This window comes from Ascaphus truei, chromosome 2 (assembly GCF_040206685.1).
Source record: "Ascaphus truei isolate aAscTru1 chromosome 2, aAscTru1.hap1, whole genome shotgun sequence".
Classification (NCBI taxonomy): Eukaryota; Metazoa; Chordata; class Amphibia; order Anura; family Ascaphidae; genus Ascaphus; species Ascaphus truei.
Genome location: NC_134484.1, coordinates 107471680 through 107615858, shown reverse-complemented (window position 1 = coordinate 107615858; position 144179 = coordinate 107471680). Strand labels below are relative to the sequence as shown.

At 47.1% G+C, this 144179-nt stretch overlaps 1 protein-coding gene across 1 annotated transcript; it reads left to right on the top strand.

The window, feature by feature from the left end:
• Positions 1–28046: 28046 nt before the first annotated feature.
• On the top strand, positions 28047–127777 carry RAB2A (RAB2A, member RAS oncogene family). The gene is made up of 8 exons (XM_075584050.1): positions 28047–28194; positions 57475–57546; positions 72537–72604; positions 79553–79635; positions 80996–81088; positions 84078–84189; positions 116730–116798; positions 126214–127777. The coding sequence occupies exons 1-8, from the start codon at positions 28149–28151 to the stop codon at positions 126307–126309; spliced, it is 639 nt and encodes a 212-aa protein (XP_075440165.1). The 5' UTR covers positions 28047–28148; the 3' UTR covers positions 126310–127777.
• The last annotated feature ends 16402 nt before the right edge of the window (positions 127778–144179 follow it).

Here is a 144179-nt window from a genome sequence, read left to right as displayed (position 1 = left end):
TCTATATATTTAAGGAAATGTTGTGCTGTAAATTTGGTTTGTCACGCATAATTAATATTAATGCTTTCAATACAATTGGTGCATTTGCAAGGCTAATTATAAACGTTTTCTGGCTGCACAACAGGTACAAAAATGTTTTCAATGTTTTCAATTACATTTTGCCTTTGAAATATACAGTCTGCTGTATTACAGTGCAATACAATAAAAAATAAATACAACCCCCTCTCCTCTCCCCTCCCCCAACCGCAATACACACTGTAATGGGCAAAATTCCTATTATCGAGATCTGGATAATAGTGCATTTGCCCACTAAAAATAAAACATTACCCAGCCAGCATAAAGTAAATTAAAGTTGTACTTACTCCTGCCAGGATGAAGGCCATTTCTCGTCTTCCTCTGAGTCCTCCGTGGGCAGCAACATTACAATTTACAAACTAACTACAGGCCACTAACCCCTTAATTACCTTAGTGGTTACTAACCGCTATGGTAATTACCTCCCCTGATACCACCCAGGAGGCCTAACCACCCTCCCTGTGGCAACTACCCCCACCCCCTTTACCCATTGATTGTCACAGTGGTAAACCATGGATTGCCACAATGGCAATGAATGGGCAAGCTAAAAAAAAGTGGCACAAAATAAAATACACAACATTTAAATAAAATGAAGCATTTTACAATAAAGCCATTGATTTTAGACAGCAGGCTTAGCAATAGTGCCCCAAGTTATGCAGTATCTGCAAAGGCAAACAAGATTTTATCTTGCATTAAATGGGCAATGGATGCGAGGGAAGTAAACATAATTATGCCCCTTTATAAAGCATTAGTAAGACAACACCTTGAGCATGGAGTACAATTTGGAGCACCACTCCTTAGAAAAGATATTATGAAACTAGAGAGAGTGCAGAGAAGAGTCATCAAATTAATCAAGGGGATCGACAATCTAACTTATGAGGAGAGGCTAGCTAAATTAGGTTTATTTACATTAGAAAAGAGGCGTCTAAGAGGGGATATGATTATTATATACAAATATATTCAGGGACAGTACAAGGCGGTTTCAAAAGAACTATTCATCCAAAGGGCAGTACAAAGGACTCTGGGTCATCCCTTAAGGTTGAAGGAAATTAGATTTCACCAGCAACAAAGGAAAGGGTTATTTACAGTAAGGGCAGTTAAAATGTGGAATTCATTACCCATGGAGACTGTGATGGCAGATGCAATAGATTTGTTCAAAAAAATGTTGGACATCTGTAACCCTTGTTTCCCCCTGCCCCCAGACTCATCGGTAGTGTCTAGGGTGCGTGAGGGCAGATTACATGCATCGTGGTGGTGCATACCTGTGAGGAACAGGAGGGCCTGAGCTTTCCGCGATGTTATTGGGGAGCCAGGGCCAGGCTTCTGGGGTGGTAGCCTCCATGATCTCTTAGTGGTACAGCGCCTCCATCTTCTATACTCCCCGGAATATGTATACAAGAACCCCCTCGGTCCCAGGGTAATAGCCTCCAACTCACACACAGTCTTTGGTACAAAAAGGATAGTCTCTTTATTGGCAGATCCGCGACTCCCAATGTAATGGCGTCCAGCAGCCACAACCACAACAGCACAGCCTTGTTAAATACTCCGCTCTCCTCCCGTACAGATATGTCCTCCTCTCCTTCCCTCCAAGTCTCGCCTCCGACAGGATGGTCTGGGCGGGGGCTGCACTACCCCGCGGCCCATCTCCGAGGTTATCCTCGTGGTGGGGATTGGATTCTCCCCATCACCCCAAGCAGGGGGGTGAGGGGCATTGGTCCACCAAGTCTATACTGCTATCAGCACTACTCGAAGTGGCTGAGTCTCTCCCCTCCTATCTCTGCTCCGGCACAGCATGCAAAAACAAGACCGCCTGTCTCCTCCAACTCCTCGGACCGATCGGTAGGACGCACTCTCAGGCAGACCCACAGCAGACTCGTCACTTACCTTTTTAGAAAGGAAAAGTATACAGGGATATACCAAATAAGTAAACATGGGAAGGATGTTGATCCAGGGAGTAATCTGATTGCCAATTTTTGATGTCAGGAAGGAATTTATGTTCCCCCTTATGAGATATCATTGGATGATATGTCACTACGTCTTTTTGTTTGCCTTCCTCTGGATCAATATACTGTAAGTATGGATGTAGGATAAAGTATCTGGTGTCTAAATTTAACATAGGTTGAACTTGATGAACGCATGTCTTTTTTCAACCTCATCTACTATATATTTCTGAAAGCACTGTATGTCTGCGTCCCTAGCGGCAATCTCATTGGTCCCTTGGCCTGCCCGCCCCCGCACACCTCTCATTGGCCTGAGGCAGAGTGACGGGCCAAAGGACACACAGGGACACACACACACACACACCTCTCTGTCCTCTTCCCCCCCATCACACTCACCTACCTCTCCACTCACCTCCCTCTCCACTCACCTCCCTCCCGCTCAACTCCATCCACCTCCCGCTCCACTCACCTCCCTCTCCACTCACCTCCCTCCCGCTCAACTCCCTCCCCGGCGCGGGGACAGGCAGTGGGCAGGGCAGCCTGCCGCTGCCTCCACTCACCTCCCGCTCCCTCTACTCACCTCCCGCTCCACTCACCTCCCCGGCGCGGCGACAGGCAGTGGGCAGGGCAGCCTTCCGCTGCCTCCACTCACCTCCCGCTCCACTCACCTCCCCCTCACCTCCCGCTCACCTCCCCTCACCTCCCACTCACCTCCCGCTCACCTCCCTGGCACGGGGACAGGCATTGGCCAGGGCAGCCTACCACTGCCACGCGGCACCTAAGATGGCGGCGGAGGGAAGGACCCCTTCCTCCCTCGCGGACTAACTAATATGGCGGCGGCCAGAAGGAGAGGTGAGTGTGAGTGTGTGTGTGACTGAGTGAGTGTGTGTGTGTGTGTGTCACAGCGTGACAGTGTGTGTGTGGGACACTGTGTGTGTGTCTGTGTGCGTGTGTGTGTGTGTTACACTGTGTCTCAGACACTGTAGAGTGGGGACCGGAGCTACACATGGGGTTCAGGAGCGGAAAAAGATACAGGGGGAGTGGAGAGGAGGGACCCGTCAATTTAAAGCAAACCAACCCCCCTCCTGTCCACTGCCCCCCCCCCTCCTGTCCACTGCCCCCCCCCCTCCTGTCCACTGCCCCCCCCTCCTGTCCACTGCCCCCCCTCCTGTCCACTGTCACCCCCCCCTCCTGTCCACTCTCCCCCCCCTCCTGTCCACTGTCACCCCCCCTCCTGTCCACTGTCACCCCCCCTCCTGTCCACTGTCACCCCCCCTCCTGTCCACTCTCCCCCCTGTCCACTCTCCCCCCCTCCTGTCCACTCTCCCCCCCCCTCCTGTCCACTCTCCCCCCCTCCCATCCCCTCCTGTCCACTGTCCTTTCACCTGTCCCCCCCCTGTCCACTCTCCCCCCCCCCTCCTGTCCACTCTCCCCCCTCCTGTCCACTCTCCCCCCCCTCCCATCCCCTCCTGTCCACTGTCCTTTCCACTGTCCCCCCCCCACCCGCCCACTGTCCCCCCCCCACCCGCCCACTGTCCCCCCCCTCCCCCCGGCCACTGTCCCCCCCCTCCTGTCCACTGTCCCCTCCTCCTGTCCACTGTCCCCCCCCTCCTTTTCCCCCATCCCCCTCCCCTCCTTTTCCCCCGTCCCCCTCCCCTCCTTTTCCCCCCCTCTCCCCCCCCCCCTTTTCCTAGCGCTAAATGTAACTCGGCCGGCTCTCCCGCTCCCCTTTCTCCCCCCCGCTCCCCTTTATCCCCCCCCGCTCCCCTTTCTCCCCCCCCGCTCCCCTTTCTCCCCCCCCCTCCCCTTTCTCTCCCCCCTCCCCTTTCTCCCCCCCTCCCCCCTCCCCTTTCTCCCCCCCCTCCCCCCTCCCCTTTCTCCCCCCGCTCCCCTTTCTCCCCCCCGCTCCCCTTTCTCCCCCCCGCTCCCCTTTCTCCCCCCCCGCTCCCCTTTCTCCCCCCCCCGCTCCCCTATCTCCCCCCCCCGCTCCCCTATCTCCCCCACCGCTCCCCTTTCTCCCCCCCCGCTCCCCTTTCTCCCCCCCCCCCCCGCTCCCAGGGTAATAGCCTCCAACTCACACACAGTCTTTGGTACAAAAAGGATAGTCTCTTTATTGGCAGATCCGCGACTCCCAATGTAATGGCGTCCAGCAGCCACAACCACAACAGCACAGCCTTGTTAAATACTCCGCTCTCCTCCCGTACAGATATGTCCTCCTCTCCTTCCCTCCAAGTCTCGCCTCCGACAGGATGGTCTGGGCGGGGGCTGCACTACCCCGCGGCCCATCTCCGAGGTTATCCTCGTGGTGGGGATTGGATTCTCCCCATCACCCCAAGCAGGGGGGTGAGGGGCATTGGTCCACCAAGTCTATACTGCTATCAGCACTACTCGAAGTGGCTGAGTCTCTCCCCTCCTATCTCTGCTCCGGCACAGCATGCAAAAGCAAGACCGCCTGTCTCCTCCAACTCCTCGGACCGATCGGTAGGACGCACTCTCAGGCAGATCCACAGCAGACTCGTCACTTACCTTTTTAGAAAGGAAAAGTATACAGGGATATACCAAATAAGTAAACATGGGAAGGATGTTGATCCAGGGAGTAATCTGATTGCCAATTTTTGATGTCAGGAAGGAATTTATGTTCCCCCTTATGAGATATCATTGGATGATATGTCACTACGTCTTTTTGTTTGCCTTCCTCTGGATCAATATACTGTAAGTATGGATGTAGGATAAAGTATCTGGTGTCTAAATTTAACATAGGTTGAACTTGATGAACGCATGTCTTTTTTCAACCTCATCTACTATATATTTCTGAAAGCACTGTATGTCTGCGTCCCTAGCGGCAATCTCATTGGTCCCTTGGCCTGCCCGCCCCCGCACACCTCTCATTGGCCTGAGGCAGAGTGACGGGCCAAAGGACACACAGGGACACACACACACACACACACCTCTCTGTCCTCTTCCCCCCCCATCACACTCACCTACCTCTCCACTCACCTCCCTCTCCACTCACCTCCCTCCCGCTCAACTCCATCCACCTCCCGCTCCACTCACCTCCCTCCCGCTCAACTCCCTCCCCGGCGCGGGGACAGGCAGTGGGCAGGGCAGCCTGCCGCTGCCTCCACTCACCTCCCGCTCCACTCACCTCCCCCTCACCTCCCGCTCACCTCCCCTCACCTCCCACTCACCTCCCGCTCACCTCCCTGGCACGGGGACAGGCATTGGCCAGGGCAGCCTACCGCTGCCACGTGGCACCTAAGATGGCGGCGGAGGGAAGGACCCCTTCCTCCCTCGCGGACTAACTAATATGGCGGCGGCCAGAAGGAGAGGTGAGTGTGAGTGTGTGTGAGTGACTGAGTGAGTGTGTGTGTGTGTCACAGCGTGACAGTGTGTGTGTGGGACACTGTGTGTGTGTCTGTGTGCGTGTGTGTGTGTGTTACACTGTGTCTCAGACACTGTAGAGTGGGGACCGGAGCTACACATGGGGTTCAGGAGCGGAAAAAGATACAGGGGGGAGTGGAGAGGAGGGACCCGTCAATTTAAAGCAAACCAACCCCCCTCCTGTCCACTGCCCCCCCTCCTGTCCACTGCCCCCCCCCTCCTGTCCACTGCCCCCCCCCTCCTGTCCACTGCCCCCCCTCCTGTCCACTGTCACCCCCCCTCCTGTCCACTCTCCCCCCCTCCTGTCCACTGTCACCCCCCCCTCCTGTCCACTGTCACCCCCCCCTCCTGTCCACTGTCACCCCCCCTCCTGTCCACTCTCCCCCCCGTCCACTCTCCCCCCCCTCCTGTCCACTCTCCCCCCCCTGATGTCCACTCTCCCCCCCTCCCATCCCCTCCTGTCCACTGTCCTTTCACCTGTCCCCCCCCCCGTCCACTCTCCCCCCCCATCCTGTCCACTCTCCCCCCTCCTGTCCACTCTCCCCCCCTCCCATCCCCTCCTGTCCACTGTCCTTTCCACTGTCCCCCCCCACCCGCCCACTGTCCCCCCCCTCCCCCCGGCCACTGTCCCCCCCCTCCTGTCCACTGTCCCCTCCTCCTGTCCACTGTCCCCCCCTCCTTTTCCCCCGTCCCCCTCCCCTCCTTTTCCCCCCTCTCCCCCCCCCCTTTTCCTAGCGCTAAATGTAACTCGGCCGGCTCTCCCGCTCCCCTTTCTCCCCCCCGCTCCCCTTTCTCCCCCCCGCTCCCCTTTTCTCCCCCCCCTCCCCTTTCTCCCCCCCTCCCCTTTCTCCCCCCTCCCCTTTCTCCCCCCCCCTCCCCTTTCTCCCCCCCTCCCCTTTCTCCCCCTCCTCCCTTTCTCCCCCCCTCCCCTTTCTCCCCCTCCTCCCCTTTCTCCCCCCTCCCCCCCCCGCTCCCCTGTCTCCCCCCCGCTCCCCTCTCTCCCCCCCCTGCTCCCCTCTCTCCCCCCGCTCCCCTCTCTCCCCCCCCCGCTCCCCTCTCTCCCCCCCCGCTCCCCTCCTCCCCTTTCTCCCCCCGCTCCCCTTTCTCCCCACCCCCGCTCCCCTCTCTCCCCCGCTCCCCTTTCTCCCCCCCTCCCCTTTCTCCCCCCCCCTCCCCTTTCTCCCCCCGCTCCCCTTTCTCCCCCCGCTCCCCTTTCTCCCCCCCCGCTCCCCTTTCTCCCCCCCCCCGCTCCCCTTTCTCCCCCCCCGCTCCCCTTTCTCCCCCCCGCTCCCCTTTCTCCTCCCCCGCTCCCCTTTCTCCCCCCCGCTCCCCTTTCTCCCCCCCCCGCTTCCCTCTCTCCCCCCCCCGCTCCCCTCTCTCCCCCCGCTCCCCTCTCTCCCCCCCCCGCTCCCCTCTCTCCCCCCCCGCTCCCCTCTCTCCCCCCCCCGCTCCCCTCTCTCCCCCCCCTCCCCTTTCTCCCCCCGCTCCCCTTTCCCCCCCCCCGCTCCCCTTTCCCCCCCCCCGCTCCCCTCTCTCCCCCTTCCCCTTTCTCCCCCCTGCTCCCCTTTCTCCCCCCCCTGCTCCCCCTTCTCCCCCCCCGCTCCCCCTTCTCCCCCCCCGCTCCCCTTTCTCCCCCCCCCGCTCCCCTTTCTCCCCCCCCGCTCCCCTTTCTCCCCCCCCCGCTCCCCTTTCTCCCCCCCCCCGCTCCCCTTTCTCCCCCCCCGCTCCCCTTTCTCCCCCCCCGCTCCCCTTTCTCCCCCCCCCGCTCCCCTTTCCCCCCCCGCTCTCCTTTCTCCCCCCCCGGCTCCCCTTTCTCCCCCCCCGGCTCCCCTTTCTCCCCCCCCGCTCCCCTTTCTCCCCCCCCGCTCCCCTTTCTCCCCCCCCCCCCGCTCCCCTTTCTCCCCCCCCCCGCTCCCCTTTCCCCCCCCCGCTCTCCTTTCCCCCCCGCTCTCCTTTCCCCCCCCCCCGGCTCACCTTTCTCCCCCCCCGCTCCCCTTTCTCCCCCCCCTGCTCCCCTTTCTCCCCCCCGCTCCCCTTTCTCCCCCCTCCCTTTTCTCCCCCCTCCCCTTCTCCCCCCCCTCCCCTTCTCCCCCCCCCACTCCCCCTTCTCCCCCCCCGCTCCCCTTCTCCCCCCCCGCTCCCCTTTCTCCCCCCCCGCTCCCCTTTCTCCCCCCCCGCTCCCCTTTCTCCCCCCCCCCGCTCCCCTTTCTCCCCCCCCGCTCCCCTTTCTCCCCCCTGCTCCCCTTTCTCCCCCCCCCCCGCTCCCCCTTCTCCCCCCCCGCTCCCCCTTCTCCCCCCCGCTCCCCCTTCTCCCCCCCCGCTCCCCCTTCTCCCCCCCCCGCTCCCCTTTCTCCCCCCCCCCGCTCCCCTTTCCCCCCCGCTCCCCTTTCTCCCCTTTCTCCCCCCGCTCCCCTTTCTCCCCCCCCGCTCCCCTTTCTCCCCCCCGCTCCCCTTTCTCCCCCCCGCTCCCCTTTCTCCCCCCCGCTCCCCTTTCTCCCCCCCCCCCCGGCTCCCCTTTCTCCCCCCTACGCTCCCCCTTTCTCCACCCCCCCCGCTCCCCTTTCTCCCCCCCCCGCTCCCCTTTCTCCCCCCCCCCGCTCCCCTTTCTCCCCCCCCCGCTCCCCTTTCTCCCCCCCCCGCTCCCCTTTCTCCCCCCCCCCCCACTCCCTTTCTCCCCCCGCTCCCCTTTCTCCCCCCCGCTCCCCTTTCTCCCCCCCCTCCTCCGTTCTCCCCCCCCCTCCTCCCTTCTCCCCCCCCCTCCTCCCTTCTCCCCCCTCCTCCCTTCTCCCCTCCTCCCCTTTCCCTCCCCCCTCCTCTCCTTTTCCTCCCCCCTCCTCCCCCCCCTTTCCCCCTCCCCCCCTCCTCCCCTTTTCCTCCCCCCTCCTCCCCTTTTCCTCCCCCCTCCTCCCCCCTCCTACCCTCTCCTCCCCTTTCCCTCCCCCCTCCCCTTTCCTCCCCCCTCCCCCCTCCTCCCCTTTCCCTCCCCCCTCCCCCCTCCTCCCCTTTCCCTCCCCCCTCCTCCCCTTTCCCTCCCCCCTCCTCCCTCTCCTCCCCCCTCCTCCCCTTTCCCTCCACCCCTCCCCCACTTTCCCTCCCCCTCCTCCCCTTTCCCTCCCCCCTCCTCCCCTTTCCCTCCCCCCCCTCCTCTTTCCCTTCCCCCCTCCTCCCCTTTCCCTTCCCCCTTCCCCCCCTCCCCCCCTCCCATTTCCCTCCTCCTCCCCCCTCCCCTTTCCCTCCTCCTCCCCTTTCCCTCCCCCTCCCCTTTCCCTCCCCCTCCTCCCCTTTCCCTCCCCCTCCTCCCCTTTCCCTCCCCCTCCTCCCCTTTCCCTCCCCCTCCTCCCCTCCCCCCTCCTCCCCTTTCATACCAATCTTCGCCTTCCTGCCCGCCTTCCTGCCTCCCCGCCTCTGCTTTCGCGCCCACCAGCCTCTGCCTTTCACCCGCCCTTACTCCGCCCGCCTCTGCCTTTCACCCACCGCCTCACAGCCGCTGCATGCACTCAACAGACTCCCGCCACACTCGACACATACCTGCCGCCACACACACCTGCTGCCTCCCGCCCCTACATCACTGACCCACCGCCTCACACCCTAGCAGGACCCCCACTCACAGAGAGCACTCACAACCCACGCGACACCTGCCGCCTCACACCCTAGCAGGACCCCACTCACAGACAGCACTCACAACCCATGTGCCACCCGCCGCCTCACACCCTAGCAGGACCCCCACTCACAGACAGCACTCACAACTCACGCGCCACCTGCCGCCTCACACCCTAGCAGGACCCCCACTCACAGACAGCACTCACAACCCACGCGCCACCTGTCGCCTCACACCCTAGCAGGACCCCCACTCACAGACAGCACTCACAACCCACGCGCCACCTGCCGCCTCACACCCTAGCAGGACACACGCCTCACATTTTTACATCTGTTATGTCACCAAAATATACATTGTACTGTGGTGTGTTTACAATAAACCATTTTTAAACAACATCGTATTACATTTTATTCCATCTTTCTTTTCAACATTATTATCCAACCTTTACAACAAATACTCACCTATTGTTCCACGATTTATAAATAATACTACCTATACGCATTTACATCCCGGGCAACACCGGGTCTCTCAGCTAGTCTACTATATAACTATGTAACTATGACAATATGGGTATGGATTGCCACAATGACAATGAATGGGCAACCTAAAAAAAAAAACACATTAAAAAAATACATACATTACAATGAAATAAGAACAAACATTTGCGAAAAACTGCATTGCTTGTAACTGTGCTTATCTATAACCAGAAAGGGGCATAGATAAGCACATTGGCATTAAATGGGCAACCTAAAAAAAACACAATTTAATCAAATACAATCCATGTGTTTCTTACCTTTGCCAGATTCACCCCTCCCCGCCTTTTTAACTTGGAAGGTTCTAGCATTTTGCTGAATGGACAGGACTCACTGTTGTTATTTCCCCTCATACAGAGGTAAATGGAAAGGTTCACAGTTTAGTGTTAGAACCTACATTCATTTGGTTATACAGTACCTTGACATGGTATGCAGGCTTATGACGCTTTGGCCAAAGGGTTTAACTAAATAACCAAGTAAATATTATTATTACTGAAGTATTTAAACTTTATACTTATTACGTTATATATGTCTTTTGTTTGTATACTTTGCCGGATTCACCCTCGTCCTACTGCGTCAACAACTCTTGACCCTCGACGCAGTGCTCAACAGCCTAATGCAAAGAAGTCCATGATCCTCTGTTGATTGAAGAGACGTCTCCAGTAAGTTCTTTCCTTCTTTTCTCTTCTTTCTTTTCTTCTGTCTTCTCTTCTTTGTAATCCAAGGGGACACAGAGATGTTGCCCTGATTGCTTCTTGGGCTCAAATGAGACGGGACAGGCCTTATTACATTTGAGTGTAAAATGGTACACCCCCAATCCGATTGGTTGGTGTACCATGTGACAGCTTCTATTTTTTTTCTTACAGGATGTGTTGTCATCTTAAAGGGAGGGAAGCCAGCCAATAAGGAAGCATATACTTCCCTCCTTTTAAGATGACGTCATTTCAGAAAAATAAATGGAAGCCATCACATGGTATACCCACCAATCGGATTGGTAGATATAGCATGTGGTGACTTTCCTTTTTTGGAGTGATATAATGTCATCAAAAAGGGAGGTAAGATAGCCAATCAGGTAGCATGCCTTCCTCCTTTTTTGATGACGTTTGAAAACATGGTAAACTTCCTCTTGTTGCGCTCTCACTGTATCAACAAAAGCAGGGCCACCAACATGGGGGGGGGAGAGCCAAGACAAGTGGGCTCAACTTCTGGGTGGCCCCAGGTTCCGCGCGCACCAGTGGGAGAGAGGCCCAGCATGGGAGAGAAAAAAATTGGACAAGTAGCGAGTCACAGCAAACAAATGCAGGATGTGATTTCTGTTACGCCGCAGTTGCCCGCAGACCAGACCTGTCCCTAGAACTGAGGTGGCAGGTATGAATACACACACCAACAGAGCGAGGGACGTGTCCGGGTTGTGGTATTAGATGGTGCCAGGCCAGATGGGGAGTATTGCGTGAATACTTGCCGGTACCGTTTTTTCCAGAAGAATGGTCGTTGCCGTTGCCGAGATCAGGGGTAGGAGAAGTATAGAAGGATCGAGGTGAGAGCCGTGGTCGAAGGGAGCCAGAAGGTACGTAAACAGGACCAATCCGAAGTCGAGAGCCAAAGGGGGAAGTCTGCCAAGCCGCGGCAAAACCGAGAGAATCAAAGAACAAGCACTGTGAAACACCAATACAAAAACTATGACGAGCGAGGAAGCACAGGACAGAGAGGGTATATAAAGCTGGAACAGCCAACCAGGAGAGGGGGCGTGCCTGGAGGAGCCCAAGGAGCGTCAGCGCATTGGCTGCTTTTCTTAGAGCTGGTTGTGAGAAGTGTCAGTCAAGTGAAGCAGGAAGCAGCATCATTGAAGCTGCAGTGCTGGCAAGCAGGAGAGTGTGGAGTTCCCTTACTCGGTGTACATCTTGGAGATTGTTTTGAAGCTAGAGGGAAAGATACTACACAGGGAGCCCCTGAGGACCCCCACTGCTGCAGGCGTCTGCCCCACTTGGTTACACATGCTTGTTATTCCAGTCCTGCTGTAAGTAGGGTTTTGGGTTTTAACCCCTTGATGACCCGCTGCAGCAGGCTCCGTTTGTTTTATTAAATAGTTATTTTTCTTTCAGCATGATTGTTTTATGTTTGTCTTGTGTTAAGTGTTTCATGTTGTTTGTCCCATTTTAACATTACGTATTACACTATTATTTTTCTTTGTTTCTGTCCCTATGTCACAGACCCCCGGATTGGGAGCATTTGGATTATTATTAGTGTTTGGAGCATTTGGATTATCTTCCCTTCCATCTGTTTGGACTCTATTAGGGACTTTGGATTCTTTTTGGGCGTTGGTCTGTATATGTTCTTAGAGCCCAGGTGACACTCAGCAAGAGCCAGATTGTAACCGTGCGGTGTTTGGGGGCGGAGCCTGAGCAGGGATAAGTTCAGGGGCTGTTGTGTGTGCGCTGTAAGTCCGACGTGCGCATGAGAGGAAGCAACGTGGGGTGCGCGCATGCACACAGAGCGTCGATTCCGCGCCAATGGCTGCGGCATAGAGCGTGGAGGATGTACCTCGTGGAGCATCCCACCATGCCGAGGGGTAAGTGATGCAGCTGAAGGGGGCTTGCGTGGTTATAGTGGAAGGGTCTGAGCAGTGTAAGGAGAGAGCCGTGAGCTCCGCCTGTGGCGCTGTGTGCTCACATGCCTAACAATTTCGTACCGAAAGCTACTTTATCAAACTCTTTGATAAAGAGTTTCAAGGTACATACAGTACCTTTCAGTATGAAATGCGTTAGAGGACTTTTTCACTTGCCCGCTGCATGATTATTGTTCAATAAATATATATTTTCAACAATCTCTTCAGTCACATACTGCATGCGATACAAAGGAAAAGACAAGAATACATACTGCATGTGTTGCTGTGCCTCACTACAATTTTTTCTCTGATTACCTTCGGCTGGAGCACGCACATCAGGAAGGCATCTCACCATGCACCTCAGAATGTTCCAGAGTCGGGAGTTATCAGTACTTTCATTATCAGTATTGAGTTAATATTTATGAGTCACAATATAGCCAGTGCTGCCAATGGGGGTTTGCAGAGAGAAGTGGGAGCTGGTGGACCCGCTTTCTACAGGCTCTCTGACTATCCCCCTTCTCCTCCCCCTCTCACACTGTGGGATATTACTCCTCGACCATGCACACATAAGGGCTTGACTCCAATTACCTGCATTGAATATATCATATCCTTTCCATAGACTTCAGGATTTATGCACAGCAATGAATTATGGACACAAATATAATAATGTTCCCATTGACAGAGTTATGTTGCACCATCTATGGGACATTGTCCTAATACAATGTCCTGCGTGGAAGAGGCCTGAGACCACCAGCAAGAGGTGTGTGTGTGGGGGGGGGGGGGGGGGGAATTGCAGTGTGTGAGAGAGGGGGGTATTGAAATGGGTGTGGAGAGGGGTATTGCATTGTGTGTGGGAGGGGTATTGCATTTTTGGTGCGGGAGGTTGTGATTGCATTTTGGGTGTGGAAAGGGGGCTATTGCATTTTGGGTGTGGAGTATTGTGGCGGGGTATTTATTGTGGGTGGGAATGGTATGGGCATTGGGGGCATGGTGTGTGGGGGAGGAGGGAGGAAACTGTATGTGACTAGGGGAGAGGGGGGGATTGAGGGAGTGGGATTGAGTGAGTGGGGAGTAATTAAGTGATAGCAGAGAGGGAGGGCAGAGGTGGGGGGGAGTGAGAGAAATACATGGGGAGAGGGGGGATAGAGGAGGTGTGAAGAGAAGCTCACAATGCAGTCACATGGGGGGCGGGGGCAGTCAAAACTCTAGTATTGGGCCCCCAGAAATCTGTCGGCAGCCCTGAACATAAATGCGACAAAAGAACCTAACTAAAATATCCTAAACGAAATAGCGCTAGACCTACAAAGTGCACAATAAAAAATAATATAGTTAACAAGTGAAACGTGATTATAACCACTAAAGGACCTGAATGAGGATCACCTGTTGATGGATGCTGCCTAGGGGACCCCAACACAAAATTTCTCAAAGAACCTGTTACAGAGGTAACACCATACACAAATGAAATCCCAGGCGCATGGTATGGACAGACAACAGAATGGATTAACTTTTTAGGTATATAAAGACAAGGGATTGTTAGGCTCCACAATCCCCTAAGGAAGTGACTGGCATCGTCACGAAACATGTTGGGAGGAGCCTGATTTTGTTGCCGTCAAAAAGAGTATGGAGGACGCTTTTGCAGTGATGCTATCAGTACGCGTGCCGGGTCACGTGATCGCGGCTATCACTAGCATCAGCTGGAGCTCCGGTTCGGAGAAGCTGCGGACGGAAATTGTGTTTTATTGTCAGCAGATGCGTCCAGGGATTGAAGGGAGCATATGTCCGGAACACCCCAAAAATAAAAGAACATTAATTTAAGTAACTTAAAATGAAACTGTTCGGAAACCACAATTACAGAACACATACATTATTAAAAACAATTAAAAGAACCGAAGAGGTGTGCCGTGGAAGTACTAGTATTGCAGTATTACATATATATCTGTTACTAGACTAAGTGTACTTAGGTACAGGGTACAAGATTTTGGACTTTGCATACTGCACTATGGTGTGTTTTCCTCTCCTCTTGTATATTATACATTAGGATAACATCGCTGAGGAGGACAGCACCGGAGCAGGACTGTTATATGGAAAATATCCAGACTTCTATCAACTGTGGATATCTATTGGACTACTACTACTTTAGTGGTAATCCATTCTGTTGTCTGTCCATACCATGCGCCGGGGATTTCATTTGTGTATAGTGTTGGCCCTGAACATAAGTTTGCACAGGCAATCCACCCTCTCTACCTCTTTTACCTTCACTAGCTCAGTGATGAGCATAGAGTGAAATTTGACACACTGCACAATTCACAGACCCCAAACAAATAGTTAAATGTTAAATGCATTCAATGAGAACAAAATTAACTAAATATTTGCTTAATGAAACCAATTAGATTGTTACTGAATAAACAAAAAGGACAAGCACCAACAAAAGGGATATATGAAATTCTAAACTACACAGTGCATGGGTGCTGCATGATATAGACTGTTCCCAGTCCAAATGAAAATAGTTCCAGAAAAAAATCAGCACAAACTCAAGAGACTTTGAAGAACTGCAGAAAAAAAGAATATAAAATTAAACACAATCTATCAAAGGTAGAAAAAGAAGCACTGGAAGGGCTAACAAAAATGTCAAATCTAGTAATTAAAGCTGCAGATAATGGAGGTGGGATTGTCCTCGTGGACAAAGTGAAGTATACTATATACAGTATATAGTACAGTATATTACAGAATCCCTAAAAATTCAAGGGGGTACAAAAACATACAACATTCTTAACTACAACCCTACTGTCAATTTTTAAAAAGAACTGAAAGAACTACTATTAGATGGAAAAATAAAGGGTATTATCTCAAATGAGGAATACAACTTTTTTTTACTAATAGATAATCTCTATATAGCATCTTTTTACTTTTTACCAAAAGTGCATAAAAACCCAATAAATCTACAGTAACTGGGTACCCTATAATTACAGGGATAAACACCAGTAGCTCTAATCTCCCACAATATGTAGATTTTTTTCTACAAAAATATGTTCCAAAATTAAAATCTCATATTAAGGATAGTACCCATATTATAAATCTTTTAAAAAATATCAAATGGAAATGTAGTGATATATTGGTAACATGTGACATTTCATCATTGTATACGAATATCAATCACGAAGAAGGATTTGAAGCAGTTAAATAGACCAAGATTATACAGTACTATCCCTCAGGATGAAAAAAGTTTCATTTTGGACATTATCAAATACATTTTGACTCATAATTATTTTATCTTTAAGGATGATTATTATTTATAGTTGTGTCCGATGGGCATCAAGTTTGCGCCGAGTTTCGACAACCTTTTCATGGGTATGTGGGAGGATACCACATGGGTAGGGAGTGTGTTTGGCGCAAACATGGTGCTGTGGAAAAAAATCATAGACAACATAACCTTTTTTGGAGAGTAAGCACTGAGAGTTTAGAATCATTTTTTTTAAGTATGGACAAGAACAATAGAAATCTAAAATTCCCTACAAAATGTAGTCGAGATGAAGTTGAATTTTTAGATTTATGTATATATATTGAAAATGAAACAGTAAAACAAAAACATTCTATAAAAAGGTAGACTGCAATAGTTACATTCTTCTTTAGTAAACATCACTATAGATGGATAGGAAATATTCCTTTTGGAGAATTAAACAATTAAAAAACACATTAGGCGGAATTGTACAGATACAAATGTTTTCATTGAACAATCAAAAACACTTATTAATAAATTTAAGAAAGACACTATGAAAATTAGATTATAGATTCAGCATGAAAACAAGCATTGGAAAACAATAGAGGTCATCTACTGAAATACAAAGATAAAAACAACAACTATAAGGAAAATATGGTCTCATTTATAGCTCAAAAAATTGAATTTTTGGGAAAAAAACATCATATGTTACCAGATCCTCTTTTAAAGGAATTTATCACAGACAAACCAAGAATTACATATACTAGAGTTGAAAACTAAAAAAAAAAAAAAGAATAGCACTCAGCATTCCCAACATAAAAGAATCTCAAAATAATTGGCTAATAAATAAAATAACATCGGGTTTTTTCAAATGAGGAAAATGTAGATACTGTAAATATGGATTAACTACGAAAGAATTCAAATCCAAATGTACAGGTGAAATATTTAATATAAAAAAATGTATTAACTGTAACAGTAAAGGTGTAATATATTTAATATCTTGTCTGTGCGGCCTGCAATATGTGGGCCGCACAAAAAGGTGTTTAAAACAGCGCATTAGCAAACATTGCAGGAATATATTGAAAGGGCTGGACACACATAGGGGCCTATGCAGAGAGCAGCGAATTTTAAAAATGGCGAATTTAGTAAAAAGTAGCTTTTTTGGAGAGTTTTATTCTCCATATGCAGAAAAGTGCGAATTCTGCTATGTTTAACATGGATGCGTGTGGCGAGTTTAAATTGGCGAGATGCGCGCTTCAGAAACGTGTAAAAACAAATTCGCGCCTTTTTTTTCCCATTGCAATGGCCGCGAGCGGCAGCTTCTTGCCAATTTTTTCTGGCGAGGCAAAAAGGAGACAATGGCGCGAACAGCCGCTAGATGCCGTTCGCGGCTCTCTGCATTAGGATATTTTTAAAACTGGCGAGATTGAGGTTCTCGCCAGCCGCGAGGCGAGTTTTACAAATAGAAAAGAAAAATTGGCGCGTTTTTCGGAACTCGCCATTTTCTGCTGTTTTCTGCGCGATTTTCTCCAAAAAATGGCGAATTTCGAAATAGCGCTGCTCTCTGCATAGGCCCCATTGTTTCTGTAGTAATTTCAAAAGGTATAATTCCAGTGATCCAAGGGGTCTTCCCTTTGTGGGAATTGACAAAACAGAGATCAATATAAGAGGAGGTAATATAATACAACAAATATCCTAAAGGGAAACAATGTGGATTTATAAAAACATTAATCCCCACAGGTTTAAATATCAACATTGAACAGGGCTGCTTTTTTGTGTAAACCGGAGTTTTGTCCCAAAAATATCTATTGATTAAATAAGGATCTGTGTTTAATCTCTTGTCTCTAATGAGATATGTTTCTCTATAATTCAATATCAATTTAAATAGAACATCAATGTATTTTGTCTATTTTTTAAAAATATCTTTATTCTAAAACTATTTATACTATATTTCTAAGTTTGTTATTCCGTTTGTTTGTATGTCCGAAGCATCGAAATCTCACAAACGGCACGACGTAGCACAACAAAACTTTTACTGGACATTGTGCTGCGGATTTGTAGGTCAACGCAACTATTTTGAGCTTTCAATATGACTCACCTCCCAAATTATGGACATTCTAAGTTTCCATCGGGTGTCCTGCAAAAATGTTAGAGCAGGAGTGGGGGGGCGTGGCTACTAAGGGAGGGGGCGTGTCCTTGGCTGGATAGGGGCTGTGTGTGTGTGATGTGAGATGTGCCAGCAGGGGGGGTGAGATGTGCCAGGGGGGGGGGGGGGAAATGTGCCAGCTAGCGGGAGATGTGCCAGCTAGCGGGGGGAGATGTACAAGCGGGGGGGGGGAAGATGTGCCGGCAGTGAGGGGAGATGCGGCAGCCGGGGGGGAGAAGGGGTCAGGGAGATGTGCCGGCAGCGAGGGGAGATGCGACAGCAGCACAAAGAGATGTGCCGGCACCGGGGGGGAGATGTACCAGCGGGAGGAAGGGGGTGCGGGGAGATGTGCCGGCAGCGGGGGGAGATGCGGCAGCAGCGCGGAGAAATGTGCCGGCTGCAGGGGGAGATGTACCAGCGAGAGGGAGGGGGGGCAGGGTGATGTGCCGGCAGCGAGGTGAGATACGGCAGCAATGCGGGGAGATGTGCCAGAAGCAGTGGGGGGGGGAAAGGGGGCAGGGAGATGTGCCGGCAGATGTGGCAGCGAGGGGAGATGCGGCAGCAGTGCGGGGAGATGTGCCGGCAGCTTCCCGGGCGAAGCCGGGTACAAAAGCTAGTATATTGATAAATTAAGAAAGAGATAGAAGAATTACTCAATGTAATTATAATTATATTTATCAATAAAATGGAAATCTGTAATTTCATATGTATATACAATATTGTTTACATATTAAGATAGTTATATTTGGATTAATTAGATATATAAATTCATTATCATAAATATTATTACCAATTATAACAGATAGGGTCAACAATTAGATCTGTGTAGGATGAGGATCCTTTTTTTACCAATAGTATAATATGGATAGAACTGTGTGTCAGTGTGTACTGAATGGGTCTATTGTATGAGCAATATTTTTATTTATATATATTTTTTAATGTGGTATTCATTGTATATGTATGAATTTGTATGTATTGCTTCTAGTATTTTCATTGTCTATATTATATGTCAGAATTCTCTTTTTTTGTGATTCAATTAAAGTTAATAAGATAGGATGAATTGAGAGGGCTATACATGATGAGACATTTGGACAATAATCACAAACCCCTGAGGAAGCAGGAACCCCCTGTGAAACACGTAGGGCGATGGAGGACCGGAATCAGTGTCGCCCAGCAAATCCCGGAAGTGACGTCAGATGCCGGCAGGGACGGCGAGGACGGTTACAGCAACACGAGAGAAAGGGATTTTCTTTTTCACTGTTTCCCAAGTCCTGTATCAAAGCTCAAAAGAACTGGCAATTTGTGAGTGTTTAGGGGTTATCCCTGTTTTAAACTAAATAAATATCTTTTCATATTTGCACTATGAGGCTGCTCTGCTTTTTCCTCATATAACACTTCATGGAGAGACGGCCAACATAGAAGAGAAACATCAAAAGATACCTTCAAGTGCCTGTGGTCGGGGCACTTACATATAAGTGCATATCTCACCAGAAATTGGGAAAGCTCTGGTTTTTTTACATACTTCACCATATTTCCTTTTTTCCTTTTGTTAGAGGTTGTGCTGGTTTTTTTCTGGAACAATTAGATTGTTAACTTCTTTACATTTCTTTTATTTTGTGGGACCGGCTACCAGGAATTTCCCATCATTTATTTTTTAGAGGTACAAAAAAAAAATGAAGAGGGGGTAGGGTATAGAAAATAAGAGGGGGATGGGTAGGGAGAATAATAGGCACATTGTTTCATAAAAGTACATACAGTACAGAGCATTTTAACGAAAAGTTGTGTTTTATACTTGTAACGGGTATTCCCTGTGAATACAGACGCTACTACCTGCTGTATATACCTGTGTGGCTCTCAGGAGCCTAAGCCTCCGCTCGGGGAGGCTGGGGTACATACATATAACACAATCTCGTGGTGCAACGCCTCCATCTGCGATGGCTCCCGCCAGAGGAGGAGTGGTTCCGTGCAGGATAAATATATATATATCACTCCACACACCGCATGTAAAATAACCAATGACTTTACTGTATAGCATATACTTATTCATAAATCAACAGGTGTCCCTCTCTAGAGGAGACACTGACTACTGCGTCTCGCAGGACGCTCCCACCTACACCGGGTGATCCCACCCCGTGTCCAGTAACCCCACACAATATGTCCCGCACCCTTAAAGGGAGATGATATGTGTGACTGCGCAGCCACTAGTCCCGTATTAATAATATATATATGTAGGATCGTTGGTGCACTTGTTGATGGTTACCTGCCGAGCACTCCAGTGCCCGGGCCTGCCAAGGAGCTTCACAAAGGATCCGAAGGCTGACGAATACAGGAACTACCGTCCGGGGCGATCCCACCCGGATGGCTGCTGCAGCGGTAGCGGAGGTCTGAGCCCAAACCTCTGGATGGACGCGCAGCGTCCGCTGTGTCCCTAACTGACTCTGTGTAGTAAGGGGACGGGTCCCTAACCTGGGGCCTGTCCCTACAACACTCAAACTACTGCTGACTCAGGGCTCATCTAGGGCCCAGGGGGCTGCTCGCCTAGTGCAGGGAGTCACTGACTCCTGCACCCCACCTCCTTCCCCTAGCTGCTCTTGGCGCCGACTGACGTGCTCCTAAACCTTGCGAAATGTATCTATCCCTGAGCAGGGAGATACTACAGCCCTATTGGCTACCTGGCGTCACCTGACTCTGCCCCTGTGCACCCTGGGGGCTGTATCTCTTGGGAGCTATTCTCCCCTATGGCCGCCTCACGCGCACTTCCTCTGCGCATGCGCCAACCTCTGCAGTGGCCACCAGCTGCCAAGACCCATTGCGCATGCGCAACTACATAGACAATGGCGGCGCCCCTCGCGGGAGCCGCCGGGGACCTTACAAGCACCGGAGTGCTCCCTGCTCGGCCCCCACCCTCCAGGAACGCCGGAGGGGCTGCCGCTTGGCTCCGGCAGCCCCCACCATCAGCGGAGGTAACAGGGGTTGCGGAGCAAATGGGGAAACTGTTTACATCCTCTCCCTGGTAAAATCCCCAACGTCCCCGCTTGGGGCACATAACTTGATAACTATATACAGCAGTTATATAATAAAAAATGCAGTTCAAAATATAACTTGGCACATTCGCATTGACTTTATACGATGTTGCACAATTTGGTGAGCATCACAATCACAGATTGGATTTTGCTCTGAGACCACTGCTGAGCCTCATAATGGGGTGCCCCAATTTGATCATAGGTTACCCGATTTGGAGGATACCTGACTCTTTGGCTCCTTCGGAGCTGTTCTTCAGCAACTCCCTCTGGGGAGTAATATGTACAGTCCTGAGGCTCAGCCTCTTCCCTTGAGGGGAGAAATGTCTCTGAACAGTCTCTGTTGGGTACAAATCTTGGGCTCTGTGGATCCAAAGGCTGGCCTGTTGGTGCCACCTTAGTAGGCGTTGGCCTACGGGGCCCTTTACCCGTAGCTCCTCCGGGAGATGCCCCTTCTGTGGAAAAGTCCCTTTGAGAGGGTCCTTCCATATTGTCTTCAGGAGTTTCAGAGTGGGTTTCATTATTTACAGTCTCTTGACCCATCTCTGATAAGTCGGACTCACCGTTGAGCGGTGTGGCCAGTATTTCAACTTCTTCGTCTCCCATTTGGGGGATGGGGAGAAGGTGATTACGATGCCAAACCTTTACCCGGCCGTCAGTGTCTTTGATGCGATAGACCGGGAGGCCAGGCATCTGTGACTCTACCTCATATACGGCATCTCTCCACCGGTCCGCCAGTTTATGTTTTCCGGGGACTCCCAGATTACGAAGCAACACAGCGTCCCCAGGACGTAGCTCCCGATACTTGACTTTATTGTCATATCGTCTCTTATTGCCAGCATTCAGTTTAGCGGTAGACTTCTCAGCCTGTTGAGAAGCTTGCTGCAAACTGTCCTTTAGCCTTTGCACATACTTGAAATGGGTAGCATTGTGTATCCCATCCGTTGATACTCGAAGACGCACATCTACTGGGAGTCTTGCCTCCCGCCCAAACATGAGGAAGTATGGGGAGAATCCAGTGGACTCATGGTGAGTACAGTTGTACGCGTGTACCAAAGCTTCTACGTGTCGACTCCATTCCGTTTTCTGCGCACCCTTCAGGGTTCCGAGCATGTCCAACAAGGTCCTGTTGAATCGTTCCGGCAAAGCGTCTCCTTCGGGGTGGTACGGAGTCGTCCGGGATTTGGCGATGTTCAGCATTTTGAGTAATTCTCGGATCAGAGTGCTCTCAAAATCTCGCCCTTGGTCGGAGTGAAGTCGGTTTGGAAGACCGTAGTGAACGAAGAACTTCTCCCATAGTATTTTTGCGACTGTGATGGCCTTCTGGTCTTTTGTGGGGAAGGCCTGAGCATACCGGGTGTAATGATCCGTGATGACCAGCACGTTACAGATTCCTCGGGTATCGGGTTCAATACACACCAGGTCCATTGGACCAGAACTCTTGAGATGGGCCATGGGTGCTGCTCTGGTAGGCAAAGTCTTGCATTGGACACACCGGGAACAACGGCGGCAGTGTTGTTCCACCGCTTCCCGCATCTTGGGCCAGAAGAAACGGTTTCGGACTAACCCAAAAGTCTTCTCTACATCGAGGTGCCCATGTTCATCATGTAGCGACTTCAACACCATATATCTCAAGTTTTGGGGTAGAACCAGTTGTCGCCTATCAGGGTGGTTGTGATATTGGACTACCCTATAGAGCAAGCAATTGTCTATCTCGAACTTGTCCACCTCACGCATTAGCAACGTGATCAGGTCTCGGGGAGCACTCTTCAGTAGAGCTGGATTCTTTCTTTGAACAGGTTGCCGAATGCAGCTGATTACTGGATCTCTCATTTGATAGTACAGGGTATTTCTGTTCACTGGGTGTCAGACTGTGGCTGATGTAGGCTACAGGCCGAAGACCCTCGGGGTGCTTCTGATGCAGGACAGCTCCCAGTCCATTGAGACTGGCATCCACATGCAGAACGTATGGTTGTTCTGGATCAGCATACGCAAGCACTGGTGCTTCAGTTAGGCTTTTCTTCAAGTTCAGGAAGGCCCGTTCACACTCGGACGTTCACTTATCGCCAAACTGTTGACGGGCCGACGTGGCCTTCCTCCCGGTATCTTCGGGGTATATCTTCAGCAGATTGTTCAGGGGTTTATCTCGACTAGAGTACCCTTCCACGAAGCGACGGTAATACCCACAGAAACCGAGGAATGATCGCAGTTCCGTGACATTCTCGGGACGCGGCCAGTTCACTACCGCTTCTACTTATGAAGGAAACAAACAATTGTGTAGATTGTTTCATGATTTATAAATGGCGCTGCGCAGCTTCTCTCCCGGTGTGGGGGAGAGAGGGAGGGTGGAGAGGGAGGAGGGGGATAGAGGGAGGGAGGAGGCGGATAGAGAGAGGGAGGGAGGGGAATAGAGGGAGGGGGGGGAGATCGGGAGGGGGGAGTGAGAGACTAGAGGAGGGGAAGAGAGATTGGGGAGGGGGAAAGCGAAAGAGACTGGGGGAGGGGGAAAGAGACTGAGGAGGGAGGAGAGACTGGGGGTTGGGGGAAGAGAGACTTGGGCAGGGGAAGAAAGAAAGAGACTGGGAGGGAGAGAAAGAGACTGGTAGTGAGAGAAAGAGACTGGGGGTGAGAGAAAGAGAGGGGGTGAGAGAAAGAGACTGGGGGTGAGAGAAAGAGACTGGGGGGAGACTGGCGTGAGAGAAAGAGACTGGGGGAGAGAAAGAGACTGGAGGGGGGGGGAAGAGACTGGGGGGGAGAAAGAGACTGGGGGGGAGAAAGAGACTGAGGGGGGAGAAAGAGACTGAGGGGGGAGAAAGAGACTGGGGGGAGAGAAAGAGACTGGGGAGAAGAGAAAGAGACGGGGGAGAGAAAGAGACTGGGGGAGGAGAGAAAGAGACTGGGGGGGGGGAGAGAAAGAGACTGGGGGAGGAGAGAAAGAGACTGGGGGGGGAGAGAAAGAGGCTGGGGGAGAGACAGAGACTGGGGGGGAGAGAAAGAGACTGGGGGGAGAGAGAAAGAGACTGGGGGAAGAGAGACTGAGGGGGGAGAGAAAGAGACTGGGGAGGAGAGAAAGATACGGGGAAAGAGACGGGGGGAGAGAAAGAGACTGGTGGGGAGAAAGAGACTGGGGAGAAGAGAAAGAGACGGGGGAGAGAAAGAGACTGGGGGAGGAGAGAAAGAGACTGGGGGGGAGAGAAAGAGGCTGGGAGAGAGACAGAGACTGGTGGGGAGAAAGAAACTGGAGGGAAGAGAAAGAGACTGGGGGGGTGGAGAGAAAGAGATGGGGGGAGAGAGAGACTGGGGGGGTTGAGAGTCTGGGGGCTAGGGAAGACCGGGGATAGAGAAAGAGACTGTGGGGGAGAGACTGAGGGCAGGTGGAAAGTGAAAGAGACTGGGGGGAGAGACTGGAGACAGAGGGAGAGAGGCTGGGGGGAGAGAGATACTGGAGAGATAATGAGGGAGGTGACGGTAGGGGTAGATTTGGCTGCTTTTAATAGAGGTTAAGCCCGCCCATTTCCCCTACCAGTCAATAATATATCCGTGTTGTATATACAGTAGGGCCCGCTTATACGGCGTGTTCCGTTCCAGGGTGCCACCGGAAAGCAAAAATCGCTGAAAAGCAGATCATAGCATTTGCTCTGTCCACCGCCGATTTTCCGTGTCTCCTACCCCTTCTGCGCATGCGCAGACTTGGCAGACCCCCTTCTGCGCATGCCTAGACTCGGCAGTCCCCCTTCTGTGCATGCCCAGACTCGGCAGTCCCCCTTCTGTGAATGCGCAAACTCGGCTGCTTCCCCTTCTGTGCATGCGCAAACTCAGCCGCTCCCCCTTCTGCGCATACGCGAACTCGGCCGCCCACTTCTGCGCATGAGCAGACATGGCGGCCCCCTTCTCGGTACCACCGTATTGGCGGATTGCCGAGAAGCGAAAAAGCCGATAAGCAGGGCCCTACTGTATCTATGTGTTGTTTAGCCTGATTCCAGCACTTCAGGGGCCAGGGCTTAACTCTGTGTTCAGGGAGGGAATGTTGAAAGTTGGAGGCACCTGCCATTGACCCTTCCTATGTGTATCCATGATGTGCCATGGGGTATAAAATGTGGGGAGAGAGGCCACAATCAGTACGAGTGCCTGTTTTAGTTCCAGTGCCAGTTCCAGGCATGAGGTCTAGTCTGGTCCAGGTCCAGTTCCTGTTAGACATGCATGGGAGCATTACAGGAAAAATCTCCTCATGCAGGTCCCGGCCCCTGGGTCTGTAGGGTGTTCCCCAGTTACCCCAGTTGGGAGTGTGTGTTTCATGTATGTGACAGTGGTGGATACGATTTTCAAATAAATTAATTTTTACTAACTGGCGAGTTGATCACTGGTGTATTTGATGTGGTCTCCGTGACAAGGGGGATGGGGAGATAGACTGAGGCGGGGGGAGAGACTGGGGGAAGGGGGAGAGAGAGAATGGGGAGGGGGAAAGAGACTGGGGGGAGGGGAAGAGAGACTGGGGGGAAGGTGAAAGAGACTGTGGGGGAGGGGGAAAAAGAGACTGGGGAAGAGGGAGAGACTGGGTGAAGTGGGAGAGAGACTGGGGGAGGAGACTGTGGGAGAGGGGAGAGACAAAGAGACTGGGGGGAGAGAGAAAGAGACTGTTGGAGGGGAGAGAGAGACTGGGGAAGACGGGGAGAGAGACAGGGGGAATGGGGCAAGATGCTGGGTGAAGGGGAGAGATACTGTGGAAGGGGGAGAAAGAGACTGAGGGAAGTGGGAGACAGAGAGACTGGGGGGAGGGGGAGAAAGAGACTGTGGGAGAGGGAGAAACTGTGAGAGAAGGGGATGGAGAAAGAGACTGGGGGAGACAGACTGGAGGTGAGAGAGACTGTAGGAGAGAGAAAGAGACTGGGAGAGAGAGAGACTGGTGAGAGGAGAGAGAAAGAGATTGGGGGAAGGGAGAGATAGAGAGGGGGGTTAGGAGAGAGAGAAAGAAACCAGGGGAAAGGGGAGAGACTGGAGAGAGGGGGAGAGAAACTGGGGGGAGGTGGAGAGACTGGGGGGAGGAGAGAGAGACTGGGGGAGGGGGAGAGAGACTGGGGGAGGTGGAGACTGGGGGAGGGGGAGTGAGAAAGAAACTGGGGTGAGAGAAAGAGACTGTAAGGAGGGGGCAAAAGAGACTGGGGGAGGGGGCGAAAGAGACTGGGGGGAGGGGGGGAGAGAGACTGAGGGAGAGAGAGACTGGGGAGAGGGTGAGAGAGACTGGGGAGAGGGAGAAAGAGTCTGGGGGAATGGGGACAGAGACTAGGGGAAGGGGGAGAGAGACTGGTGGAGGGGCAGAGAGATAATTATGAATACAGCATAAATGGGGATGCTATTACACATATCATTATAATATTTATATTTAAGTGATGCAATGTTTTATAAAAAAATTTTTTATTGTGTCCCGGTCTTTACTTTTTAAAATCTGGTCACTCTACACATAACGTCTGTTTTTGCCAGAGAAACATATCTGTCTTTGGCATCTCTTAATCATGAAATGTTTGGCATCATTTGATTTGTCTAATGGGATGCAGGTTGATACCGTGGCATCCAAAACCTATGCCAAACTAGGTGTACTTTACAGGAACAAATCCTCCCTAAGTCTGCTGGTCAGAAAGCGTATCGCACAGCAGATGCTAATGCCAATTATCCACTATGGAGACACAGTATATGGCTCGGCACCCCAAATCCACCTTAGCAAACTTAATAACCTCTACAATTCAATAAGCAGTTTTGTTCTCCAATGCAACTAAAACACACCTCACTGCGAAATGCACAAAGAACCAGATTGGTCATCACTTGACTCTAGGCGCAAAGTTAATCTCTCCTGTCTTGCCTTCAAATACTTTTTGGGCAAGCTACCCGTCTACTTGAACAAACTCCTCACCCATACAGCACTTATCATCTGAGATCTGACTCCAAAAGACTGTTCATGGTCCCAAAGTTCAACAAAGTATCCGGCGGCGGCTCCTCCTCTTACTGTGCACCCCAAAACTGCAACATTCTAACTGAGACTCATCCACCACCAGTTTAAGTTCTTTCAAAACTAAAGCTGTCTCACATTTTTATCTGGTCTGTAACTGTTACATACGCCTATAATATTTATACTATCTTTAACTGTGCATGCAATGTCTTGTATATAATGTATATCCTGTTCACTTATGTAACTATGAATTGTAACCATATATTATTTGTCATCTTAACTCTATGCCCAGGACATACTTGAAAACGAGAGGTAACTCTCAATGTATTATTTCCTGGTAAAACATTTGATAAATAAATAAAATAAATAATCTCAAGGGTTACAAATATCTATTTGTTATTCTTGCAAATTCCTGTCAGGCCCGTGATATCTGCATTTAATATAGCCCTCAAACTAAATGGTGACGTGTTTGTAACCTCTCTTTGTGATGCACAGGGGATATTTCAAGAATATAAGGTTTTCTTTGAGGCTGACAGCCCATGATCTGGGTACCGTCAGCAGATTTCCAAACTACTTATATTTCTTATTTACTGGGCCATCAGTGATAACCCCCATGTTAAGCTCCCTTTCTAGATTAACACAGAAACAGGAAGGGTCTTAACCTGTCACAAAAACAATTATTGTATTTTTAAGACAATCTGCAACCCATATTAACCCCTTGTGCTAGATTAAAATATGTCATATCTTCTGCCATATTCATTACACTAACTCTGGAAGCAGAGTTACCCGGAGCTGAAATTAATGGGGTTCAGCTCCGGAGACCCCAAGCTTCAAGGCTATTTAACAGGGGGGGGGAGTGTAATGCTTAGACCACCTCTTTAGGCCTCGTCCAGCGAGCGTGAGCACCATGACATCAGGCGCTCATTTTGACCGGGGATTCCTGCCAGCTAGTTGCTCGCGTAGGGGGGCGTCACGAGCGGTTCGCCCTCATTGGCTGAACCGCACACGTGACCAGGGCAAGCGCGACAAATACAAAAATATTTGTCTCTGCAAGCATCGCGCCTCAGCACGCTCATGCTCGTGCGCAACATGGACCCAACTATTTACTTTAAGCGAGCGTGCGAGCTCTCAGCTTGGACGTGGCCTTAAGGAGATGGATTCCAAATTGGCACAAGATATCACTAACCTAGAAAAGAACATCATGGTAACAAAACAGAATAAATACCAGAGGGATAGACTACATTACGAACTTAACTAGATCTACAGTACATGTGGCTGAAATCATTATTAATGAAATCATCACAAAATAGTTTTAGGAAAAGAAGAGTACAGTACAGTGATCAAGCAGATCTACTCTCTGGGATCCCTGCACTGCTGCGTCACTGAGGGGCAGGGCACCGAGTGACGTGTCCAGCAAACAGCTGGCGCGGGCCTGCACGGACAAGCTCGCGCAAGGTGCTCAAGAGCGCGCACGCGCCCGCTACACTCAAATTTGTACATATTTGCTAATAAAGCTTGGTAAAGAGGGGAAAAAAAAAAAAACATCGCGTGTATGTGCTTGTCTCAGGCGCCCGCTGATCTTTGTAGGCAGGGTGCGCATGCGCGCTGGGCGACTGTTTGCGAGTACGCGCACGTGACTACGTCACTACGTGCGCGCGGAGGAGCAAGTTACCTGAGGCACAGATCCGGCAGCCATGGCATACGCTTACCTTTTCAAATACATCATCATCGGAGACACCGGTAAGAAGCCGCCCGCGGGGCCTCGCTCCCCGTGCTGTGACACGGTATAGCGCGGCCACGCAGCCGCGGCCTCTCTACCCTCCCTGTGTGTCTCTGCGCGTGTCCGGCTCTCATTTCCGCAGTGCTGGAGCCGGTGACGTGGTGGCTGTGAGCACCGCCCGGGCCGCAGCCAGGACCCGGGTCACCGCGAGGCCACCGTCCAGCTCTGGCACAGGGGCACGTCTTGCATGTGTGACTGCGGGGACTTGGAAAGCCAGGGCTGGGCATCCTTATGGTGATAGAGAGCTGGGCTGTTAATGTCTTCATCATCCGCCCATCGGTATCTAGCTGCTCTGCTGTCCTGCCTCTATCAGAGCTTGCAAAATAAATACCCAACACTGCAAATATATATATATATATATATATATATATATATATATATATATATATATATATATATATATATATATGTCCCCCTTAGTGTACATAAGGGGGCTATTCCACAACAGTACTTCATAAGACTTACCTTAAGCCTCCAGCCTCAGAGCATGTAGGATACGCGCATGTAAATATGTACATTTTGTTTGTGAATGCATTTTAAATAGTGATGTGTCGCACCACAATAACAGTTTTTCACAGACGCATAAAAGTTATGGTGACCGCAAATCTTCAGATTTGAGAAATGTGAACACAAAATACAACCAAGGTAAATAAAGCCAAGTGTGTTCAGAGGTTTTCTATGCAGAGAAAGTAGAAATATGGTAAAAACAAGAGTGGCGATATAGGACTAAAAAGAACAAACCCCAACACATTTCAGTTAAGGTTTAAAATTAAATGCAGTTCCTGCAGGTTCTGGCCACACTGCTAAAGTTTCTCTGAGAAGAACACAAATGCCACCATAAAATGTCCATGAAAAGGGAGACATCAAAATTGACAAACACCCAGCGCAATAGTTAAGTGACATGTACCATAAAGTTTTCAGGGCATCAATATGCCATTACCGCACGCACCTCAGTTGAGTTTTGAAATATATATTGCAACAGGATTAACAGAGAGGTTACAACATTGGGCCCCAATGCATTTTATGAGAGTGCTTACCACCTCCTGAGGGTTTCGGAATATGTTGCCAACCAGTACAGTTGCAGCTGACACTTTTCTTTGTTTCAGACATAGCTTTAGGATGGACGACATATACATATGCCACGCTCAATAGCACTCCATTTTGACACACATACATATATATATTTTGTGGGGGCTCAGGGGTTCCCAAAAAGAGCTTGCTGGGGTTCTGTGTTTTGTTAATAGCTTTAGGATGCCAATTTCCAGGTACACAGTTACTGGCATACTTCACTGTTGAAAGATCTTAGCGAAATGTTACTTACCCAGTGCTCTTTGTAAACCATATTTTAAGGGTTACTTAATAAAACCTTGTCATTTATGCTGCGGTTTTTGCACATTTTATATTTGAGTACAAAGAAATGGGAAAAAAAAGTTGCAGGAGTTGGGGTTTAAGGCCCAGATCCACAAAGGGGTGCTAAGCTTTAGCACACATTTATACCAATTCATATGAATGGGCATAAAGGCATGCTAAAGTTTAGAACCCAGTTGTGTATCTGGTCCAAAGACTGCTGTAGGGCTGCTTGGTATACTGGTGTGTACGTAGCTGCAAGTGTTGTGGGCACATGAGCTGTATAAAGTAGTGCTACAGGTCTACCCGGCATCCATTTTTTGGTTGCCAGTGCGGTTCAGTTGTTACTTTGCATCTTGATGTTTGAATGTTTTCTGATAGACAACATATGACTAAATGTCTTAAGATACTATGCTTTGCTTGTCTCTTAGAGAGTTTTTTTTGGGAGTAATGTGCTTCCTACGTGCCATGGCCCTTCTTACACCCAATCACTGTTACACATTTATACGTAGGTTATCAGAAGATGCTTTATTGCAAGCGTATTTTGTTTGTTGGGAATATTGCTTTAATATTTACTGTATTTCATGTGATGCATTTTTAATAGCTTTGCAAATATTGTACCAAAAACCCTTTGCTGGGTCTGAGATATCCACACCTGCCTCCCATCTTTCTCCCCCGCCACCATGTCAGAAGTCGGTCAGTTCTGGAGCACTGTGCCTCACTACCTCTCCTCACTCCTACCAGCGATCCAATCGAACACCCATACCTGCGCACGGCAGTCTAAGCGGTGCAGTGCTGACTGACCTGTTAATCACCGCCACGACTGGGAACCACTCACGCTAACCTGCTTTGCGGTCTCGCTAGCAAAACAGAATAGGTTGCACTGTTTAACATCTCTGTGTATGTGTATAAACACAAATATATATACTTTTTTATATACAGTATATATATATATATATATATATATATATATATATATATATATATATATATATATATATATACATATATACATACACACAGTGGTTGACCAATCACCAAAAAATCTACTCGCCACACAAAAAAATCTACTCGCCACCTAGTACCAAACGTGTGCTGCTTGGGCCAATATTTACTCGCCCGGGGGTTAAATCCACTCGCCCGGGGCGAGCAAACCTATACATTTGGTCGCCCCGGGCGAGTGGATTTAACCCCCGGGCGAGTAAATATTAGCCCAAGCAGCACACGTTTGGTACTAGGTGGCGAGTAGATTTTTTTGTGTGGCGAGTAGATTTTTTGGTGATTTGTCAATCACTGTGTATATATATATATATACTTAATACAGATGCAGCAGGCTTCATTGCCCTTTTTTGGGTAGTGGCACACTGCATGTTGACGGCACGCTGACTGACTCTCTGTCGGCACGCTGACTGACTCTCTGTCGGCACGCTGACTGACTCTGTCGGCACGCTGACTGACTCTCTGTCGGCACGCTGACTGACTCTGTCGGCACGCTGACTGACTCTCTGTCGGCACGCTGACTGACTCTCTGTCGGCACGCTGACTGACTCTGTCGGCACGCTGACTGACTCTCTGTCGGCACGCTGACTGACTCTGTCGGCACGCTGACTGACTCTCTGTCGGCACGCTGACTGTCTCTGTCGGCACGCTGACTGACTCTCTGTCGGCACGCTGACTGACTCTCTGTCGGCACGCTGACTGACTCGCTCTCTTTCTGTCTGCACGCTGACTGACTCGCTCTCTTTCTGTCGGCACGCTGACTGACTCGCTCTCTTTCTGTCGGCACGCTGACTGACTCGCTCTCTTTCTGTCGGCACGCTGACTGACTCGCTCTCTTTCTGTCGGCACGCTGACTGACTCGCTCTCTTTCTGTCGGCACGCTGACTAACTCGCTCTCTTTCTGTCGGCACGCTGACTGACTCGCTCTCTTTCTGTCGGCACGCTGACTGACTCGCTCTCTTTCTGTCGGCACGCTGACTGACTCGCTCTCTTTCTGTCGGCACGCTGACTGACTCGCTCTCTTTCTGTCGGCACGCTGACTGACTCGCTCTCTTTCTGTCGGCACGCTGACTGACTCGCTCTCTTTCTGTCGGCACGCTGACTGACTCGCTCTCTTTCTGTCGGCACGCTGACTGACTCGCTCTCTTTCTGTCGGCACGCTGACTGACTCGCTCTCTTTCTGTCGGCACGCTGACTGACTCGCTCTCTTTCTGTCGGCACGCTGACTGACTCGCTCTCTTTCTGTCGGCACGCTGACTGACTCGCTCTCTTTCTGTCGGCACGCTGACTGACTCGCTCTCTTTCTGTCGGCACGCTGACTGACTCGCTCTCTTTCTGTCGGCACGCTGACTGACTCGCTCTCTTTCTGTCGGCACGCTGACTGACTCGCTCTCTTTCTGTCGGCACGCTGACTGACACGCTCTCTTTCTGTCGGCACGCTGACTGACTCGCTCTCTTTCTGTCGGCACGCTGACTGACTCGCTCTCTTTCTGTCGGCACGCTGACTGACTCGCTCTCTTTCTGTCGGCACGCTGACTGACTCGCTCTCTTTCTGTCGGCACGCTGACTGACTCGCTCTCTTTCTGTCGGCACGCTGACTGACTCGCTCTCTTTCTGTCGGCACGCTGACTGACTCGCTCTCTTTCTGTCGGCACGCTGACTGACTCGCTCTCTTTCTGTCGGCACGCTGACTGACTCGCTCCCTCTCCCTCTGTCGGCACGCTTTCTGACTCGCTCCCTCTCCCTCTGTCGGCACGCTGACTGACTCGCTCCCTCTCCCTCTGTCGGCACGCTTTCTGACTCGCTCCCTCTCCCTCTGTCGGCACGCTGACTGACTCGCTCTCTCTCCCTCTGTCGGCACGCTGACTGACTCGCTCTCTCTCCCTCTGTCGGCACGCTGACTGACTCGCTCTCTCTCCCTCTGTCGGCACGCTGACTGACTCGCTCTCTCTCCCTCTGTCGGCACGCTGACTGACTCGCTCTCTCTCCCTCTGTCGGCACGCTGACTGACTCGCTCTCTCTCCCTCTGTCGGCACGCTGACTGACTCGCTCTCTCTCCCTCTGTCGGCACGCTGACTGACTCGCTCTCGCTCTCTGTCGGCACGCTGACTGACGCTCTCGCTCTCTGTCGGCACGCTGACTGACGCTCTCCCTCGGCGCGCTGACTGACACTCTCGCTCTCTGTCGCACGCTGGCGCTGAATCGCTCTCTGTCGACACGCTTGCGCTGACTCACTCTCTGTCGGCACGCTGGCGCTGACTCGCTCTCTCTCCCTCTCTCTCCCTTTCTCGGCACGCTGACTGACTCGCTCTCTCTCTCTCTCTGTCGGCACGCTGACTGACTCGCTCTCTCTCTTTCTCTCTGTCGGCACGCTGACTGACTCGCTGTCTCTCTCTCTCTCTGTCGGCACGCTGACTGACTTGCTCTCTCTCTGTCGGCACGCTGACTGACTCGCTCTCTCTCTCTCTCTGTCTGCACGCTGACTTACTCGCTCTCTTTCCCTCTGTCGGCACGCTGACTGATTCGCTCTCTTTCCCTCTGTCGGCACGCTGACTTACTCGCTCTCTTTCCCTCTGTCGGCACGCTGACTGACTCGCTCTCTTTCCCTCTGTCGGCACGCTGACTGACTCGCTCTCTCTCCCTTTGTCGGCACGCTGACTGACTCGCTCTCTTTCTCTCTGTCGGCACGCTGACTGACTCGCTCTCTTTCCCTCTGTCGGCACGCTGACTGACTCGCTCTCTTTCCCTCTGTCGGCACGCTGACTGACTCGCTCTCTTTCCCTCTGTCGGCACGCTGACTGACTCGCTCTCTCTCCCTCTGTCGGCACGCTGACTGACTCGCTCTCTTTCTCTCTGTCGGCACGCTGACTGACTCTTGCTCTCTGTCGGCACGCTGACTGACACTCTCGCTCTCTGTCGCACGCTGGCACTGACTCGCTCTCTGTCGGCACGCTGGCGCTGACTCGCTCTCTGTCGGCACGCTGGCGCTGACTCGCTCTCTGTCGGCACGCTGGCGCTGACTCGCTCTCTGTCGGCACGCTGGCGCTGACTCGCTCTCTGTCGGCACGCTGGCGCTGACTCGCTCTCTGTCGGCACGCTGGCGCTGACTCGCTCTCTCTCCCTTTCTCGGCACGCTGACTGACTCGCTCTCTTTCTGTCGGCACGCTGACTGACTCGCTCTCTTTCTGTCGGCACGCTGACTGACTCGCTCTCTTTCTGTCGGCACGCTGACTGACTCGCTCTCTTTCTGTCGGCACGCTGACTGACTCGCTCTCTTTCTGTCGGCACGCTGACTGACTCGCTCTCTTTCTGTCGGCACGCTGACTGACTCGCTCTCTTTCTGTCGGCACGCTGACTGACTCGCTCTCTGTCGGCACGCTGACTGACTCGCTCTCTTTCTGTCGGCACGCTGACTGACTCGCTCTCTTTCTGTCGGCACGCTGACTGACTCGCTCCCTCTCCCTCTGTCGGCACGCTTTCTGACTCGCTCCCTCTCCCTCTGTCGGCACGCTGACTGACTCGCTCCCTCTCCCTCTGTCGGCACGCTTTCTGACTCGCTCCCTCTCCCTCTGTCGGCACGCTGACTGACTCGCTCTCTCTCCCTCTGTCGGCACGCTGACTGACTCGCTCTCTCTCCCTCTGTCGGCACGCTGACTGACTCGCTCTCTCTCCCTCTGTCGGCACGCTGACTGACTCGCTCTCTCTCCCTCTGTCGGCACGCTGACTGACTCGCTCTCTCTCCCTCTGTCGGCACGCTGACTGACTCGCTCTCTCTCCCTCTGTCGGCACGCTGACTGACTCGCTCTCTCTCCCTCTGTCGGCACGCTGACTGACTCGCTCTCGCTCTCTGTCGGCACGCTGACTGACGCTCTCGCTCTCTGTCGGCACGCTGACTGACGCTCTCCCTCGGCGCGCTGACTGACACTCTCGCTCTCTGTCGCACGCTGGCGCTGAATCGCTCTCTGTCGGCACGCTTGCGCTGACTCGCTCTCTGTCGGCACGCTTGCGCTGACTCGCTCTCTGTCGGCACGCTTGCGCTGACTCACTCTCTGTCGGCACGCTGGCGCTGACTCGCTCTCTCTCCCTCTCTCTCCCTTTCTCGGCACGCTGACTGACTCGCTCTCTCTCTCTCTCTGTCGGCACGCTGACTGACTCGCTCTCTCTCTTTCTCTCTGTCGGCACGCTGACTGACTCGCTGTCTCTCTCTCTCTGTCTGCACGCTGACTTACTCGCTCTCTTTCCCTCTGTCGGCACGCTGACTGATTCGCTCTCTTTCCCTCTGTCGGCACGCTGACTGACTCGCTCTCTTTCCCTCTGTCGGCACGCTGACTGACTCGCTCTCTTTCCCTCTGTCGGCACGCTGACTGACTCGCTCTCTCTCCCTTTGTCGGCACGCTGACTGACTCGCTCTCTTTCTGTCGGCACGCTGACTGACTCGCTCTCTTTCTGTCGGCACGCTGACTGACTCGCTCTCTTTCTGTCGGCACGCTGACTGACTCGCTCTCTTTCTGTCGGCACGCTGACTGACTCGCTCTCTTTCTGTCGGCACGCTGACTGACTCGCTCTCTTTCTGTCGGCACGCTGACTGACTCGCTCTCTTTCTGTCGGCACGCTGACTGACTCGCTCTCTTTCTGTCGGCACGCTGACTGACTCGCTCTCTTTCTGTCGGCACGCTGACTGACTCGCTCTCTTTCTGTCGGCACGCTGACTGACTCGCTCCCTCTCCCTCTGTCGGCACGCTTTCTGACTCGCTCCCTCTCCCTCTGTCGGCACGCTGACTGACTCGCTCCCTCTCCCTCTGTCGGCACGCTTTCTGACTCGCTCCCTCTCCCTCTGTCGGCACGCTGACTGACTCGCTCTCTCTCCCTCTGTCGGCACGCTGACTGACTCGCTCTCTCTCCCTCTGTCGGCACGCTGACTGACTCGCTCTCTCTCCCTCTGTCGGCACGCTGACTGACTCGCTCTCTCTCCCTCTGTCGGCACGCTGACTGACTCGCTCTCTCTCCCTCTGTCGGCACGCTGACTGACTCGCTCTCTCTCCCTCTGTCGGCACGCTGACTGACTCGCTCTCTCTCCCTCTGTCGGCACGCTGACTGACTCGCTCTCGCTCTCTGTCGGCACGCTGACTGACGCTCTCGCTCTCTGTCGGCACGCTGACTGACGCTCTCCCTCGGCGCGCTGACTGACACTCTCGCTCTCTGTCGCACGCTGGCGCTGAATCGCTCTCTGTCGGCACGCTTGCGCTGACTCGCTCTCTGTCGGCACGCTTGCGCTGACTCACTCTCTGTCGGCACGCTGGCGCTGACTCGCTCTCTCTCCCTCTCTCTCTCTCTCTGTCGGCACGCTGACTGACTCGCTCTCTCTCTCTCTCTGTCGGCACGCTGACTGACTCGCTCTCTCTCTTTCTCTCTGTCGGCACGCTGACTGACTCGCTGTCTCTCTCTCTCTCTGTCGGCACGCTGACTGACTTGCTCTCTCTCTGTCGGCACGCTGACTGACTCGCTCTCTCTCTCTCTCTGTCTGCACGCTGACTTACTCGCTCTCTTTCCCTCTGTCGGCACGCTGACTGATTCGCTCTCTTTCCCTCTGTCGGCACGCTGACTTACTCGCTCTCTTTCCCTCTGTCGGCACGCTGACTGACTCGCTCTCTTTCCCTCTGTCGGCACGCTGACTGACTCGCTCTCTCTCCCTTTGTCGGCACGCTGACTGACTCGCTCTCTTTCTCTCTGTCGGCACGCTGACTGACTCGCTCTCTTTCCCTCTGTCGGCACGCTGACTGACTCGCTCTCTTTCCCTCTGTCGGCACGCTGACTGACTCGCTCTCTTTCCCTCTGTCGGCACGCTGACTGACTCGCTCTCTCTCCCTCTGTCGGCACGCTGACTGACTCGCTCTCTTTCTCTCTGTCGGCACGCTGACTGACTCTTGCTCTCTGTCGGCACGCTGACTGACACTATTGCTCTCTGTCGGCACGCTGACTGACTCTTGCTCTCTGTCGGCAAGCTGACTGACACTCTCGCTCTCTGTCGCACGCTGGCACTGACTCGCTCTCTGTCGGCACGCTGGCGCTGACTCGCTCTCTGTCGGCACGCTGGCGCTGACTCGCTCTCTGTCGGCACGCTGGCGCTGACTCGCTCTCTGTCGGCACGCTGGCGCTGACTCGCTCTCTGTCGGCACGCTGGCGCTGACTCGCTCTCTGTCGGCACGCTGGCGCTGACTCGCTCTCTCTCCCTCTCTCTCCCTTTCTCGGCACGCTGACTGACTCGCTCTCTCTCTCTCTCTCTCTCTCTGTCGGCACGCTGACTGACTCGCTCTCTTTCTCTGTCGGCACGCTGACTGACTCTTGCTCTCTGTCGGCATGCTGACTGACACTATTGCTCTCTGTCGGCACGCTGAATGACTCTCTTGCTCTCTATCGGCACGCTGACTCGCTCTCTGTCGGCGCGCTGGCGCTGACTCGCTCTGTCGGCGCGCTGACTCGCTCTGTCGGCGCGCTGACTCGCTCTGTCGGCGCGCTGACTCGCTCTGTCGGCGCGCTGACTCGCTCTCTGTCGGCGCGCTGACTCGCTCTCTGTCGGCGCGCTGACTCGCTCTCTGTCGGCGCGCTGACTCGCTCTCTGTCGGCGCGCTGACTCGCTCTCTGTCGGCGCGCTGACTCGCTCTCTGTCGGCGCGCTGACTCGCTCTCTGTCGGCGCGCTGACTCGCTCTCTGTCGGCGCGCTGACTCGCTCTCTGTCGGCGCGCTGACTCGCTCTCTGTCGGCGCGCTGACTCGCTCTCTGTCGGCGCGCTGACTCGCTCTCTGTCGGCGCGCTGACTCGCTCTCTGTCGGCGCGTTGACTCGCTCTCTGTCGGCGCGCTGACTCGCTCTCTGTCGGCGCGCTGACTCGCTCTCTGTCGGCGCGCTGACTCGCTCTCTGTCGGCGCGCTGACTCGCTCTCTGTCCTGTCGGCGCGCTGACTCGCTCTCTGTCCTGTCGGCGCGCTGACTCGCTCTCTGTCCTGTCGGCGCGCTGACTCGCTCTCTGTCCTGTCGGCGCGCTGACTCGCTCTCTGTCCTGTCGGCGCGCTGACTCGCTCTCTGTCCTGTCGGCGCGCTGACTCGCTCTCTGTCCTGTCGGCGCGCTGACTCGCTCTCTGTCCTGTCGGCGCGCTGACTCGCTCTCCCCTGTCGGCGCGCTGACTCGCTCTCCCCTGTCGGCGAGCTGACTCGCTCTCCTCTGTCGGCGCGATGACGCTGACTCGCTCTCCTCTGTCGGCGCGCTGACTCGCTCTCCCCTGTCGGCGCGCTGACGCTGACTCGCTCTCTGTCGGCGCGCTGACGCTGACTCGCTCTCTGTCGGCGCGCTGACGCTGACTCGCTCTCCTCTGTCGGCGCGCTGACTCGCTCTCCTCTGTCGGCGCGCTGACGCTGACTCGCTCTCCTCTGTCGGCGCGCTGACGCTGACTCGCTCTCCTCTGTCGGCGCGCTGACGCTGACTCGCTCTCCTCTGTCGGCACGCTGACTCGCTCTCCTTTCTGTCTCTCGGCGCGCTCTCTCGGCGCTCTCTCTCTGCGCGCTCTCTCTCGGCGTACGCTCTCTCGGCGTGCGGTCTCTCTCTCTTGGGGCGCTCTCTCTTGGGGCTCTCTCTCTCGGCGCGCTCTCTCTCTCGGGGCGCGCTCTCTCTCTCTCGGGGCGCGCTCTCTCTCTCTCTCTCGGGGCGCGCTCTCTCTCTCTCTCTCGGGGGGCGCTCTCTCTCTCTCTCGGGGGGCGCTCTCTCTCTCGGGGCGCGCTCTCTCTCTCGGGGCGCGCTCTCTCTCTCTCTCGGGGCGCGCTCTCTCTCTCTCGGGGCGCGCTCTCTCTCTCTCTTTCTCTCTCTCTCTCTCTTTCTCTCTGCACGTTCTCTCGGCGCGCTCTCGCTCTCGGCGGGCTCTCTCGTTCTGCGCGCTCTCTCGCTGCGCTCTCTCTCTCTCAGCTCTCTCTCTCGGCGCTCGCTCTCTCTCTCGGCGTGCTCTCTCTCTCGGGGCGCGCTCTCTCTCGGGGCGCGCTCTCTCTCTCTCGGCGCGCTCTCTCTCTCTCTCGGGGCGCGCTCTCTCTCTCTCTCGGGGCGCGCTCTCTCTCTCTCTCGGGGCGCGCTCTCTCTCGGGGCGCGCTCTCTCTCTCGGGGCGCTCTCTCTCTCTCTCTCGGGGCGCGCTCTCTCTCTCTCTCGGGGCGCGCTCTCTCTCTCTCTCGGGGCGCGCTCTCTCTCTCTCTCGGGGCGCGCGCTCTCTCTCTCTCGGGGCGCGCTTTCTCTCTCGGGGCGCGCTCTCTCTCTCTCTCGGGGCGCTCTCTCTCTCTCTCGGGGCGCGCTCTCTCTCTCGGGGCGCGCTCTCTCTCTCGGGGCGCGCTCTCTCTCTCGGGGCGCGCTCTCTCTCTCGGGGCGCGCTCTCTCTCTCGGGGCGCGCTCTCTCTCTCTCTCGGGGCGCGCTCTCTCTCTCGGGGCGGGCTCTCTCTCTCTCGGGGCGGGCTCTCTCTCTCTCGGGGCGGGCTCTCTCTCTCTCGGGGCGGGCTCTCTCTCTCGGGGCGGGCTCTCTCTCTCGGGGCGGGCTCTCTCTCTCGGGGCGGGCTCTCTCTCTCGGGGCGCGCTCTCTCTCTCGGGGCGGGCTCTCTCTCTCGGGGCGCGCTCTCTCTCTCGGGGCGCGCTCTCTCTCTCGGGGCGCGCTCTCTCTCTCGGGGCGCGCTCTCTCTCTCGGGGCGCGCTCTCTCTCTCGGGGCGCGCTCTCTCTCTCGGGGCGCGCTCTCTCTCTCGGGGCGCGCTCTCTCTCTCGGGGCGCGCTCTCTCTCTCGGGGCGCGCTCTCTCTCTCGGGGCGCGCTCTCTCTCTCGGGGCGCGCTCTCTCTCTCGGGGCGCGCTCTCTCTCTCGGGGCGCGCTCTCTCTCTCTCTCTCTCGGGGCGCGCTCTCTCTCTCTCTCTCTCGGGGCGCGCTCTCTCTCTCTCTCTCTCGGGGCGCGCTCTCTCTCTCTCTCTCGGGGCGCGCTCTCTCTCTCTCTCTCTCGGGGCGCGCTCTCTCTCTCTCTCGGGGCGCGCTCTCTCTCTCTCTCTCTCGGGGCGCGCTCTCTCTCTCTCTCTCTCGGGGCGCGCTCTCTCTCTCTCTCTCTCGGGGCGCGCTCTCTCTCTCTCTCTCTCGGGGCGCGCTCTCTCTCTCTCTCTCTCGGGGCGCGCTCTCTCGTTCTGCGCGCTCTCTCGCTGCGCTCTCTCTCAGCTCTCTCTCGGCGCTCTCTCTCGGCGTGCTCTCTTTCGGGGCGCGCTCTCTCTTTCGGGGCGCTCTCTCTCGGCGCTCTCTCTCTCGGTGCTCTCTCTCTCTCTCGGCACGCTCTCTCGGCACGCTCGCTCTCTCTCGGCGTGCGCTCTCTCTCTCTCTCGGCGTGCGCTCTCTCTCTCTCTCGGCGTGCGCTCTCTCTCTCTCTCGGCGTGCGCTCTCTCTCTCTCTCGGCGTGCGCTCTCTCTCTCTCTCGGCGTGCGCTCTCTCTCTCTCTCGGCGTGCTCTCTCTCTCTCTCGGCGTGCGCTCTCTCTCTCTCTCGGCGTGCGCTCTCTCTCTCTCTCGGCGTGCGCTCTCTCTCTCTCTCGGCGTGCGCTCTCTCTCTCTCTCGGCGTGCGCTCTCTCTCTCGGCGTGCGCTCTCTCTCTCGGCGTGCGCTCTCTCTCTCGGCGTGCTCGCTCTCTCTCTCGGCGCTCTCTCGGCGTGCGCTCTCTCTCGTCGTGCGCTCTCTCTCTCGGCGTGCGCTCTCTCTCCCGGCATGCTCTCTCTCGGCGTGCACTCTCTCTCTCGGCATGCGCCTTCTCTCTCTCGGGGGGCTCTCTCGGCCCTCGCTCTCTCTCGGCACGCTCTCTGTCTCGGCACGCTCTCTCTCTCTCTCGGCACGCTCTCTCTCTCTCTCGGCATGCTCTCTCTCTCTCTCTCGGCACGCTCTCTCTCTCGGCACGCTCTCTCTCTCTCTCGGCACGCTCTCTCTCTCTCTCTCGGCACGCTCTCTCTCTCTCGGCACGCTCTCTCTCTCTCTCGGCGCTCACTCTCTCTATCTCGGCGCTCGCTCTCTCTCGGCGCTCGCTCTCTCTAGGCGCTCGCTCTCTCTCGGCGCTCGCTCTCTCTCGGCGCTCGCTCTCTCTCGGCGCTCGCTCTCTCTCGGCACTCGCTCTCTCTCGGCGCTCGCTCTCTCTCGGCGCTCGCTCTCTCTCGGCGCTCGCTCTCTCTCTCGGCGCTCTCTCTCTCGGCGCTCTCTCTCTCGGCGCTCGCTCTCTCTCTCGGCGCTCTCTCTCTTGGCGCTCTCTCTCTCTCTCTCTCGGTGCTCGTTCTCTCTCTCGGTACTCGCTCTCTCTCTCTCGGCGCTTGCTCTCTCTCGGCGCTTGCGCTCTCTCTCGGCGCTCGCTCTCTCTCTCTTGGCGCTCGCTCTCTCTCTCTTGGCGCTCGCTCTCTCTCGGCGCTCGCTCTCTCTCTCTTGGCGCTCGCTCTCGGCGCTCGCTCTCTCTCTCTCTCGGCGCTCTCTCTCTCGGCGCTCGCTCTCTCTCTCTCTCTCTCTCGGCGCGCGCTCTCTCTCTCGGCGCTCGCTCGCTCTCTCTCGGCGCTCGCTCTCTCTCTGCGCTCGCGCTCTCTCGGCGCTCGCTCTCTCTCGGCGCTCGCTCTCTCTCGGCGCTCTCTCTCTCTCGGCGCTCTCTCTCCCTCTCTGCGCTCTCTCTCTCTCTCGGCGCTCTCTCTCTCTCTCTCGGCGCTCTCTCTCTCTCTGCGCTCTCTCTCTCTCTGCGCTCTCTCTCTCTCTCTGCGCTCTCTCTCTCTGCGCTCTCTCTCTCTCTGCGCTCTCTCTCTCTCTGCGCTCTCTCTCTCTCTGCGCTCTCTGTCTCTGCGCTCTCTCTCGGCGCTCGCTCTCTCTCTCTCGGCGCTCTCTCTCTCGGTGCTCTCTCTCTCTCGGCGCTCGCTCTCTCTCTCTCGGCGCTTGCTGTCTCTCTCTCTCGGCGCTTGCTGTCTCTCTCTCTCGGCGCTCGCTCTCTCTCTCGGCGCGCTCTCTCTCCCTCTCGGCGCGCTCTCTCTCTCGGCGCGCTCTCTCTCTCGGCGCGCTCTCTCTCGGCGCGCTCTCTCTCTCGGCGCGCTCTCTCTCTCGGCGCGCTCTCTCTCTCGGCGCGCTCTCTCTCTCGGCGCGCTCTCTCGGCGCACTCTCTCTCTCGGCGCGCTCTCTCTCGGCGCTCGCTCTCTCTCTCGGCGCTCTCTCTCTCTCTCGGCGCTCGCTCTCTCTCTCTCTCGGCGCTCGCTCTCTCTCTCGGCGCTTGCTCTCTCTCTCGGCGCTCGCTCTCTCTCCCTCGGCGCTCGCTCTCTCCCTCGGCGCTCGCTCTCTCCCTCGGCGCTCGCTCTCTCCCTCGGCGCTCGCTCTCTCTCTCGGCGCTCGCTCTCTCTCGGCGCTCGCTCTCTCTCTCTCTCGGCGCTCGCTCTCTCTCTCGGCGCTTGCTCTCTCTCTCGGCGCTCGCTCTCTCTCCCTCGGCGCTCGCTCTCTCCCTCGGCGCTCGCTCTCTCCCTCGGCGCTCGCTCTCTCCCTCGGCGCTCGCTCTCTCCCTCGGCGCTCGCTCTCTCGGCGCTCTCTCTCTCTCTCGGCGCTCTCTCTCTCTCTCGGCGCTCTCTCTCTCTCTCGGCGCTCGCTCTCTCTCTCTCTCGGCGCTCGCTCTCTCTCTCTCTCGGCGCTCGCTCTCTCTCTCGGCGCTCGCTCTCTCTCTCGGCGCTCGCTCTCTCTCTCGGCGCTCGCTCTCTCCCTCGGCGCTCGCTCTCTCCCTCGGCGCTCGCTCTCTCCCTCGGCGCTCGCTCTCTCCCTCGGCGCTCGCTCTCTCCCTCGGCGCTCGCTCTCTCGGCGCTCTCTCGGCGCTCTCTCTCTCTCTCGGCGCTCGCTCTCTCTCTCGGCGCTCTCTCTCTCTCTCTCGGCGCTCGCTCTCTCTCTCGGCGCTCGCTCTCTCTCTCGGCGCTCGCTCTCTCTCTCGGCGCTCGCTCTCTCTCTCGGCGCTCGCTCTCTCTCGGCGCTCGCTCTCTCTCTCGGCGCTCGCTCTCTCTCTCGGCGCTCGCTCTCTCTCTCGGCGCTCGCTCTCTCTCTCGGCGCTCGCTCTCTCTCTCTCGGCGCTCGCTCTCTCTCTCTCGGCGCGCTCTCTCTCTCGGCTCTCTCTCTCTCTCTCTCTCTCTCGGCGCGCTCTTTCTCTCTCGGCGCGCTCTCTCTCTCTCTCGGCGCCCTCTCTCTCTCGGCACGCTCTCTCTCTCTCTCTCTCCCCCTCTCGGCGCTCTCTCTCTCCCTCTCGGCGCCCTCTCTCTCTCTCGGCACGCTCTCTCTCTCTCTCTCTCTGCGCTCTCTCTCCCTCTCGGCGCGCTCTCTCTCTCTCGGCGCTCTCTCTCGGCGCTCTCTCTCTCGGCGCGCTCTCTCTCTCGGCGCGCTCTCTCTCTCGGCGCGCTCTCTCTCGGCGCGCTCTCTCTCGGCGCGCTGTCTCTCTCGGCGCGCTCTCTCTCTCTCGGCGCGCTCTCTCTCTCTCGGCGCGCTCTCTCTCTCTCGGCGCACCCTCTCTCGGCGCGCTCTCTCTCGGCGCGCTCTCTCTCGGCGTGCTCTCTCTCGGCGCGCTCTCTCTCTCTCGGCGCGCTCTCTCTCCCTCGGCGCGCTCTCTCTCTCGGCGCGCTCTCTCTCTCTCGGCGCGCTCTCTCTCTCTCGGCGCGCTCTCTCTCTCTCGGCGCGCTCTCTCTCTCTCGGCGCGCTCTCTCTCTCTCGGCGCGCTCTCTCTCTCTCGGCGCGCTCTCTCTCTCTCGGCGCGCTCTCTCTCCCTCGGCGCGCTCTCTCTCTCGGCGCGCTCTCTCTCTCGGCCCGCGCTCTCTCTCTCGGCCCGCTCTCTCTTTCTCGGCCCGCTCTCTCTTTCTCGGCCCGCTGACTCTGTCTTTCTCGGCCCGCTGACTCTGTCTTTCTCGGCCCGCTGACTCTCTCTTTCTCGGCCCGCTGACTCTCTCTTTCTCGGCCCGCTGACTCTCTCTCTCTCGGCCCGCTGACTCTCTCTCTCTCGGCCCGCTGACTCTCTCTCTCTCGGCCCGCTGACTCTCTCTCTCTCGGCCCGCTGACTCTCTCTCTCTCGGCCCGCTGACTCTCACGGCCCGCTGACTCTCTCTCTCTCTCTGCCCGCTGACTCTCTCTCTCTCGGCCCGCTGACTCTCTCTCTCTCGGCCCGCTGACTCTCTCTCTCTCGGCCCGCGCTCTCTCTCTCGGCGTGCGCTCTCTCTCTCGGCGTGCTCGCTCTCTCTCTCGGCGCTCTCTCGGCGTGCGCTCTCTCTCGGCGTGCGCTCTCTCTCGTCGTGCGCTCTCTCTCTCGGCGTGCGCTCTCTCTCTCGGCATGCTCTCTCTCGGCGTGCACTCTCTCTCTCGGCATGCGCCTTCTCTCTCTCGGGGGGCTCTCTCGGCCCTCGCTCTCTCTCGGCACGCTCTCTCTCTCGGCACGCTCTCTCTCTCTCTCGGCACGCTCTCTCTCTCTCTCGGCATGCTCTCTCTCTCTCTCGGCACGCTCTCTCTCTCTCTCTCGGCACGCTCTCTCTCTCTCGGCACGCTCTCTCTCTCTCTCGGCGCTCACTCTCTCTATCTCGGCGCTCGCTCTCTCTCGGCGCTCGCTCTCTCTAGGCGCTCGCTCTCTCTCGGCGCTCGCTCTCTCTCGGCGCTCGCTCTCTCTCGGCGCTCGCTCTCTCTCGGCGCTCGCTCTCTCTCGGCGCTCTCTCTCTCTCGGCGCTCGCTCTCTCTCTCGGCGCTCGCTCTCTCTCTCGGCGCTCGCTCTCTCTCTCGGCGCTCTCTCTCTCGGCGCTCGCTCTCTCTCTCGGCGTTCTCTCTCTTGGCGCTCTCTCTCTCTCTCTCTCGGTGCTCGTTCTCTCTCTCGGTACTCGCTCTCTCTCTCTCGGCGCTTGCTCTCTCTCGGCGCTTGCGCTCTCTCTCGGCGCTCGCTCTCTCTCTCTTGGCGCTCGCTCTCTCTCTCTTGGCGCTCGCTCTCTCTCGGCGCTCGCTCTCTCTCTCTTGGCGCTCGCTCTCTCTCGGCGCTCGCTCTCTCTCTCTCTCGGCGCTCTCTCTCTCGGCGCTCGCTCTCTCTCTCTCTCTCTCTCGGCGCGCGCTCTCTCTCTCGGCGCTCGCTCGCTCTCTCTCGGCGCTCGCTCTCTCTCGGCGCTCGCTCTCTCTCTGCGCTCGCGCTCTCTCGGCGCTCGCTCTCTCTCGGCGCTCTCTCTCTCTCGGCGCTCTCTCTCTCTCTCTGCGCTCTCTCTCTCTCTCTGCGCTCTCTCTCTCTCTCTGCGCTCTCTCTCTCTCGGCGCTCTCTCTCTCTCTGCGCTCTCTCTCTCTCTCTGCGCTCTCTCTCTCTGCGCTCTCTCTCTCTCTGCGCTCTCTCTCTCTCTGCGCTCTCTCTCTCTCTGCGCTCTCTGTCTCTGCGCTCTCTCTCGGCGCTCGCTCTCTCTCTCTCGGCGCTCTCTCTCTCGGTGCTCTCTCTCTCTCGGCGCTCGCTCTCTCTCTCTCGGCGCTTGCTGTCTCTCTCTCTCGGCGCTCGCTCTCTCTCTCGGCGCGCTCTCCCTCTCGGCGCGCTCTCTCTCTCGGCGCGCTCTCTCTCTCGGCGCGCTCTCTCTCTCGGCGCGCTCTCTCTCTTGGCGCGCTCTCTCTCGGCGCGCTCTCTCTCTCGGCGCGCTCTCTCTCTCGGCGCGCTCTCTCTCTCGGCGCACTCTCTCTCTCGGCGCGCTCTCTCTCGGCGCTCGCTCTCTCTCTCGGCGCTCTCTCTCTCTCGGCGCTCGCTCTCTCTCTCTCTCTCGGCGCTCGCTCTCTCTCTCGGCGCTTGCTCTCTCTCTCGGCGCTCGCTCTCTCTCCCTCGGCGCTCGCTCTCTCCCTCGGCGCTCGCTCTCTCTCTCGGCGCTCGCTCTCTCTCCCTCGGCGCTCGCTCTCTCTCTCTCTCGGCGCTTGCTCTCTCTCTCGGCGCTCGCTCTCTCTCCCTCGGCGCTCGCTCTCTCCCTCGGCGCTCGCTCTCTCCCTCGGCGCTCGCTCTCTCCCTCGGCGCTCGCTCTCTCCCTCGGCGCTCGCTCTCTCGGCGCTCTCTCTCTCGGCGCTCTCTCTCTCTCTCGGCGCTCGCTCTCTCTCTCGGCGCTCTCTCTCTCTCTCTCGGCGCTCGCTCTCTCTCTCGGCGCTCGCTCTCTCTCTCGGCGCTCGCTCTCTCTCTCGGCGCTCGCTCTCTCTCTCTGCGCTCGCTCTCTCTCTCGGCGCTCGCTCTCTCTCTCGGCGCTCGCTCTCTCTCTCGGCGCTCGCTCTCTCTCTCGGCGCTCGCTCTCTCTCTCGGCGCTCGCTCTCTCTCTCGGCGCTCGCTCTCTCTCTCGGCGCTCGCTCTCTCTCTCGGCGCTCGCTCTCTCTCTCGGCGCTCGCTCTCTCTCTCGGCGCTCGCTCTCTCTCTCGGCGCTCGCTCTCTCTCTCGGCGCTCGCTCTCTCTCTCGGCGCTCGCTCTCTCTCTCGGCGCTCGCTCTCTCTCTCGGCGCTCGCTCTCTCTCTCGGCGCTCGCTCTCTCTCTCGGCGCGCTCTTTCTCTCTCGGCGCGCTCTCTCTCTCTCTCGGCGCCCTCTCTCTCTCTCTCGGCGCCCTCTCTCTCTCTCTCGGCGCCCTCTCTCTCTCGGCACGCTCTCTCTCTCTCTCTCTCTCCCCCTCTCGGCGCTCTCTCTCTCCCTCTCGGCGCCCTCTCTCTCTCTCGGCACGCTCTCTCTCTCTCTGCGCTCTCTCTCTCCCTCTCGGCGCGCTCTCTCTCTCTCGGCGCGCTCTCTCGGCGCTCTCTCTCGGCGCGCTCTCTCTCTCTCGGCGCTCCCTCTCTCTCGGCGCGCTCTCTCTCTCGGCGCGCTCTCTCTCGGCGCGCTCTCTCTCAGCGCGCTGTCTCTCTCGGCGCGCTCTCTCTCTCTCGGCGCGCTCTCTCTCTCTCGGCGCGCTCTCTCTCTCTCGGCGCACCCTCTCTCGGCGCGCTCTCTCTCGGCGCGCTCTCTCTCGGCGCGCTCTCTCTCGGCGCGCTCTCTCTCGGCGTGCTCTCTCTCGGCGCGCTCTCTCTCTCTCGGCGCGCTCTCTCTCCCTCGGCGCGCTCTCTCTCTCGGCGCGCTCTCTCTCTCTCGGCGCGCTCTCTCTCTCTCGGCGCGCTCTCTCTCTCTCGGCGCGCTCTCTCTCTCTCGGCGCGCTCTCTCTCTCTCGGCGCGCTCTCTCTCTCTCGGCGCGCTCTCTCTCCCTCGGCCCGCGCTCTCTCTCTCGGCCCGCTCTCTCTTTCTCGGCCCGCTCTCTCTTTCTCGGCCCACTGACTCTGTCTTTCTCGGCCCGCTGACTCTGTCTTTCTCGGCCCGCTGACTCTCTCTTTCTCGGCCCGCTGACTCTCTCTTTCTCGGCCCGCTGACTCTCTCTCTCTCGGCCCGCTGACTCTCTCTCTCTCGGCCCGCTGACTCTCTCTCTCTCGGCCCGCTGACTCTCTCTCTCTCGGCCCGCTGACTCTCTCGGCCCGCTGACTCTCTCTCTCTCTCTGCCCGCTGACTCTCTCTCTCTCGGCCCGCTGACTCTCTCTCTCTCGGCCCGCTGACTCTCTCTCTCGGCCCGCTGACTCTCTCTCTCTCCCCGCTGACTCTCTTTCTCGGCCCGCTGACTCTCTTTCTCTCGGCTCGCTGACTCTCTTTATCTCGGCTCGCTGACTCTCTCTCTCGGCCCGCTGACTCTCTCTCTCGGCCCGCAGATTCTCTCTCTCGGCCCGCTGACTCTCTCTCTCTCGGCCCGCTGACTCTCTCTCTCGGCCCGCTGACTCTCTCTCTCCCCCTCTCTCGGCCCGCTGACTCTCTCTCTCTCGGCCCGCTGACTCTCTCTCTCTCGGCCCGCTGACTCTCTCTCTCGGCCCGCTGACTCTCTCTCTCGGCCCGCTGACTCTCTCTCTCGGCCTGCTGACTCTCTCTCTTGGCCCGCTGACTCTCTCTCTCCCCCTCTCTCGGCCCGCTGACTCTCTCTCTCCCCCTCTCTCGGCCCGCTGACTCTCTCTCTCTCCCCCTCTCTCGGCCCGCTGACTCTCTCCCCCTCTCTCGGCCCGCTGACTCTCTCTCGGCCCGCTGACTCTCTATCTCTCTCTCTCTCTCTCTCCCTCGTGGCTGAAAAGAACTGATGCTGGTAATGTAGGCCACATAATATCACATGACTTGCTTTCACTTCTCCTTTCATCCCATGCACATCTAACCCTGGTTTACAGGATACCTTTTATTTGGATACTTGTGTCAGGAACTCCTAGAATGGTATCAGGGGCTGCTGGGCTAGTTACATGAAGATGGTAAGGAGGGGCATCCAAATCTCATGTATTCCATTATTTATCCTCTCTCACTCACAAGGCCTTCCAGGCCATTACTCACATGCATGTGTATGGTTTGCAGTTTCCTGGTTTATTTATGAAATGTTTTACCAGGAAGTAATACATTGAGAGTTACACCTCGTTTTCAAGTATGTCCTAGGCACAGAGTTATGATGACAAATACATGGTTACATTAAATGAACAGGGTTATACATTATGTATAAAGATATTGCATAAACAGTTTAACATATTTTATCTTTTAGGCGTATTAAACAGTTACAGCTAAAATTAAAATGGGAGACAGTTTTAATTTTGAAAGGCTGGTGGCGCCTTTGAGAGTCTCCGGTAGACTGTTCCATTTGTGGGGTGCACGTTAGGAGACGGAGGAGCGGCTGGAAACTTTGCTGAACCTTGGGACCATATTTTGGAGTCAGATCTCAGATGATAAGTGCTGCATGTGGTAGGGGTGAGGAGCTTGTTCAGGTAGACGGGTAGCTTGCCCAGAAAGTATTTGAAGGCACGACACGAAAGGTGAACTTTGCGCCTAGACTCAAGTGATGACCAATCTTGTTCTTTGAGCATGTCGCAGTGGTGTGTTGTAGATACATTAGACGACAAAGTGGCATATTGAATTGTAGAAAGTGGCTAGTTTGCGAAGGTTAACGTTGGTGTGCTGTACCATATACTATGTCCCCATAGTCTATAATTGGTATTGGCATCTGCTGTGCGATACGCTTTCTGACCAGCAGACTTAGGCCTTGGCCATGTTTAGCGCTCCCGCTCAGCCCCTACAACCGCAATTCGAGCGGCTTTAGTAGGGGCTCACCTGCGCTTCAGCGCGCTTGCGGAAGCGCGGGTCTTAGGGGAATTTTAAATTCCCCCGCTTGCCGGTGCGACAAGCCGGTCACGTGAGCGGTTCGCCCAATGAGGGCGAACCAGCTCCGTGACGTCACTGGCCCGCCCACGGCCAGTGACGCACCCGCCCCCGGCCTGCCCCCTGACGGCCCGCTGACAGCACGTGCAGTAAGCAACCGCAAGCCCAGGGAAAGCACCCGCTTTCCCTGCGCCTCAGCGCACCTCAGCACGCCAGCAGGGAGCATGGCCGAGGCCTTAGGGAGGATTTGTTCCTATAAAGTATACCTAGTTTGGCAGAAATAATGATAAACTAGAAAAAGATATACCCTATAACTCAGCGCAAAAAAAATAATAATAAATAAATATATATATAAAGTGTAAATACAATATGTGAATAATAAGCTTATTGCTAAGTGAAAGCTGCCACAGGGTCTCTGCCAAACAAATTCCTCACAAACTCATTACAAACAATTATACAAAAAATGCAATGACCCGGCGCTTCAGGCTACAACAATACCCCAGTCCAATGATCAGTCCACATAGATATGAAAAGTTGTTTTCAATATTCAAGCTGATGGAGCGATGGTGATCCAATTGCTGGCTGCTGGTTCCGAACTCCTCCTAGTATGTAATGGACAAAAAGGAAAAGACCATTGCGCAGCCACTAGAATCCATGAATAACTCCACAACAGATTAAAGTAATGAACTTACAGACTTGCTGTGTTGTTGTTCCTTTGAGACAATCTGTGCTTTTAACCTCTTCTCTTCCAGATATCACGAATCCCACGTGTTGTATGTCTATCCTCCAGGTTTTCTGTCTGTTCACAGCATTACCACTTGGTCATAGTTCCCATGTGTTCCCAGAAAGGAAATAACATGAAAGATGATGGTGCAGATTGATAAAAATTTATTACAATAAAAATAAAAAACAGCCAAGGGCTTACTCACATAAACCAGGCTGTATAAAAACAGCTGACAACGTGCCGTCCGCAGCTTGATACAATCAGGTAGGCAGGCTTCTGGGAGGATGGCGCTATTGTTGTTTGCAAACCCTGAAGTGGCGTCTAACTCTCAGTAGTTACTCTGCGAGATTCGCCCCCTCTATTTGCTATAGCTTCCTCTATCTCAGCTTGAGGTGGCCAGCACTGCAGAATGTGCTCTGCTCACCTCTCTGGGTAACTGCCGTCAGCCCGCGCTAAGCCTCGTGATGTCACACTCTGGCGTCTCTCCTGATCTCTATGCTCCTGCTTCTGAAGACCGTGTCAGTTCTAGCTCCTCCCTCTCCATACGCGTTTCGTGACGCAATGTGGTCACTTCATCAGTGGATGAGGGGGGAGTTGCTACCTACTGATATATATACCCTGGAAGGTGATGAATACTAATTGCAAATTAATTGCAAATTAATTGATTAAAAGCGAATAAACTGATTAAAATTGCACACATCTACTTACATGATAAGAGCCACTAGGGAATCATTCCTGGGATTAAGTGGCAATGCACCAAGCTCATAGACATAACATTTCTTACCAAAACTCCTTCTTATCTAAGAGATACGTCCCATGTACTACAACTAATTCAAGATGTTGAATGGGATGAGCAATTAATATGGGTAACATGTGACGTGGTGTCTTTATACACCTCCATCAAACACGTGGATGGTTTAAAGGCAGTCCAGCAGACACTTGAGGGAGATATGAATGTTGGAGATAATTTGAAATCATTTATATTAAGTGGGATACAATACATACTAACCCACAATTATTTTAATTATGATGGAGATTATTTCCTCCAGACATGCGGCACCGCAATGGGCACCCGGTTTGCACCTAGCTACGCTAACCTATTTATGGATATGTGGGAGTGTGGCTACATATGGAACAACCACCCATATGGTGCAAACCTGGTGCTCTGGAAGAGATTTATCGACGATGTGCTGTGTGTCTGGAGGGGGACGATAGATGATCTAGAACTGTTTAAAGTATATTTGAATAATAATCCTTTTAATATAAAATTCACATTTACCTGCAGTAGTATAAGTATCAATTTCTTAGACTTAACCCTGTATGTAGAAAACAATCAGATACAAACAAAAACATACCATAAGGAGGTGGATGCTAATACGTATCTTTTGGCTTCCAGCCACCACCATCCAAAATGGATACAAAATATCCCGCAGGGACAAGCCCTAAGAATAAAAAGAAACTGCTCACAGAAGGATGTTTGCACAAACCAATTGAACTCCCTTAGAGAAAAATTTCTTGAGCGAGACTACAGCAGGGAAAGGGTTAATAAAGCTATCTGTGCAGTTAAAGATATAGATAGGTCTAGTCTTATCAACCCTAATAACAGTAATAAGACGTCCACTGTTCAAGGAGAATGTATTCCCTTTATCACCAAATTCAATAGTATGGCCCCAGAAATAAAGAAAATTATAAATAAGCATTGGGGGATCCTCCTTAGAGACCCAATATTGAATACATTCCTGCCAGAACACCCACAAATTGTTTATAAACGTGCTGACAACTTGAAAAGTAAACTATCACCTAGTTGTCCCCTTAGTGGGCCTAAAATAAGTAGCACCATGTGGTTATCTAACCTGAAAGGTTTCTTTACATGCAACAAATGCATAGGTTGTTCTTTCAGTGTTAAAGGCAGTAAATTTCAATCAAATGTAACAGGTAAAAGTTATGATGTAAACACTTTTATAAACTGTAAGAGTATGTACTGCGTATACTTATTAGAGTGCCCATGCGGGTTGCAGTACGTGGGGAGAACAGGGAGGAAACTCCAACGTAGACTGGCAGAGCATGTATACAACATAAAAAGGGGGTTGGAAACTCATAGTGTGTCAAATCACTTTAAAAGCAAACACAACCAAAACCCAGAGGGATTGACATGTAGGGGCATAGAGTGCCCAAAGGCCAATTGGAGAGGAGGTGACAGGCTGACCCATTTATCCAGAAGGGAGACCTTCTGGATTTATACCCTCAAAACCTTGTCACCGCATGGTTTAAATATAGACTTCGATCTGGCCTCCTTTTTGATAGATTGAAGTGACCCCCCACTGCTGTATGTAATGATCAATCATGCAATAATTGTTTTCATTATTATTTTTTATGTGGAATGGTAAGAAATGTTATGTCTATGAGCTTGGTGCATTGCCACTTAATCCCAGGGATGATTCCCTAGTGGCTCTTATCATGTAAGTAGATGTGTGCAATTTTAATCAGTTTATTCGCTTTTAATCAATTAATTTGCAATTAATTTGCAATTAGTATTCATCACCTTCCAGGGTATATATATCAGTAGGTAGCAACTCCCCCCTCATCCACTGATGAAGTGACCACATTGCGTCACGAAACGCGTATGGAGAGGGAGGAGCTAGAACTGACACGGTCTTCAGAAGCAGGAGCATAGAGATCAGGAGAGACGCCAGAGTGTGACATCACGAGGCTTAGCGCGGGCTGACGGCAGTTACCCAGAGAGGTGAGCAGAGCACATTCTGCAGTGCTGGCCACCTCAAGCTGAGATAGAGGAAGCTATAGCAAATAGAGGGGGCGAATCTCGCAGAGTAACTACTGAGAGTTAGACGCCACTTCAGGGTTTGCAAACAACAATAGCGCCATCCTCCCAGAAGCCTGCCTACCTGATTGTATCAAGCTGCGGACGGCACGTTGTCAGCTGTTTTTATACAGCCTGGTTTATGTGAGTAAGCCCTTGGCTGTTTTTTATTTTTATTGTAATAAATTTTTATCAATCTGCACCATCATCTTTCATGTTATTTCCTTTCTGGGAACACATGGGAACTATGACCAAGTGGTAATGCTGTGAACAGACAGAAAACCTGGAGGATAGACATACAACACGTGGGATTCGTGATATCTGGAAGAGAAGAGGTTAAAAGCACAGATTGTCTCAAAGGAACAACAACACAGCAAGTCTGTAAGTTCATTACTTTAATCTGTTGTGGAGTTATTCATGGATTCTAGTGGCTGCGCAATGGTCTTTTCCTTTTTGTCCATTACATACTAGGAGGAGTTCGGAACCAGCAGCCAGCAATTGGATCACCATCGCTCCATCAGCTGGAATATTGAAAAGAACTTTCCATATCTATGTGGACTGATCATTGGACTGGGGTATTGTTGTAGCCTGAAGCGCCGGGTCATTGCATTTTTTGTATACCTAGTTTGGCATAGGTTTTGGATGTAAGAGTATCAAAGTGCAACCCAAATGTTAAATGGGAGTCAAACCATATGCCCAGATACTTAAGACTAGTAATAGGGGCTAGGATAGTATTAGCTGGTTCTGATCTGGAGCACAGTCATTGGTAGCTTTAGAAATTTAGCCTTGTTCCCAAATTCCATTGTTAGTGTTGTCAGTGTTTAAAAACAGTTTGTTTTGGGAAATCCAAGTCTTACAAAATCAGATTGAACTACGTGTTCAAGATCAGAGAGGCCAAGGCTGTGTGCATATAGGATTGTCATTCGCATTCATATGTACTGAAGCTCCCTTACAAGCTGCTGAAGAGTAGGGTCCCCAGAATAGAGCCTTGCGGGACACCACAGGTGATATTTTAGGGGTTGGAGTTAGTGCCCGAGATAGACACGTTGCGATCTACCTGATAGGTAGGAATAAAACCAGTTTAAAGCATGCTTCCCTATTCCAGAGCACTGAAGTTTGTTTAGCAAGATAGCATGATCAACAGTATCAAAAGCCTTTGCAGAATCCAGGAATATTGCACCAGTAAGTTATCCGAGTTCCATTCCACACTGGAGCTCATTGCAAACTTTTAGGAGGGTGCTTACTGTGGAGGGTGAAAGCCAAATTGAAATTAGCTAGGGAAATTTTGTCTTGGTATTGTAATCGCTTAATTGGGAGTGAGCACATTTTCCTATAACTTTTGGATAGTATTGTGAGAAGAGAGATTGGCCTGTAGTTTGAGACAGTGTTTTTGTCCCCACTTTTGAAGATTGGGACAACTTTGGCAGTTTTCCAGATCTTAGGGCTATGGCCTGCAGACAGAATAGAGTTTATTAGGGAGGCAAGCGGGTTGGCAATGGCTGGGGCACCAAGTCGTAGGAACTTAGATTGCAGTAGGTCAGGTCCACATTGGCTGCTTAGTTTTAATTTGAGGAGCGCTTGTGTAATCTCCTCTTCAGATACTGGGACAAATTGAAAATTGTGGGAAGGGTGGGACTGTAGGGGTACCCCAGGTTGAGCTTTATGTTTATAGTTTGGGTTGCGTTTTGCTAATAAGTTGGTAGCACATCCAACAAAGTATTCATTGTATGCATTTGCAATGTCAGTGGGATTTGTCAGAGTAATTTCATCCGTAGTAATATTCTATGGTGGTTGTTGACAAGAAGGCTGGAATGTATTGTTGATGACCTTCCGGTTCATTTGCTGGACTTGATGTATTCTGGTTCATCATGAAGAGTGCATGATTTGTGAACAGGGGGGGGGGGATAGTCAATAGCCCACTTTCCTTTGTGCTTTCTACATTTTCTCTTATATTGAAAAATGAGAAGGGTGGTGGTGGTAAAAAATAAAAAAAAAAGCAAGAGTGATAATTATTTTATCACAATCCGTAAGTTATTGCTTGTATTTTAAATGTGTTTCTGTCAATTATTTCTGTTTCTTTGAAGTACTATGATTGTAGTACCTGTATATGTAATTAAGTTATGTTTGGAGATGCACTGAAAAACATCAATGTGGATGTCACAGAGACCAGTACTTTTACACCGAAACAACCGGGATCACTAGCACTAGACAGGACAAAGTTATTGAATAAAATATTCTGGCACACCAGCAAACAAAACAAAGATGTACAAAACAAGATACAATACTAACCGAAGGTCTGGGGAGTAGACTCTAGCCTCACTAGGTGCAGAGGCCTGCTTCAAGAAGGCTTGCCTTGTCCACTTCTCGTCCAGGATCTTAGAGTGCTGATCACGCAGCAGCGCCTCTGAGATATCTCCAGCTGGTCACTGTAAAGATCCAAACTCCTTTACAGAATGTCTCTCAGTCTCTCTGATAGTCCTCTGAGGGTGTCTCCACACTCCTTCCCTGAGTGTCTCCCAGTCTCTGTTAGCCTTTCTTGCTCTCAGATGCTCTCTGAAGGTAGAACTCAATTCTCTGACCAGCAGCACCCCTTATATAGCCCTCTGTGGCTATCCTTTACATGGGAGGAGGCTGCTGGACAATCAGAGCATGGATTAGGTTGGTGCCACAATAGCCAGAAGGCATACTAAGTACCCACCCTGATTAAATCAGAGTCCCTTCCATACAAATGTACACATAATCCAATTAACACTTTACAGGGCTGACTCCCAAATCGCATCACAGAACAATGTTGATTCACTAAACTGTGGGATTGCATTATATAAATACAGACTTTGAAATACATTCTTACAGACATGGAAATACATTTACACATTCCCTGTTCTTCCCCAGATATTAAATATATTTGTCCACAATAAGCCTTACAAAGGTGGCCAAGTTACATAGATTTAGGGGTAGCTAGCTGGGCTTCATCCCAGTTTTGTGATGCCAGCAACCCCTACCGTCACAGTGGATGTTTTCATTTTTGTTTCTGCAAAAAACCTTTAGCAATGTGTTGCGGTCATGTCTGGCAGCATTCCTAATACCGCAGTCCGGTTTATCGCAGTAGTGATATATAGTGTGATTTAATATTTGATGCAATATAAGGTCAGAATATGTTTTGATACATCTAAATAAATGTGTTATCAAAATAATTTTTTTTTAGATTTACTAGTTTAAAAGGGTCTTTGTTTCCAAATCCTTTCCATGTCTGCACATCATGTGTTCTCACACTGCTCCCATCACCCTCATATCCCCCTCATTCATCCACTCCTCATCCCATCACTCTCACCATTAGATATTTCCATTTAAAAACACATTTTCTTAAGAATTTTCAATCTGCTTTAATTAACATTTAATATTTTATAAATGAAACGGAGGGGAGTATCTAAGGGTGAGTGTGATGGGATGTTGGGGTATTGGAAGCAGTGTAGGTCAGAAAGGGTGAAGTGCAGACGTGGAAGGGAGGTTTAAACCTCAGGGGTATGGTGGAAAGGGTTAAGGGTCACTGAGGGCAGTGGAAAGGTGTTAAGGAGTCCCTTGAGGGTTGAAGGGTGTTGAGGGTTCCCGGAGTGGAAAGGGTTATGGGTACCTGAGGGAGGGGGAAAGGGCTTCCAGGGGGAGCGTGATTGAAGTTATGGGATCCCAGAGGGAGGGGGTTAAGGGGTCACTGAGTGGGGGGATAGGGGAAAAAGTTAAGGGCACCCTGGGAGGAGTTAAGTGCTCCCTGTAGGCGATGGAGGAAGGGGTTAACAAGGAAATAAGTGTAGAGTAGTTCTTAACTTTCACAGCAGCTCTCTCATGCTCTCTTCCCATACTACCCGAAGCTCCTCTCCCTCCAAGTCAGCATTCAGAAGCGGGAAGGAGGGAGACTTGTGGGGGGAGAGAGAGGCAGAAAGGGACAGCGGAGGCTGCTCTCATACTACATGTCAGACCACATGAGCCGGCAGAGAACAACAAAAACCGTGTAAGAGCTCCAGGTGGTTTAGCAAATAATGCTTTCAGAGCATAATTAAAGTAATAAAAGGAGCCAACATCGGATAATAAGGAATGAAGGGTTAAGTAGTAACAGTATGATTAAGGATAACTGGGGGTAACAAGAGGGGAATATAACAGGGACAGAATGGTGTGATATACAATCACTGAGTCCCCATAAACCCGGTGTGGAGTAGCTTCTACTCACGATAAGACACCGTCTTGATCCCCCTCCTTCCAGCTGCTTCCCTGACGCTGCCAGAAGCATCTCCCGTTTGGCCTCCGGTGGTGTAGCAGATCCTCTCAGACAGCAGCAGAACAGGGTAAGGATCACAAGAACAACAGCTCCAAGAAAAAAAGGTAAGGCGCTCACCAGCAAAAAAGGGGTAAAAATCAACTTTAAGGAGCGAGAAAGCGCCACTGGGCGTGAAACGTGTGGGAGAGTAGCTAGCACTGTTTGTTTTTTTGTTTTTTATGTAGTCTAATAAAGTTGATTTTTACCCCTTTTTGCTGGTGAGCGCCTTACCTTTTTTCTTGGAGCTGTTGTTCTTGTGATCCTTACCCTGTTCTGCACATGAGCCGGCATCCCGAAATACTGCGATAACAGGTAATCAATCGCCTTATCGGCACACCGGGGGATTATCACGATATTTCGGTGTACCGCCCAACTTTAAGTCCGACCAATAAGAATGTGAAGTAAAAATGTACCCTGATATGGTATAAATTAATTATTTACGGCATTTCTTTTTGCACGTTGATTAATTGAAATTCCATTTTCAATATTTTTTCAAGCCACTTCAACCAGTGGATGGGATAGTTTTACATTCGGGAGGGAAATGAAATTTGTGATTAGTCAGCACTGCTGAAGACGAGAAGGACCACACAATATATAATTGCACTCCACAATATAAAGCGCGCGCTATAGTTTTGTATTGTAGGCTTAAAATGTGTTCAGTTTAGAAATGTAGTGTTTTTCTTTTTTTAGTACCTTTTTGCCAAAGAAATGACCAAGTTCTGATTATAGTTTCCATAGCAACTTTTTTAATTTGTTCAAATGTTTTGTATCCGTTTCTATTTCAACCACTCAAAATGTTCTATATATATATATATATTTTTTTTAACGACTATTTTGTTTGCTTTTTCCCTCTAGGTGTTGGGAAATCGTGCTTACTTTTGCAGTTTACGGACAAGAGGTTTCAGCCTGTGCATGACCTGACGATTGGTAAGTTCATTGTGTAGTTTATTTAAATGTAAGGGAAAGAAGACAAACAAAAACACACAATATAAGTGCAGATGTATAAAAATCTGAGATAAGGCACGTAGTGTATTGTTGGCTCGTATGTCCAGCCTACTCACAAGATGTTGATGAATAAAAAGCACTTGCAAGAAGGGCTGCTACTCGTGTTGGATGTGTAGTCAGGGACCCCCCTCAAAGGCACAGTCAACGATGAGATGAGGTATGGGAGAGATGGGAAAGACTTCATAGTGCGATCAGGCTGATAGACAAAATCTTTATGTAAAAATGTATAAAATGTGCACTTACAATGTGCAAGTATAAAACAAGCATATATCACTTAATAAGTGAAATGAAGGGTCACCGCACTGCTCACCCAGGAGTGTCTGCGCAGCCCTGCATTAGGTCACTATCCCAGTAGCACTGCAATTGACACACGTGTATACACTAGAGTGGCTTTGGGTTTTGAGCTTGCCAAGACTGTGTATGACAACATTTAAACTAATATACTATGGATATTACATTTCTGCTTCCTGTTCTGTTTTTCCCATTTTTCATCAAAAATAGTTTCACCCTTCACATATCCTTGAATGGTTTTTGTTATCTGGATCTGTAAAAATATTTGTCCAGCCTTTCACATTCATTATTTTAGTGTTGAGATTGTAGATGACGTGACTGCCAGACACTTCTGCCTCCTGATATTTACTACCTTTGTCCATTTGCACATAAAGAGAGAGAGTGTGTGCCTAGCACGCGCGTTCTAAGTGAAACTTCTTTGCGTTTTGTCACTGAAATTGAATTTAGATTTTTATGATTTTGATTGAAAGTTTTTTTAAAGTTTAATTTTTTTATTGCTGTGAAATTAGCCTGCGGGGTACACATGCCTTACTTCCGTTACGCATTTTTATCTTAATGAAGGAGTTTTTCTCCTATGGGAATTTAGGTAGGTGCCAGTAAATAAATTTTACTTAAAAAAAAAAAAAAAAGTGTGTTTTTGTGCCTACACACACACACACACACACACACACACACACACACACACACACACACACACACACACACACACACACACACACACACACACACACACACACACACACACACACACACACACACACACACACACACACCATACTGAAAGCGCACATACAGACAGCGAGCGTGTGTGTGTGTGCTCTGCTCTGATTTCCCAGTACCTCCCTGGGTCCTCACTCTTCCTGTCTCCCTTGCCTGTTCCTGCCACTTCTGTGCATGTGCGGGCGGCGCTGGCTGCTTCTGTGCATGTGCGGGCGGCGCTGGCTGCTTCTGTGCATGTGCGGGCGGCGCTGGCTGCTTCTGTGCATGTGCGGGCGGCGCTGGCTGCTTCTGTGCATGTGCGGGCGGCGCTGGCTGCTTCTGTGCATGTGCGGGCGGCGCTGGCTGCTTCTGTGCATGTGCGGGCGGCGCTGGCTGCTTCTGTGCATGTGCGGGCGGCGCTGGCTGCTTCTGTGCATGTGCGGGCGGCGCTGGCTGCTTCTGTGCATGTGCGGGCGGCGCTGGCTGCTTCTGTGCATGTGCGGGCGGCGCTGGCTGCTTCTGTGCTTGTGCCGGCGGCGCCGGCTGCTTCTGTGCTTGTGCCGGCGGCGCCGGCTGCTTCTGTGCTTGTGCCAGCGGCGCCGGCTGCTTCTGTGCATGTGCGGGCGGCGCTGCCCAATGACGTCACTTCCGTTACACATTTTCGTTCCCAATTAAGGAGATTTTGTCCAATAAGAATTTACTAGGTGCCAGCAAAGAAGTTGCTTTTTCCTGCCAACACCCCCATATTTACCTGAAATCCGTCAACCCTTCCGCAGTGGAGCTTTTTGTGTTGTGTTTATGCCTTTAATGTTGCAGTCACTGCTAGCACCAAAGTGAACTAATGACAGTGGCGTGTTCAATGGGTTAAATCATTCTTTTATTGCCTTTTGAAAAGAATATAAACCTAAAACATGTTACTCAACAGTCAAATAACTTTTTTTAATTCAGTTTACTGATATTGAGGCCACAATCCCACCTATTTGGCCCACTTTGTTCTTAAAACAATAACTAGGGGTTCCCAAAGCTAAACATGTATTTGCTGCTTAGGTGAACCACCAATTCCCAAGATGCTTATTGGTAATGTTACTGTATCCAATCCTGCTACATATGTTTTAGCCCTCTTGGCCTTGTTAAGGTCACAGCTAAAACGGTGACCCCCCCCCCCCCCCCCCAATGAGAAAAAAAATACTTTGACATAAACAGAGTCTGGTTGGATACTGTTGGGAGAGATGAAGCATCGAAGAAATCAAAGTTGTATGTTCCGGCCTAAAGCATTGAAATCTTTTTTCTTTACAGTACTGATTTTGGAAAATTGATTGTTAGGGAATAATTGAGATGGGCACCTGTCTCAATGGGCTATAGCAGGCCTGCACAACGCCAGTCCTCGAGGTCCGCAAACAGGCCAGGTTTTCAGGATTTCCCTACTTCAGCACAGCTGGTTCAATTAGTGGCACACACACACACACACACACACACACACACACACATACATACATACATACATACATACACACACACACACACACACACACACACACACACACACACACACACACGGGGAGGGATAGAGTTAAATCACACATTCCAGTATGCACCGTTTTAAAGTAAAAACCTTTTTTTTGGCTTCATTCATTAACATCGCCAGAAGAAGAGATCAGTGTATCTCGAAAGCTCTCACAAATAAAAGCATTTTGCTAGCCACATACATATATATATTTATATATATTTATATATATATATATATATATATATTTATATATATATATATATATATATATATATATATATATATATATATATAGGCAATACGATACCGCACGTGGACGAATATCAGGGGCAGCACTCCAAATGAATATCAAAAATCCTGTATTATTCAACAAAACATCATATCCAATGTTACGGTTCTCAAACCTTTGTCAAGGTGATGATTAACAACGAACTAAGAACACATATAAATACCCCCAGAAACCCCAAAATCTACCGGTGCAGCATATAAATTGATTAAAACAAAAATCACATCCATAATGTTAAACCCCTGTGTCCTGTCAGTGTATCAGCCTTCTCTGCAGCTCCTGTTTACAGGCATACCCCGCATTAACGTACGCAATGGGACCGGAGCATGTATGTAAAGCGAAAATGTACTTAAAGTGAAGCACTACCTTTTCCCACTTATCGATGCATGTACTGTACTGCAATCCTCATATACGTGCATAACTGATGTAAATAACGTATTTGTAACGGGCTCTATAGTCTCCCCGCTTGCGCACAGCTTAGGTACAGGTAGGGAGCCGGTAATGCTGTTCAGGACGTGCTGACAGGCGCATGCGTGAGCTGCCGTTTGCCTACTGGGCGATATGTACTTACTCGCGAGTGTACTTAAAGTGAGTGTACTTAAAGCGGGGTATGCCTGTACTTCCTGATATATAAAACGCATGTGCTGCACATACACCAGTAAATGGTTAATTAGCAGTGCTGCTAGTCTAAGAAACAAGTCAAATAACACTACACATCTAAAGACTACATATCTAAAATGACAATGGTCTCTAGCTATAAGGAGCAAGCAGGACACACCAACTAATGAAATAAATAACTATATCAAATTAATGAATAACATTATAGGAGTCTAAATAGATGACCATATGCAGCACTTAAAATGATCAAAGTGAGAAAACATACTAAATGTGAACATATATAATGATGTTTACTGACCAAAAGATTAATAATAAATAACTGAAATAACACAAATCATTACTGCAACTTATACTAACCATCAAAATAAATCATACGTTTGTCTATAATTTGTCATATTGGAAATAGGTATCTTGTTATCAACCTAAAACACATAGAACTAAGAGTGCATCGAACAATAACAGCTGTAGCATGACCACACACCGCAATGGCAGTCATCAGCTGTCACTCAATACACATAAATAAAGTCAGTATATAACAATTAATTTCCAAAAATACCGACTTGACGTATAAAAAGTATTTCAGGTCTATCTGGTAGAACTTAATGGACATGCTGAATCATTAATAAATATAGAACATGTTATGTCATGAACTGATAATCAGAAAACCTGTAGTGTGGAATCAAAAACATGAATGGTAGATGGCATAAAGAGTGCGTCCGCCAGTACTAGAAACATATCCATCAGATCATCAAGGATAATCAGTAAGAAACTTATTGGTGGTAAGCAAACGAATTGTATGCACAGACATAGTCCGGATAGCAGATGAGAAGATGTCCTATAGACTCCAATCCTGGGGACAAAAAGTCACCTATTATAGATGAGAACTTTCTGGACAAATTTGTTATAAAAAGCAACTCAATTGAAATTCCTCGTTTAACCCACGAGGACTTAATGTGTCCAAATTATAGATTGTTCTTGCTTCAAGTTGCAATGGGGATCTCTTGCGATCTCCTCCTCTGGATGGTGCAATTGGCATACACCTCAAGGTCGCGAGGCTGTGTTTCATCTCCTTAAAGTGTCGAGCCACTGGTTGCTGTGTTAAATCTTCATTGTTATCCGCATCTGCTAAAGCCTTCCTGATTGCTGAACGATGAAGACTCAGCCGTTCCTTCAGCATACGTATCGTCTTGCCAATGTAATATAGGCCACATGGACACCTAATAAAATATATCACATATTTTGAGTCACCGTTCAAAAATTCTTTGATCTTAATCCGATGTCCTTGATGAGGATGTGGAAAAGTTTTTCCCAACACCATGTATTGGCAATTAACACAGCCACGACATTTAAACACACCAATAGGTTTATTTAACTAGGACAGGTTTTTAGCATATTTTGAACTTGGATCCGCACGGACAAGAAGATCTCCCAAGTTACGACCTCTTCCATTTGCTGCTCTGACATTTGGGCAGTAAATATATTTACTGGCCAAATGGAATAGGCGAGGATTACATGGGATAATGGCTCACTTACATATGCTAGGTGAGTGAGGTGTAATATATTGAACTTGTAATGTAAAGTTACCTGTTTAGCCTGTTCAAACCATATTCAGTTTACGGTTGGCCAGTTGGAGGTATGCAGCTTCCCCAACATGAAATGCTGCTTTAACACTGTAATCTACACTGCCACTCCCATTACATTTCTATCAGGCACCTAGATGAGCACTAATAATTTGTCCTAGATATATTTAGTTACTTACAGAAATTGAATACAGAATACTAGGAAATGTAATGCAATATGGGGATCAGTACATCAGGCCTTAAACCAGACTTTGGGAGTTACAGTAAAGTAAATGTAGTACAGGCATACCCCGGTTTAAGGACACTCACTTTAAGTACACTTGCGAGTAAGTACATCTAGCTCAATAGGCAAACGGCAGTTCACGCATGCGCCTGTCTGCACGTCCTGAACAGCAATACTGTCTCCCTACCTGTACCGAAGCTGTGCGCAAGCAGGGAGAGTATAGAGCCTGTTACACATCAGTTATGCATGTATATGACGATTGCAGTACAGTATATGCATCGATATGTGGGAAAAAGGTAGTGCTTCACTTTAAGTACATTTTCGCTTTAGATACATGCTCCGGTCACATTGCGTATGTTAATGCGGGGTATGCCTGTAGTCTGTTAGATTCTTAATGCAGCCATGTCAGCTCGGTTTAGCTCTCGGAACCACCCAGTGGCCAACCTGTAAAAATAAGAATGTGTTAAAAAAAAAAAAAAGAAAAAAAAAAGCTCCTGTTCCCGAGATCCTTGCCGGTGAAGCTAGCAGCGTTTCAGTCCCATATCGGCCATTTAAAACCCAGTGTGAAACCAGGAGGTAACACCGGTCGGTACCTTTACTGGTAAGTATCTCGGGAATAAGGAGAGACACCAGAGCTGAAAAAAACATGTTTCGGCTCATGGGACCCCCTGCTTTACATCCTATTTAAAAGGAAAGTGGGGTTTTGTGGAGGGGGCTGCTGCTTTAACCTATTAAAGTAGTACTGGAGGAGGCGCACTCATGCTGTGTAAGGTCTCCTGCTCCTCACAGTCTGGGAAAGGCATACATTTATACTTTCCTAAGTCTTATGGTTATGGGGAATAGAATAAGAAGTTGCACTTTATATCTTACCAGCCATATTCCCCACACACTATAACTAGACTTAGACTTTAACAATCCTCACAACCTTATCTATGGTTGGAGCACCCCCAGAACCCCTATACTGGGTTCTGGGTGACCTGGGCATTAACTGGGCATCCCCCCTTAACCTAGTGACCCCTTTACTGTTCCAGGGATACCTCACATCCCTATGCCCCATTTACCTTTCTGGTCTGTGCTGAAACAGGGAATCCTAGCGGTGAGTCGCGCAAGCGTTATCGAGGGGAGATTTTGCCGGAGCAATGTGCCTATATGTATCTGGGATTACGACTTGATTCCCGGGAACATTTTTGGGGTATCCAGCAACTCTGGACCCCGACTCTAGCTAGGCACATTCTGACAACACTTTCTTCGTAAAACTCCCTTGAAACTCATAGCCCAGCTATCTCTGCTTGCTGGCACTCCTGGAAAGGTAAAACACATGCATTCTTTATTGTCGCATAATTATTCACAATGCGTAAACAATCACTGGACTCAAGAGCTGACACTCCCGAACCCCAATACAAGGATCAGAGGTAACCAAAACGGCTTAACCTTTATTATTGCGCCTGGTTATCCCCTCACCATCACAGGTACACAATTAGTTGCTTTGTTTGCTGCAAAATTAATACCAGATGGCATATATCTAGATAGAAAATGGGAAAACAAATGGGTTGGTGGGATGATTAAACTTTTTTTTTTAATGGTTAACACAAGCTTTGGAGGGTTTTTACAGTTTTTATGCAATGTTTTCAAGCCCTCCCAATGTCAATCAGACTAAAGTGAACTAATGGCACGCTTAATAGGCTAAATGTACGTGCCTCCTTCTTTTAATCCTTATTATGAAATAATGGTTTAAACTTCTTTATCATCTCCATGATAACCAAATGCTTTGGAGGTTGATTATAACCTTAATCTATTTTGTGATGAGAATGTTTTTTGACTCTAGATTTAATGATGACATAGATTTTTTTTTCTATGTTCCCTTTCTTTCTCTCTCACCCCCCCCCCCCCCCTGTCCTCTCTGAAGAAATTGTCGCCCAACCCAATAAAGGGGAAGCACAGCGCCCAGAGCACAAATTTATGAGGCATATGTATGGTGGGGGGGGGGGTTCAATGGAGGCAAATAATTTGCAGAAAAAAATTATTTGTCCGTTTTTTTTTTTGTGTAGACCTGGGTACAGTGAATCAATATACCACGTGAGAACATTTGCATGTCTCAGACTAATCTGCAACCGTGTCTTTCCTCATTATCTCTTACACCAGCGGTACGCAAACTGGGGGGCGCGCCCCCATTGTTTGCGGGGGGTGCAGGGTTTTGCAGAGGCCCCAGGCGCTTCCCACAGGTACTTAACCGGGGAAGCGGCGAAGGCCTCTGTAAACTGCACTTACCGTGGCTCTGGCAGCTTCTGGAGACGCGTCGCCATGGCAACTCGGCGTCAAATGACGCAGTGAGGTTGTGACGTCATGTTGCCAAGGCAACGGGACGTCATGACGCCAGAGCCGATGTGTGGGGGGAGGGGGCGGAGAGAGGGGAACAGCCGACAGGGGGGCGCAGGGAAAAAAGATTGCGCTCCCTTGTCTTACACAATAACACATAGATAAGTGCACATTGTATGTACTGTACCCACAAGTGTTTTTTTTTATTTGCTCTACGGTGGAGGTATTTTGTCACTTTTGTACCCATTATAACTTATTATATGTGGTTGAAACCGCTTTCAGCTTCCAATTGCATAGTTGGTATAACAATCCTCACACTGAGACCCAAAAGCTCGAAAAAGCTGTCTGAGTAGAGTTAATGGCTATGCACTTCTTTAACCCAGGCTGTTTAATGCAGCAAGCGTAAGCTCATAGGGTCCATGTTAAAATGGATGAGAAGTAAGGAGTGGCTCACTGCGAGTGCTCATTTGCATGCTATTACCCAGAATCCCTAACTACAGTTTGAAGCATTGTTTGCTAAGAGATAATGGGGAAAGGCAGGGTTGCAGAGCTGTCTGAGACATACATACAGTATGTGAAAGTGATATTTTATTTGCTGTTTTATTGTGCAAAATCACAATTAAATGCTGGAGCAAATGTCTATATGTTTTATGATGCTGTGTATCCAGCAGGATTTTCTTCTTCCCAGAGTGAACGTCCCTTCCTTATAGCAGCGGTGCTCAAACTGGGGGTGGGGGGGGCGCAGGCGCAAGATTTTTTTGGGGGGGGATGAGGGGGGTGGCACTTACAGAGGCCCTGCCCTCTTCCCCAAAGCATTTAAATTAAATGCCGGGGGACCGCGTTAGGCCTCTGTAAGGTCTCTTACCTTGTCTCCGACATCGCGTCGCCATGGCAACGCGGAGTCAAATGATGCTGCGGGGTCATGTATCGTCATTGATGCTGGATACAAGGTTAGGGGGGGGAGCAGGCAGGGGGGCGCAGGGGAAAAAGTTTATGCGCCCCTGCCTTGTAGCAAAGTCACTGTGAAGGGAGATGGAGCACTTGATGCACCTTAGTCCTGCTTTTCAGGGCTTCCGCTTAAAAGAAAGAGATCATGATGGCAAAAGTTTACCGTATGTTTTTTTTTTTAAATGGTTGTTTACAAAGTGTTTTTTGTATGTCAACTTCAACACCATCACCTCCTATCTATCCATAATGTTATTGGTACAAAATAAATCTGACTGAATACAGTTGTTACATAGACCTGTTGGCTTCAAGATGATGTAGAAACAGTTGTGGTCACATAGATTTTTGTGTAGAACGACCATGTGAAAATGTTACAAGGAGATGCTGCTTTCTAATAGAGAGATAGATGGCAGTGTAGCTTTATGTACTACAATGGGAAATAAACACAAACATCTCCTTTGCTTCTGGCTGTTACATTTGGAATGATGAATGCCTTTTGGCTTTATGGCATGTTTTAGCTTTGTGCTTATATTTGTATGAATGTAAAATAATTTAATTAAACTCCACAGGAAGTATATTGTGGGAAATACGGTATCTTGCAAGTTGAGGAAGATTTGAGGTTTGAAATCTCCCGTAAAATAGATTTTACTATTCTGTTTGATGCACATTTGTTGAAAAGCTACATTTTCGTTCTGCATTTGTTCTATATGGTAAAATGCTCTATGTAATCAACAATTAACCTTTACAGTACCCTAACGACACTCCAGAGGCATTTATGATCCAGGAATGTCATGGGCACTTTGCTCAATTTCTAGGGTCAGTTTGGGCCGACTGCTCTAGGGGAGTGACCAGCCCGATCCAAACGGTAGTGGTGGCCCCTTCACTTGTGTTTCCGGCATCCAGGGTCCTGGTGATGTTATGCGATCTCCCCGGTGCCGTTCTGGTGAAGATAAGATTTTTCTTTGAGTACAATGAATTCATGTTACTCAGATACTTATCTTTATTTGTTTGACTCATATTAGCAATCAACTCACAGATCCGGTGCTCAGATGGTTTTCTTTCTTCCATGGCGGTCTTTGCATGTTGCGCACACACAATAAGTCAATAGGAAGCTGCAAATGGCGTTGGGCATCCCAAGCTAGGTCCAACAACTCAAAATGGAGCCAGCCCTATCTTAAGAGAGCCCTTTGTAAAATAAAATGGGCTTCTCGTTGTGGGAGGGGTTCACGGCTTAATATTTTTAATTTATTTTATTTATTTATTTTTTGTAACAAGATATTTAATGTTTTCGTTTTTCATCAATCTGGCTACCATATTGACTTGCATGTAATTTGGGCCATGCAACACTATTGACTACTATTGGCATATTCTAATTACTTTACAAAGAAGAATATAGAATAACAATTCACCCGTAGATCTTAAAGGAGCTATCCAAGCTCTTTTTTGTTTGTTTTTTGTTACCCAGTATGGAACCCCATTAGTTTCAGCTTTGTGGACCCCCTGCTTCCGGAGATACGTATTTCCGAAGTAGGTGCCAGTAGCCACTCTGGCTAAGGTAGCTGGGCTTTAAAGTTTAAAGCTCCCACGTCATTGGGGTTAACAGGAAACCGAACCTGATGACATCACTGAGTCCTATTGGCCTGATGGAGTCGCGGGAGCTTTGAAACGCCGCCATAATATGAACCCTGGTAGCAGAACAACTACTGGCACTACAGAGGTAAGTATCTACAGAAGCAGGGGGTCGCCGGAGCTGAAATGAATGGGGCTCAGCTCCAGAGACCCCCTGCTTCAATTCTAATTGAAAAAAAAATAAATGGGGAGGAAAAAAACAGCATGGATTGTCTCTTTAATGAGGCATGACAAACAGCACTTTAAAAAAGCCTTGATTTACTTTTTATTGAAAACTAATTACCTAAGCTGGCGATCGATTCATTGTCCCGTTATCGATCAGCAAAATCCTGCTTCCCAGGGTTCACTAAATGGCTGCCTTTCAGTTTCAATCAATCTTTCAGTCCGTGTAAGCTGCCATGTATTCTTATAAGCAAACATTATCTATTGGTAGTTTGCAGCTCAAACTCCTGTGTGTGATCATTTGTTATCAATATTTCCAGCAAAGTGTTGCAAATATTTGGCACTGCTTGGGAGATGGATTAAACCTGCTATAAAAATTAAAAGATGCTCAGTATATTCAAACTCATAAAAAACGGCATTGAGTTGAATTAAAAACAAACAAAAAAAAAACCCATTAAACTACAGAATGGATTTATTAAAAAAAATTTAAAAATCACACAAGGTAAGTTTATAGCTTGGATTTCTCCGTTAAGGCTCACAAACCACCCCATCACCTATCACCATAATTGCATAAAGATTGTAAACCCCATCCAAAGCATTTGTTTGGCATGGAAGAAAAAGTTAAAAATAAATGTAAAAAAACTGTTGCTTTTTTTGTTAATTACATTGTTATTGAATGTAGTATTTTTTTCTATGGTGTAGAAATATTGTAGAGAATTGAGCCTCGCAAGCACACTCCATGTGTTTTGTTGGGGGGAATTTCTGTAGTAATTAGTGTTGTTGTGTTTTTGGATGTATTTAGAAAGTTGAAAGATTTTGGAAACAAATGTAAAAAAAAGTTCTCTCCTGTGTTATGTAACTGAGTTCTTACAGTTGAGGAATACTCAATACGTGCTGCAAAGTGGGACTGCTCCTTTTTCTGATTCGTATTCTAGAACAGTCTTTGGTTAGAGATTCTGCAAGGTGAGTCATTGAGCTGATAAAGGGGTCTGATACACCATATTCCAGCAGCGTAGGACACACTTTCAGGCTGGCACGCATCTACTGGAGCCTGATAACACAGGGCCAAGTCTCCTTGGTAACGATTGGTGTTAGCTGTACTCTCCTGGAGATAAGCAGGGTCTGTAGCCTCTTCTGGCAAAGTGAGCGTAACATTAGAACTTCCCTTGTAACCACAGAAGCATGGTGCCATTAGGTCACAGTCTGAGACGGAAAGAACAGGAGATAAGGCTGCAGCTAATGGTGGAGGGAGTTACAATGATCATTTACAAATCGCAGTACTAAGCAGCTTACAAATGCAAAATGGAGATGGCCATCGGATGCAGTGGAGGCCCCTCCACTTCTATTGGGCAGCCTAATCTGTCCCTAGGAAATGAGTAAGTGTCTCTAACGTACCTGTTACATCATAAGGGAACCGTAAAGGTTGAAAGAAAAGCAGACTACTATTTCTACATTGGTTTTTAACTTTTAGCCTATCGATGGTAACAAACAAAAAAATGCTTTGGCGAATTTTTACAATCTTTATTCCAATGTCTTGGTGAGAAGAGAAAAAAGTAACAATCTGACAAGTATCCATATTATTGAAACTTTTTTTAAATCGTTTTGCAAATGCTTGAATACATTGTCAACAAAGAGTTGGGCGTTTTTTTTTCTGTCTTTTTTTTCTGTCTTTTGTTTGGCATAGGCCGCGCTTATAGTGATGTTGCGTCAAAACAAATGTATTGACGCCATCGCGTGCGCTTTTAGTAGGAGCGACGGCGTGATCGCTGTCGCTTCAATTTGATTTTTCCAGTGACCGCAGTGTGGCGTCAGCATCGCCGGAACTAGAAGCGCAGCCTTAGTGCATGATACAGCTCAACCCTGTTATTGTGCGATCCGCTACAATGCGGATCTGCTTGTAACGCGGTCTGAGCGTGGCTCCCAATTTAAAAACATCTCCATGTTTTTTTTGTTTTTTATATATATATATATACATACATACATACATACATACAGCTCAACCCTCTTATAATGCTGTGTTTTGGGGTCCAAAGAATCACATCTCGTTATAAGCGGACCGCTTTAGAAATAATGTACAATTGTATGCATTGTACAATAAAGTATTTAAGATACCAATAATCGTGTTGTAAAGTATTCATAAATACGAAAATTGGGAGCCACGCTTGCATCGCGTTATAAGCGGATTCGCGTTGTAACGGGCTTGAGCTGTGTGTGTGTGTGTGTGTGTGTGTGTGTGTGTGTGTGTGTGTGTGTGTGTGTGTATATATATAATGCTTTATTGCTAACAGACACACGCGGAGACATACATACATAAACACACAACACACACACACACACCTCCCCCCTACACCATGTAGGAATTGAACACATGATGTTTCATATGCTGGTGCACCACGTTATAATGGGGTTCAGCTGTACTGCTGCGGCCAAGTTTATTCGAGCATTTGCCCGTTCTTGGCCGCAGCAGTATCCTGGCGCGCGCCGGAGGGTGACGGGCGCGCGCCGAAGCAGCGGAAGAGCGCCCTCCGATCGGGGCGCTCTCCCTACCGCTGCCGGGTCCGCCGGGTCCCCCGGAACCCCCTGCCGCCGTCCCGCGATCGCGGGACACCAGGGCTCCCTCGGGGAGCCCTGGACGCGCGTGCAGGGGGCGCAGGCTCCCGATGACGCGTGACCGCGCGTCGGTGACGCGCGGCACGCCGAGGGGCGGCCACTAGCAAGCCGGGAAATCTCCCGGCTTGCGGAACCGGCCACACTTTAATAAAGTGTGTCGGTAGTGTAATTACCGTCTGTACTTTTTGCCCTATTCTATTTGGATATGAATAAGACAGAAGGCTTGAATGCATATTAGTTCCCTCTTGTCCCAAGCAAGCCTTCAACTCAAACTGAACTCATTCAGGACCATTCTCAAAATGACACATGTGTATCTATATGTATCCTCCCTTTTCCCTCGCCCAGAAGCCGATATGAGTTTAAGGCTTAGACTTGAGCCCGTGCGGAGGATCAGGGTAAGCGGTGCTTTCCCTGGCCTTAGAGCGCGCGCCGTCCGTGGGCGTGTCTGGGGGCGGGCCAGTGACGTCATGGAGCTGATTCGCCCTCATTGGGCGAACCGCTCACGTGACCGGCCCTGCGCTGCGGCAAGCGAAAAAACTAAATATTTGTTAAGACACAGGCTTCCGCAGGCGTGCGGAAGTGTGCGCGAACCCCTGCTAAAGCCGCTCTCATTGCGGCTGCAGGGGCTCAGTGCCGAGCAGCAGCGAGTCTCAGCACGGGTCAGCACCTAAGCGCTGACCATGCCCGAGGCCTTACTCTATGGTAAGCAACATGATCTACTTCAAGGGAAGTAGGTGCGGCTCTAGAGCCCTTGAAAGTCCTCAAAAGGGCTACATTGTCATAGATCATAGGCTTCGTCCATAGTGCAGGATACGGCTTGCTCCGAAACAAACACTACGACGCCAATGTATATGCGCATAGTGCACATGCGCTACAGAGAGAGTGGCGCTTCGCAATACAAACAAGTTTGTATTTCCAGCGCGACACCGGGTCATGGAGGAGCGTGGAAGCTAGTGCGTTCTACTATGGACGCAGCCATAAGGGGAGAAAGAGAGATCGGCTAGATAGCAGCACTGGACAAAAGTATATTTCTAAAGTATTTGTTCCTCAATATATTACAGGATAGTGTTAGACTGGATATTCAGTGTTATATGGAGCAATAAATACGGTGTGTGCACGCACAGGCAGAAAGGATGCTGCAGCTGTGGTTGGGAGCATTTTCCCACCCCCTCCATCAGCTGCTGATGAATATGGTCCTGCTCCTCCTCTTGCTGCATACTGGGAACTAGTAATCAGCAGGGTAGAGAAGCAGGCAGTAGGTTACAAAGCACTATCATTAAGCAGCTGAGGGAGCAAGGAGATGCCAAGATCAGCGACCCCAGCATCCACACTCCCTCAGCAATGGGGAGAGGGGGAGTGGCCACTACGGCAGCCACCAGTTGGGGCTACAGCCCCTGAGGGCCACAGGCGGCTCCTGGGAAAGCCCCTGTTGCCCACCAATGGTTTAACTCGTAATGTTGGTATCTTGCACCCTGAGCATGCCCTGCTCTTTTTTTCCCCCTCTAGCTTCGGAGGTTGGCATGGTAACATTTAGACTGCACAGGGCTATGGGGAGAGCTCCATTTTAAGTTTCCGGGCACTTCATATTTCAAATGCTCATATAGTGATCCGTGCAGACTTTAACTTTGACAGTGCTGGGTGTCCAGCGTCACCAGAGTGCCAACAGACCTTAAGCACTTGCAGGTCATGTGATCGCTACTGGACCAAACCCTGGATGGAGGAAATTGAACTGGAGGGGACTTCTCTTCCGTTTTGCTTAGGCTGCCCTATGAAAATGGACAAGTGTTATAAGACAACAACTAGAGATGAATATACATTTTATGCACATATTTTATCAAATAAAACCATCATGAGCTTGAAATATTTTTTTATTGGATGTTAGTGAGTTTTTGCACGGCTTGGTGTGTGTGTGTGTGTGTGTGTGTGTGTGTGTGTGTGTGTGTGTGTGTGTGTGTGTGTGTCATACCAATACATTGTCCCTTAACGTTGACTCCATTTTCGCTTATGTCTGTAGTACTCTAACGTGTCCCAATATTTCTTTTCTAGGTGTAGAATTTGGAGCTCGGATGATCACAATTGATGGAAAGCAGATTAAACTTCAGATTTGGGACACCGTAAGTAACAGAAATATACAGCAAATTGGAAATATATTTGCCACGGTCATCGATTAACCTTTTAGACCCAAGCTCTCGTTACACTAGTTGATGCACATGATTTATTTGTGTTTTTTTATATCAATAAGACCGCACCGCTGAGCGGTGCAGGAGGGAAATGATCTAAGTGTGGGAGTGGGGAGAGCCACAACGGTGGCTTCATATTTTAAGATTCCTTGGACATTGTTGTAACAGCAAAATGCTATCTGTACATTTGCTTGTGCAACATAGTGTCTGGGATTCAAATTGAAACTGAAGCTCTTGGAAAAGATTGGAACGAGACTGATTAACATGATGCATATGGAGGCAGGGTGGAAATGTACACTCGCCATTGGCAAATCCATTATTCTGCCTGGCTGGTGTTGACACCTGTAAACTGACTGTGGGCTAAGGGAACGAAGCTGACTGCTCCTGCTGGAACCTAATCTGGTACCTGCTTTCACTGTGCTGCACGCCACTTGCATTCCTTATTCATCAGCGGCCTGCAAATGTGTTTCCCTTCCGGATGCTCTGATATTAGTGCTTTAAAAGTGCACATAGACAGGAAATAGGAGGGTGTGCTGAGGCATGAAGGAGGTGGCTGCTACATTCATGGGGCCTGCTGACAGCCAGAATGGCGTTTACACATCTCACAAAGGGGGGGAGGGGACGGATATATGGATAAAAATGGGGGAGGGGGAAGAGTAGAAATGGAGTGAGAGTGGTAGGGGTGGTGAAGGGAGTTTGAGGAAGATGTGAATAGCTTGAGAAAGATTGGGAGAACCCAATACTTGCAGCGAGTGTGGCCCAGAGCAGGACAACTTTAGTCTTGCATTGCAAACGTAGACCCACCCCGGTGCAGCATATATACCACAGTTACACAGTACTTTCCTAGCCGTTTAGAGTGTTCACAATGGTAGAAAAGCTATATGGCAGAATGCTTTCGCTTCATTACATATTCAATAAAAAAAAAATATCTGCCTGGCACTACACCTCTAAATCACTTTTAAAAGCTTTGTGTTGGCCTCTTGATCCTTCCCTTCCCCTCTGTTCCCATTCCTGGCCAGAAGTCTTTGATGTCCCTTCACTCTGCCTCTGTTTGTATAGGAAGCCCCTGCTGTATTTCAAGATGTAATTATTCCACACTGCAGAGAAAAGGAAGCAGCAGCTTTACTGCCTCCTCCCATCCCCCGTCACCTGCTCCTCCTTTGTAGTCCTGCTTCCTGACAGTCTAATGAAGAGCGTTTCTCTCTATGTAGTGTTGATAGCGTGAGCTGTAAACTAAAGTACCCGCCAATAAACTCATACAGGGAGCACGCAATCATTAACTCGGGCTAGCATATTCATATATGGATACAGCAGCATTTCCCACTCATTTATAGCAGAATTCCAATAACATGAAAGCACTCGCTCGTATACTGTAACACCTGTTTGAAATAGCTGTGGAAGACGCCATGTTTGGAGAGCAATAGGTCTTTCTGCAGCACACTGCAATGTAGATTTGAAATAGTAATAAAACCTAGAAGTATTACGCAAGTATTATACCTTTTAACATACATTGGCAGACTGGGTAAGAGGTTTAGCTCCAAAAATTAATAAAATAGTTGTTTTTGTGCCTTTTTTCTAGTTAATCTCCTCTTGTGCCCTACCATTTTTCTTTTTTCATCCCCATTCACTCTTCTATCGCCCTGTCCCACTACCCCCCAATGTTCTCTTCTCTCCTGTCTGAAAACTTTGCCTCATACTCAGTGGCTTATTATGTATCCGCCTGGAGCAGATGGGGGAACTTCAGCTTAAATCACCCAATGGACTGCTTCGGCAGATTAAACGCAAACCCAATAAGCTCTCCCCACATTGCCACCCTTTTTTGTGCCGGTGTATGCCCTCCTGTTTGTCCTGCTCTACATCTTCATCAACATCTGAGGTCCTGTGTCATTGTGCCCACCTCTCGTGTCTTCTCATTTTGCCCCTTCTCATGTGGGATGTTGTGCTGTGGCCAAGAGTGAGCCGGCACTCAGCAGGGCCCCATAAGATGCAGACTTGAGACTTTCTTGCTCTGGTTGTTCTGAGACAGGCATAGCCACAGTCTTGCATCTGCAGCTCCCAGGTCTTGCTGTACTTCAGTTTTTCCCATTGCTGGAAAAAAATGTTGTATGACCTTGTGGCACGGATAAGATTGTGCCCTCAAGCACTCCTTGAAGTAGCATAAGGGCCACCGAACAAGATAGTTGCAATTAAGTGAAAACTCACAAAATGATACCCCAAAACCATGAAACATACAAATGTAACCACCGCACATAAAAGTAACATGCAGGATAGCAAGAAAGAAGAGGCTTGTGAAAATGTTCCAATATTCCATGGTTTTGGACAATATTTATTTACATCTTTCTTATAACGAGACTGAATCTTTTTGGTGGAGGCAAGTGAAACTTTGATGGGAAAGCACGTTTCAAAGCTCATGACTGGTAGCAGAGTACTGATCTTGGACATATCATTTTGCATCACTTGGGTATCAGAATGTAGACTAGTTTCTTTAGGTCAGTGCAATGTTTGGATATTGTAATATTTCAACTGATTGAGTTGTCCTGTGGCTTCAGCTCGATGCTACTGATCGAGCTTGCAAAGCATAGCCGGCCCATTGACCCCAGAAGGAGCCAAGATAAACCCTGTCCAACTAGTTCACCATTGATTTAGAATGTGATCTTTTACATCCTTTTGCCTTTTTGATGAACATATTAACCGCTATATTAATGAATTAATTTAGTTAACGTACGTGGTGGCTAACAGTACAATATGGGATGACGTTGAATTAAAAAAAAAAAAAAAAATCTGGCTTCTGCCTAAACAGATTAAAAAGAGGGGAAAAAATTGAGAACATGAAGTCTAAAGACTGCTGAAAGCCTGGCTGCTGCTTCCGATATAACGGATAAAATCTGCATCCTTGGCCTTCCAACAACCTTTACACCAGCAGATGGTGGGCGTAAAGATGTCATTCATCATTTATTTACAATGGGCTTTATTTATTCTAGTGTCAACAGCTGCCCCAGGGAGCGGGTTATTGAATTCAAATGCGCAGCTCTGGGTTATTTGCTTCCTTTCAGATTTTGTCTTCAGAGCTCAGTTGCTAGGAGTCCTTTCTGAGCCCTAATAATGATTCATGTATTGTGAAGCCATTCAGTAAATTGGGATGTCAGGGATTGCCAAAGAAGCTTTTTAGAGGTCTTCTTGTTCCTGGAAGGAAAAATAGAAAAAAGTAACACTCCAATATGTGGCTACCCGGTTTCAGCACTTCTTTGGTTGTATTGCGCTCGCTGTAAAAGCAAATGTAGAATTTGGTTGGACTATTACACACCTTCAGTCCACGTTGAGCTTTAGTATAAATTGTAGATGTGCGAATATCTTCAAATGGAGTCTGCTACATTTTTTATTTATTTTTTACGTGTTTTATGACCTTTTCACAGAAGTTCACATTGTTCCCCAGAATGCTGTGCAACCGGGCGCCCTTTTGCCAGGCCGGTGACCTTGCACATTAACTTTTAATGCTTGGCAAATTTGTTGCGCGCAGGTTGACGATTTTTACAGCAACATTTTGCCAAAAGGGCAAATCTTCAGTGAATAATTGTGCACGTTACATAAAATGCAATGTCTTGGAACCCCCACTAACACTAAAAGCGAGACTGCCTTAAATGTCAGCTTCTGCCCACATGCACCCACGCACCCGCACCCACAGATATGCATACACGCACACGTATAGATGTACACACAGGTAGACGTACACAGATACGCACACATGTACACGTATACACAGGTGCGCACATGTACAGACGCGCGCACACACACGTGCAGACGCGCGCACGCACACGTGCAGACGCGCGCACGCACACGTGCAGACGCGCGCACGCACACGTGCAGACGCGCGCACGCACACGTGCAGACGCGCTCACGCACACGTGCAAACGCGCAGACGCGCGCACGCACACGTGCAAACGCGCAGACGCGCGCACGCACACGTGCAGACGCGCGCACGCACACGTGCAGACGCACACACGTGCAGACGCAAACATGCACACACGTGCAGATGCACGCACACACACTTGCAGACGCACACACGCACCACACGTGCAGACGCGCACACGCATGCAGACACGCGCACGTGCAAACGCACACACGCATGCAGACACGCGCACGTGCAGACGCACACGCACACGTGCACACACATACGCACACACGCGCAGTCGCGCACACACGCGCAGTCACGCACACGCGCAGACCACACGTACACACGTGCAGTTGCACGCAGACGCACACACGTGCAGACGCACACAAGTGCAGACGCACACACGTGCAGACGCACACACGTGCAGACGCACACACGTGCAGACGCACACACGTGCAGACGCACACACGTGCAGACGCACACACGTGCAGACGCGCACGCACACATGCAGACGCACACACGCACACACGTAGCAGACGCACGCACACACGTGCAGACGCACACATGTGCAGACGCGCACGCACACATGCAGACGCACACACGCACACACGTAGCTGACGCACGCACACACGTAGCTGACGCACGCACACACGTAGCAGACGCACGCACACACGTGCAGACGCAAACATGCACACACGTGCAGATGCACGCACACACACTTGCAGACGCACACGCACCACACGTGCAGACGCGCACACGCATGCAGACACGCGCACGTGCAGACGCACACACACACGTGCACACACATACGCGCAGACGCGCAGTCGCGCACACACGCGCAGTCACGCACCCGCGCAGACCACACGCACACACGTGCAGTTGCACGCACACGCGCACACGTGCAGACGCACACACGTGCAGACGCGCACGCACACATGCAGACGCACGCACACACACGTGCAGGCACACGCACACACGTGCAGACTCACACACGTGCAGACGCAAACACGCACACGTGCAGATGCACCCACGCACGCATGCAGACGCACACACGCACGTGCAGACGCACACACGCACGTGCAGACGCACACACGCACGTGCAGACGCACACACCCACGTGCAGACGCACACACCCACGTGCAGACGCACACACCCACGTGCAGACGCACACACCCACGTGCAGACGCACACACCCACGTGCAGACGCACACACCCACGTGCAGACGCACACACCCACGTGCAGACGCACACACCCACGTGCAGACGCACACACGCACGTGCAGACGCGCACACGCGCAGACCACACGTGCAGACGCGCGCACACACATGCAGATGCACACGCACACATGCACACGCACACATGCACACATGCACACACGTAGCAGACGCACACACGCACACACGTAGCAGACGCACAGATGTGCAGACGCACACGCATGCAGACGCGCGCACACGTGTAGACGCATACATGTGCACACGTACACACGCACACACACGGGCAGACGCACACACACGGGCAGGCGCACGGGCAGGCGCACGTGCAGGCGCACGTGCAGACGCACACACGTGCAGACGTGCACACGCACACGCACACGTGCAGACGCACACCTGCAGACGCACACGTGCAGACGCACACATGCAGACGCACACGCGCACACGTGCAGGTGTACACACGTACACACACACACGTGCAGGCGCACACACGTACACACGCACACACACACGTGTAGGCGCACACACACGGGCAGACGCACACGCGCACGTGCAGACGGACACGTGCAGACGCACACACGCGCAGACGCACACACACGTGCAGACGCACGCACAAACATGCAGGTGCACACACGCACACACGCACCACACGTGCAGACGCGCGCACACGTGCTGACGCACACACACCACACATGCAGACGCGCGCACAGACGCGTGCACAGACGTGCAGACGTACGCGCACACACAGGTACGCGCACGCAGGTGTGTGCATACACACACTCGCACACATATACACACGTGTGGGGGCGCGCGCGCACACAAACATGCGCATACACACAGATATGCACATGCGTGCAGACATGCGCGCACAGATGCATACTTTTTATTTGTCATTGCAAGTGTTTACAATTTGCATTGAATTCTCCACATCTTCTGTCTTAGATTCTTATCTTGGTTTTTACATCTGTGTTAAACTCATGCAGTCTTTTGTAAATCTGTACACTTGACCTGAGGAAGAGAGGAAACTTTCAAAAGCTTGTGCTATATCTGTTCGTCCAATTTAAAAAAAAAAATGATCACCTAATACTGAAGTACTCCTTTTACTCTGCAGTGAGCACACAAATCCCCAACTGTTTTACACATTTCTAATAAGAGGAGCTGTAGTTTGTGTTCAGTGAAATAGTTCTGTGTGACATCACTGCAGAAGAAGCTATTGGAAAGATATCCGGTATCTTCTCTAGTTCCCTGTTCTGCAAGGTTACTGTGGCATTACTGCAAGGACTTCATTGGAATTGAAGTCAGACAGCTCATTAACTGCTTGTGATGCAATATAACTGCAGTGCCTGCTCTAGGAGTATGGCCAGTCAGCTCACTAACTTCTGTAGAGACCACTTTGAGCCACTTGGGGAGCATAGCCAGATTATGACTAGCTCTTGTAGTGACATTATGACAACAGGGCTGGAGCAGCCTTGCAAACGAGATCAAAAGAGCTAAAAACGCAAGGAGACAAAACCGGTTAAGGTAATGTCAAAATGAAATGTTTAATCCTTTACAGTGTTTCTATCCTGCCAGTTACAAGTCCAGGAGCCAGCTATTTGAGGTTGCGCACTACGAGATAATGCATTAACTGAATATTTCTCACTGCAGAATAAAACTTGAATGAAAATGGGAGAAAGCATTTCTAAATCATTGGGATTTGACAAGGACTTGCCTCTTGGCTTGTTACGTTTGACTGCCATCACCTTAAATATGTTAAAGATGATAAATCCTTTTTCTTGCAGGCTGGCCAAGAGTCCTTTCGTTCAATCACACGCTCATACTACAGAGGTGCAGCAGGGGCCTTATTAGTATATGATATTACAAGGTGAGAGCTCTCTGGCTTTATTACTATTCCGTCTGAGCGCGTTTTAACTGTTGTGACTAGATGTACCCGACTGCAATAAATGCCAGCACATTCTGAGACAGGTGGGGCAGATTAGTGACCTGTAACAGGCCAGTGCTAGGGATTTCCTGTGAGAAAAGTTGAGCTTTGAAACCAGCTTGTATCAGGATGGTTGCATACAAAGGTAACCCACGTAATAGAAAGTGCTTTTAGAGAGGGTATTGAAAGGCAGAGAGACTGGGCTATTTTATGCATCTTTTTTTCCTCTGGGTTTTGTTTTTATTTTTAATTTACTTACCATTTTATGCCTTTTTAATTAGTAGTAATATGAACCATTAGGGGTAGAATGCTTTCAGCGGTTTTGGGTTTTAGGACGTGTGCTTTAAAATATTTCATATCTGCAAATATCATGAAGCATCTCACACTAGCACTATATGCAGTATTTGGTTGGGGGCCTTCTCTCAAAAAATGGCTTCTTTTTTTTATTTAAGTAAAATGTATTTTGAAAGCTGTTGCTGTGAAGTTCGCAGTGTGCTCAGCTGCAGCGTCCGAGTGCCAAGGAACCACAAGCTTGTGTGTGTATCAAAGCAGTACCATTCTGTAATGCACTGAGGAGCTGCTAAGTGCAACCACAGCTAATTTGGGGAAATAAGTTTGTGATAAACTCACAATTATAGTGTTTCTGATGGGAAATATATGTGGCTCAAAGGATACCAGAAAATGGAGGCTATCACTATAAGATTATTATTTTTAAACAATCCAGTTACATTATCTGTTAAATGAGCAGTTGCTGCTGGAACAAATGTTCCTCGTCTCTTGACTCCAGGGCTTCAGGTGGAGAGAGGTCATGTATTCTTTATGATGGTGACATCTTTGGGACATTGCCAAAGTGGCCGGCATTGGAAGAAACCTTTTTTTTTTTTTTCCATTCCTGGTTTCTCGTTGAAATGGAAAGATGGGTTAATGTTCGAAGAAACGAAGAAGGATTGTTTGTTTAATGACGTCACTAGCATTTAGTACATTTTGTTAAAAACATGTTTTGAGTGTGTTAAGTGGGGTTGCGCTTTTAAAATGTAGATATAAGGACAAAGTGTACCCCAAACTTCAGTTCTCAAAATGTAGACGCATTGACAGGACAACATTCAAAAACAATGTGAAAATTCTTATCTGATTTTTAAAACCTTTTCTAACGATCAAATTTAAATATAATAAATATAATAAACATACTAATGCAGTTAGTTGCGTGGTCCTAAGTGAATAAGCACCTCAGAATAAGAGGCTAGCAACACACTATATTGAAGTGGTGAGTGAGAAATGATTTGCTGCTTGTTTTCCTGCTCAGGAGGGACACTTTCAATCATTTGACAACCTGGTTAGAAGACGCTCGCCAACATTCAAACTCTAATATGGTCATCATGCTGATTGGTAATAAAAGGTAAAACAAGGCTTCATTCTTTTCAAGCTTAGCTTGGGTTTAACATGCATAATATTATACTATGCTTGGCAATGTATTATCCTAAGTATTTGGTAAGGGTTTTTGGATAATAATGGCCTTTTTGATATGCTTGTTGGTTCATCGAACTTGTTCCGAGGCTGTACCTCATTGGTAGAAGCAACCAGGGAAAAATATTTCCTTTTCTAAAATTATTTCGTTTCACGATTTATTTTAGGGATAATGATCTTTCAGGTAATTCATTAACTAGTTCAAAAATGCCCTAAGTAAGAGATTACATGAAAGATAAATGGTAAACCTATAACTATTTTTATCACACAAGTACATCACAAAAAGCTAATCAGAAACTGGAGAAATGCTCCGAACCAGCTGACATTTTTGCACAGTACTGTTGCATAATTTTGTGATGGGAAGAAAATACAGCTCAACCCCGCTATAACGCGATCCGTTACAACGTGAATCCGCTTATAACGCGCTGCAAGCGTGGCTCCCAATTTTCGTATTTATGAATACTTTACAACACGAGTATTGGTATCTTAAATACTTTATTGTACAATGCATACAATTGTACATTATTTCTAACGCGGTCCGCTTATAACGCAATGTGATTCTTTGGACCCCAAACACAGCGTTATAAGCGGGTTGAGCTGTATTACAATCGCCTCAATTGTCAGGCACAGCTGCACATTTATTTATTTTTTTGCAGATTGTTTGAAGTGAAGTTTTTGTTCTATATACTAGGTTGACAAAATAAAGTAGGGCATGTAATATTAGAGCAGGGCTCTGCTTACCTACCGTACTAGTATTTGTTAATATTTCTCATTTATTGTTGTACTGCGCTGTTATATGTTGGTATGTTATAAATAAGGGATAACATAGAAAGTTTCATTCTGTATAGGTATAAAACAGGTGTAGCTTGCATGCAAATTCAGGAACCTGAATAACATTTAGTTGTGTTGGACCAAAAATGACATTCCAGTGGCATGAACACCATGACTGAAAAACCTCAATGGCTGGGGACGTGTGGAGCTGAGGCGGTGGCTGCTGAAGAACCTTTTCGAAAGCAGAGTCGTCAATCACTGGTGTTGCATCCTATAATGCCTTGAATAGCGATATGCCGGGCAATGGTAGGGTGTGACTTCGGGGAAGCAGATAGGCGATAGCTCTGTTTCCGAATGGGTTATTCAGCAGCCACATTCGTGCCTGCGTCGGCCCCTGCAGATAGGCGGATGATGAGTAACTTATTTGATAGAAACTCCACTGAAGTCTGATTCTAAAACACCTTAGGCCGAGTTGATAGTGGGAGACTGCAGGGCATGTGTGTGACCACGTGACGTCACCGCGCTCGATTCCTGTCCTGTATGCAGGCGACATGGGGCGTGGCCCGTGACATCACGCAAGCGCTTTGCCATTATTGGCTGCACCGCTTCACGTGATGCTGATGTCACGCGGCCATCACATGGAGAGACAATTCATTTGTGTCTCCTGGATTCTGCCGCCCCCGCCTGGTCGTGGTCGCAGCAACTATAAGAACCAAAACGGAACCCAGGTATTTATTTTGGTGGCGCTGCATCGCCAAAACCACTATAATCTCGGCCTTAAGTTAGTTGATTCTGAGAGGTTGGACTGCCTTGTAAAACGCTTCAAATAAGTGAAGACCTTGCAACATGTACCGTACACTTATGCATATAAAGCAAGAAAATTGGTTATGTTGCTGTTCTTGCTATTCAGTTCACAAGAAAACATAACCTTTACGCCATTGTGTAAATCACTGCTGCTAAGGGTAGCTGGGTGTTGATGAATAGTCTAAATTGTTGTTTCACATCTTCAGCAGCTATAATTACATTGTTATCCCAGCTTGTGATGCTGTCAAGTATAAAACAATAGAGAAACAGGAAATAATACCTTGTGAAAGACTCCTAGCATTCTATTCGTGTGGCTTTTTGTCTCCAGTATATATTGTTTCATGAAATGTAGTCTTGACTCCCTTCATGTTTGTGGCTACTAATTAGTGAAGACCTGCATCTAATAAGCAAGAAAAAGCCATGCCCTTGAGTAGACAAACAATCCCCATCCTCTCTCCTCATTACCCCTGAAGCTTCCATGTCTGCTGAGTGTGCTTGGTTGAATCTCATTAGTGGCATTAAGGAGAGAGATTGGATGACCATAGACAGGTAGATGAGCACTGCTTTGCTATCTTCAATTTCATAAACTTGGGGGTCTATATACAACCCATTCTATTTAGCCATTACCGATTAATTTATTATGCTATCCATTTTACAGCACTTAACTGGTTAAGGGTTCTGAAACCTCTCCTGGGACCACCAGCCGCATCAGGTTTTAGGAATTCCAGATGCACTTGCACACAGGTGAACATACCTAGTTCGCATATGGATAGAATGATGGCTGGTTGGCTCAGAAATCTGACCTGATTCAGGGCACTGATAAGAGGGTTGGGAGCCACAGCTATAGGCTACTCACTGGTCTTTTAAAAGAAAGGTGCTATTTCTTTTAATAAACTTCAATATTTTTCCTAAACCGAAAACTACTGAGAGGTTGCACAATGACGTATATGATCAGGATGCAAAAAAAAAAAAAAAATGAACCTTTGGGTAGTTTCAATGACACCAGAACTTTAAAGTAGTTCATTCATAGAGAGCTGTTTTTCTGTTTTGATATTGCAAATGTTTAATACGGGTGTGGTCAACTCCAGTCAGGAGCCACCAGCAGATTAGGTTTTCAGGATATCCCAGGTAGCTCAATCAGTGGCTATCAACGACAACCACCTGTGCTGAAGCAGGGATATCCTGAAAACCTGACCTTGCCCTTGAGGAGTGGAGTTGGCCCCACCTGATTTACTATAACAATGTTTCTCTGCTTGGAGGCATCTGGAAAAAAAAACCTGTTCTGTTCCCAAATTATGATTAGCCAAAATGTGCCCCTCTTACCGTGTCGATTGTGTTGCTTGCAGTGATTTGGAATTGAGAAGAGAAGTGAAGAAGGAGGAAGGCGAAGCATTCGCTCGTGAACATGGGCTTATCTTTATGGAAACATCTGCAAAGACGTCATCCAACGTGGAAGAGGTAATCCATTTGGATTCTAAACGCCTTTTATGTTGCTTTATTAGAGTTACACGATACACCTCTGCTGCGGTCATTGGTAACATGAGGCTGACATAGCAGTGTAAGTGTTTCAATGTAAACATGACACTTTTATGAGTGGCAGTGTGTTTCACTCGCATTGATATGCGCTCAGTCCCAGTCTGGGCCATGAACCACTTGCACATTTGGAGACGTAAGCAGAATAAAACAATACAAATTGAGACTGGGCACACTATTTAGCATTTTGGCAAAAGAATACATAGAAGGCAAATATCTATGTCCATTGATCCAAGGCCATCTTTAAAAGTACAGCACCTCTTAGGTAGAGGTGCGCACATCTGCCGAGATTAATTTAGCTGCCGTTCCAACTAAATGGGCCATGTTCAAAAATTTGACAAGTGGCGAAATATCAGGCGTTCAATTTACAAGTTGGATATAATTTCTAAAGTGCAAGTAATCTAAAATGCAATGCCCAGTGACATGACCTCCAGGGGTAATCGAATTTTCCACGAACGTTTGCGCGTGTAATCCTTTGAGTGCCCTATGACGTACCCTATGCATCATAAAGGTCGGCATCGTAGGGTCACTATGTTGTACAAGTACACCATGCACGAAATGCTCGTTTTCTAGGGGGAGAGTCCAACGGAGTGGGGAACGTGATCGAAATGAAAGTGGAACCCCGGTCACTTCCATTTACACCCTGGGGAGCCTGCCCGCGAGCATGTGATCACTTCACCAAGCGTTCACGTGGGTGAGGGCCAGAAGAGTGGTTACCTTTGTGCCACCAGTCTCCTGATACTTAATGGGTTAAGGCAGGGGGGCGCAAACTTTTTTCCCTGCGCCCCCCTGACGGCTGTCCCCTCGCTCCCGCGCCCCCCCCAACCCCAACTTACCCGCGCTCCGGCGTAATGACGTCACGTTGCCATAGCAACGTGACGTCACATGACCTCGCAGCGTCATTTTGACGTCGCGTTGACATGGCGACGCCGGGAGGAAGCCGCCGGAGCCACGGGTAAGTATGGTTTACAGAGGCCCTGCAGCTCCCCCGGCACTTAATTTAAGTGCCTTCGGGAAGCGCGCGGGGCCTCTGTAAACCCCGCGCCCCCCGTCGGCAATCTCGCGCCCCCCCTGGGGGTCGCGCCCCACAGATTGCGCACCGCTGGGTTAAGGGAAGACAAATGTGACACACTGGCAAGTGTTTATATTGCAGCAATGAATCAGTACATGGGAGAAGGAGCGGCTCAGTGAGTAAAGACGCTGACTCTGGCACTGAGTTTGATGCAGGGATATCCTGAAAACCTAACCTGTTGGTGGCCCTTGATGACTGGAGTTGCCCACCACTTGGTTACAGCTCTATGGTACAAAAGGTAGAATCACAAGGGCTTGCTCGACTGCATTGTGGATAAAGAGGGCAAGCAATGTTGTAAATCTCAATCCCGTTTGGCACTAAAGGAGTTCACAATACTTTCTTGCTCCTTTTTGTCTCTCTACACATGCTCACATATACACTGTCTGCCAACTTGTTGTTTGACCTTGGTCAGCTTATTACTGCTTTTGCCAACCTTGACCCATGATCAATAGTGACTGGATATACACCTGGATAGCCCTTGGCTATAGTAGTACCCATCTTTTGTTTTTCCATGATAGATACACACAAGGTTTACTTAAGTTTAGGGGGGGGGGAGCATATTGAAAACTGCTTAGTGCTATTGACCAATAAGTTTGTCAGATTTGTTTTTTTTTTTTTTTACATTTACTTTAAGAGAGTCAATTTAAAATAAACCAGTGTGGGGTGAAAATGCGCTGCCTGTTTTTAAATGCCCTTGCGTGCAGTTTTGGCACGTTCCACATGACCCATTTGGCACGTGCTGCATCCAATAAATTATATACGTAATCAATATGCTTCAGCAAATTCCCACAGAGGGTACTGATGTTGTATTTAATCTTTCCCCTACTTGTCACACTGCAGCACAGCTTAATGTAATTCTGCGTGCTGATCTGATATATTGCTAAGATGTACCCAGTCGTGAGTAATGAGTATCATTCCCACATAAGCTGGCACAATTACAGTCACTTTACCTTTTATGACACCAAAGCTAGTTGGGAATTCTGTCATGTATTGAATAAAAATCTTCCCAATCTTCATTTGTTTTTTTTTCATGTGTATTGTTTTCATCCAGTTTTTAAAGAAGCATTATGTGCCCATCTCCTTTTTCTGCAGTTTATTTTTTACTTTGAGATCTTATTGCTCTTTCCAAAGCCGGTTTATTTTTTTATAAACCTGATGCTTTGCTCAGAGATAGAAGCGTTTGAAATATTATATTTCCCGGAAGTTAAAATTAACCTCTGCCCAGAGCCCAACCAGGATAAGCTCGGAAGCTGAAGGTTAAGGAAATCTTGTTTTGTAACACCAGAAAAACATATGATATAAATATTATACAGTATATATAATTATATCATATGTTTTTCTGGTGTTACAAAACAAGATTTCCTTAAGCTTCAGCTTCCGAGCTTATCCTGGTTGGGCTCTGGGCAGAGGTTCATTTTAACTTCCGGGACACTGAATATCTCAAACGCTTCTATCTCTGAGCAAAGCATAAGGTTTTTAAAAAAATAAACTGGCTTTGGAAAGGGCAATAAGATTTCAAAGTAAAAAATACTATATAAAAATGGTAAAAACACTATATAAATACTATATAAATTATATTAAATAATACAGTATATATAGCAGTACAGGCTCGGAGGACAATATTTTAAATGTAACAATGGCTTCTGGGGGGGGGGGGGGCGGGGAGAGAATGTTTCCTTTGGCTGAGATTATAGTAGGCGCGCGCCTGTCGTCCGAGCGATGGGTGTACTGTGATGGAGCGATTGGGGAGGCGTGGCGGATGCGTCTCGAAGCTGGTTGGACCTCATTGGCTGAACTGCTCACATGACGCGGCCACCGCGTGAAAAAAAAAAAAAAAAGGATTTATAGCTTGAAAAATCTGCCGTGCACTATGGCCGCCCTCATTGACTTCCACTGATTTGTTTCTGAGGCGCGTGCCGTCGCAGATAATATAATCGCTGCCTTAAAGGTGATTGGGGGGGGGGGGAATTGTGCACCCATGCTCTAAATCATTCTGTTTTCTTAGTCAAATTTGAACTTTTATATATATATTTCCCCCAGAAATAAAATGCAGTGCCAGGTGGGTGGTCAAATGAAAAAATGCTTAGAAGCCAGACAGAATTTGTATGGTGTATCTTTTTGTTAAGCAGGGGTTGCCTCTCGCTTATGTCCTTTAAAGCAGCAGTCCAAGATGCTGGTTTTTATTTAATTTTTTTCCCTTTTAATATGTCCCATCAATACAATCCACACAATGATATGTAATTTGCTAAGTTGCCGATCGATCCGTTCCGTGATCAATCGGCGAAGATTCAGCTCGACGGTTCACTAAATAGCTGTCAGTGCAGCAGAAGAGGACCAAAGATGCAAGGTTCTGTGGGAAAGATCATGTGACCAGGCAGTCTCTAGATACACTTGATGTGCCAGAGGCTATTTCAGAAGAGGAAGGGGATGTGACTTTGTAAGTGGTTGCTATAGAAGCAAACAATGCTTGTTACATTATAATAAATTAAAAATGTAATTTAGAGTGCATTTTTTTTTAATGCTAAGTATTTTTTCATTTTACAGAACTGATTTATTTTAAAAAAAGACACATGCAAGATATTGCTTGGTCTGCAGCTTTAATATCACAGCACAGGTGCAGTTAGAGGAGTTCTTGGCAGCATCTAGGTGTAGTAACCTAACCCAAATATCAATATAATAAAAAAGGATGTTTATAGTATGATAATGATCACTTATGAGCACATTAACATATCTCAGAAACCCCCCTGATACCGGTCTTATCCTATAATTATACAGCATACCGTATTTCCACTGCCGCCAGGGATTCTGGGTAGTGGCATGCAAATGAGCACTGCTAGTGCGCCACTTTTTTTGCTGCTTCTTTACTTTAACATGGATCCCTTGAAGCGTATGCCTGCCGTTACACACTGCTTTTATTTAAACCGAGGCCTGGGTGAAAGAAGTGCATGGCCAGAAAACAAGGCATTTAATGAAAAACACTATTTTCAGATTGACTCGCAGATGGGGCTCAATTTCATGTTGGATTAGTGCCTGTTAATAATGTGAGCATGTTTTTTAATTTCCTCTTCAAAGAAAGCAGTATATCTGTACTCTAAATTTGGAGTATATTTAGCCTTTTGCTAAATGCAGTTCTTAAGGGAGGTTTTCGTGTTGCTTATCTTTAACTATAATTGCACTGTGACATTAATAATTTCCACTAATATTACAAACGGGTGATGGTATGAAATAATAGTTGGGAAATGTCAGTTCCTAGATAATGAGGCCTTGCTCCTGGAATTGGTTGCTGGCTGAATCATGCTGTGGTATGACATAAAAAAATAAAATTACAAGTGTTACGTTCAAAGTAATAGTGTAATTTGCTTAAGTATATCCGCAACTACTAACAGATACTAGGAACGAGTCCTCAAACATCAAACCGCCCTGCAGTTATTAAATGAAACTAGAAATCTCTTTACATGAATGACATTGCATAATGGCATCTGTTTAAATACTTATTCATCAAAAAAAATGTTGTCCTTGTATATTAAACTGTTTGAGTTGACCAAAATTATACTAGAAAAATATTTTTGATTGTGATTTAAAACCTATTAAAATAGTGATCCCATCCTCTATGCTCACACACAACCGTCCGCTTTTTTCTTTTCTTATTTTGAGGATGGAAAGCACTAGGTCCAGGGAGCTGAACCTGTTTGGCTCCAAGGTCTTCATGGTTCCTGAGATACTTACAGTGCTTGCCTGGTATTGAAACCTTCTGCAGCACGCAGCCAGTATGAAGCCAACATGGATGATGTTGCTTCCTATTAGCCTATGTCACATGAGGGATTTTTTAGTCAGCCATTTTGTTTTTCCTACAGGGTACTGAACGTTCGCTGGTATGTATCTCGAGCAAAGGGGCCCACGGAGATGAAAATATCATGGTTCTGCTCTGGGGGACCCCATAGCTTCATTCCTAAAGATTAAAACGGCATATTCCCACTTGGTTTAATTGAGCATTGCATCTAGCGGAAGATCTTCCCAGAGGAAGATGGAGGAGACCTTTCCTGTTGTGCATTATGTGAAATGTCATAAATATTACAAATCTACAGAGAACATCCATCTTTGCCTGTTTTGCCATGTTTGCCTTAGGCTGGGTCAGGATCTAGCTGCAGCCCAGTAGTATGGTTGGAGTCATTATTTAGAATTGGTGCAATGGCACAGTTATAGCACAGTTTTCCCATACTGGATTCTGGATATAAATGTAAGGTGACATTTCTGCTGTTCTGCTACTGGGCAGTTTGTTACAACCTGAATTGTGTCCATTAAACAGTATTTATAGGTAGGCATCTCTGTGGCTCACCAATTTAGGAACATATATTTTTATGTGCTAGGCAAAACATGAATTTAGATATCTTAAAATTAAAAAATAATTAACAAGAGCTATCCTTAATTGCAAGTGGCATCCAATTAATTAGGTACTCAGAAACTTTACGCTTCCTTACCTTTTAATTTTTTTCTTTTTATACAACGGAGGCTTGGGAAGGAATGCAGACAGTGAGCCAGCTTAGCAGGATCCCCCATCAACATGACAGCTCAAGATTAATTAGCAGTTCAGCAATAATGGAGATACATCTTCTCACCAAGATTTGCCTTTGGATAGCCGATTCATCACAAGAGTACAAGACGTAGGGGGTCCTTTAAAGATTGCAACCCTAAGCGGTTCTATGCAGAAATAGTATGGAACTGTGTGGTCACCAAACACATTTCTGTATCATTTTGTAGCCAAGATACTATTTATGTTCTGGCGTAAAGGCTGTTGATATTCTCGGGATGGCTGATGAAAATGAAAGGTGGCCATCCAGGTTCATTTTCTTAACGCTTATATACCCATTTTGGAGTATCCTTGGCATTGGTTCTGCTATTGCAGAGGGTGTAAGTGCTTTTACTTTATTGCAACTATATTATAGTCCTGGCCTAAAAATAAAAAATAAAACAGCTTGATCAAAAATGCTAATTTGAAGTACTGTAGTTACCCTTGGTGCCCACGTTGTGCTGAGGTTTTTTGTCTCTTTTAGTTTGCAAGTATTTCAATTTAAAATAAACTATAGGTAGCGAGCTCTGAAACCCTTTCTAACCTACAGGGCCTGCAATGCCTATTTGGCAAGTAAGGGGTTTAACTAGAACGTACATATGAACAAACCAAACTATGGAACCATCAAAGGAAAGCAGGGCGATCAATAGTGTGTTTTTTGCACATTAAAAGCTGTGCTTTTAAATATCCCCCTCTCGTGGTACAATATAATGTTCCTCATCATGTTTGATTAACAGATACAGTACAAAGATTTTGAATGAGAGGGAACCAGTAGGACAAATGACCTAGAAAAGAGCTTCAGCTAAGCACATATCAGCATGGGGAGAAGTAGAGCACAGAAGCAGGCAAGTTGATATACCGAGGGCAGTGTTCAGTTCTGGTAATCCAAGTACTGCTCAGTTATGTTCTCTCTTCCTGTGGGTTTAACCATTTAGGTCCCCTGATGCACATGCATCGCCTGCATACTTTCCCAATTTAGTTTTACTGAAGCCAGGGGTGGGCAACTCCAGTCCTCAAGGGCCACCAACAGGTCCGGTTTTAAGGATATTCCGGCTCAGTTGTCTGAACCGCTGATTGAGCCACCTGTGCTGAAAGAGGGATATATCCGTACAACCTGACCTGTTGGTGGCACTTGAGGACTGGAGTTGCCCACCCCTGGCCTAAGCATACGGACAATATTTGTCCTCACAAAAAAAAAAAATATCTGAGCATTTGCTGAAAAGGTTGTCTTGAGATACTGATAAAGTGAGTTGGTTTTTTTTTTTTTCCCCTTCTAATATATGACTGTATTTGTCACCGTTTCTTTTGAAACACAAATGGCATGTGCGTATACAAAAGTAACAACACAATCTGGCACATGGTTTACATTGTCGACGAACAATAATTTTCAATGCATGTTTTCCTGTCACAGTTTATTAAAGCAAGGAGTCAGGGAAGAGCTGCTGTTCAGTAACAGTTTTATTCCGTAACTGTTGGTCTCCAACTGAAATGAAATATTGTAGACTCGATAGCCAAAATACAACATGCAGAAAGATGTAGTTCATGCATTTTATAGGTTGTGTGATAAGATTTCCACAGGAAGATTACTCAATAATAATTGATATTGAGCCATTGCTCGTTTTTTTCACAAGGTGGCAGCATGTTACACTTCAGCTGAACTTTCAGGGTCTTAAACCCTCACTAACCGTCATGTTCTTTCTCTACCGAGAACCTATTGAGATAAATGTGTTTCTAGTAGAATTATGCTTTTATATTAATCTATAAAATAACATGAACAAGAAAGATGAGCCATTTTTGTATCTGATCGTGCTTGGAAGTAAGCACCCTGATTTTGCATGATCAGACAATCTGGTGCTGATAGTGTGTGTATGTATATCTGATTTAGGAAATGAAAGTCGTTATTACAGTATATGGTTGTATTCCCATTTTAGAGTTGCAGAAGCAAATACCGCTCTGGCTCCCAAGACCAAAAGTGGACTCATTGCAGTGCCATGCGTCATAGGTTAAATATAGCTGACTGACACCATTGGAAATAAAGACAAGCATAAGCATGCTGAAATATTTTTTTTCACGTGTTTCCAAAGTGAGCAAATGATTTGCAGTGTTTTTATGGACTTGATCTAATCTCTTGTGTAAACTGTTGTATGTTTCCACTAAACTAATTTATTGTGCCATCAGAGAAAAGGGATCAACCACGTGCCAGGTATTTTATTTATTTCTAAAAAAAAAAAATTGCCAGGGAGTAATACATTCAGAGTTACCTCTCGTTTTCAAGTATGTCCTGGGCACAGAGTTATGACGACAAATACATGGATACATTAAGTGTGCAAGGTTACACATTACACAGTATACAAGAGATTCCATGCAGTTACAGACCAGATTCAAATGTGAGACAGCTTTACTTTTGAAAGAACTGGTGGCAACTGTGAGGGTCTCCCATAGATTGTTCCAGTTTTGGGGTGCACGGTAAGAGGAGGAGCCGCCGCCGGATACTTTGTTGAACCTTGGGACCATGAACAGTCTGTTGGAGTCAGATCTCAGATGATAAGTGCTGTATGGGTGAGGAGCCTGTGCAGATAGACGGGTAGCTTGCCCAGAAAGTATTTGAAGGCAAGACAGGAAAGAAGAATTAGGGACATGAAGAAGGTAGAAACATAAATGTTTGTTTTTGATTTTTACACAGCGAGCAAGTAGGTAAAAACACAGTTTATCTGAAGAAGATACCTTTGATGTTTTGAGAGCTCTGTACACTATAATTTGATCTGTAAAGAACTCTAATCTTGCTTTCCTAAATTTCTCCAGGACCAATACAGCTACTAGAACTTTGAGGGGGGAAAAATTAACCCGTAAAACAGCAGCACATGTTTTTGTTTTTTTTTTTAAATAGGCTTTTGAAGCAGGGGGTCTCTGCAGGTAAATGGTGTTAATTTCAGCTCCTGAGAACCCCTGTTCCTAGAGATACTTACCTCCGCAGTGGATCCAGTAGAAGCTCCGCAAGTTTAAATAAGCTGGTCACGCGGGCCAATAGGAAGCCACAATAGATGGTGTCACAGCTTCCTATTGGCCCACGTGACGCGGGATATTTAAGCCACCATTTCGATAGCCCGTCCGGAGCTCTTACCTGCACCCCCTACGATGATAAGTATCTTGGGAAATGGAGTCCAAGGAACTGAAATTAACTCTGTTGACCTCTGCTTCAATCCTATAACTTTAACAAAAATATTTATAGGAAAGCAGAATTGCTGCTTTTAAGTAGTTCAGTGGAAACGTGTGTGTGTGTGTGTGTGTGTGTGTGTGTGTGTGTGTGTGTGTGTGTGTGTGTGTGTGTGTGTGTGTGTGTGTGTGTGTGTGTGTGTGTGTGTGTGTGTGTGTACAGCTGTATATATACCCCTTATCTGTGGGACTGCCCTTCAATGTCGCAGAAGAGACCTTTAACCATGTTCTACATTTTCTTCAGTTTTATTTACATTTTAAAGCCATGATGGCCTGCAATCTATTATAAAGCCAATGTATTGCAGAGTCGATTAGCCCTGAAGGAGTTAAGGTCACTTGACACCATTGCTAACTGTTCTTTTGTTGGGTGCCTGCCATCCTACTTTGTGTCTTTTCTATTGTGCCACTTCTTCAATCCTTTGGCAAGATCAAATGCTTAAGGATTCACTGCCAGCATGTGTCTGGAGACAGAAAAGACAGGTACCCTTGATACGGTTAGGGAGAGTGCCACCGATATGTATCCACATGCGACACTGGGTTTTCTGCAGGCTGCTCAGGAGATTTCTTGAGATAACAAAGTAAGTTTAGAAACTCTTAAAGTAGTGGAAATAAATGTAAACATCTGCATGTGCATTTATTTACTTCCTAATAGAAATAAAGAAAATACGCATTTAATTAGCTGAGCCTTAATCTTATTGCATGCGGTAGGTTGCTGCTGCTGCTGCTGCTGCTGCTGCTGCTGCTGCTGCTGCCATTTTGGAAGTGTATAAAGGCCTAAATATAAATAATAGGGACTATTATATGGTTACATGTTAAAAAATATCCAGTACAATAAGCTCTGCCTTTTAAGGATAACTCAAAACATGTAATATCTTTGAAAATGTACCCTCATAGCCTTACAGCAGAATAACAAGCATCATAAATCACTGGGTGGGAGGGATCAAGAAACACCATCCACCTGAGGCAAGAATACTTCCAGTGTTGTTTATTAGGGCTGCTTTACCAAGGAGCTCTGATAAATTAGGGAACATTATAACCAGCCCCATTCATTTTATACTGATAGTTACTGAAATCAAGGCCAGAGCATGGATTACTGATAGCGTAGTAGTGTTGAGGTTCGGCTGCTTGTTGCTTAGGGTTATCTCTGCATAAAATTATCCGTAATTAAGCAGAAAAGTGACTTGCCCCGTTAGTGAGGTACATTCTATTCTGAGAGGTGCGCGCACAGTCTGGGTGGAATATTAGAGAGGTAAATGCAGATGGGGTTGCGGTTCACATGTTTTGGATGTTGGAACAGTTGTGTAACGCTTGCCCCATATGGGAGGAAATAATTAGAAATGGTGTGAAGTAAACGTTCTGTACATCATTTTCAAACTATACTTTTTTGTGATTGTCTTTCGATCAAACTAAACAAGTGTACACACACCCGTATTCAAATTCCACTGCTGTTCAGGACCTAGTATGTTTGTTTGTAAATGTTACCGCTTGCATCATACACCACAATCCAATTGGTTAATGCTGGTATCAATGTCATTGCATGAGAGGTTCGGACACCAATGTCACCTCTGACTGCTAGTCCACATTAAACATTTAAAGGTGTAATCCAGCAAAGCAGATATGTTGTAACCACTTACCAATGTAATTAGCTTCCTTTAGAAAGATTTTATCACCCCTAACATAAAACTTTGACATATTTGCTTGTTTAAAAATAAGTGTGTTTCTTTTTCCCCCTGCTATAACCTTAAAAGATCTTAAAAAGTAGGGGTCCCTTGAGCTGAACCACATAAAATTTCAGCTCCGTGAAACCCAAGCTTTCTGAGATACTTACTGGAGAAAATGCTGTCAGCGGCATCCTGCTCTAGGGGAAACAAAATGGAGATTTAAATCTCCTGTCATGCAGGCCAATATGAAGCAATAACATCATCAGTCGCTGCTTCCTATTTGCCCATATGATGCAGGTGATTTAACCCTCTGGGAAGTGCCGGTGGCACCTTCTCCAGTGGGTATCTCGGGAAGCAGGTGGTCCCCGGAGCTGAAATTAACATGATTCCGCTCTGCATATCCCCCGCTTCTTCTAAATGGGAGGAGACATGTAAGTGGGGTGCTGAGGGAGACTGCTTTGACTGGCAATTACTGTTCTCCCCCCTACTCGACCTCTGCATCCTTTGATACTATGGATCACCCTCTTCTCCTTCACACTCTCCATACACTTGGTATCCGTAACAGAGCTCTATCCTGAGTTTCCTCTTACCACTCCCATCGTACATTGTGTCTCGTTTGCCGACACCACTTCCTCCTCTGCCGATCTCCCTGTGGGCGTACCCCAGGGGTTTGTCCTGGAACCTTCTCTTCACACACTCTCTAGGTTATTTTATCACATCTCTTGGGTACAAATATCACCTCTAATCTGGTGACACACATGTACCTTTCAACCCCTGACCTCACATCTGCTGTACATACCAAATTATCTGAATGTCTCGCCACCATATCATTGTGGATGTCCCTCATGTGACTCAAGTTTAACATTTAAAAAAACGGAGCTCCTCATACTTCCTCCCAAGCCTGACCCTACTGCTGTTACTGAACATTTCCGCAGTGTGGTTAGTGAGTATAGATACGCTCTTGCCGATCAGTCCGAGCTCTACCATTTTTATCGTAGATCTTTATATCGCAAATATGAGTGGGCAATTGTCATCCAAGTTTTAATAAATTTGTATTTTTATACATTTATGCACTATGGAGTGTGCGCGCTCTTCCTTTTTGTTGCATACATACATACATACATACATACATACATACATACATACATTTAAATGATGACAGATGAAGAATCGAGTAACACAAAAAAAAATAAACATTGTGTGATCAACACTTTACCTGTATATACTACGGTTAATAAACTCTTTTCCAACAAGAGATTAACATTGCTAAATTATATTCAAGCATTTGGTTGTTACGGGGGAAATTAAAAAGAAATACTAATTTGCTTTAAAATGTCAACGTACATTGAACATGCCACTACCACTTTGATCATGAGATAGACAGCCCCTTATAGTCCAAGCATGATATTTATTGAGAAAAGCCCCAAACCCACATGTACACAAACACTATACGTATGGCACATAGATACTGACAGCCTATTTATCTACTGAAAATAACTAAATCATGGCTCCATCACAAGACTATATATGAAAAAGTATTTCTAAAACGTACTTAATTTCATCACCTAAACTCTAGAATAGCTCCTGGCAGCAAAATCCTGGTTCATTTGCAGCTTGTTAGCCCATGTTCTGAGACGATAGGGCCATGAATCGCGTCGGTGAACAGTGCAAGGCTTTGCTGCATGAAATTGTAAAACTCTTATCTTTCGTCACAGATTTTTTTTTTTTAAATGCCTATCGGGGGGCTTAATACTTTCAGTATTTATTGGGTTCATAACAGCACTGTACACCAGGTACAGTAATGAACTTACCATACAAGTATCATCCGTAGAAGATTACATATAGAAATGTACTTTTTGGCGGCATCAGAAATCTGCTTGGTTTTTATTGCTAACTAGCTGAGAGACCCAGCGTTGCCTGGGATGTAATTTTGGGGGGGCGGACGACAGGGTTGGGCTTCCCCAGGGTGACTGGGTGACTGACTGAATGGGTGGGTGACTGAATGGGTGGGTGACTGACTGAATGGGTGGGTGACTGACTGAATGGATGGGTGACTGACTGAATGGGTGGGTGACTGAGTGAGTGGGTGACTGGGTGGGTGAATGGGTGTGTGTGTTGACTGAGTGAGGGGTGGGTGACTAAGTGAGTGGGTGGGTGACGGTGGGTGACTTACCTTGACCCCGTGGCATCTGGCTGGGGCAGGAGTTGAGTTCGGGAAGCTGGCGGGGGGGGGGCAAGAGTGGCAGGAGGCCCGCGCCGGCGCTTACCCTCCGTCTGGGAGCCGGTGCACGTGAGGAGGCCCGCGCCGCGCTTCCCCCTCCGTCCGGGAGCCGGCACAAGTGAGGGGGGAGTGCAGGAGGCCCGGCCCGCGCCGCGCTTCCCCTCCGTTCCTCGTTGTGAGCGAGGGGGGAGGAGCCTGGAGTTTGCTGCTGTGCAGGAGGGCCGCGCTTCCCCTCTCCGGGAGCCGGCGCACGTGAGGGGGAGTGCAGGAGGCCCGGGCCGCGCCGCGCTTCCCCTCCGTTCCTCGTTGTGAGCGAGGGGGGAGGAGCCTGGAGTTTGCTGCTGAGCAGGAGGGCCGCGCTTCCCCTCTCCGGGAGCCGGCGCACGTGAAGGGGAGTGCAGGAGGCCCGGGCCGCGCTTTTCCTCGTTGTGAGCGAGGGGGGGAGGAGCCTGGAGTTTGCTGCTGAGCAGGAGGGCCGTGCTTCCCCTCTCCGGGAGCGGCGCACGGTGAGGGTGATGGTGCGACTGGGGATGTTGCGGAGCGTGGGGATTTGGGTGAGGGGGGAGAGAGTGAGGGGCACCGGGAGAGGAGGGGGGGGAGGTGGAAGGTGAGCTGCGGTCCAACTGACGGGGGAGAGTGAGGCCAAGCAACAGAGTGAGTGTGTGTGTGTCGTCACTCTGCCTCAGGCCAATGAGAGGTGTGGGGGCGGGCGACCCAAGGGACCAATGAGATTTCCCCTAGGGACACAGGAAGATGCAACAGGCATACAGTGCTTTCACAAATATATAATAAGATATGTATGTGTGTGGCTTTCAATGCTGAAAATATCTGTAAGCTGGGTGGGGCAGGAAAAAAATAGGATGGGCAGGAAAAAAGGACATGGGAGAATGCTAAAACAGAAGTCATTTTGGCGAAATAGAGGCAGGACAAAGGAAGGGGACACATCAGGTACAAAAGGGCCATTTCCAAAGAAAAAGGAATCCATGTACAATACAATACCTTTGGGAAAGCCAGTGATAAATGTGGCTGTCATCCACCTTGAGTTTGCAGCGACTATTCAAGCTTCACACTAATCATGCAGCCTCTTGATTCCAGGCCATTCTGAAGGGGTGATGTTCATTCCAGCATCAAATACCCTATATTTGGTACTTGAGGCATGGTAGCTGGTACAACAGGCTTAACTCTTCACTGCCAGCAAAGTCTACAGAACATATTGCTTAGGGCTCTCTAAAAGCAAAGTGGTTAAGAGGCTGCAGCCTGGTTTTCTGTCTAACTATCCAACACCTTATCCTACCAGACATGTCCATCTTGGTACCAATAACGCCATTTACAAAACATTTAAATTAATATAACACTGTATGTTATTTGTGCTACTTGAGCATACTGATCTTGATGAATCGTTCATATGCTCACACTTACCTGCAAAACATTCCTAGCCCTGCTAACCCTAAAATGGTTGCTTGACCTCAATAGTTTGTTTTGAGAGACGTAGGAAAGCAAACTACTCTTATGTCAGGATTTTAGTAGGTTTTTTCATCGTAGCAATTCTATAATGCAGTTTAATCACTATTTTATAAGACTGGTATTTACTGTTCGAGAATGCTGCAACTATTTGTATCCTCCCCAAATGTAGAAGAAATGTGACCAGCTTTAAATGCTACAGCATGAAGCAGTGCAAATTGTATGTATTCTAACAAAAGCAGGATATTTAGTGATTTCATTATTGCATAATGCATTAACAAGTCGCAATACAGGTTACATGTTTTTTTATTACGTTTTGTTTTAATAGATGCAGCAGTAGCTTAGCTTTAAGGAAATTTAATTTCGTAAGCTGAAGCGCGATCCAATATCCTGTGATCGATCTGCAGAGATCCTGCTTTTCAGGGTTCGTAATATGGCTGCCTATTTCAAAAGAGGAAGAAGTGCTGTGCTTTTGTAAATGGTTGCTAATGCAACCAAGGAAGCGTAATACATTCACTCATTAAAAAGGGCATGAAGAATGGTGGGGAAATAGAAAAATGCACTAAGTTTTGTCTGATACTACACAACTGGTGTAGTTAAAAAATCAACACATTATTTTGAATCTAAGCTTAATACATTCAAAAGCACTAAAAAAGACATGCGTATGGATTTTCGTTACTGAAAAATGCAGCAAGTATTATCTAATACTATACAACCGATTTTATGAAAAATAAAAAATTTAAATAACACAGGGTTAATTGTGGTAAAGACCCCTGAAGAAGGTTCCCCTGGGGACCGAAAACGTCAGGCATATGTGTGCATTTTGGACCCAATAAGCTACTCTTCTGTGATAATTTCTTGTACTGTGCCGGTATATTGGATCTCTAGGGATCCTCACAGACCATGCACCACACTTGCCTCGGTTTTTTTTTCCTGTGTGTGCTGCCAATCTCTGTCTCCGTCGTCTCTCTCTCTCTCTCTCTCTCTCTCTCTCTCTCTCTCTCTCTCTCTCTCTCTCTCTCTCTCTCTCTCTCTCTCTCTCTCTCTCTCTCTCTCTCTCTCTCTCTCTCTCTCTCTCTCTCTCTCTCTCTCTCTCTCTCTCTCTCTCTCTCTACGCAAGCATATGCCTTCAAACTATTGCAGTTGGATTATGTAGGGGGGGCGCAGGCTGCGTGCGGGGAAACCTGGGGGCGGGCAGAGCTGTGCCAGAAGCTCCGTGCAGAGGCTGCTTCCAGTTCTCTGCTGTGTCTTGCAGAGGGGGCGGGGCCTTGTAGAGGGGGCGGGGCCTTCCCTGCACACAGACAATCCCTTCTCCTCCACATGGGGGGACCGGAGCAGGTTTAGTTACTCCCTCCACCGTGTTGTGTGTGTGTGTGTGTGTGTATATGTATGTGTGTGTAGAAATGTGTGTGTATATGTATGTGTGTGTATATGTATATGTGTGTGTATGTGTTTTGTATGTATATGTATGTGTGTGTGTGTATATATGTGTGTGTGTGTGTATATATGTGTGTGTGTGTATATATAAAGTATGTGAATGTGTGTGTGTGTGTGTATATCTATATATATATATGTGTGTGTGTGTTTGTGTGTATATATATATGGATTGTTGTGTGTGTGTGTGTGTGTGTGTTTGTGTGTATATATGTGTGGATGTGTGTGTGTGTGTGTGTGTGTGCGCGCTGTGCCTGTTGGTTGTCTGTGGGTGTGGGTGTTGGGATTGAGTGTTGTGTGTGTTGGTGGTGATTATGTGAGTGTTGGTTGTGACTGTGTGTGTAGTGATTGAGTGTGTGCTGTGTTGGTTGTGATTTGAGTGTGTGTTGTGTGTGTGTGTGTTGTGATTGAGTGTGTGTGTTGGTTGTGGGTGTTGTGATTGAATGCAGCGTTGCACAAACTGAGGGGGGGACGCCCCAGGCGCAAGATTATTTAGGCGGGGCGCGTGCAGAAAAAAAACCTGGTTGTGCAGGCGAAAAAGATGTGCGCGCGCGGGCGGCCAAATAGAATAGTGCAGGTGGGGCCACGTGATTCGGAGGTACGCGGAGGAGCACGCCCCAGCGCTGTGATGTCAAACGCCCCTCCCTCCGGTGTCTACCTACAATAGCGCTGTGGTCCTGCTCTCCTCCGCTGGCAACCTGCCTAGCTGCGATCCTCTTCATGTGAGAGGGTAGGCTGCCACTATATCAATCATACTATGAATGTACAGAAATAATAAAAAAAAGTGTAAACACTTCCCCGCTCGTGCTTGCAAAATTATGCAGGACCCCCTGTGCTCGTGCTTGGAGAGTTGGTGATGTCACCGCTCTCAGCGGCAGTGTGGACGCAGCCTAATTTTGCAAGAGCGAGCTGTTGAAGTATGTAAGTATTTAGGCTGCGCTTATAGTGCCGGCGACGCGACGTCGCCCGAAAACAAATGCATTGTCGCCGCCGCCTCGTGCGCTTATAGTAAGCGTGCCGTGGCAACGTGATTTTTTGAAGCCGGCAATATTTGATTTTTAAGGGGCTGTCGCCTCATGTGACAGCCCCTGAACCAATCAATGGCCTGGTCGCCCACGCCGCCGCCACAAAGCGAAATACAACTTTCGCTAGCGGCGACGGGTGACGTCGCGGGCACTATACGCGCGGCCTTAGACATATTTGTATTTACATTGTATACCGTTTAATAAAGGGTTTTTTTTCATGGGATTTTGATTACATCAGGCAGGGGGGGCCCGAGAAATTTCATGGATAAAAAGGGGGGCTCGGCATAAAAAGTTTGCTCACCCCTGATGTAGATAGTACAATCCTTAACATGGTGATGGATTCCACTAAAACATGTGCATGTTGTAAGGAAACGAGGTAAAAACACAAACCCTGCTTGCTCACTGTGCATGTGTTAGTACAATCTAACCCCTTGTTTAGGATTGTACTGTTTCTGTTATTACCTTGATTCCTTGTTTCCTTACATTACAACATTCTGGTTCACAGCAGAAAAAATATGTCTTTCAAAACTGGTGCTAATGTAATTTCAAAGGCCATTACAGTAACTTGGGGAGCCCTGTGGTTAACTCGGTAACAGCTGTTCCCTGGACTAATAAACACCTTCTCTATTGGCTTCTGAGTTTATTGAGCACAGAGCAGTTATTAACTCATAAACTACACACATTCAATTCCCAATACAATTACGGGCAGAATTGTCCCATATGAAATGTGAAGCGTGCTGAAATGAGGGTTAACATCTATTAACCCCCTGACTTTGTGGAGCTTGATTTTTTTTGTGTGTGTGTACTGTGGTAATTTTATATCCATTACACAAGCCTTTACTAGATTACTAAACTGCTTCTGTGCTGACTCAGGCTCCTCTGGCACTACGTGGGTTAAACTGTGCATTTCCTGTCTCTCCAGTGTATTAAGTTCAGTTGGTTGCAATAAATATTGCCAAACCTCTGCTTGGTCTTTTTTGTTAGGTCCGACGCTAAAAACCTGTTTATCTAACTGGGGGGTGTGAAGCATTTCTATATTTTCCTGTCCCCTTCTGTGGCACGGTTTATTTCTGTGGCCCTAAAAGAGCTATGCATTGTAGAACAATGTGATACGCAGTGAACCTTGCCCTGAAGAGCTCACAATAACATGTTTAGGCCCTCAGGGGAAGGGAGATTAAATGACTTGCCCATGGTCACAAGCAAATGGCATTGAAGCAAAATAGCTGATCTCTGTAGCCAACATCTGTTGTGCTTCATGCGGAAGGAATAATTAGTTTAATTTAAAAGTTCTTTTAATTGTTTGTGTTTACTATGTATGGAAAACATCTGATACGCGTGATTGCACCTTTTTAACCCTTTGGGTGTGCAAAGACGAATGTTTTTTTTTAAATCGGATGCTTTGTTCTGTAGATATGAGCTGGAGGGAGGTAAAAAAAATGTCTCTTCAGAGCCCAATGGTAACAACCCCTGACGGCAGAGATTAAGAAAATGTGACGCACAAAAGAAAAGGCATTCTTAGGTCTCGGACATAGTGCACGCGACGGAGCTCAAGGAGACGCGCGCCTGTCTGAGTGATCCATGAACTTGATTTTTCGCACAACGGGGAGGTGTGTCCGTTACGTCACCAGGCTGATTTACTAACTAAATACATACAACAATCGCTAACCTAAATAAATAAACCAATAAGGTGACCAGTGCCTAGTGCACAAACTGTTACTCAAATGTGAAAACTAATATATGGATATACCAGAAAAATTCCTTATGGTGGATAATTCTAATAGGAATGGCTGCCAAGGGGACCCTTATATACAAGATCTCTCCCAGGAACTTGTTACAAAACAGTAAATGAAGAAGGAAATGCAATCCCCGGCGCAAAAAATAGTATAAGTACCGGTTCCCAATGTCCGTATGTAAGTCCAAAGAGAAAGCAAATCCCAAAAAGTTCAGCCCTTTGATGTAATCCAGACAGAACTTCCTTGTTGCTGGTTCTCCTCCTATTGTAAAATACGAAGGAAACACACCATTGCGCAGTGGACAAGAACAATGGGCACTTTCACTACAGAGACACAAATTGCATACTTACAAGATGATATCTTGATACATGTAGTGGATAAAAGCTGTACTTTGGCCAACGGCTTCCTCCCGAAATCCACGAACCCCACGTGGTACATCTGCCAAGTCCAACCAGCTCCATCAGGTAAGTCTCACGCACCATGCACCGGAACAATTCCACAGAGATAATAACAGAGAGAAAAGAATAGTGTGGTACTGCAAAAACACTTTCATTAAAATGTGACACACAAGACGAAGCACGCTTACAATGTGTCACGTCTTCCCAAATGGTATAAAATTGCCGTCCGCAGCATTAAGTGAAAACTCGTCTTTTTTTGTCAGCTCAATCATGTCACATAGCGCGCAGCATGGCCGAACGGGTCACTTACATGCATTTGTCCATGCTCCGTCACCCGTCACCCGCACTATATCCGAGGCCTTAGGGGATAAGATACCAACATTGAGTCAAACTATAGGCTCCTGAGGGCGTTTGCTGCTTTAAGAACAGATGGGCTAAATCATCTTAAACCTTTCAATTCAGAAGACATTGCAATATGCGCCTTGCTCCTCTGGCACTATTTTTCATCTTTCGCTCCTCTGCTACAATCTCCTTTTCTCCTTGCCATTGTTTTTCAGGTCACTTTGTCCTCTACCATCTCATTTCCTACCCTACGTAGCAAAAATGTGTGCACAGTCCCTACTGTTTGTGTATGTGTCCGTATCTCAGGGTTGGTGATCATCTAACGTTCTCACCCAGCTACTTTCTCTTGTCTATCTGTCCCTTCCAACCTCATCCACTTATTTTTCTCTTGCCTTATGTCTTTCTCCAAAGCTTTGGTAAATCTGCCAGGTATGTCCCTGTGATGCAGTTCTCACTAAATACACTGCAGCCCATCTAGGCTTGGACAGGATGGAGAGCCCAGCTTTCTGCCACTCAGACTGAGATATGCTTTGTGACAACTGCAATAATAAGAGTATTTCTGGTTTACTATGCTTGAATATGAGACCTTAGTGAGTCCCAGTTGACTGATGAGCTAATGGACATTGTTAGAATTGTTCAAAGAATGTCTCTTGAGTATATTTCAGAATCTCCCCTAATCTAGTTGCAGCTAAGGAGTTAATAAAGCACTTCAACTTTTTTCCCCACCGTTTATTAATGGCCATCTTGGTGTTGTATTTACCTGTGCCAAAATGTGCAGCCCATGCATTATATAACAAATTGAGGTTTTACTAGCCTAGAGGAAAAGTAGGCAGGAACTTGAAACCAGACACAGAGCGCATGGAAATATATATTATTTTTGTAATTTAACTTGATGTGTGTTGAAAGATTGAATATATAGCATGGAACAGTAGGGAAATGCTAAGGTATGTTAGAGTAAGTGGTGCATATGATTTTAAACATCTGGAGCTTTGGACCTACTGCTGCAAAAGGATTCATCTGTTACTTGTTCTCCTAACAAAGCTGGTTTGTTTAAACTGGCGACAACATAATGCGGTATGAAAACAGATTTAATGTAATTTTTGATGTCAGTCATTCTAAATTGGAATTGTCTGATGTTTATTTGTGGGTAATTGTGGCTAAACGGCACACTGCTATAAAGTTACAGTAATCCTTTCTTGGCACTGTCACACTTCCAGTATAAGATTTGTAGGTCCATAAATCAGCATATAATTTCTCTTGACCTAAAATAAACTAAGCTCTTGGATTTAATTTAACTGATTTCCCTATAATGAAACAAGGGAGGGAGGAAGTACAGAGAGCCATAATGTTTTCCTCCATGTGCCAGTTGTTAAGTGCCTGTTTACATGAAGTTATCATAACACATTTTCGGGATATTATGACTCTGTTTAATGTTTTAGTTAATGTGAACAACTGAACACCCCATAAGGAATCCCAGCTGGTTGGATTTGTGCAGCTTTTGACCGCCGTTTTCAATTAGCATGGTTTGTTAGGCCATTGCGATAATTGGTATGTTAATCGCAAGTGCAAATTATATATTTATTTTTTTTAACACATTTTTATTTATTTAAAAATTAAAAACTTCAATTCTGGGGATTGTGAATCAATTCGCGGCTGGCAAAGAGCCAGTTTCTCCTCGACTCCATGGAACGCTTGGAAAAATGCACTTGCTCCTAAGTGCTTGGCGAATCTGTGATGATTAATTCCTCTCATTATTTTGCTGCAAATTCTCCTGACCCCTCCATGATGATTCGATCACCCACTTAGAGCCCATGCATATTCATATCGCCCTGCGCCCGCCGCACCCGCCCGCTCTCCCCTTCTATAGCTGTGGCCTGAGCTTAGTGCAGTAATTGAGCTGCAGTAGATTGATTGCTCTGGGGAGCTGTAAGGCCTTTAAAGGTGAAAACATATCAGTCCTGTTAATTAGGAAACAAAGCTCTGGTGGCAAGTTCAGCAGTCAAACGCTTCCACTGTCGAAATGAGGGAAGCTATGATGAGTTCCTCCTCCATGAACCTTGTTTACTTTTTTAGATGTGATTTAGATCCCTCTATACACACATCCTTTCCGTTTGAAATTGCGAGCATGAATTAATGTTGTGTGGAGGCTGTGATTTTCAGGTGGAAATTAAATTGTAAAAAAATGCTATGTTATCTGGCACGCCAAGTTTGTAGATTGTATGCTCCTAAGGGCATGATTGGTAGGCCTCTGCAGCACATACAGGGGAACATATGGAGGGAAAGGAGTGTCATCTGGAAAAACAAACACCTTTTTATACGTTGTTGTTGTTTTTTAAGATTATAAGCTGTTTTTATGATTCTGAAGCAAAATAGGAGAGTGGCTGTTTCTGCGTCGGTTTCCTGCATTTGATTGTTTTGTTTTCTGGGGAGGGATTGTTGACACTCTTACACTGGGCATCACTTCAGAGGCCAGGGCCCGGCCCACAAGGCAGCTAATCCTCCCAAGAATCTGAAAAGCATCTGTCTTGGTGTATAGATTGATTGGCCTGACCATGTATTGTCTGTCAGCATTTGTATATTACCTGTCAGCGTTCATTTACATTTCCCCTGGCTGACCTGAATTAGAAATTAGAGGAGGTAAACTTGCTTGTATTGAATGAATCCTACGCTTTATTTACATTCAGCCTGGTTCACCCGAGCGTTGACATTTTATTTTATCCCCTGCCGCACTCCATAAAATATGGAGTGAAAAAAGTCCGAATTCTAAAAGCAGGCAACCTACTTGGTTAACTTTTGTTACCCATTTGTCTCTAAAATAGGAATGGATCGAGGACTTCCATTCATTTCAGTGTGGCCCATTCTAACCTGGTTATACCAGAACATGTTATCTACATGGCATGGTTCACAGTAGAAGCTGCAATGTATCAAACTGACAAGCCTCGAATCATGTGAACAAAGAGAAAAATAAAGGATCAAAGGACAAATCCATAATCTAAACTGAATATATATCAATAAACATAAATAATATTAAATCATACTGGAGAATCATAAGCAGATCTCTGAGTCAGAGGGAAAAATATGACAAGGATGAATAAGCAATATATAATAAATATAAGCACTACTTACACGGCCATGTGTAAGCACAGGTAAATAGAACGGTTTCTTTTGTGCAGTCTTGCTTCCCAATCAGCAGGGCTGTGTGTAGGGTCTATCAGTGGAGCTTGTTATTCAGATAGCGTGGTGTCAAATGCACCTCACTCCCACATGATTCCCCCACGTTGAGATAAAGGATATGGAGCGTATTTCAGATATATATTCAAGCATTTATTAGTATATAGACACGTGTACACTCACATATAGAGAAAGTCTGTGTCAGCATCGGTAGAGACCGTGTACACTCTCGCAGTTGTACTTCTCTGCTACCGCGTCCGGTAACACAGTGCTGCGCAAAGCTGGAGCGTGAGTGACTTCGGATAGCTACGGATGCCTCCACTGGACAAAAACAGGCAGTTTTGAGCAACGCGTTTCGCCGTCAACACAGCTTCGTCAGGCACAGTTACTCAAAACTGCCTGTTTTTGTCCAGTTGGAGGCATCCGTAGCTATCCGAAGTCATTCACGTTCCAGCTTTGCGCAGCACTGTTACCGGACGCGGTAGCAGAGAAGTACAACTCCGAGAGTGTACACGGTCTCTACCGACGCTGACACGGACTTTCTCTATATGTGAGTGTACATGTGTCTATATACTAATAAATGCTTGAATATATATCTGAAATACGCTCCATATCCTTTATCTCAACGTGGGGGAATCACGTGGGAGTGAGGTGCATCTGACACCACGCTATCTGAATAACAAGCTCCACTGATAGACCCTACACACAGCCCTGCTGATTGGGAAGGAAGACTGCACCATAGAAAACTTTCTATTTACCTGTGCTTACACATGGCCGTGTAAGTAGTGCTTATATTTATTATATATATTGCTCATTCACCCTTGTCATATATTTCCCTCTGACTCAGAGATCTGCTTATGATTCTCCAGTATGATTTAATATTATTTGTTTATTGATATATATTCAGTTTAGATTGTGTATTTGTCCTTTGCTCCCCTATTTTTCTCTCTGTTCACATATTATCCAGGATCATGGTGTAGAGGGAGAGGGGGGTTGGCCCGGTATTAAAGGGGTTGCACCCCATATGGCCATCCACTGACCTCACCAGGGAGGCAAGGTGTTAACTGGACTGCGGTCCAGGAATGTGGCTTACACCTTGTCATGTCAGGAAAATGTATGTTCCCCTGTTCCCATGTTTCATTATAATCCTGTATTTTAATGTTTTAAAGTGCATTTCTGTATCTCCAGTTCTGGAGGTCACTGAGAGTTGATATTTGGCCAATATGTGGAGGCACTGTAGGCATTCAAAACTGGCAAATTTCGACCCACTGAGCCCACCAGAATGGAACTTATTAATATGTGTAGATATTAAAGTGTATATGTATGGTATTTTGGATCTGCTCTGACAATGCAGACTCCATCTGCTATGCTAATAGGTCATGAAGTGCAGCCGGCTGATTGAGCCTAAGCACTGTGATCAAAAGTTAACTGCCTGATTGTTTACACTAAGTACTAATCAACCGACCAAGTACTAATCAGCAGACTCTGCAACTCTAATTGTTACCTGAGGGTGGAGAATCATCAAACTGGAGTGGTTTGTAAGTGTTGTGTCTACACCTACAAACAATGCAGATACTTCATTTGGTAGACTGGTCGTTGCCCCTGATTTAATTATGGGGCTACCCATAGAGTCCCAGTACACATGGGCTAATTAGCTGGGGGGTATGGGTTAATCTGTGTCTCCACGTTAGGGTTTGGATACAGATAATTGTTCACCAATAGTCTGTATTCAATGTTAAGAATAGGGTTACACAGGTATATAAACTGTGTCAACCCTACAGTTTTCAGTTCTTCTGATACCATCTTGAATGTCACCGGATTGCTGGAGAATTGCTGGCTGATACTTCTCCATCCCCCAACCCTAAGTAAGTGTTACCTTCTTGTCTGTTAATTGTACTATATTGCTGTGTTCACCTTCTTTAAGGAATAAATTATATTTTATTATATCTAAGCCTCGTTCAGTTCAACCCAGATATTTGGTGTCCCTTATATCTTGTCATAAGCTACCGTGACAAGCTCTATAATTAACTGGTGGCAGCGGCGGGATTGAACTGAACCTGTATTACAGTGTACTGTAATTACCCTGTAATATAGTGGGGACTCAGGGAATTGCGAGTTCCTGGGACTAAAGATATTGAACACACAGTAGTGCAACAGTTAACACTAGTTGTAACACCACCTCACTGCTGCGACCATGAACCATGAGCAAGGCTGAAGGCTCATCCAACATGAGGACACGAGCTCAGCTGAAGGACAAGTGCCGTGAATATGGACTGCCCTATGAGAACCAGGAGGTCGCAGACATGGTTGACACAATCGGTGACTATGAAGCCCGGCTTGCAGAGCCTCAGGATATGGCTCAGCTTGCCCTTATACAGCCACCCGGAGATCAGGGAAGGAACCCAGTGCCGGGGCGGCGGAATCTCGGGGAGGGAACGAGTGCACCTCCCGGGAGCAGTGCAACAGGAGGGGTACTGGTTGCTGCGGCTACCAGTCCGTTCACCCCTGAAATGTTGGCACTGATTACTGCATGGGGTGACAGAGGGACACCGGAGGAGCGGCTGCAGTTTATCACTATGGCAGTGAACAGATCCGCTTATTGGCCCCCTGTCCAACCCAACCAAGATTAACTCAAACTGGATCAGCACAGTCTCACCAAGTTCGTGGAAGGTACTGATCAGATCAACAGTTTTCTAAAGAACTTTGAAACACAGTGTCGGCGGTACAAAGTGCTTCCCCAGCATAGGGTTGCACGTTTGGACCCCTTACTGTCCGGCTTGGCTAAGCAGACGATGATGGCGCTTCCAGATGAGTATGCTGATGACTATGACCACCTGAAAGAACTGTTATTGTTTCAGTACGGTTTTACCCCTGAAGCCTACCGGGGTAAATTCCGGCAGGAATAGAGGCATCCCCAGGAGTCCTATGTTACCTACGTGACCCGCATGGCTTTGTACGGGATACGCTGGGTGGAGGGCTATGAGGCACGGACTTACCAACGCCGCTGGACCTCATCTTTCAGGAGCAGCTCATGCAGCAGTGCCCGCCGGCGGTGAGGGTTTAGGTGTACGACAAGAAGCCCAAGACTTACCAGGAGGCGGCGAGGCTTGCAGACGACTATGTGGCCAGCCGAGCCCTGATGACCGCCAAGGCGGCGGCGGCGGCACCGGCCAGAAAGTCTGCCAATACCCCCCAATGGACTCAGAGGCCCCCTGCGGGCAGCAGTCCACCGAAGGCGGGGGAGCTCCGGCACGAGCGCCGGTGCTACAACTGCAACCGCCCTGGTCACATCAGACCAGATTGCCCGGAACCCCTGCGTTCCGGCGGACGCCATCAGGGGCAACGCACCCCAGCTGCGAAGCCGGTAGCCCGCGTGCGGGTGGCTTCCACCACAGACTCCGGACCGGTCATGGAACCAACGCCCAGCGAAACGTCCCATGCCACACCTGTCCCGGGTTCATCGGTGCCTACAGCCAGGAGCGGAGGACATCTCAGCACGGACCTGCAGCAGACGGACGGCCGGAGCAGACATCTCACCCCGGTCACAGTCGGTGACCGGCAAGCAGTCGGCTTGCTGGATTCAGGCGCTGCAGTGACCCTGGTCCGACCTGATATGGTCCGACCAGAGGAATTACTCCCAGGCCCTGGGATACAGATCACTGTGGCCGACGGAGAGCCACATTTCCTGCAAGTGGCCAGAATCTTTTTGGATTGGGGGGAGGGCCAGGGTATGCGGGAGGTGTGGGTTTTACCCGGTTTGGATGCCGATGTTCTTCTTGGCAACGATCTGGGACCAATGACCTGCACCTACTACCGAGTGCCCAAACCCGCTGCAGTGGCGGCGGTTACCCGCAGCCAGACAGCGACAATCGCGGCGGCGCCAGTCCCCCAGCCTTTGGGACCAACGTTAGCGGAGGGCGCAGAGGAGCCCGGGGAGGTAAGCCAGGATCAGTTGCAACCACAGACTGACTTACTGTTCCCCCTCACCCTTCCCCATTCTCCGGACAATGACATGACTGGGGAGAGGCCAGAATTAGGAGCCCAGTTTAGGGAGGCAGTGAAGACAGACCCTACTCTGGCCGGCATGAGACTTCGGGCGTCCGAATCTCAGGCAGGGGAAGGCACTGAGCACTGCCTATGGTATAAGGGACTCCTGTATAGAGAAGAAGGGAACCCAGGGATAGAGGAGGGATTGACCGGTAAGCGACAGCTAGTAGTGACCCAGGGGTACCGACAGCAACTGTTACGGGTAGCTCACTCTATTCTGTTAGCGGGACATCAGGGGGTCAACAGAACGCGAGCCCGGTTATTACAGCGTTACTACTGGCTGGGGGCATCTCGAGATGTGGGCACTTTCTGCCACTCTTGTGATGCCTGCCAGCGAGTGGGTAAGGCGGGCGACCGTGTGAAGGCACCCCTGAAACCCCTGCCGATAATAGTGAACCCTTCCAGAAAGTAGTGATGGACCTTGTAGGACCCCTTATGATTCCTAGCAGGTCAGGGAAGCGCTACATCCTCACGGTGGTGGATTTTGCCATCCGGTACCCTGAGGCGGTAGCGCTTGGCACCATAGATGCCAAGACAGTGGCAGCAGCTTTGCTGAACATTTTTTCTAGGGTAGGTTTCTCTAGTGAGATCCTAACCGATCAGGGGTCGCAGTTCATGAGTGAACTGTTACATTGTCTCTGGGATGCATGCGGTGTACAGCACCGGCGCACTACCCCTTACCATCCCCAGACAAACGGATTATGTGAGAGGTTTAACGGTACCCTGAAGCAGATACTTCGGACCTTTATGGAGGCGGAGGGGAAAGACTGGGAGATTCATTTACAGCACTTGCTGTTTGCCTACCGAGAGGTACCGCAGGAATCTACAGGCTTCTCCCTGGGACTCCCACTTAGGACATGTAGCTGCGGTGCTGGATAGGATCAGGGAGGCTGGGCTTACCTTGAAACCCACTAAGTGTATTGTAGGGATGGCAGAGGTCCTGTACTTAGGGCACAGGGTGGGTGGAGGGCACCTCAAACCAGAGCCAGCCACGGTAGAAGCCATAGTTCAGTGGCCTGTTCCAGAAACCAAGAAACAGGTCATGGCATTTTTGGGCACCGCAGGGTACTATAGGAAGTTTGTCCCACAGTGCAGCGCCGTGGCCAAACCCCTGACTGATTTGACTAAGAAGCAACTGCCTGTGCTTATCACCTGGACTCCTGCCTGTGAAACTGCTTTCCAGGCACTGAAAACTGCGCTTGCTGTGGCCCACATACTGGCTGCCCCGGACTATACCAAACATTTCCTCATACAGACTGATGCCTCGGACTATGGCATTGGGGCTGTGTTGAGCCAAGTGGGGGACGACGGTAGAGAGCACCCTGTGGTGTACCTCAGCCGAAAACTACTCCCCATAGAGGTGGCCTATGCTACCATTGAGAAAGAGTGCTTGGCCATTGTGTGGGCACTCAAAAAACTCCAGCCCTACGTGTATGGAAGGGCTTTCACGGTCCTCACAGACCACAACCCCCTGAGTTGGCTGCAGAGGGCATCAGGGGAGAATGCCAAGTTGCTAAGGTGGAGCTTGGCCTTACAAGAATTCAAGTTTTCTATTCAGCACAAAAAGGGTAGTGAAAACAGCAATGCTGATGGACTTTCACATCAGGACTATCCCTCTGAGACTGAGTTCGTTAAGGGTGCCAGCAGTGCCCCACTCCCCGTTAGGGCCAGTGGGCCACAGGTCACCCATTAAGAAGGGGAGGTGTAGAGGGAGAGGGGGGGTTGGCCCGGTATTAAAGGGGTTGCACCCCATATGGCCACCCACTGACCTCACCAGGGAGGCAAGGGGTTAACTGGACTGCGGTCCAGGAATGGGGCTTACACCTTGTCATGTCAGGAAGATGTATGTTCCCCTGTTCCCATGTTTCATTATAATCCTGTATTTTAATGTTTTAAAGTGCATTTCTGTATCTCCAGTTCTGGAGGTCACAGAGAGTTTATATTTGGTGAATATGTGGAGGCACTGTAGGCATTCAAAACTGGCAAATTTCGACCCACTGAGCCCACCAGAATGGAACTTATTAATATGTGTAGATATTAAAGTGTATATGTATGGTATTTTGGATCTGCTCTGACAATGCAGACTCCATCTGCTATGCTAATAGGTCATGAAGGGCAGCCGGCTGATTGAGCCTAAGCACTGTGATCAAAAGTTAACTGCCTGATTGTTTACACTAAGTACTAATCAACCGACCAAGTACCCAAACAGCAGACTCTGCAACTCTAATTGTTACCTGAGGGTGGAGAATCATCAAACTTGAATGGTTTGTAAGTGTTGTGTCTACACCTACAAACAATGCAGATACTTCATTTGGTAGACTGGTCGTTGCCCCTGATTTAATTATGGGGCTACCCATAGAGTCCCAGTACACATGGGCTAATTAGCTGGGGGGCATGGGTTAATCTATGTCTCCACGTTAGGGATTGGATACAAATAATTGTTCACCAATAGTCTGTATTCAATGTTAAGAATAGGGTTACACAGGTATATAAACTGTGTCAACCCTACAGTTTTGAGTTCTTCTTCTGATACCATCTTGAATGTCACCGGATTGTTGGAGAATTGCTAGCTGATACTTCTCCATCCCCCAACCCTAAGTAAGTGTTACCTTCTTGTCTGTTAATTGTACTATGTTGCTGTGTTCACCTTATTTAAGGAATAAATTATATTTTATTATATCTAAGCCTCGTTCAGTTCAACCCAGATATTTGGTGTTCATTATATCTTGTCATAAGCTACCGTGACACATGGATAGATCCTAGTGGGGTTTGAGCACTAGGATTGCACGTTCTGGTATCTACCCATTATACATGGGGTCACAAGCATCATCTATTAAGGTAGTATTGTCAATTATTGTTTGACCGTGTCCACTCTTCTCCCCCCCCCCCCTCCTTTTTGGTGTCCCTGGTTAGTTAGCGCCCGAGATTTTTCTGCATAAGCCTCGAATCATGGCTTTGTTAGTTATATTTGTGCGCACACAAGCTTTAGAGGGCCCTTTGCTTCATCTACTGTATACGGTAGGGTGAAAATCGAAGAGTTTCAATGATCTCAGTGTTGAATTTGGAAACCTTCCCCATTCTTTCTTCAATTAGGTCTGTGCCCTTGTGAAAGTAGAACATACAGTATAGTGCAAAAGAGATTCTTCCCCTCAGTCTGCATGCCTAAAGTTGTTCGTTGGTTCTACTCCAACAAAATGGAATCATCCTTCAAACATGGGTACATTTACATTTGCTAGGAGTATTCATTTTAGGCCATACTTTTCCTGCTGTAAAACTAAAACAGGCAATTGAATGGGATCTTTAATTAAATAAGTATGGATGTTTACATTTCAATGGTACGTACACTATTGTTCCATATTTGTATTTTGGACAAATATTGATGCCGTGCATATTTCCGAGTAACTGTGACTGTCGCACTGCATCGCCTAAATGTGGAAAAAAACAGTAAAAATTCAAAAATAAAGTACCATGCATTCGGAAAACCAGTACATGACAGTGCGAGCTTCCCCTTTATTGAAAATCTCTTGTAGCTAAGTGGGACTGCAGCTTTTATAGGACAGTGCAATTCTAAGAACATAAACCATTGCAAGTGTCATCTTCCCCCAGTGCACTCTGTTGATGCGTAACGTCTCTTGTGTCTGCTGCCCAATGTTAGTAAGGTCACCATTAATATTTAATGGCTATGCCTCGGCAGCAGGGAGCTCGTAAAAGTGTGCCTGCTATCTGTTACTGCAGTGACTTCATAACTGCTCTGTAATTTCACCATTGGTTAATATAGTGGCCTACACTGGCAAGTCCGGAAGGATTTCTGGAATCAAATCTGCAAAAGCACAGTTGACCCTTTCCCTGCCAGAGGCCTGCAGTTCACTGCTACGCAATCTTGATACATCTGTCTCAGGAAAGTTGTGCAAAATAAAATGTTCAGCTACCTCAAAAACTGCCTGTTCTGTTGAAGACCATGAAAATAAAGTTTTACAGTTTTTAATCACTGCCTTTTGTATTTCACGTTGGGAGCTGCCATTACCGAGGTTAAAGGTAGTGGTTTGGGCATTTTTGTTTTAGATGTTAAATATTTTTAGTGAATTAAAAAGGTTAAAATCGAATTAAATACATCATGTAAATTAAGACAATTAAATACATCATGTATTTGACTAGAAAAACAAAAAGCAGGCCTTTCTAGAGGTCAAGGTGCTGAAGATTTGGGGGGAAAGTCCTTTCGACTTTCCTTTTAATGCACTGCCTTTTCTACAACCTTGTATGTTATTTACAACAATACACAACTTATTTTGTGTTATATAATTTAACTAGGGGGGCATCTTTCTCAGCAAGCTAAATAAGCAAAATATGTGATTATATATAATATATTATAATATATCAGTATATATATATATATATATATATATATATTGTACTATATATATATATATATATATTTATATATTTATATATATATATATAAAGTACTATATATATATATATATATATTATAATAAATCAGTTCTGTAGTATTGGATAATAGTGACTGTGTGTTTTTGGTTTTTTTCCGACTCTTAATGCCATTTTTAATGAGTTTTAAAGCATCCTTTGATTTCTATAGCAGGTTTAGCACACCTCCCAAGCAGTGCAAGATCTCTGGAACACTTTCCTGTTTGGGATAATTTGTTGCAAATGTTCCCAGCAGTTTGAGCTGTAAACAGTAACAATAAATAATGTTACCGTGGTCATATATGGATACATTGTAGCTGCTGAGTTACACTAACTGATGCAGACATTGTTAGGGACACAATTTGACAGATTTATAACAGGAGCACCAACAATTGCCAACTTAGGTAAGAATGTAGAATTATACATTGCCACATGCTTTACATGTAAAAATAATAACAATTTAAAAAAAAAAGACAAACGTTGGAAAAGTAGTATTCTGCTTTCATGATTTATAAAAAGTGGTGTCTCTAGCTTACTTGTCATTTCTTTAATGTGATATATATATATATATATATATATATATATATATATATATATATATATATATATGTAGAGGTATCAGTACCGTGTTAGCCGAGCTTCAATAATCAAAAAATAAATAGATGGTACCGTTCTGTGGCTAACGAAATGCTTTTATTTGTGCGAGCTTTTGAGATACACTGATCTCTTCTTCCGGCGATGTTACAATGAATGAAGCAAAAGGTATACTTAAAAACAGTGTCTCTTGGAATGTTATCTGTGCTGTTCCTTCCCCCGGTGTGGATGTGTTTTTATGGCTAGAGGTGTCAAAAGGTTACTGAAAGCAAGTGAAGAAAGAGTGTGTATGTGTATCAGTGTGAATAAAAATGAATGGAGAGCCCACAGTATATACAGTGCTTTACACAAGGTGTGTGTGGAGTGGGAGTGGATATAAACGGTGTGGGTGGGTGTGGAAATGTGAGAGTTTGTAGCACAACTAAAAGTGTGTGTGGATACTTAGTGGTCCCTATTGGTGTATAGGGATGGAAAAACAAGGAGTATTAGTATGAGAGCTAAAGGCCATGTCTGTACATACTGTGCTATATGTATGCACACACAGCTGTCTCTCAAACATACTAATACTCCTTGTTTTTCCATCCCTATACACCAATAGGGACCACTAAGTATCCACACACACTTTTAGTTGTGCTACAAACTCTCACATTTCCACACCCACCCACACCATTTATATCCACTCCCACTCCACACACACCTTGTGTAAAGCACTGTATATACTGTGGGCTCTCCATTCATTTTTATTCACACTGATACACATACACACTCTTTCTTCACTTGCTTTCAGTAACCTTTTGACACCTCTAGCCATAAAACACATCCACACCAGGGGAAGGAACAGCACAGATAACATTCCAAGAGACACTGTTTTTAAGTATACCTTTTGCTTCATTCATTGTAACATCGCCGGAAGAAGAGATCAGTGTATCTCGAAAGCTCGCACAAATAAAAGCATTTCGTTAGCCACAGAACGGTATCATCTATTTATTTTTTGATTATTTATATATATATATATATATATATATATATATATATATATATATATTTATATATATATATTGTAAATGCTGCATTTTTATTCTGTTTTGCTTTGTATTTCAGGCATTTATTAATACGGCAAAAGAAATCTATGAGAAAATCCAGGAGGGCGTTTTCGATATTAATAATGAGGTAATCTTGTTTTTACATTTTCATACAGTGTATGTAACATTATAGTTTTACTTACAAAGTAGTTGTAATCCAGAAGTAATGTCTCAGATGTGGTTTTTTTTCACTCTGTGTCCCTAAAAGCCTTACCTAGTGGTGGACAACTTGACATAAGTAAACAGTTATTACTAAAACACTAATAACTAATTAAACAAAGCATAGACTGATGGCTGTACCGAATAATTCACATGCATCCATGGTAAAATGTAAAAATAAACATGCAGAATACAGGTTTAATCTCGTCATTGTGTTGGCTGTTGGTACTTTGTGTAAAAGAAAGTACAGCTACACTTGAAGTCCATCTCCTTGGATGCCACTGCTTAGGCTGCGTCCATAGAAGGGCAAGCAGCGCTGAGGCGTGCGGACGCTCCGCGCTGAGCCCCTGCATCCTCAATGAGGATGCCTTGAGGGGGGGCTCACGCGAGCGTCCGCAGGCGTGCGGAGGCTTTGGAGTTTTCAGCCGAGCGCCAAGCTGTTTTGCAGCGCGCTGTCGGCTGAAAACATCCAATCAGCCTTAAGCAGCGTCAACGTCACGGCGCCGTGACATTGACGTCAGTGCGTCGCAGGCGATTGGCCCAGCGACGTCACTGCCCCGCCTCCAACCACCTCCCCCCGGCTCCCTTCGCGCACGCTGGCTCGGCTCAGCGTTAGTGCGCATCCGCTCTCCTCACCCCTCTATGGCCCGGGCCTTAGTATGTTTAGTTCCTGTCTGTGTGCAAAAATCAAGCATTCAGTTTGCTCTAACTGCTCCTCTGACCTGATGTCACTTTCTGATGTTCGAAGGTATAAGGTAACAAATGGCAAAGAGCACGTCCCAGTAAATGTATGTCTGTAAACTGTAATATTAGTGGTATTGGTTCATAAAAGATGGCCGTTACATGCTTTGGATCCCAACAAGAGGCGCAGCTTGTCATTTTTATTTGTCAGTATTTTCCCATCCCTCCTTGTGCTAAATTAGGGCGGTGTCAATAGGTTGTTAGTACACAGCTTAACCAAAAATAGTTTTGTTATTAAAGCGGCAATCCAAGCTGGCCGTTTTTGTTTTTCTAATTTTTCCCCCATAGAATTGAAGCAGGGAGGTCTCCGGAGCAGAACCCCATTAATTTCAGCTCCGGACCCCCTTGCTTCTGGAGATACCTCCGTAGTAAGTGCTGTTAGCTGCTCCAGCTAGCTAGCTGGGCTTCACGTAATGGTGGATTTTCAAAGCTTCCAAATCCTGCTGGCCAATAGGAAGCCGTGACGTCATCCGGTGCGGCTTCCTATTGGCCCACGTGATGCAGAGCTTTAACCTTCCCTTCAGAGGTAAGTATCTCTGGAAGCAGAGGGTCCCCTGAGCTGAAATGAATGGGGTTCAGCTCCAGAGACCCCTGCTTCAATCCTATGTATTTAAAAAAAAAAAAAAAAAACTGCAGATTTAATTGCTACTTCAACATTTTTAAAAGGAGGCAAAGCTGACGTTGTTCTTGTTTTTTCCCCAAACATTTGTTCCTCCCTTTTAGTCCCACACATTCTCATCTATTTAGTAAAAATATTGTACTATGTAGGGAAAACTGAAGCTAAAGGGAAAATGTGTTTGTGCAGAAAAGGGAGAAAATCACTTGGTAGCAAAGGGGGGTTGTTCATGTATTTCTTAGTCTCTAGCGTCTGAAGTTACCATGGGAAACTGTTACGACTGCACTGGGCTCTGGGGAGGGCCTCGTTTTAACATCCCACACACTTCATATTTCAAACGCTTTTATCGCCTGAACAGAGCATTAGTATTAAAGATAAAAAAAAACTACTTTGGAAAGTGCAAGAAAGGGGCTCTTAACACTTTGGGTTCCCCAAGATGTAGTCACTACAACATGGGGTCTGGCACTCCTGGGGCCCCATAACTTCTTGGTTACGTCAGGTCACAGGAAATGGGTGTTTTTCAGCTTGGCTCGCATCCTACATTACGGTGGATCTGAAGTGAAGGGAAACATTTGAGGACTACTCCTTCAGTTTCTGGGTTAAGGGCTGCTGCAGTCACATAACTTTGCTGTGGCGCTCTGATGCTGCAGCCCTCCGGCACTTAAAGGGTTAAAGTAAGGCGGAAGGAGTGGCTCACTGAGAAATGGCACAGACTCTGAAAACAATGACACTGACTTTGAAGCAGACCTTGGGCAAGTCACCATCTCCCTGTGTGCCCAGCACCAAAAAATAGATTATATGCTCTGGGCCAGGGGCTCATGCCGGGGGAAAAAAAAAAAAAAAAATATCCTTGTAAAGCCCTGCGGATGTAAGAACTACCTGCCGGCCTGCGACGCGCAATTTCATGTTGGTGGTATAAAAGTAAACCGTTAAGGTGAGAACTAAAGACAAAAAAGTATGCAGCATGAAAGTTATATATTATAATAAATACGTTAAACGCTTCTAAACATCTATACACTAAATAAATGCTATGGGCGTGAATACTGACAGCATTCAGACTTCTCAATGAAAACAGAAATCCCCAATAATACTCGTTTTGAAGACAACAGAGGACATTTCTTAAAATGTGATCAACACGAGATTTTTGCATGGCCTCAAAGATAACTTGTTAGAATATGAATTACCCTGCCAATACATGAGCTGACCACAAGGAGGAGCAGTGGGAGAGATGTTCTATTTCCATGTGGTTTCTGCGGGTCAGGGGTTGCAGACGTTGGCAGAGCATTGTGGGAAAGCTCCAGCAGCCCTGCAGCTGCTTACGCTACATGTGGCCTGCGAGTAAATGGAGGACTTAAATTTCAAGCACTAGTTGTTCCTAAAGCACAGATACTGCCAGGGTCGCCACCTGGCTCAGTTCTAACTGCCACAGAATTTGTTTCTTTTGTTTTCTTTTTCTTTAAGATGGAGTTGACTGCTGGTTTTGGATCCTTAACAGTTTGCAGTCTTTCCAAATACATTTTCCCCCCAGAGTTTGCTGTTCTAGTTAGATCTTTGAAGTTTCTTTATGAATCCATACCTATTCTTTTGGCATTTGTTATCCAGTTGGTCTTGAATCAGCCCTTATGCTAATATTGTAGTGTCTATGGAACTATTGTTCTAACTCATTCAGTGCTAGACGCATGTTACGTAGACCTCCATTAAATATGTAGTCTCACTTATTTGCTTGGCTTTACAATTTGTTTTCCATTCTCGTGCCGATCACATTTCACTAAAATGCTGCCATAATTTTATGATTAATTTTTTTATGTCTTGGTGTAAAGTACTGTTTTATATGCTCCAAAATATATCCGCTCATGTGAAGTTTTTAAATCTATACTTTTGAACCTAAAACAAACAATTAAAATGTATCCCAACACTTGAAACCAATTTAAATTATAGAAGGTGGTACATCGTCAAATTCAGTCACTATCGCATTTCTCACGTATGAAGAAAAGGGGGGCTGTGCTCTAAATAGTTAACAAGGAAGACTACCCAGCTACACAACAGAGCAATTACAAAGGATTTTGACAGCACACATTTGATCTCAGGTGATACCCTTTCATCTGCCATTTTTTTCTATGTACTCGTCATCCCCTTCTGCCTACACGGCCCTAACATCACATCTCTCCTTTCACTAGATCACTCCCAACCACAAGCTCTCACCTGCTCTGGCCCTTTTGTACCATTCTCTTTATCATAGATGAGAGCAGAGGATGTTACAGGATATCCACTGTATTTTCAGATATTTCATATACTATCTGTTCTCTAATTTGCAAATATCTCTTTCCTGACACATTTTTTGTTTCAGCGCCCCTCTTTCCCTCTGAACCTCCACTCCCCATCTTTGTACGTCAGGCACACTCCTATTGCTGTCTGCACCTGATTAATTCACTATGACTTTAGGCACACCTCATCTCCTCTCCTTTACTACTCTAATCCCCCACGCTTCACTGTGCCCCACTTGTCCCCTTTCTCTCTGTATCCTCCTCAACCACACCCCCCATGTCTTTGTACTCCTCTAAACTCTCCCTCCCTGCCTCTCTGCTATTATCTCATCCTCTTTGTCTTCCTGAGTGAGAGTGGATATGACACACGGGGGAGGGGAGATCATACATTATTCTAAGCCATCAATGCGAATATAAAAAGCTGCAGGAAAGTTGGGCAGGACGTGGTTCATTTGTTGTAGAAGTTCCTTGTTCCTGTGTAGCTTATAACAGCATCTGACTGCTTTACTGTGCCTTTATGGAGCTCTGATTGCAATCTGCTGTGAGAGCCAGCCGTCTGCGCTACTTAGCTGGCTCCATGCCAAGTCTGGCTCTTCCGAGTCCTCAAGAAGTTGCTACCAGCCGAGAGGGGGGAAAAACCAAAGAGCCATAGGGCATGCTTTTTATTAAATAGAAGTCAAAGAAAGCACAGAAACCGCATCAGCTGCTGTCAATATAGAGCCATTGCCAGAAACCCCAAGGCTACTACAGTTGCCGAACAACTGCCAAGCACTATAAATCTAAGATTTACTGTGACGCAAAGTTTCCTTAAGAGCTTAATTTCTGAAAGCTACTGTATTACTTCCCTCCTCCCCCCTAAAGTGCTGTATTTTTAGGTGAAATCCACTTGAGGGAGTGAGCGTTAAGATATAAGTGTGATCTTGATGAATGAAAGGAGCTGCGCCGTGTGTGGGTTCTTGGCGGGCTGCCATGTCTTTGGGGATCATAGAAATTATTGATGACACAGAACACTTGTATGCCTGTACTCTCCACAGCTGATTCAACATGGAAAATACATGCAGTCTGGAGAGCAAAAGTTTTTAGAGTTAGTTTTTTTCTTCTTCTTGGTTTCTATTGGTTCAGGTTCGAGAATAATAGTTTGACTTCGCTGCTATCAAGTGACAGACCTATCCAGACGTAAAGAGGGTAATTTGTAAGGCTCTGTTCTGTCTAGTGGAGTTGGGTTTAACCCCTTCATGCTTGCTTTACCCCACCACCAAATGGCAATGTAATGAATCGCATGCCTCTATGGTTGAGAAAAGGTTAACACAGCAGTCTTTCGCAAGCTTTTTTTAGGTGAAGTGCAGAAAACCAAACTTCATCTTAAATATCCAACATTTAGCTTCATCTGTCCTTTAAGGATCATACAGTAAGCATTTATTTACATAGGCTCACTTCCTGTTGCTTTGAGTGAAGATCTTAGGACTTTATTGTGATCGCAAAGGAAGTTGGAAGCCACTGTAGAAATCACAACTTCAGAGAAAAGGTTGTGCCACTGGCATGTGTTTATTATTACTTTTTTGTCTCATTGAGTAAGGGGACAGTCATGTATGGCACACCTGTGAGCACGTGACCTGTATATGGGACGAGGGTTAATACACACGGCTATCTAGCTGATCAGTTTTATCAAAATAATGATGAACAAAAAAATCAAACTTACATATCACCTAATATTGATCAGATCTGTTCCAAAGGGTCTTGATTGGAAATTGAGATTTCACGTGTTGCAGCATTGACACTCCCTTCGTTTAAATGGAACTCATTCAAAAGTAGGGCTTTATAGTCTAACTTGCCTTCATTGAGAACAACATAAACCCACCTTCCTGTGTTTTTAACCCACCCCTTTCATCAATCTGTACTGACAGCTTTACGACTTAAAAGGAAATAAACTCCCGTTGCCTTCCTAAACGTTGCCTCACTATATAAATGTGGGGTTCCCCGCACTCATCATGAAAAGAATCAAGTAAAAATTATTAGCAAAAAATATATTACTCTGGATAACAAACACATACAATGTGCCGTACTATATACATAAACTGTGAGAGCAGTAAAGTAGAAAAATACAACAAAAAAAACAGAAGCAATACGTTAAAAAATGGTGTAACCCTCAGAGGAGTAAGTGGACAGTGCCTATAATATGTATACGTTATATCAGTAACCTCTCAGTAAATATCTGAAGGTCTTAGTCTGTGCAAAAATGCTAAAAATAGCACCTAACAATAACACTGTTCATGATCTGGAGATCTAATGCAAAAATCTATATTCCATATAATCAATATGAGGGAAGAAAACAACACTAAAAACGCAAAAAATAGGAGGTAAAAAAAGAACATAGGCAAAACCTGACAAACAAATCACAAAAGATAGTCAATCTATAAACAAAACTTCAGAACTTTATTTCTACAATTCATGGACAAACGCCATCTTCACTGTTGCACTCAACATACACGTCTTGATATAAAAAATGGCCCTATAACTTCTATTTTTGCATGAGAAACAGATATCCGAGATTATACATAGAAAACACTGGGGGGGGGGGGGGGGTTATAATTTGATTTGTGTAATAGCAACAGTTACAAATATCTATTTATTATTCTCGTGAGTTGCTGTGAGGCCGAGGATTTTTCCCATTTAATAAATTTACACATTTTGGAATACCAACCTCTGATATTTGCAGATCCCCTTCAGGAATCTTTCTTTCTTTTTTTTCTTTCTTTTGTTTCAATCTTTTTTTATTGCAATTTGAGACATACACATTTTTTTTCTTTACAAAGGGAAAGTCACATTGAAGACGATACAACTTGTACAAGGATTATTGATCCAACATCAATGTTCATATCTGAGATATATAATCAATATTCAAATTAAGTATTTCAAGATTTATTGGTTGTTTACATATTTTTTCCCTTCATGGCTAATTACTGATCTAGTATTCCGTAGTCTCAAAGTGAGGAATCTCTTTCAAGGTACATTTGAAAGGGTCCTGTTTATTCTAGTGTCAGGGAAGCCATATTTCAAGCCCCCATCTTGTAAAACCAGATGTCCTTATATCTAGATACCTTCAGTCCCATAAAACCTATAACATTAGGCCCGGTGTGGTTTGACATGCCATGAAAACAATTATTGTATTTTTAAGAAAATTTGTAACCAACGTTAACCCCTTGTGTGCCAGGTTGATTAAAATAATTGAATATCAGTGAATATCTCATGCTCTTATCATGACAGGGACAGGGACCTATGATGTGTTTATTACTGGGATGTAAGGAAATAGGAATGTATTTTTAGTGGTAGAGGCACAATTAAGTTATCAATGTAAGTGTAAGATTGTCACTTCTGACATTAAAACGTTTGTTCTGTGAAAAAGGAATTATCAGATAATTATTGTAACACAAATATCTCTTTGTTCTTAAAGTAACCATGATGCCATCATTAGCCAAAGAAAAACAGTGGACATTACCGATATACCTGTTGATTATAGGATCAACAGTCTAGTCACCCAAAAAAAAAAAGTGATTTGGGATTGGTAAAATAATTTGTTTACGATTAATAATTTTAAAATGGCTATACTTGCCTGATTTTTTTACAATCATTTTGAATGTCAGTTACCTCAATCTAAACTATTAAATACGCCTCTACCAGTAGTTTACTTTGGGCCTAGGGACAGCCTCGGTCAGCCTGAAAATATATGGCAGTAAAATGACTCTATGCAAGCTCTTAATTTTATGACTGAGCCACCTGCGCTGAAGCAGGCATATTCTGAGAACCTGACCTGTTAGTGGTCCTTGAGGACTAGAGTTGGCCACCCCTGATGTAGAGGTAAAGTGAATGGGAATGACCTAATTCAGACATTAAATGTGGGTGAGTGATGCAGATTTTCCTTTCTTTTTAGTAAAAATTGATGGGTATTTTGGATACTTCTTCAACATTCATTTGTTGGACTACAACAGTGTTCTTCAAGTATTCCAAAGGGCTGGATTAGAAAGAATGTACAAGTAGAAGGGCCAGAAGTGTGCTTTATATACATCTAAAAAGACTTGGATTGCCATACTTCAACATTGGGTATGCATTTATAAGATTTGCACCATGTATTTTTTTATCACTTTTCGCTTTAGAATAGGGTTCAGTGATAAAAATGACACGTGGCTGCTTGAGCAACTGCAGACACATCAGTGGGGGCAGACAGTCCAACGACCACTCAAAGGTCCTTTGTGGACAGGATTTGTCCCGTAAGCGACATGTTGAAGAGCCCCGGAATAGAATTTGGGATGTTTCACTACAAAGGCTCCTCCCCTGCCCTTTTATGATGTCCCTATATGGTGAGCAAGGATTTCAGCCCATTCCCCTGCTTGTGCTTCTGACAGTGGCATGGGCTAACATTGAAGGAATATTTGGTTGATGTGCATCTTGTTTTCAGGGTGAAAGAGCAATGCTTCTTGACTATTTTTGTTTAAGAAAAATAATAGCATTAAAATGTTTGCAAAATGTTATGTTTCTGAGCTGAATTATCTAAATAAGCATTTTCACTTGCATGACCAATAATGTTTTGAATAAGTTACAAAGTATTGGATTCCATGTAGAAGATTCCCTCCCAATATGACCTGTTTTGAGAGTGAGCTCCATGTGATTCCCTTTAAAGTAGATTATGAACCATATTTAATTTTAAAAGCCACCACCCCACAGCTTGCAGTAGTGTAAACCCGGCAACTACTGCTCTTTGTTCTCACTTTCCACCAGGCAGCACAGAATGGTTTTCCATTCAGACGCCAAAGGGCCTCATCAGAAAAATATTGTATACGGTTCTACTAATGTCACCAACTAAGAGGAGCTTAGTAGCATTATTTAATTTAGGTTTTTTTTTTCATTTTGTAGGAATAAAATACACCGTTTAAAAATTGAGGAACAGGGGGGAAACCGGGGATAAACATCCTACTGTTGAGTATTGTTTAGAAATCTTAAAGAATAAACATGCAGGAGGAATGGCTCCTTTATACAACTGTTATCCTCAAAGCAAAAAAAAAGTATTTTAAAAAATAATTTCCCTTTTCAACGGTGATTATTAAACCATTAAAAAGTAGCCCATGTTAATATGTTTCCTCCACCCTCTGGCCATTTGAACCCTATTATGACATCACCAGAATTGTGTACACAACTGCGCTGCCATATGATTAAGCAGGAGAGGTAGGGGGAGGAACACGTGTCGTTACGCATAAAGGGCAGAGTTTAGAAAGCAGTAAATGGTTCAACAAACTAACCTCAACCTAGTCCCACTTAAATGAATAATTCCTCTGTATAATTGGCTTCCTTAAAATGCCATCATCATTAAAGTGGAAATGTAACATCTTTCTGTCTTGTGAAAATTGAAGTTTTTCTTTTCCGTAGGGACACCAATTTTTTATGGGCCCCTATTCTTGGCTGCTTGCTTAATGATGCCATTAATAATGTCATTAATGATGTCCGCAAAACAGATTAAATAAAGGTTTTAAAACCCCTCCAAAGTAACAGACTAGTTGGGGAAAGGTGTAGCCTGCATTTCAAATGACATATGCAATAGGAATTTTGAATGACAAACTAGGATCCACCGGGTTTCAGATTTAGTTCAGATGTTATGTTGAGGAAAAACAAAAATTGGATTGGTTATGGCATTGTTTTGTTAATACTTCATACCCTATTCCTCTCTGTTTTAGGCAAACGGTATTAAAATTGGACCTCAGCACTCCTCTCCAGGAGCACCACATGGATCACATCTTGGGGGACAGCAGGCTGGTGGAGGGTGCTGTTGAACCCTGTTTTTACTTCCGAGCAGCCTGCATAGTGGCCCATTTACTTGTTCTTTACCCTTCGTCTTCTCTCTCCCTCCCACTCCAGCAGAACCGAGATGAAGCTACTGTATAAATAGCTTTGTGTCCCAAACGAAGACTTTATCTTTGAAATTATGGTATACCTTTAAATTGTTTAATGTTCACTTTAAAAAGACCGATTTTGGAGATTGTATTCATAGCCACTTACTTTTTTGATTTCCAAGTTGATTGTGATTATTTTTGTTAAATGTTGTCTTGTGCCCTTGACTACAAACTGAATTGTATTAAACACTAAACAGTTATTGGAGTATTTTAATTGGTTTCTGTAGGTGGGTTTCCCAGCTTCTGTTGTGACCTGTTTAATATTGTAAACTTGTCCTACGGAGTTCGTCAATTTTTTCCAGTTTATTAAAAAAAAAAAAAAAAAATGCAAGCTGAAGGATTCTTTTTAATTCTGTATTTATCATTTACTTTCTGTATATATAGTTAATAACATGCTTGGGTATATTTGCCAAGCTAGAACTCTTTGAAGAATTTCCATTAACTCTGTGCTGTTTAGAGCTTACAACTAGAGAAGGATTGCTTTAGGATTAGCTTGTATGCTGAATTTTAAACATATTTGACACTATTGGCATGTTCATCTTCTTGTCATTCTCCTATCCAACAAATGCTTAATATATATTATTAGACGCAGCCTATGTGTTTACCTATTTTAATGCCAAATATCTGCTATTTGCTCATTCTTTTTTCAGCACCTCTTCAGAAATGGATTAGCTGTTTGCCTTAACCCTTAGGCTGCCGTTATGACATTCCCTGTATGCCATGCAGGTTTGCATGCCTGGAGCCCCCCTTACGACGTAGTGTGTCATGCTGCTGTTGCTCGTTTTGTAGGGAGAGATTGCGCGGGTGTGATCGGAATAGAAGTGGAGCCCCACCTCCTTCGTTCACATCATTGGTGGCAAGTTGTGACCATGTGATGGCTACCCCAAGCCATCGTGTGTTCACAATTCCCCACCCCAAGTGCCATCAGTCAGCAAAAGGTGATCAACACGGTCAAAAAATATTCTGCTGAATTTTACATAAAGAATGATTTTCTGTCCGTGTAACATAGCACATTTCGAGAAGTCTAATCTTTTCTTCAGAATCGCTATTGTTTTGTTTGAACCCGAGTGATTTGTAGGTACTGTATATTTCAAACAGGACAGTTTTTCGATGTACAGTGACTGTGTAAAGTTTTTTTGTTTCCTTTTTAGTAACATGTAATCTTTATTCTATGGTAAGCATCTTGTCTGTTGTGCAGGGGGGGGTGATAAATAAACCATACAGATTAAAAATCCTGCTTCAAGCCAACATTTAAACTGTTTGTTTTTTTTTCTTGTACTTTCTATTATTATTTTTTGGCTTCATATTAAATGGTTTCAACAGTGCAAAATAAACGCAAGTGTTTCAAGTTGTGTATTTTCTTTGTCATTAAGTTGAATAAACTGAAGTCACAAAACACCAGTGTTCTGCAGTTGTGCATCCCAAACAAATTATCAGTGTGTAGCTCAGAAGTCTAAAGTTACGAATCGGTGAAATAAAACCACCCTTAAAACCGCTGTGCTTGCACTTGCATTACTCAGATTCCCTGTGTTTAATTATCTGGTCGCTGTGCTGCAATTGTTCTATGGTTAAGGAGCAAAAGCATGTAACCCTCAACATTTGTAATAACCATTTATTTTAACCTGTTTCTTGGATCTGTTTAAAGAGGCAACCCAATCAGCTTAAAAAAAAAAATATATATATATATATATTTTTTTTTTAAATTAATATATGCTGCTTTTGATTACCTTTATTGAAAACAAATTATCTAAGCTGCCGATCGATTAGTTTTCCCATGATGGATCGTCAAAATCCTGCTTCACAGGGTTCACTAAATGACTACCTTTCCGTTTCAAATCAATCCTTCAGTCAGTGTAACTCTGTAATATAAGAATAGATTGTAGCTGCTAAGGTAACATTATCTATTATTACAGTTTGCAACTCAAACTGCTGGGAATATTGGCAACAAATTATCACAAACAGGAAAGTGTTGCACAGATCTTGCACTGCTGGGAAAGTGTGCTAAACCCTGCTATGGAAATTAATGGATTATTCGTATAGTAAAACTCATTAAAAATGACGTTGAATAAAAAAAAAATAGTAAGTATCTAACACATGTACACTATTGCTTGGATTGCCCCTTTAACTTGTTCAATTGAATTCCTTGATCTGGCATTTGGTTCAAATTTGAATTAAAGCAACGTTGTCAATTTGAACACTCAACACAATCTCACAAGGGTTTGACTGATTTAGAGACCCGTTTCCTGCTCAAAACCATCTAATTATGGAAGCATGCATTATAGAAATTGAAGTTCTACTTTATTTTTCTTCTTAGTAACTGCATTTTTACGTTAAGTGGTGTCGGCAACACCAGCTTCTGCACCACCGCTCCATAATAAGGAAACGTTTAAAAGGCTGCTGTTAGAGAAAATAGTGACTGCAGTTACATAATGGATGGATATCCCCACTGATTGTTTAAAATACTATTGTTTTTAAAGGCTACATTAATGAGTGGGCCATACTACTATGAACTAGTAGCAGAGGTAATTTCAGCAGGTGCATGCTTGGAGATTTGCCTTTTAATCCTTCAGCGCTTTGGGACAGCAACACATTTCAGAGTATTCAAGGCATTGCTAGAATGGCAAACCCTTCTGTGGTTACAAAAAAGACAAGTGGGAGTATTTAATATATTTATAAATATCTCCAAGACCTCTCAAAAATGACATTTAAATTGGTTCCCTTCTGCCTTTTTCTGTTTCACCGCAGGTTAACACCCCCGGTTGGTCCTCTTAAAGGAAGGATGGCTTCAGTATCATGGAGTAGAAAAAACCCCCACTAATTCACTGAATTACTGCCATTTGTATATTCAAGAGTTGAACAGTAAATCTGCCATGTGCAAAGGCTCACTATACTGTTTAAAAAAAAATGCAGCCTTATATAATTAGGGTCTGATAGGTAAGTGACAATCCTCCACTGGATAACGTACAGTAAATATAAAACACCAGGGACATAGCATGTTTTCCACATGCCTATTTAATTCACCCCATTGTCACTTGTACAGTGGTTAAGATGCAAACACATTCTGAAAAGTGACATGCAAAGGAGTAGTCGGTGTATTCCCTAGAGCTTTTTCCTGCTGGATTCAAAAACGTATACAGTTAAGCCTTGTTCCATCCGGCTCGTTCGAAGTGGGATGTGTGCTGGCAATACAGAGTACAGGCGATTGTGGTGGACTACTGACTACGGGTCCTGCGAGAAGCCGCAACCCGGAAGTGACGTCTGTGTTTTGCCGAGCCGGCAGCAGCAGCGCGCGGGACTGATTTGTGAGCCTCAGCACTCTCACCCCCTGCGCCTAACATCTGACTGGACTGGAAACCCGTGTACTGGCCTGTACTGGACTTACTATATTTTATATGTAAGTTTATACTTTTTATTACTTTATTTGTATAATACATGTACCTTAACCCTTGGTGCGCTTCTGTGTTTATTTCTGCCTTGTTCAAGGAAGACACAGAATCCGTGGGCTCGTGTAAAGACCGTTGTCATTATTTTGGAATCCTCCATTTGGGCTTGGTCACAGAATCTGCATTGTGAAGCTGATAATGGTTAAAAACCAGACACAATTAGGTTATGATGGGTAACAGGGAATGGCATAGACTGGAAAATAACATTTGAAGAATTGGAGATGTCGTTCCCAAACGCAGAAAAGTATTTGCATTAGATCTACTACTTCTATCATAAGAATAACTCAAAAAACATTATTTTGAATAAACGCATTAAAACAGTCATGATACAATGCAACTGCATATTTTAGGCTGCAGAGATTTGATCACACAAATTGGGCATAATACAAGTTAAGGCAAATGTCATTCTCCCTAAAGCGTATGAACCTCCGTACTTTTTAAATAGTCTTTAGTTTGTTTGGTAATTTTGTGGGACTAGGACTATGGCGTAATGAACCTTGTAGAGGAAGTGGAGACCCACCCATAGATTCCTTCTTTTGTTGAGTTCCAAAAAAAATTATCTTTATTTCCTGCATTATTCTGCTAACGTATGTTGGGCACGGTCTGAAACAATCAAATTTAAAAACAAAATAAAGACTTGTATGCAACAATTCTCTTTTGTGACGGGAAAATGAGCATTCATGATGTTAGCCTGTGTATATAAGAATACTGTGTTTATTTTTCTAGGAAATGTCACATACCTGTATACATCAAATTACTGTACCTTTATATAGAATGTGTAGGGCATAACATATTTGAGTGATGCCTCATAAAGTATGCAGTATTGGTCTACGCTCCTATTTGATATAAGAATATGGCTACTTATGATTACATTAATAATGGTATGTCATGTATGAACTACCAAGTGTAACTTGCAAACAAGCTGGAAATACCATTCTATCAGTTTTCCATAAGACGCTTGTGTAGCCTGTTTGCCATAATTTAGCAAAAGCATTTTAGATGTTTTTTTTGGGGTTTTTTTCCCACTGCTGACCAAGCTGTTTATCTCGCCTATGACATTTTATAGCAATAGAAGCGAATTCAAAGGGCCCTAGTTGTGGTGTGTATGTTAGCAGGCAGTCTTAAGGTTCCCCTGACGAAGTGTCCCACGTGACACGAAACGTGTAGGCGAGCCATTTGCATGCTGGGCACTAACATGATGACGCTACATGCCTAACATTGCTTACACGAGTGCAGGGACTACTACAAGTGGATGCCAGTCTGGAACTAACCCCAAATGCGATCCGGAGAGGGGGATTCTGTCTGGACTACGGAGCTTCTGTTTGAGTTTCTAGTGTACCAGCCTGGTGTACTTGGATCAATATGATCCTTATTTTATTGTAAGTTTTGTACTTTTTTAATGCTACTATAAATGGTCATATATTTTTTGAACGCTTAGTGATTCTTTCCCTTTTTTTCTGTGCCCCTATCCTTTTGTCTTTGTGTGTGAGTCTTCTCTAGCCCCGCTGATCACGGAAGATGGGGAGCAGCATTGAAGAGGGATTTTAAAGAAAACTTCTGACGGCCAGCGCACATTTAATACTGTACTCTAGCGTCTTAAGTACCTCCTAGTTGTACAGTGTGTGGGAAGTTGAACCTCAAGTCCATTAACTGAAGACTAATTATGTCGAGAGTTAGGTAGATAAGAAAGGTAGAGGAGGGTGAAAGAAAATAGTGAACACCGAAATCTGGATGATGGAGCTAAAGAGTAAATAGGACTGTAAGAACCACATATCTGACTGATGGTTGTGACGGTGAAAGGGTAACCAAACTCACTAATAAAGGTCAGGTCCACTTGGTGGCCCCTGATCCATGTTTTGGGGTCCTAGAGTGTCAGCTCTTGGACCTGACTGTCGTGTATGTACTACTGTGCCTGTATGTAAAATATGCGACAAAGAATTTTTGTGTTTTTGCCTTTCCAGAAGTGCTAGCAAGCAGAGATTGCTAGGCTATGAGGTTCAGTGTGGGTTTTGTGGAGAAAGTCTTTGCAGATTGCGGCTATGTAGCGGGGTTCCAGAGTTACTGAATACCCCAAAAATGTAGCCGGGAATCAGGTAAGATTCTCGGATACATTGAAGCACAATGCTTCGGTCAAAATCTATCCCTGAAAACGTTCTTGCAGCTCACCGCCAGGAGTCCCTGCTTCAGCACAGACCAGAAAAGTAAAAGGGGCATAGGGGATCACGTTTTCCCCAGAACGGTACAGTGGTCCCTAGTCTATAGGGGGTGCCCAGTTCATGCCCAAGACACCCTGAACCTGGTATAGGGGTTCAGGGGGTGCTCCAGCTATAGGATAAAGCTGTGAGGTTTATTTGGAATAAAAATGTAAAGTCAGGTTTTTGCAGTGTGGCAGGGATATGGCTAGTGAGAATAGCAAGTAGGAATTCTTATTCTATGCCTGACACCAACGAAGGATTTAGACATTTTTAGTAAGACACAGTATCAAGTATATTTTATTAACCAGATATGTTTAAAATGTATAATGTTTGGTGCACTGTAAATGAGCTGGGGATTTCAAAGTCCATGGTTCTGAGAGACCAGCTCGCTACCAAGTTGGTGCCACTAAGTCTGCTCGGATCCCGGACTTGAAAGTCACAAAGATGTCACGGTGTTAGGGCAGGCAGAGTACCGGAGTTCTCCTTGAGTACCCACGTCCTGACATGAATGAGGGCTATCAGGCGACCATTTGCCTGTCCCCAGATTCTGAGGAGCCTGGCTCGGCAGGGGGTTCAGTATGCTAAGAGGCAGAGGTGCCAGGTTGGCGCATGCCCATTTGAAAACCTTGCAAAACGCTGATAGGCTGGTGGCAAAATTCTCACGCTCTGATTGGCTGAGGTATTCTGTGAATGGGACAGAAATCCTATAAGAAACCTAGCAGCCAATAAGCTCTGGAGTTTCTAAGCGCCAAGACAGCAGCGGCAGATTTGAACTGACCAAAAGATGCTCTGTGAGAAATAGATGCGAGCCGGCTTCCAGGATTTTCAGCTGAAATATTTTCTAAGTCCTGACTTTTTGCGGCCAAGTCCTACAAATCGAAGGTAGCGGTCACGGCTAGAACTACATGCCAATTTGAGTTCCGGGCGGTTTGGGACTTACTCGCGGTCAACCTTTTTCAACGCTCCAGAGTTTATCAACCGGTGGCGTGTTGAACTTCATGCCGAGTTGAGTTCCAGGACATCCCGTTTAACCGCAAACTTTTTTTAAGGACTATAAAGGGCTAGGAAAGTCTAGTTTTTTCCCCCAGACCCCCAGTAAGTGTGTTTTCCTCTGCATAGTTGTAATACATTGTGTGTATGTTTGTTTCAAAGGAATAAATCGCAATTTGTTTTACTTCTTGGTTTTGCTCAATGAACCCGGTATAAAGGTGTAAATTACCAGGTCTCCCGTGACAATGGTAAAATTGCACATCTGCAAAAACTATATACACAGAACTATTGTGATAACCTTGTCAACTTCTTGTCTATTTAGCTCGCTCAAGTAACATCACTATATGGTGTGAAAACGTGCACATATTATATATGCATGCATGATGTCTTGGTCTGTAGTGACGCAATTGTATCAGCATCCTTTCCTTTACATTTTTCATTAGAAAAAATTATTTCAGAAGTATGTAAATAGCAGGCACAATTTATCTGGATACAACCAAAATCATTCAATTTAAAAATACAAAAAACAAATGTAACGAGTTGTAAGATGACACTATTGTTAAGGATGAAGACTATTCTGTTAGAACACCGTAAATTCATGTTACTGGATTCAAAATAATATGTTTCAATATTAATTTTTCAACCACTGAACTACTGCACTGTAGTTACTACACTTATCCACTTCCCCTCTTCTCTTTCTCGGTCCTAAACCGAGCCCTGGAGGTTTTTACGAAAAGATTTATTACACCGTAAGACAGCTAAAAATGAGATGACTTATTAGCAAAAGGGTCAACCCTTATGAAAGGGACGATGAAAAATCTTTGTATAAGTGAATTTTGTGTACGTTTATTTTTTGCTTACCCATCATAAAACAAAATTAATTATTTGTTTGTAAGACTTCAGTGCAATTTTATGGGGGGTTGCATTGTGTACGAAGATCACGTTCTAGTTCTGACACCACGTCCATTTCAGTGAGGCCCTTGTGGCTGTGGATATAAGCTTACCTAAACAAAAGATATTGCTTCTTCGCCTTTGAAATAATTCTAGAAATCGATTGCATGGTGACAGTGTGTGACTGCAATGAAGCACACAGTAAATGATCTTGTATTTCTAAAAAAAAGCTCTGACAAACCAGTTCATAACTGCGTGTTTGTGAAAATATGAGAACACATTGGGGGTTAGTCATTGTGGTGTGATAGTCCAGATCCAGGCACTATAGTACAGAAACTTGTTGTCCGCCCTAGACACGCTAAAGTATTAAGCCACTTAAACAACATAACTTAGGTTAACGTCACATTAAGTTAAAACTGAACTTGGAGTTATTCCCATCCAGACACTGAAATAGGGCTTTTGCAGTTTCTGGATGGATTTAACCACACAGCTAGGCCGTGTTTAGGTAGAATAGTGTTATTTCTTGGCATTATTTCCCCCTCCTTTGTCTCTGCATTTCAGCAAAAGCTCTAGTTCGGGGTCTGCATAGGATTAATGCCACGACTAACATAACAACGCTTTATTGGAAGCTAACACAATGGTATTCTACAATAACGTGACATAAAGCCTATGCCAATGAGATGTAGCTCAGACGTGTTTTTTGCATAGCATTAGCTTTGTGGATACCACGGTTCAGTCGGGGAACATAACGTCCAATTCTGTTTTAGGGAACATCACATTATGTTCCCTGATTTAATGGAGCTTCGTGCATCTACACCATTTTCTTCAATGGGAGTTTATGTATCATCGTGCCCCATCTTTCAACAGTTTAATAATCAACTGTGTGTATGTATGCGCATGCATGCGTGTTCATGAAATAATCAAATAAGTTACAATACAGGCATACCCCGGTTTAAGGACACTCACTTTAAGTACACGCGAGTAAGGACATATCGCCCAATAGGCAAATAGCAGCTTGCGCATGCGCCTGTCAGCACGTCCTGAACAGCAATACCGGCTCCCTACCTGTACCGAAGCTGTGCGCAAGCGGGGAGACTATAGAGCCTGTTACAAATGCGTTATTTATATCAGTTATGCACGTATATGACTATTGCAGTACAGTACATGCATCGATAAGTGGAAAAAAGGTAGTGCTTCACTTTAAGTACATTTTCGCTTTACATACATGCTCCGGTCCCATTGTGTACGTTAATGTGGGGTATGCCTGTAATGTAGAAATTATAAGAATAGTTCAGAAGCACAAAGTTTTATATGAATAATTTAACATTTCCCATTTATAGAAATATTTATAAATGTATCGCCCCGTTAATCCAGACTCCGGGAAAGGCCCAGTTCATTGTCGGAAAGGGCCATATTGTGTCAAGTTATACACTTATGCCACATTTATCCCATTCACATTTTATTTAGGTTGCTGGTTGATGGACTTTCACAATATGAAGTTCAGAGGATATACCTGTATATACAGTAGCTGCTGATGCTGCAGAGAGAACTGTGATACAGGTGTTGGTGAGCCAATTATGAAAGTCCACCTACTACATGTACTTCTCAGCATGGGACATTACTGTTTTTTGTGCCATGCAGCATTGGCATGTTCCTGTATTTTGCTATGGCCAGTCTTTAGTTCTTTGTAAGTCTAGTGAGACTGATAACTGCCCAATACAGACCCTTTCAATATTTGAATGAGTCCAAGGTGAATGTGCACTTGCTTTCTGGCAGACATGGTGCTGAGCCTGAGCCCAGAAATCTTATGCTGAAAAAAAGAGGCAGGGGAGAGAAGACATCACAAAAATAAAAGCTGGCTTACTTAAAAATATATATATTTATAGCTAGGGGGTACAATAAGAAGGACATATTTGACAGCATGCACAAGGCTCTACAATTAGTCAGACAACCCTTATTGAATCCTCACATTAAACAGAAATTGATTTTAAAAAATCAGTGTCCCAACATTGGCCGATATTGGGAACTGATTCTAAATGGCTACATAATGAAAACCAATATTTGGATACAGACACAACAATAATCTTAAAGATCTACTGATGAAAGGCGATCCGGTGGATACATATCTTCACTTCTTCACTCAATGTCATCTGAGCCCCTGAAGAAAGGGTGTTTTAGATGTAAAGAGTGCACAACAGGCAGAAATGGTCGTATAGAAGGAAGAGAATTCAAACATCCACACTCTGGGAAGTCTATTTCCATCAGACATCATGTTTCATGCTTAACCACTTCTTTAATTGATCTAATTTTCTGCCAATATGGACTTGTGCATGTCGGAAAACCCGACAGATCTTTTAAAGAGCTTATGAATAAACATCGTTCAAACATCAGTTTGGCATTAACCAGAAGGGGGTTGGAGGAACCGGTGGCCAAACATTTTATCAATATGGGTCATCAACTTGCTCTTGCGACATATGATCATAGATCTCATGGAGATTCCACCTAGAGAGGGGCGATGTTAAAAGACTATTACTACAACATGAGGTGAAATGGATTTTTGATTTGGACACTATATCCAGGTGGGTTGAATAAGGAACTCTGTCTTTCACGTTTTCTCTGAAATTCTATTGATAATTGTTTTATGAATATCTAAGTTAACCTCTGTGTTTGTCTAGAGTTAAACATATGTTGATTTATTATACTATTGCCAAATTACCTTTAGAATATTGTGAGAGCTAGTACAGTTGCTGGCACCCTCTGGTATAACTCATCAGCTTACCTGCTTCAACTCTATCGCTGGATTAAATTGTGCATTTCTCTAGTGCTGATGCCAATTTCAATCACGATTTGGGTTTTCTGTGATGCCCTCCACTCAATAGTACTGTGGTAAGCACTGTCCATGACACACTGATTGTGAACATGTGACTTCAGGTGCCTACTGTTTTATGCCCTAGTAACACTTTTCCATGGTACAGTCCGTGATACTTGGATGAAGTTCTTCATGTGATTTAAAAGTACTTCAATAGCAATCATGTAGTACTTTCTACGCCACTTGTATCAACCTTTGAATAAGTCTCCAATGCAATTAGACAACTTGGAAGCCTTGCTGTGTTTGCTCATTCCTACTGTTATGAATATGTTCACTATGGAACCGAACATGCTATCTGATAGATCACTATATGCAGGGCTCAACAAATGCACTTGCCCACTCGCCTGGGGCGAGTGCATTTTAGCTGCAGGCGAGCCCTCACTGACCCGAGCAACACGTGGCTCTGTCATGCTGGCAATTAATGGGCTCTGCCCAAATCAATCATGGCCACTGAGTGCTTTGTCTATCATCTCTAGCGTGACCAAGCCTCTCTTTTTAATGCGCATGCGCAGTAAGGACTCCATTGCAATACATTACCACAAATCCCTGACTCCTGGCTTCACTTCCCGGAACTACATCTCCCGTGATCTCTGGCCCCGCATACCTGGCGGGTTATAGGAAGCAGCGCGCTGGTTTGAAAGCAGCTCTCGTAAAAGATGGAGGAGCAAGAGTAGAAGCAGCGGCGGTCATGTACCTAGTGCTGTGAGGAGGGGGGTGGCAGGAGATGCTACCTTTGGTAGCTTCCTTATTATGTGACCTCATAGTTTGGAGACATTGTTTCGATTTGTCTGATTACATTGAGTACGACCTCACAACGACTTTGTTTGAATGCAATTATGACGTCACAGGAAGGTCGGCTATCCTCTGGTGTATTGATAATAGCTTTAGATTTAATATTTTTATGTCAGAATCAATGTGATGTCGCTCAGCTTATCTGCACATCTGTTTGCAATCTGGGTATGGTCACATGACTGCAGAAACGTCATTGTGCTTGTTATAGTGATGTAATGGTGTGTGGTCATCATTTTGTAGATGGTTCATCATGTTGAGGTCACCTAATTAGAGTTGTCATGGTAATGACATATTGTGGTCATTTAGTGTATAGTGATTTTAGGATGATGTATTAAGCCCCTTCATCAAAGGTTTAAACTCCAGATATTTCTGTGAAATACGTTTTGTGGAATCCCTTAAATATAATTGGTGAATTAAGTCCAAATCAATAGGACTCTAAATAGCCCATAAAGTAATTAAAACATTATTTAGTAAAATCCTCATGCTGGAAAATTAACACTGAGAAAAAGACACCAATAACCTGTTGGTGCCCCTTGAGGACTGGAGTTGCCCACCCCTGCTCTAAGGGGTCCATGCATCAACATACAGAAAATGTGTTTTGACGCACTGCTCCATTTTTTTTCTTAGCAGAGCTGTGGCGTGTATAAGAACAGTTTCTTACATCTGATGCAGAATTGTAGACTTGTGCCACTTCAGATGTGGCAGATTGTTTTGGGAAAATAAAATGGGGAAAGAATGGTGCAGTGAGACGCAGAATTTTTCTTATTAGGAATTTATTTAAAAAAATGTAATGGGGACGGGGACAAAGGGGGAGAAGCTTTTTTGGTTGGGCGAGTAGCTTTTGAGTAATTTGTCAAGCCCTGACTATACTGTATGTGACAATATATTAGCTGAGAGTTCCCCGCTACAGCAATGTAGTGTAGAAATATGGTGTTATGAGAACGGTGCCTTGGGTAATGGTAATAATGGAAAAAACAAAAGAGAGCTAGAAACCCAATAAGGCACTCAATTCCCAAAGCTGAATGTTTAGTGATATGAATTAAAAATTAATTTTATTGTTCATCAATATAGGCTATCACGTGCACGCGCATTGTCAGCATTAGCGTGGCAGCATTCAGAATCGCACAGCGATCAGCTGCTATACTCTGCGAGTGCAAACACTCACTCGAGTAGGAGAACTAGGTGTTCATTCGTCCTCACAGTAAGTGGACACATTACTGAGTATATCTGTATCCCTGCTGTCACGCGGTTTTGTCCATTCATGAATATGGACTCAGGCATACTAACAGCCATGCCGTGATGTATAGAGGGCTTATCAACTCCAATAGTGATCAGAGTTCATTTAGGGATACACCCACCGGCAGTACTGGAGTGCAGAACACCAGCGGTTAACCCATTCATGAATATGGGCTTAGGCATTCACATAGCCAAACCGCATTTCTAGTGTTTCTGCAACCAGTGTAGTTTGAGTTACATATTCCACGACAGGCATTTTCCTATCATCATCTCAAGCTACTGTGCAGAAGTTACATCTAACGGGCACAGACAACCGGTTTGCATATGCATGCAGGAACTCATATATATATATATATATATATATATATATATATATATATATATATATATATATATATCACTTCATTGGTTGCTAAGTAGTACTCCTTGTAGGAAATTATCTGAATTGATCCTACTCTGTCACAGGGTATTCATTAATCCTAGTGGTTCAACCATTGCATATGGGCTGTTACATTATTTACTCAGTGATTGTACACCCCATACTGTTGAAACAACAGCTACATATCTTAGGTTAACTGTATACCAGTACCTTTATTCGAAACATTGATTTAATTCCACTCAATTGTTTCGTTAATTTTCAATCCAGAGTATACTCAGCACTCGACATTGGATTGTTATGTGTGTGTCCATTAGTGGATTTTGACCCCCATTCTTTTAAATTGATGAACAATAAAATTATTTTTTAATTCATATCACTAAACATTCAGCTTTGGGAATTGGGGGCCTTATTAGGTTTCTAGCTCTCTTTTGTTTTTTCTATACTGTATGTGATCCAAGATCTAATTAAAGAGGAAAGTACCAATTGTCTCTAAGGCCTGGGACATAGTACAGTAGGCCATGCTGAGCCGCGCTGAGCAGATGCACTTACCTCCTGCATCTGTCATCAGCGCAGCTTTAGCAACCGCTTCCGCACGCTTCCGCATGCGTGCGGAGGCTCAGGTATTTTGAAGAGACAGGCAAATTTAAAATTTGCCACTCAGGGGAGCGGAGGAGCGGTCACGTGACCGCTCACATCCAATGGGAGCGAGGGACTAGCCCCGCCTCCCGCCACGCCTCTGTTCCGCCTCCGCAACGCCTTCGCCCCGCCCTGCCCCCAAAGCACGCTCACTGTTTCGCCTGCCAGGACACAAAAAAGCTCCAGTTTGAGCAGGTGGGGCAGAGCAGGAGCGCGGATCAGCGTGGCCCAAGGCACCATGCCCGAGGCCTAAGTCACCATCAAATACCTTGTGACTTAAGGTATCAGAGTCTATGATATTTCCTCTACTGCCAATATTCTAAAACACACGTTGACATTGTGTCTTTGGATATGTGATATGGCTATTGGATCTAAGGAATACTATATGGTCTATTTAAGTCAATTGGAACAGTTATGATGACAAACCTATGCATTGGTAGACATGGGCACGGAATTATAGTACAGTATTCTCCTGCCTTTCCTGACATCATGATGATAATAATGGAAAACTGTTATAGAGTAATCTAAATTTAATTCATTGTAATGTTATTTTATGTGGGGGCATAAAGTTCTCTCAGGTCCTAGAAGAGTTGACACTGACATTAAACAATGTTGCAACAATGTTTTCTACTCTTATTGATTGATAACAGATTTTGAATGTGGTTATGCCTGATTCTGCTACATTCTTTCTATGATATAGATTCTTATATAGCTTATGAAGTGAAACTTCTTTGCCGGCACATACTAAATTCTCATAGGACAAAACTACTTAATGGAGACGAAAATGCGTAACGGAAGTAAAACGCGTGCTCGAGCACGCTCGCCCCCGCTGGCTAATCTCACAGCATTAAAAATCGTTGCCGGAGACAAAAAAGCGATCAGGTGTGTTCACTAGCATGCGCACTATCCCCTTACCTGATGCATGCGCAGTATCGGCCAGGTGTTTTACCACTTTGATAGGTATATAAGGGATGTTTATGTGAAAAACTAACATTTAACAATGGTCCAAGATGGGGACTGAAACGTTGATTTCACATTAATAAATTGTCAATTGTGTATAAGACCTCTGGAGTGCAGCTCTGTTCCTTCCTTGGAAGAAGATTTATATTGTTACTTAAAAAGAACTAGTGGTGTTTTTGTATCGGAAAATATGCTAAACTCTTAGCAAAAAAAAAAAAGTATTATATCTAAGCTACAATAAATAACTCAGCTTTATATAAAGAAATGTGAACATGTACTCCAAGTTTTTAGTCTGGACAAATTCCTATTAATGTTCTAATCACTACTGTACAGTATATTGCAGTTCTTGTTGATCCATAATAAAGGTGGCAGAACTCAAAAAGGTGACAGAAATCCGTTCCCGAGACTCCCCATAAACCCCACAAAAGTCCTGACAAATTCAGAATTATCGAAAAGAAGCTTCCTAATCAGTCTCCTGGTTCCCAAAATATTTGAGGGATTTTTTTTTGTGTGTCGAAAGTTGAGATGACATATCCCACTAACATTGCAAATCTCTATTGGCTGCAAGCAAACTGAGCAAGCCTGACGACTGGTCCATATAGTGTCCACCCAGTGGATAAAACGAGTTGTATCTCAGAAACCGGGTTTCCCGCAGGTCAGGGGACTGCGAATCAGGTCTCCCTGGTTAATGTATTCTAAACAGACTTCTAAATAATGCAAAGCTAAGTACATCATAATTAAATGCCACATTCTTCAATTGCATGTCCGTTCCACTTCAATGTTATGTTGCTGCTCTGTAAACATCATTTAGTCTTTTGCCCTATTAATATTAAAACTGAACTTATCATACAGTATGTATCTTAAGGCCAACAGGCACACTAATGGCTAGTATTAAGTAAAAATTACCACTGTCTCATTTAGCTAACTGATTTAGCAGGATACGTACTGCCAGTTGAATTCTTGGTAGATTTCCTATACTCCAGATCATCTATCAAGAAAAAATAAAAATCTTTCAATAAAGGAGCTAATTTGGCAGATGGGATTGTATTTTATGCTACTATGTTGACAAGTAATAACATAACTACATTTTATCTGGATATTAAAGTTGCCATGGAGCTTTCTTATGGCTCAAACAAATATGCACAAAACTAGCCCATGCCTTGTGAGTTGTGCACTCAAAAGTAAGAGCTCGGAAGCTGTCCTCCTTAGGCTGGGGCCATGGTGCATTCGCCCGTGCGGAGGTGTGTGGAGGCTGGTCAGTGAGCGGCCGCTTACAGGGCTGTCAACGTATGGGCACGCTGGGCAGTTGCCCGGGGGCCCCACAGCATAGGGGGGGCCACACGCGCCCGGCCCATGCGTGCCCACCAATGCTCTTTCCCCGCCCGGCACCCCGGCTCGCTCTTAGGGTTGCCAGGTGACCGGTATTTGGTTCCCCTGTCCGTATATAGGATAGAGCAGGGCTGCTGCTGGGCAGCTTCTGATTGGTTGCTGCTGTGTAATTCAGCCAATCGGGAGATGACAGGAGCCTGGGGGGTGGGGCCAAAGAGCAGAGGAAAAGCATGCAGCAGAGAGGTGAGGCGGTGTGTGTGTCTCAATGTGTGTGTATCTGTGTGTGTGTGTATCTGTGTGTGTGTATCTGTGTGTGAGTGTATGTGTGTGTCTCAGTGTGTCTGTCTTTCTGTGTGTGTGTGTGTGTGTGTGTGTGTGTATATGTCTGTGTGTGTGTGTGTGTGTGTGTGTGTGTGTGTGTGTGTGTGTGTGTGTGTGTGTGTGTGTGTGTGATGACAGACAGTACATACAGTACTGGCAACCTTGTTTAATTGCTCACTCACCCTTACTTTTCTTTTACTATAATAATAGTTTTCCCATTTTCAAGATCTATTAAAAATATCCACCATTGTAAATTCTCAGACCGGCTTCATAACTCAGCTCTCATCACAACAGCATTGCAATCTCTGCAGCACCCTTCTTACTTACAGATCATCCCCAAGAAGGCAGAGCAGGTTACTTATTCAATGGCATGATTCAATATGCAATTTAAAGCTGGATTTTGAAGTCTAAATTTGAAAGCTACTGTTCTGATAATGACAGGGAGGGGGGGGGGGTGAGAGGATGAAGGGATGGGGGGTAACAGAGGATGAAGGGAGGGGGTGAGAGAGGATCAAGGGAGGGGCGATGGGGGGATGAGAGAGGATGAATGGAGTGGGTGAGAGGGCAAAGGGAGGGTGAGGACAAAGGGGGGTGAAAGGTTGAGAGGACAAGGGGGGAGAGAGAGAGGATGAGGAGGGGGTGCAACAATCTTGGAATTTGTGGGAGGAGCAGTAAAATCAGTATTGCTCGCCATGTACAGTATGACTGCAGTTATTTATAAAAGATCTGACCATTACGTAATTTGTTCTAAATTTCACTCCAAGCATGCACCAATTTGCACCAATTTGCACTATTTCATATTCTATTTCCTAAAACAATCCTCGGAAGGGTGCTCCCTCCCAAGACTCTTCCCCAGATTTTTTACGAAATAGAATTTAAATTGGTGCAAATTGGTGAATACTTGGAGTGAAATTTAGAACAAATGACAGAACAGTCAGGTCATTTATAAATAACATTCTTCCCCACCAACGATTCCCGAGTGCGTCGCACCTTTCACCATTGTGTCCAGTATTTTTGGACAAGCCACCTGGCAACCCTACTCGCTCTCAACCCGCCCGGCACCACGGCTCCGCTCACTCTCCCCCCTCCCGGCTCCCTGGCTCCACTCGCTCTCCCCCCGCCCGGCACCCCGGCTCCACTCGCTCTCCCCCCGCCTGGCACCACGGCTCCGCTCACTCTCCCCCCGCTCGCTCTCCCCTCGCCCGGCTCCGCTCGCTCTCCCCCCGCCCGGCTCTCCGCCCGCTGGCACACCGGCTCCGCTCGCTCTCCGCCCGCTGGCACCCCGGCTCGCTTCACAACCACTTGCAGCCTAGCAGTGCAGCACTTCCGGTGCCTGCTGCTGCTAGTGAGCGCGTGGGAGGCTGGGAGCGACAGTGTAGGCAGGGCCCCGTGCACTGCTTTGCCCAGGGGGCCCTAATGTTGTTAAGATGGCCCTGGTTGGTTACCTGGCCATTGTGGACGGGCCATGGGGGGCGTGAACCACTCTCATGACCGGCCTGTCGTGCCAAGAAATCAATTTGAACTCCCGCTTCCACGCGCATGCGCCCGCACGCCGCATGGACGCGAACACTGCCTTAAGGCAGTCAGTTTGCTCAGCGGTCTGCTGTATCATGGCCCCAGCATTACTCCTTATCTCTGCAGTAAATATCAATACAGTATGTGCTCATCTCTGGTATGCTTGTGAAAATAAAGAACCAAGCAAAGGTTGA

Coding starts and splice junctions, on each gene's coding strand:
- RAB2A (XM_075584050.1), top strand. CDS start 28,149: ATGGCATACGCTTACCTTTTCAAATACATCATCATCGGAGACACCG. Junction 81,089..84,077: donor ATGCTGATTGGTAATAAAAG/GTAAAACAAGGC, acceptor TGTTGCTTGCAG/TGATTTGGAATTGAGAAGAG. Junction 116,799..126,213: donor TTTTCGATATTAATAATGAG/GTAATCTTGTTT, acceptor TCTCTGTTTTAG/GCAAACGGTATTAAAATTGG.